The 144,179-nt window shown below is 38.3% G+C and overlaps 1 long non-coding RNA gene across 1 annotated transcript; it reads left to right on the forward strand.

Annotated features, from left to right (window-relative positions):
• Window positions 1-35,815: 35,815 nt before the first annotated feature.
• On the forward strand, window positions 35,816-83,599 carry LOC135321575 (uncharacterized). Its single transcript, XR_010381440.1, has 4 exons — window positions 35,816-35,841; window positions 35,962-36,090; window positions 55,545-55,664; window positions 83,472-83,599. It is a non-coding gene; the product is annotated as an uncharacterized LOC135321575 (long non-coding RNA).
• Window positions 83,600-144,179: the final 60,580 nt, after the last annotated feature.

Below are 144,179 nucleotides of genomic sequence, written 5' to 3' on the forward strand. Positions count from 1 at the left end.
GTTCAGTAGGTATTCTGTGCAGATCGTTCCATATGTAGATGTAGTTTTTGATGGATTCGTGAGAGAGGGTGAGCTACGTGTCCTTCTATTTTGCTATCCTGGAAACCTCCAAAACTTCACTTTTTGACACCAAAATTAGAAAAATTAATTGCAGTTAATTCTTAAATAAATATCTTAATAATTTGGTAAAGATGATATATACAGTGTCCCATTCTGGCTTCCCACGTTCAGTGTTCCCTGAAGATTTTCACTGAAGCAGCTAACAAATACTAAAATATATTGACTGATGTGTATTTCTGTCTCTATCATGTCATCGTTCTTAGAAGTCTAGGGGTAATAAGACTGCCTGTGCTGTAAAGACATGACAAAGATCAATGTAGAAAGTGGTCTAGGAAATCCACAAGCCATGTAATCAATATAATCAACATCTCAGTATTCAAGAGTTGCCTGGAATATATTTTTTTAGCATCCTCACTTCTCCCATGTCCTGAAAAAAGCCCCTCCTTTTATGTAAAACCAAATACAAAACAAATACTTTTTTTTCTTTTTCTTTTTTCATTTATCAAAGATATTGTTTCAGTAGAAAGGGTAGGAGATTTGGAAACAATAAACTTTGTGTTTGTCTAGTTCTGGCTTTGCCAACATTCATTATATGGCCTTGGGCAAGTCTCTTATCACTTCTGAGCTGCGGAGTCCTCATCTGGTAAACGAGAAGGTTTTCTTCGGAGACCTTTTTAGACAAAAGACTGTATTTTCATTTCATGTGTTGCAGTTTACATGAGCCTGGATCTGTTGTTTTCTTAATAATATTTTTGCTTGTGTAGACAACTCGCAGAAGTCACTAATCATTCTTTGATGTGATAGTAATTTGTTTTGATTATATTGATTACAATAAGTGCCATTCATTTTTTTCATGATTAAGAAAAAAGAGCATCTTTTGCCTCCATTCTATTCATATATTTTTGAGGCTATTTTTCTCATCCTTTTAATCTCATAGATCTAGCAATGAAAATTGCTAAGAAATGCAAACACAACAAACAAAACAAAATACAAAGAGAAACTATACACACAATTAACCAACAAAAAATAAAGCAAAATATCAGAGGCTAAAAAAATCCAAAGCAAGATTTAACCACCCCTAGGAGCCTAGCCGGGACCCCTGGTTTAAATTACCCACAAAATGACATCAGATGAAGATGATCCAACTGGTTTCCTGAAAAATGTTTTATTTCCTGGCTATTTTGGCCTTTCAGTAAAATCTCTTTGCCTTGCAGTTGACGTCATTATTTCAGCATCTTTTTCTCATACTGTTCTCACTTGTAAATTTCTTAAGATGCCCTTTACATGGGTGTCTTGAAGAACACATTTTAAAACAGAGCCTCAGATCCAGGATATGTGACTATTCACCCATTCCTGTGAAGCAGTCCAGACTGTACTACCCTAAGTTGTGCCTTACAATTTGACATACTGATTATTTTCAGCTAAAAGCAACTGAGAAATAGCAGGCACAAGCATTCTCTGCTCTCTTCCTGTCTTCCTGAAAGTAGAGCATAAATGCCCTCCCCCAACCCATACTAGGATGAAGAAGAGACCCTGATCACTGGAGATGGAGTAAACAAACCTTGTCTTCCGTTCATTCCCCCCACAGATTTCCTAGTCACTTTCTCATAGTTTATCCTCCCTAGAAGCCCAAACCCCCTTCCTTTGTCCGGTCATATCTCCACAATTGATTACCCTTTGTTAAAAATAGTATATTAGCACCTGAGTCTAACTGCTTCTTTCGGTTTCCACCTCTTTCCTGTGATACTCCTGTGCATATAAAAATGAAAATGTTAATAAAATGTGTATGCCTTTCCTACCTACCAGGAGAAGGCCAGGGGCCCCTCTGTTAGCAAGCCCTAATTGTGGCCTTTTAAAGAGGAAGAAGAAATGAATCTGTAATGGCAAAGGGAAACGGCAAAGGGAAATCGGGAAGGTGGAATGCCATGGTCCCAGATGGAATTTGGCTAGCAGAGAAACTTCATGGTTGGAAAGTCGTCAGAACCTTCAGAAACTATATCATTATTAAGATGTAGACTTTGACTTTCTGACTGTTTTTCTTTCTGTTATGTGTTTTATATTGATAATGTTTCCCACTAATTGCACATTTGCCCCAGATTTCTTTGAAATAACTCTCTATCTTATTTAAGGAGACTTAGTTTTATTTCCACTATCTCCTTATATATAGCTAAGTTTTTAAAGAAAGGTAAAGATGTTTAAAAAGAGTGTGAAACAGGTGCAAATTATTTGTAAATGTACAGTATTTTGCCATATAATTTTCTATGACTTTCAAGAAACCAAACAGAATGTGGTTTGAGTAGATTTTTGTGCACAGTAATCTTCTCTGATATATCACACTTTTTTTTTCTAATATATCACACTTAAAGAAGTTTATGTTAATTTGTCCAGGGCTTACCTCTGGAGAAGCTTTAGCATTTAAAGGTCATCATTACAGCTGTATTCTTAATTCTGCTTCATTCATTAAAAACATCTATTTAGTACTCACACTACAACAGACACTGTGCCAGTGCTGAGAATACAAAGATGAAAATCCTAAGTTCTTGACTCACTTTGACTCCTTCAATTGGCAAATATGGAGGCATTTGCTGAAAACTAGGTCAAGTGCTTATAAAATCTCTTAATTTTCACTACATGAATTACACAGCTTGTTTGCAGGCAAATATGGCCCCAGAAAATTTTGGCTTAATGAATAAAAGTAGTCCAACTTATTTTCATTTATTAGAATGGCTTACCACTGAAGACTGGTTCCAATAACAAACAACAAATATATATGTATATATTCAATATTTATATATTTAGGAATATATATTAGTTTAAAATTATTTTTGTTCTTCACAAAACTGTTTTCATACATGCCTAATTTCTTGGTCACAAGCATCTTCTGACACCTTTAAAACTGGAGAAAAATTGAGTGTTTGCATGTGTTTGTGTGCATGTGTGTAGGTGTGTTAATGAGTGTCGCATCCTCACATGTAGTCAAAGTGGCTTCCAGTTGTGTCTTTTATAGACCAAAAGTTATATTTGCCTTTGAACTGCTTATGTTTATTTTGTGATAAATTAGAAATAAGACCAGGTTGTGCACATTTGTACTTACTCTAAATTTTAATATATCTTTTAAATGAAAATTGAAAATAATTTCTATCATATATGCCTGTCTTCTAAATTACTCAACTTTCTAAGTGACTTTAAGATTCTGAATTTACTGTGCCCTTACTTTTTAATTTTAATTCGTACAGTTTTTAAAACTTCAGGATGTATGTAAAGGGAATTTCTAACAACCTAAAAGTTTAGCTAGATGGTAAGTGATCTTATGAAAGGATGAATGTTTTCATATTATTTTTTCGTGTTTCGTTCCTTTCTCTCTTGTGTGAAGTTCTCTCTTGTGTAAAGTTGTGTTCTACAGTGTGTCCTTCTTAACTAAAAGACACATTTCCCTAAAAAGAAAAACGCTTTATTCTTTACTTACCATTTAGTTCAGATCAAACTTGAGCAGAGATATAGGATTGGAGATGCTTGCTTTGGTTCAGAGCTGAAAATATGCACTTCTAAGATCTCTCCCTACTATGTGATTCTCACTTAGATATGAGAATCCCCAGTGTCATGAAAGAAAATTGTTAAGCGTTGATTTCTTGAATTACAAACTCATACCAGGTAAAAGGATATGTCCTTTTAAAGCAAGTGTGGTGCTTTTCTGCCCTTAGAGACTTAAGTAGATTTGGCTTGAGTGGCTGAGAATTGAATAATTTCTGATGTATTTTTTTCCTTATGATTTCCTCTGGATTTTTTCTACTAATGTTTTGAAGTATAGTGTATTAACAGAAAAGCTGAGGTACAGTAAGGTCATCAGATCAGGGGATGATTGCCATTGCAAAGATAGTCACTCACAGTTCCCAAGAGGAGTCACGCCAAACCATGGAGGCCACTTGGGGAATCCAAGAGGTCAGAATGAGGCAGAGGGAAAGTGGGAATACGAGCAGCGGCCTTTATTGTGGTTTCTGCAGGGAAGAGCAGACGAGGGAGGGTAAGAAGGCTTAGGGTTGGCTAGTTGGACCAATTTCCATAGGCTCTGGGGCACAGCAACTGGCCCTAGTTGTCTGGTAACTGGCACTGGGGTGATTAGGGCAGATGGATGGTGTCCCAGAGTGAGGGAGCCTGATAAAGGAGGTGGTTGGGGTGTGGGCTCTGGATTGGTTGGTTTGCATTTGAAAAGCCTTCTCCTAGGAGAGTTGTTGACTATCTCTAGGAACTGTCTGACTCCGGGGGTGGGGGGGGGGTGTCCTACAAGACCCTGGATGTCAAAGCATCAGAAGACTGAAAACAATGCAACTGGGTGAACTTCCATTCTTGGTTCTTCACCTGAACCAACAGTATAGCCCTTTCTTCATCAGTTCCCACAAAAGTTCTAATCACATGGAGAATTTTGTTAGTTTAGGTATTCAAAGTGTTACAGGAAAGTACAAGGAGTTATAATCAATTGTCTTTATCTAGCTCCTTCTTCCCTTCCCAGGGCAACTGACAGTTTCCCCTCCTTCCCTCTGGCAGGGCAAATCCTTGCATTTAGACCCTCAAGGTCTTAGTTTCTACTACCACCAGGGGTTTCAAGTAATCTTTTCTGAGCATTGGTGGCTCACTTCGCCTTACGATAAATGCTTCTGTTGAGTGTTAAGAAAATAAAAATTCCCTATCTCATACAGATAACACCCAAACACATATAAACATCATACTGATAAGATGGCTGGAGGAGAACTGAAAATAGCAGAAGGAAGCAGTGATTTTAAGTTAACTGTGAAGTAGAGGTGAAGGTGGAGAGGGTGGCACTGTTGACTCCAGAGTGACGGTTTTGGCAGCAGCGTTGATAAACCGACCATGACTTCACTCTCCGAGGCAGGATGTGATCTATGAGCTTATGTGGAAGGAATGTATTGCATGTACTTGTATTATTTTAATGCAATTTGTGTTACCATTTGGGAGAAATCAAGGGCGATTTGCTAGACAGTGTGGGAGAGGGCTCCTGGGCATGCCAACCCTGCCTGGTGTGTAGCTGCCTCTGTAACTCTCTACTACATGTGCCCTTGGTTATTCTGGCCCAAAAATGGCCTATGAGTGTCTTTATGAGGATAATGTATCTCTGTGAGTATAAATATCTGCCCGCAAAGGACACATGTGATGGGTAATTTTATGCATCAACTTGGCTGGGCTGTAGCATATCCAGATAGCCGGTAGAACATCGTTTCTGAATGTGTCTGTGAAGGCGTCTCAAGAAGAGATTTAGCATCTGAATTGATGACCTGAATAAAGATCACTCCCACCAGGTGAGTAGGCACCATCTGCTCCTCTGAAAGCTTGAAGAAAACCAGAAGGCAGAGGAAGGGTGAATTTGCTCTCCGAGCTGGGATAACCAGTGCTCCTGGTTCGCAGGCCTTTGGACTCAAACTGTATTACCCCACCAGCTTTCCTGGTTCCCTGTTGGTTATGTTTCTCTGGGGAACCCTGGGTAATGAAGGAGTAACTTTGAGCGAGGATTCCTGGTACCTGGGATGAAAACTGTGCAATTTGTTTGCCGTGTTCCCTTGGGCCTGACTGAGGCTCACAGTCTCCTCACCTGTGAAATAGGAATAATGTCTAGGTCATGTGACTGTGCGAATTACTCTGAAGAATGTATTTAAGTGTTTAGCCTCAAGTTTAGGGCTGCTGGTAGTTACTGTCCTCTGGCTGCATTGATCTCAAGTCCAGTTACAACGTAAATCTCAGGGTAATACATACTTTCATGTGTCTGAAACTGATTGATGAGCACAATATTCATTACAACACTCAGACATCCTAAAGATAAAAGAAATTGGACAGAGGTTTACTTTTTAAATATATGTTGTGTATGGAGGGGGAGGGTGCTCAGTGGTAGAGCACATGCTTACCATGCACAAGGTCCAGGGTTCAATCCCCAGTACCTCCTTAAAATTATTTTTTAAGTTAAAATATATGTTGGCTCGTGTTCTTGTCAGCTACAAAATTTTTGAGCTGAACTGGAGGGGTAATCAAGCCTGATGGTACAAGACACTCCTCTTGATGGAACCAGGGCCGCTGATTGTGGTTCGGGTTTCATCATGCTCAGGTAAGTGGTGCTTTGAGAGGCTGGAGAGAGAGAGAGGATACAGAGTGGGGCCATAAAGAGCTCTTGATGAAGAGCTGCCCTAGTATTCTCTGATTTGCACTCAAAGAAATCAGGAATTTACTGCCCAGGCACCTTGATCTTCCCATGGCTGCTGCTTTCTCATTTCCAAGTTATTATTAAACATGTATTAAACTCCCATGGTGCACAGCACCAGCATGTAAAGAAAGCCCTGTCGTGGGCAGCTTCTGTTTCCAAGCCCTTCTTTATCCTTTAACCCAAAGTTTAGGATTACCCAGAAATAGAAGAGCATAATAAAAGGAAGAGCTAATAGGATGCTTTTGGACCTTTCCCTCGTTATTCTGCAATATAAAAATAAGTTATGTTTAATGACTAAAATTATTAATTATTTGTGGCTGCTCACTGACTGCAGTCAGGATGTGGGATGGGCTAGAAAGCAGAGGATAAATAACCACCCACGTTCTGTTGGTTCTGAGAGACTAAGTACACAAACACAATGGCCAGACCACAGATAAAAACAGAACTTTTACCCACCACCTGCGCAGGAAACCAACCCCTCATCTACACGGAACAACGCAGGAGGACAGCCTGCTGTAAGTCACACTTGAAGGAAGCTAGATGTATCTCTCTGGTGACAAGTCAGGAAGCTAAACAATGATTTCTGTAACAAGTAGCCTCCAGTGGCTGGGATGTAATTAATAATGGACAGCTTCCCTAATTTTTGCTCCCACATTCAACTTAAGACCAACCAGAGAAAGCCAAACATGCCCCCCTAACCAGTCCCAGAGGATGCCCCACCTCTACCTATCCCACCTGCAGCTTCTCTGTGCCCACGGCCTCCAACCAGGGCACTGAAGTCTCCCCTTCTGTTCACTCTAAAGCTTTCTCTGCCTTCAAGCTTCTACTAAAGTGCAAGTGATGATGACTGACTCACTTGCTACAGCAAGTTCAGAGTAGCCTTTGTTTCCTCATCTGGTTGGTCTTCATTTATTTCTATAATTCTAAGGACAAGAGGGCTGAGCGTGGATGGTTCCATGAAAATTTCCCCCCTCCTCCCCACCACCCCAGGGAGAACTCAGTGACTGCCAAGTCAGCCCAGTGGCATCAGCGTTCCGAGTGGATAGCCCAGTGTATTTGTGTGCAGGTAGGTGAACGCAGAGACCTGAGTGTGTGTGGGCAACCGAACTACATACCTCAGCAGTGAACCTGAGGGACTGGGTACAGAAATGGCAAAAACAAAACAGCGCAGCCCCTCCAGGCCTCTGAGAGGATTAAGCTGGAAAGTCAATAGCTTGCAAAGAACCACAAAAGACAACCTGAGCAGTACTTTCAACTGTTCAGTGTACTGCTGTGAAATCTCAAAACATTACTGACTATAGCAATTTTATGACAATATTTTTCTAACTTTTAAACTGCTTTTGACATAGCCTTGAAATTCATTTAAAAGGATTCCCCCCCCACCCCAACACATACCTTAAACACATCAAAGCAGGGCTTAAGGCAGAAGAGGAACTCAGGGAGTTTCAGTCCTATGAAAGTCAATTTGGAAAAGGTAAACTCACAAAAACAAAGAAAAAGTTCAGTTACAAAAGCATCATTGGAAGAAACAAAACCCAACAGAAGCTACTAACCACAGAGCATTCTCACTCAATTCCACTTACTGAAAATGACAGTAGACACAACACAATTGTGATTAAAGCCTTCTGACTAGAATGCATCTTGTCGCCTCACTAATTTTCAGTGCTAATTAAGCTGTATTTCTTCAATTACTTGATTGTTCCTTATTTGTGTGCTATTATCTACAAAAGTCATGGCTGCGATGCTGGAGGCCTCACTGGGGCTTTAGAAATCTGGAGGCTCCTATCTACCCCTTAGATTGGTGGTTCTTAACTGTGGCAGCTCATTAGAACCATCCCACCTCAGATCAATTAAATCGTAACCTCTTGGTATAGTTTAAAGAATAGCTCCCCCCCGGTGATTCTAATGTGAACAGAGTGTTGAAAAAACACTCTCCTTGAAGAAGCAAGATTTCCTTGACAGTCAGTGTCACCTTGAATTGTATTCACTTTGTTTGAGGGTTGTCAACATTGAATACAGTGACTTTTTTACCTTGTCTGTTTTAAAGCAATGTCATCACAGATGTTACAAACTCTCTCGTGCCTGGCTTGTTCAATACTGTGTGTCCCAGGATCCAAGGGGTCATCTGACTTGGAATAACAGGACATGGATGGCAGATTCATTGGTTACTTCTCTGCTGCTTCAATTTTCAATATGAAAATAATCAGCCACCTACTATAGGAGGCAAAGAGATGAAGGGTGATCGAATGCCAGGTTGGCTGTATGAATGACCAACGATGACACAGTATTGCCTGCTTGCTCTGTCAGACAGCACAGTCTTCTTTCATCATTGCCAGTGACCACCCAAGGGATGCGGGACCTGCAGGTGCGGTGGCACCTTTGCACGGAGGAATTAGAGAAAGCCTTAGGAAACGGATTTAGAGACGTGGGATTTGCACGTGTTGTGTCTCCTGCTCTCAGATTCGGATGCAGCGATATCACCAAGTGACTTTACGTAAGATTTAGTTTTCTAGAATTCATGAGATCCTAAATGAAGCACCATTTCTTTCAGAAGAGAGCAAATCAGAACTTATGACTGGACTGGGACAGACCCTCAGCACCTGGGCAATTAGGGGAGGAACGCCGGCGGAGCGCCAGCTCCTTCGCCACTTCTCTCCTGCAGCAGCAGCGGGGGGCTGGTCTCCAGACTCCCACTGACTGGACCTTTCCTTGAACAGACACATCTGGCGACAGCATTTGAAGCCTTCTAAGAAGTGAATTACTTAGAAAGGGCTCCACACTCCTGATTTGCTTAGAATATATTTTTGTAGAATTGACTGCTTTAGATTGTCTCAACTTCTCCCACCCATTTTAGCACATTGATCGCCCACTGTGGATCGGGTGCCCCTGAGGAAACACAACTGTCACCCAGATTTGGGTGACCTGGAGATCAATGTGTTAATTCTCAGAGCTACTTCCTCAATTAAATGGGTACGGTTTTCCTCAGTTTTGGGAAAGATATAAAATATTCTCATTGTTCTTGAACTTCTCATTATTCTAGGAGAAAAGAGTTTCAAGATCATATGTGCTGTCACCATCAGTCAAGGAAGAGGAGTGCCTCAAGGACTTCGTTTTGTGTCTGATTCCTCTCGGAGCCGGGTGCGGCGCCCTGGCAGCCTGAACTGTGCCTGCGTCGCTCACCTGAAACAGAGGGTGCCCTTGCAGAAGCACAAAGGTGGTCCACGAGTAAAATCACTCCAACACAGCTGCTGCTGTCACCATTCAGCAGATCCCCAAGTACGTTTACTAGTGGAACAAGGGGCATGGGTAAGTGACACTGCAAAGAATACTGCAGTTAAAACTGTTTAAAGTTTTTGAATGTTTTTAATAGGATTTATTTCTTAGGATGGTTTTAGGTTCACAGAAAAATTGAGTGGAAGGTACAGAGATTTTCCACGTACCCTCTGCCCCTGCACACGCACAGCCTCCCCCAGTTATCAGCACCTCCTACCAGAGTGGTACGCTTGCTGTAATCTGTGAACCTACACTGGCACGTCATTGTCACCCACAGTTCATCATCTACATTGGGGTTCGCTCTTGATGTTATGCATTCTGTGGGCTTGGACAGGTGTGTAATGACATGTATCCACCGTTACAGAATCACAGTTTCACTGCCCTGAAAGTCCTTTCTGCTCCACCTATTTATGCCTCCCCACCCTTTAAAGTTTAATTAATAAATCCAATAGCTTCTCTTACCAAACACTTCCAGAACTATGTTAATTTATTCAGCAAATATTGTGTGACTGCTTGTTAGGTGCCGCACCCTGATCCAGGCACTGGACTTACAGCAATAAACAAAGCAGCTCAAGATCCATTCTCTCCTGAAGTTTATATTTTAGAGGGAGAGAGAAAAACAATAAATAAGCACATGAACAACATAAATTCAAGAAGGAGTTAATGTTGTGAAGAAGACAGAATGGGTCACATAACAGACAGTGATGGGGGTGCAGGGGTCCTCTCTAAAGGATACCTGGGGAGTCATCATTCTGAGGAGAGGGCATCTGAGCTGACACCTGAAATGTGAGAAAGACTCAGCCACTCAGAGTTGGGAGGGAGAATGTGGCATAGAGCAAAAAGGCAAATTTAATTTCTTCCCTAAACAGGAATAAGCCAGTGCATTTGAGAAACGGAAAGAGGCCCTTTGTGCCTGGGGCATCGTGAGTGAACTTGAGAAAGGCAGCGGAAGAGGGCAGAGAGGTACACGGGGCCAGACGGTGTAAGGCTTTGTAGGTCATGCGAGGCACTGAGGTCTCTGTCCAAGTGAAATGGGAAGGTGTCGTGAGGTGTTGAAAAGGGGAGTGCATTTTATGAAAATCACATTAACTACTTTCTGGAGACTGGTAGAGACATTGTGGAGACCTTGTGGAGAGAAAAGTGAGACAAAATTGAAAGCGATAACTTGGGAGGCTGTTGCTGGGGTCTGTGTGAGGGGTGGCTGTGGCTTGGGTGATGGTGGTCACAGTGGACGTGGAATAAATGAGCAGGGAGGTAGAGTCAACAGGACTTGATGATGGGTCAGAAACAGGAGGTGAAGGAACAAGAGCAGTCAAAGTGACCAACGACGGTACCAACATTTACAAGACAGGAAAGAATAAGAAAGAAATAGGTATTTTTTGCTTCGTTTTGGTTTTGGGGAGAGGTTTGGCAGAATCAATGGTTGCATTAGAGCTAAGTTGGAGAGGTTCATCAATGTGGTCATGTTGAATCAGCAGCTGGATGTAGAAGTTTGGTGCTCTAGAAAGAGATGGTGCTGAAGACATAAATCTGGGGGTCATCAGGGAATAAATTGCATTTAAAGTCTATGGACTAGATAAGATCATCTAAAGGAGAGAATGCAGGGAGGAGAGAAGAGGGCCTGCACTGGGTCTTGGCAGCGAAAGAGGAGATGGTACCAAACCTGAAAAGAAAGGCCAAAGTGGAGGCGAATGCCATTTCAGTGGAAGGGACATCAGCCAGATGGGAGGGGGTTGAAGGGAAAACAAAAGATGGAGGCAGCAAATAATTCCATAAGTTTTGCTGTGCAGGGGAGAGAGAAATGAGCAATTCGCTGGAGGAGGGTGTGAGGTCAGGGGAGAACTGATTTATTTACTCCCACAAGACAGCAACCAGAGCATGGTTGTTGGCCGACAGGTATGAGGTGAGCTGGCCAATGTTAGTGTCAGACAGCAAAGCCCGGAGGCTTGGTTGTAACATCTTCCCTCCACCCCTAGCCAGTAGGATTCATTTTCCCTTGACTCCCATAGGGTTTGTTAATAATATTCATAATATTGTATTATGCTAAATCATGTAAATTTCTGTCTCCCAAGTGTACCACTTCTTAATTGTCAACTCTGTCAAACTGTTTATTCAGCACCTTCTATATAGGACCTCAGGTACTCTTCACAACAGCCTTTTATGGGAGACATAATCTTCTCTATTTTTTAGATGAAGAAATTCAGGCTCAGACAGGCTGCCTACACACAATCATGTGAGTGGTGAGTCAGCATTTTCATTTTCTCCGAGTCTTGAGTTTCTCTCCATGTTGCTACTCCTCACACCCTCTCATTCTCCTTCTCTCTACTGTTCACTTTCAGGAGGCAAATCTCCATGGCAGATTTTACAGGGACACTTTCTCTCTCCTCTGAAGTCTGCAAGATGCTTCAAAGTAGAGCCCAGGACACCTACAACTGATACACTATTGTAAATCAACTGTACCTCAGTTTTAAAAAACAGAGCCTTAATTTCCCCCAATCACTTATCGAGATACTCCTCCAAAGGAAGACAGTTCTTCTAAGAGGAATTCAGGAGCCAACTATCCAAATAATAAAATTTTCTTCATCCTGTGACATTTATAAAGTGCCTAAGTAAGCAATCTAGCTATTATTATGAAAAGGAAATGAGCATTCAGTTCTCATCGTAGCCTGGGCTCTGGCAGCAGCGTGTGGAAGATTTAGAGCACTTCCTGATTCCATTTTTGCCGTGTTTGGGCACTCGATCCTCACCTTTCTCCCACACTCCAGGCCTGCCTCTCCAGCTACCAACGCAGTCTCTACTTCTGGGTGTCCGGTTGGCACCTCACAGTTACACCACTTCTGCTTCCATAGAATTGGCCCTTCTCTGTGCTACGTTAGGTTTGAGCTCTAGATTGTCACTCTAGGATCATAGCATAGGCTGACATGGTGGTTGGTGGCAGGGGGGCAAAACGAGTAGAGGAATGATTAACTTCTCTTGCCTCAAGATAAATACGTGACATTCTTAATCTCTTCTACTCAAAGATAACTGTTAGCCAACTCCAATCACAAAAAAAGCGATGAGTAGACTCACTATGTCACAGCCTTTATTTTTGTGAGTTTCGCACAGTCTGGAGCTGATCCCTGGGTAAATGCCATTCTGATTCCATTAAGGTTAAATTTCAAACAGACAGTAAAGGGCAAAGCAAGAGCTGAAAGTAATTACAGAGAAGAGTGCGCATCTGCTCCACCAGAGTGTCCATCTTGCTGCTGCTGCTGCTGAAACGGATTAATCCTTTCTCATAATTGGCTGAGCAGCTTGAATGGTAGGATGCTATTAAATGGGGGAGATGAGTCCATTTTGGAATGAAGGCTAAAACTTAAGATGCCCCAAATAAATCACCCCAGTAACAAAGTACATGCCTCTGCTTCTCTGGAATCAGCTAAAGCTCCCTTGCTGAGAACACTAAACACTGACCTTTATCCTAACCAAAAACTTCTAATGTAAGTAACTGGGATATTGGAAAGATGATACATGGTTCATTATGTGTAGAACAGTAACCACATTCACCTTCAGACTTAGGTCATTCTCTAGAAAGGGAGTTGTGATTTTAAGACACTGTACAAAGTCCTTCAGACCTTTGGCGAAACGTTGAGTTAATGTTACGGTTTATGGGCTTTGTGTCGGCATGATGATAAGAGGTGGCAGACTTTTAAGTGGTTTATCAATTGACATGGCCTTAGGGATCTCCCCTTTGGAGGCTAAAATGACTTTTTTCTCTAAATCTAGTGTTCCAAGCTTTATTTTTGTGTCTTGTAGATCCAGAGGTAGAAGTCTAATCATGGTACTGTAGCACGTAATACTATGGTGTCATGACCTAATTGAGTTTATGATAATCCGCTATAATCTTAGAAGACCCATATTTCTGTCCAGATAGGACCTGGGATGTTTAAATGTGCATCTTAAGTGCCTGCCTGACTCCTGGGGATAGTGTACTATCTACTTAGTGTTCATGATCTCCCTTCCACAGACGCCGCTGAACTGAGCGTGGTAAAGATATTGCCTACCAATCATATAAATTAGGTAGTTTGTTTTAACAATGACAGAAATAATTTATGTCTATTGCCATTTAAACAGTTCTTCCATTATGCGTTTTGAAGCTCTTCTGTCTGTGATAATGGGTTTTATGAAAATAATAAAGTCTTTGAGAACATCAATTCTAGGCAGCTCCTGTTTATAATATCATAAGATGCTCCTTGGGGACCGCCCCAAGCATGAGGTTCCCTTAGGTAGAGAGAAGTACATTATCACTTGGCTCGGGCAACCCTTTTACATCCTTGCCTGGGAGACCAAGGCCATTTGAAGTTCAGACCTTAGATCCAAGGTCTATTGCTGATTCTCTCTTCTCTGGCCACATCCTTCCCTGACAGAGTCCCACGGAGGCTCTATCCATACACAGTTTTTCCCTGCAGGTGGGAAAACATTGCAGGCACACGTGAGATACACTTAAGCCAGTGCCAGGGTCTCAGTTTCAGGCCCTGTTGTGCTGGCACAAATTCAAAATGCTACGTCTCCTTGAAGCTTTCTGTTCTCTTGTCCTTCCCATGATCTTAAGGATCGCACTGGTTTTCTGGCCAGTCCTTACCCCTCCCTAATTTTGTCACCAGGCATTGACTGGACTCTTAGTTTCCCTTGGCTTCCAGGTCTCAGAAAGGCAAGGACAGTTTCTGGCTGGGTCTTGGAAATAGTCCACTTGGTCACAGGTTCAGTTCCTCTCCTGGAAATTCTTTCACCTTCCCCAGGTCTCTGCTTAGGGAAGAGGGGCTACAATCGCAGTCACCACCTGATTGGGTTTATGATACTCCACTGTCAATCTCGTATGAACATTCGTATGTTCATATGGGTGAGTTAAGGAGGCGGTGGCGGGAATCACCATCCCTGCACCTTGTAAGTCACTGAAGGTGGCCGTGATCACCGTGCTTCTCCCAGTAATGTGGTCGTTTTGGTTGGATGTCCTGTGAGGGAAGAGCTGTTATTATTGGCCTCCATAACCCCCACTCTGACCAGCTCCTAGTAGCGTTGGATCCTTAGGTGTCTGAGTGTCAGCTCAAGGCCAACGCTGAGTAATCCTCAAAAAGCACTGGTTGGCCCCCTTCCCCCGACACATGGTCACTGTGGTAACTGGATGCAGGTTCCCTCGGGAGGGCTAGGAGGAGGATCTACTGTATGAACATACGGCGCTGTCTCAGAGTCCTCCCTCACCTGGCTTCTTCCTTCAGGGCTCCACTTGTGTGTGGACTGGCTCTCATCTGAGAATTCAGTGAAGGGCTGTAAATCGTGGGGCCTCAATCTGATCTCTGTTTACCACACCTAGAATCTTTGATTTGTACAGATCAGGTAGGATTTTAATCAGCTGCCCATCAGTTTCAATCCTAGAGACACTGGGATCAGTGGTGGTCACTCTCAGAGATGCCCGCAGATGCCTGATTATTGCTCCGGTCCTGCTGCTCCCTCAGCATTCACACTATCCTAGTCTCTGGCTGTTAATTTGCCTCCATACGACAAGACCCCATCATCCACAGAGATATTAGGGAACTCTTTTCAGGAACAGTCTCTCCTTCTGTCATCACCAGGAGATAGAATAAAGCCAGGGCAAAGCTTTAAAACACACCCATGCTCCCAGCAATGTATTTCTTAATGCCTTGGTGAAGGTGTCCTTTAGGCCAACCTAGGTGACATGGTTAGGAGTAGAAGACTGGTTCTCTGTGATAAATTTACTCTAACCTTTTCATCAGCTAAGCTTCCAAGTTTCCCTACATCAGGGTTTCTCAACTTTGGCATTACTGACATTTTGGACCAAATAATTCTTTGTTGTGAGAGGCTGTCATGTGAGGTGTAAGATGTTTAACAGCACCCCTGGCCTCTACCTCTGAGATTCCAGTAATTCCTCCCTCCAAGTTATGATAATTAAAAATGTCTCCAGATGTTGACAAATTTCTCATGGGAAAGGAAGGGGGCAACATTTTCCCAGTTGAGAAATACTGCTCTATGCTACTGAAGAAAATTGTGGTTGAGTCCAGGTTTCAGACAAAGAAAATTGTTACAATAAATTGTTAAAAAGAAAAAAAAAAAACATCTGGCTGCTCAAGCTAACACACAGAATCCACATTTTTTAGTAAACATATGTATATCAATAAACTTGACACAACATTATGATTGTTCTTGCCTGGACTTGTACACTTGGAGTTCATTCCCACCACATTCCCGATATATTTTTCCAGATATAGGTTGGCAGAATCTTTTAGTTATTTCAGTTCATAACCTGTCTCCCCTTGGTTTAGACTTGTGCTCTAGCTTTTGGGGTTTGCTGGTACCTGACTCTAGTTATGGGGCCCAGAGGCACACAGAGTGCTGGGGGTAGGTCTTGAGAAATGCCAGCACCCTTTACAGGGTAACTGCCTCTGGTGATGTGGAAGACATATTTTCTTCTCACTAAATAGCTCCATGCCCCACCACATTTTTCAGACTTCTTACAGTTTCAGGGGGCCATGTGTCTAGTTCTTGTAAATATGCTGTGAATAGAAATAGTATGTGACACTTTTAGGCCAAGGCATTGGAGAGCTGGTTTGAGGCTCTCTCTTTCTCTTTTCCTTGATAACAGCTGGGAAACAGCGTGTCCTCCACCAGTTCATCTGCAAGATGGTTGAGTGTCAGCCAATCTGGGTCCATGAGCACCTGTGTGGAACCAAGTCCCTGACTCTCTACATTGAACATGTAGCCTAAGAGAGAAATACACTCGTGTTCTGTTAAGGCACTGAGGTTTTCTGGTGGTGGTTACTGCTTCCTAGCCCATCCTATTCCGATTAATCAAGTGGAGTCATTAAAGAGTTTTCAGTTATGAGGAAAACTATAGTCGATAATTTAAGTAAATACTTTACAACTTGCGTGCCATGGAGGATCAATAATTCGTGTTTTTTCTGGCAGTGAAATCATTATTGCCTTCAAATCTAACCAGGTTAGATAAATAATCTGAGGTGCCTCAAATTAATGGTCTGCATCCTGGAATCCCTTCTAACACCAAATAAGTTTGATCAGGAAAAGCAATCTGCATTTGAGGAACTCTGCTGGCAAAAAAATCTGGGGATAGAAGTTTCCAGTTTCTGGAATATTTAGCTCATAGATGGTACTGACTTGCCAAGAGAAAATCCAGCATTTGACAAGTATTACTCTGCAGTTTCTGTGCTAAACTTATTCTGAGTACCTGTTGTTTACTTTTCTGCATCTATTCACGTGAGAACCATTGTGGAAATCTTATTGGCTATGAGAACATTTCAGGTATTAAATGCTTGCTATACATAATGAAAATGATTGATAAAGAAAATAAATGTCTTACCTAGGACTGTAGCCATCTTATGTTAGGTACTTCTCGAGGCTAATGGACTTGCCTATTCAAATCTGAGTTTACCGTGCATTGAACAGTGCCTGGAATATAATGTATTTGCTAAAATTTATTAAATGGCTAAGTCAATGTGCATCTCAAAAACATTGAGAGACTACTATGGGCCAGCTCTGAGTAATAATGTAAGGGACAAAGATAACGCTAAGAAACTTACAGAAAGAAAGTAGGGAAGGAAATTAATAAATACAGATTCTGAATGCATTGTACACAGGGAGTTATCAGAACATAGAGGAATTCCAAACAGTGATATATGATCAATGTCTTAAAAATATTGGCAGGAATTTTCTGGGAGTAAAGTGGGATGGAAAAGGAGAGTATTGAGCAAACAGCATGATGCCCTGAGAAACTAAGTGCATTCAGAATTGTTGGAGAATAATGGGGAAAGTTTAAAACAGCAAGAAGCCAGGCCACTGAAGCCTGGGTAGAATTTTCTGGCATGACTGTAGCTCAGTGTATTGGTCCATGCTTTCCAGCTGTTTCTGACTGTATGACTCTTCTTTCCTACATAATACAACCCGGCCTAAAATGCCAGTTATATAGACCAATAGAAGAAAAATGTTATTAGTGTATTTTAAATGTTCAACCTTTAAATAGAATAAGGAATGACAATAAGAACAATGTATATTTTTATTAAATATTGACTTTGATACAAGAAATCACTTATAAGGTATTTGATTATGCATTCTTATTGCAGTTTAAAATATTTTTCATTTATGTATAACTGCATGTATATATTCAGATCAACCATTTGAAAAATTCACTTCTACAAAGTGATTGTAGTTTGAAAAATTCTGCTCTAGGTGATACACAGCCATTTGAAAGAGTTCTTCAGAATCAAGAAAAAGGTCTATGTAGTTTTTAGGCAGACTAAGTTTAGCGGCCGTGTGGAGGGGAGACTTGAGACAGAAGGCATTGGAGACTGTGACAGAGGGACCCGGTGCTCATTAAATGTCCGTGTACACCCCTCATTTCCTGGACTCCCTTTTATTTAGGTTAGGACCACGTGCCTGTGACTAGTTCTGGCCACCTCTGTCACTTCCAGGCTGAATCAGAAAAAGTTTCTCCATCTTGCATCTTCCTTTTCTCCCTTTCCTGGGTACCACTGTTGAGGTGATGTTCCCACAAGTTGGAAGCAGCTCTAATAATGAATCAACTCTCTCCCAGTGGATTCTGTGTGTGGGAGAAATAAATTTGTACTCTGTTATGCCACCAAGATTTCAGACTTGGTTTCTTACCCAGCATAGTCTAATTTTTTAAAAAAAATTTTTTAGGGGGAATTAGGTTCATATATTTAACAGAGATACTGGGGATTGAACTCAGGACCTTGTACATGCAAAATGCACTCTCTACCACTGAGCTATACCTTCCGCCTTCCCCAGCATAGTCTAGAACCAACTGACTCATACAGGTCTAGTCAAAAGATAATGAAGGATGTAAAAGCAGGGATGAAGAAGAGAGGAAAAGTTAAACAAAAACTTACTGTAGAATTGGCAGCTGTTTGTAACTGATTTAATTGTGGGATTAGGAAAAGGGAGGCATCTAGGTGATTCCAGATGTTAAGCTTGAGCTGGTGCAGTTGAAATCAAAATACAAAAGTAGAATATGGCATTAGATGAGATTATAGTATTCCTTCACAGGCGAGAGGACTTTTCCCAGCTCCAACTGCACAGTAACTCAATGAATAATTTTTTATACAATTTGTATCATTTTATGTGCCATATGAGACTTAAGCAAAGAGCTCATTTTCTTGAATCTTTTACAAATTATTATTATAAATGAATAATTGTTCTTGTTTGAAAAATGGAACATATGACAAAACAAGAAAAAAGTCGTTTACAATACCAACATTGTCTGTCAAGTTTCTATATCTTTAAGCAAGCTGAACAGTTTCACCCACCGAGCACTCAGTAGCTGCGTAAGGATGGCCCCAACAGTCTTTGCAGTGTGTGCAGCAAGCAATCTGGAGCCGACTTGCTTGTCTGTGATCTGCTTTCCCTCATCACGTTTCATAAAATCGGGAACTGGACAGGGGGCCAGGTTGAGACAAGATGAGAAGTGGGCTGGTCGGTGAAGCCCCCTTGGCCTAATCAGTGCTCATCGGACCAGGGACCCCAGCTGGAGCTTGGGCCGAGCCCACGAGGCCTGCTCACTGCCTGTGGAGGTTTGTATAACCGGGTAAAGCCCCTGTTTTGGTTTTGACTCTTCTCAGTCATGATGTTATGACCATTCTTGTGTCTGAGGCTTTGATGTAGTTAAGACTATTTTCGAAGGGAGAAGAACCAAGTGGAATTCATGGATCAAAGGACGCGGCTGCTGAGAAAGCATTGCAAAGTCTTCCCAGAAGTGATCTGATAACTGATGTGCCCAAATCAGTGATTAGATCCCTCTCTTCTCACCACAAGGAGTTCAATAAAGAGCAAAAATGAGTGTGACACACCATGCTCCGCGGTAACATAAATCAAGCCATGTTGCCTGTGCTAACAGGAGCTCCCCTATTCTGGGGTGATGTCCTCTGACTGGGACCACCTCCTTCTCCGTCAGGCTTCCGGACAGTAGACTGCGTCTTGTCAGTAATAATACACTGGTAGGAAGCTCATTTCCCAGCGGGGACCAAAGCCAGCCTACCCTTCTTGTGATGCCCTTTCTAGTGGCCCTCTGTCCATGTAATTTGTTCTCACTTATCTTCAACTGAGTAGGGATTCATGCCAGATTCTTTAAAAAGAATTTTGTCTTTCGAGGAAGACGATAATTTAAAATGCTTAAAAGTAAAGTAATACCATCAACTTTGAATCACTTTTTCATTCATTTATTTATTACAGCCACACAAATTAATGGAGGAAGGGACTCAATTATGATGATGTTTTGTGATTTTTATTAAAGAAATAATCACATCACTTAATCTTTCAGTCACATACATGGTCCTACAATGATACCTGGTTGAATCCCATTTTATATTAATACATTTATTAGCTTTGGGTAGAAAGAGATATAATATGCAACTAAAATGTTATTTTTTTAAGTGGAAGTAGGAATTAATTTTTTCTGCTTTAAGGAGGAAATTGGGACAACTGGTGAAATACAAATAAGGGCTGAAGATTTGACAATAGTATTGAATAATATTCTGTTAATATTCTGATTTTGATAATTACAGGACATCATGACTGCAGCTTACTCCTGCATGGTTCATAAGACAGTTATTTGTGTATACGTACACATATGTATTTAGAGAGAGAGAGGTGAAGCATGTATGGTAAAATGTCAACAGTTGGGGAATCTGGGTGCAGGATACACAGGAGTTTTTTGTACTATTCTTGCAACTTTTCTGCACATCTGAAAGTATTTTAAAATAAAAATTACAAAAGCAAATAATAAATGGATCAGAAAAAAACTCCCACAATAAAGTTCTCCTCTACCCATTCTTTGTATAATTTTAATACTAGCATTTCTTTAATAATTTTAATAGGAAGGGCAGATGATAGTCTGCAGACTAGGGTTTTTATTTATAAATTATGTGGTATCATGGTTGTGGGAGCACCACTAAAAAACATTTAAATGGGATGTGGCAAAGATAAGCTACAATTAATTGTCCTTTCATTTAGAATCAGTGCTTTGCAAAGTAATTATGCATTCAAAAATCATTTGAATGCATATTCATAATGAATATTACCATGAATCTACATTAAAATCATTGTTCAATTCAATATAATGATTATCCCATGAAAGGCTGAAGATCCCAAGATGTTAATTTTCTTATTGATTTGCATATTCAATTCATATCAAACATATATATTAATAGTCATGGTTCATGTAGGGTTCATTGATTTTCATTAAGTACTTCCAATTTGCTAAGTGCTCCATATATGATAGGAGACAGTCACTGTTTATTTTCAAGGTGCTTTCCTGAGGCTGAATAATAAAGACAGCTTGAGCAAGGCTGGCACTGTGCCAGGTTTTAATAAGGCTGCCACCCCTCCCCTCCTTCTTCCAGATGGGGAAGAGGGAACGCGTGACATGTGCTGCCTGGGGACGTAGAAGGGAGCACAGGTGAGGGAGTGTGTGAGCAGCTTCCTCAGCTGTCATCTCTTCTTCAAGAAAGTCATTTATTTGGGGCTGTGCAGTCCTTTGGAGGACACTTTTCTGTGGCTCACCTCGGGATGACTTTGCAAAATTAGGGAACTCTGGAAAAGATGCAGGCTGAGATTAGCTTCAGCCAGAGCTGTACGGCAGATGGCAGCCATAGGAGGCAAGAGCTGGGCTGTGCTCAGTTTGGCCGACAACCCTGGGCAGAAAGAAGATGCTCAGACATCAGAGGAATTCCTGTTTCCCTGTCATAGCCACTTTAATCCAGCCTGACACTTACCTACTCCAAAGGGCTCTCCCTGAATAACCTCAATTCACAACTGCCTTTCTTTTCATTGACTCCCAGAGCTTTAGCTGTGGGCTTTATTCTGCTTTCAAAGTCGTCCCTTTACCTGTATTCATGCCTTTGTTGCTTTGCTTAAGGACATCTCCCTCAGTGCTCAATCAGGAAATAAAATCTGCTTCTTTCTCCTAGTGTTCAGGGGCAAGAGTTTTAGAGTTCAGCGGTTCAGGGTTCAATTCCAGACTCTTCCGTCTACTCCAGCTCTAAGACCTTGGACAAGTATTTAAACTTTTTCAGCCTGAGCCTCCATGTCTGAAAAATGAGAACAGTAATAACAACAACAACTGTTACTTTTGCCCGAACCTATCCTCTTCAAGACCTTGCCCTTGGGATTCTGGATTACACAGAAGAAAACAAGACACAAACAACTGAGAGATTTCACTAACCTTATTCTATCTCTCAGAAGATAAGATATAAGTAAGGATTGGTCCAGGCTGGTACAGAGAAGAAAACTTTCCTAAGTGCTATAAAGATGCATTCCTATCTAATAGAACAAATCTTCTCGACACTCCTTCCTCCCCTACGCCTTCCCATGATGTAATAATAGGCATTCTCTAAATAACTGCAGCCAAATGGGAAGTTATTCCTCCAGAGTTTCTGGAGTGAAGTTCAGCTCTGTGCTTTGGGACAGATGGGTTTACCAGTTACCTCAATTTTATATACCGGTACAGTTAGAGGAGATGGTGCTGAGTTCCACCAGATGGCTACAAAATACTATAGACAGGGAAGATTCAAGAAATAAAATAGTTGGGACAACAAAAAGGACAAGAGTAGAGAAAATGTGTGGCCATTAAAATCTATTCTACCTTGAAATCCAGGGCCACACAAGTTGGCTCTTACACAATCTTCTGTGATGTCCCTGGGAACATTACCAGATCCATAATTTGTACACAAAAGAAAATTTCAAAGTTTTTTCTCTCTGCCAAGTTTGTTCCAAATTCATTTGACTATTAAGCCTTTGTGATTATCATTATGACTCAGTAGTTAACAGGAGTCTGAATCTTGATATCACTAAACTCTTCAATATCTGCTTATAAAAGTTAAGTGGCCAGTACCACAATACCTGGTACATTGTAAGTGTCTAGAAAATGTTAGTTGTTATTATTATTACAAGTGTTACATATATCATTGAATCTTGTTACACATGAAATATGGCTCCTGTAAATGCTTGATGAACTTTATCAAATTACTAGCACCCTGACTTACACAGTTTTCAATAAGTTGAATCTACACATCTAACCTACTTGACATTCCCTGCAAACCAAACCCACAGCAGCCTCAGTCATCAATGCTCAATCATCAATCAACCTTGGCTACATAGAAATCTCGTAGAACCATGTGATAATCCTACATTGTCAGGACTTTCAAGAAAGCCTGCATACTCTGATTCTATTTCCCTTCTGTTGGTTTTTACAAAGAGTGGAGGAGTGGGAATGGGTACTTTATGTGTTTCTCACTCTATTTAGAGTTGGGGACATTTGCTAGAGGTGAGAGAGCAAGTCAAGACAAACTGTGTGAGCAAATAATTTTTGAAGACAAATTTCCAAGTCTACACTCAACTCAATTATAGTTTAAGGTCATTTTCTCCCATGCCAGGTTGAAATGTATAAACTCTGTTCATCCTTGGTAGGTAGAAATCTGAGCCTGTAGGAGCTAGGGGAAGGCTGTAGAAAAAAAAATGTGTATATATATAAATGTAAGGTCTGCAGATCTCAAGTCCCAGATTTTTATAAGAACAAATTTGAAGGAACAGCCATAGTGACTACCAAAAAAGCAGCCTTTCTCTTCTCATTTCTCTTTTGTCTCCTGCCTACCCTGGTAAATACTACTGCACCATTTGGGGGTAGACCACTGGGACAGGGGTTGGTCAGTAGCCCTCTATGTCCTTGATGGTGGTTTCACTGGTCTTCGTACAATTATCAGATGTTCATATAGATCATTTGATGCCTTCACTGCTTAGATTGTGTAACTTGGACACATTACTTCCCAGCAATTTTCTTTTTGCAATTTTCAAAACCTTACTGGGGCTTTAACATCAAAATGCAAGCTGTAGCAAATCAAACAGAGAAGGATTTGCATGTTCTAGAATCAAGACTCTTGCTTCTGTCTTATTTACTTCACTCAAAGTCCTTTGATGAGGGATGTTTTGATGACTGTCTCTCTAAACAGTTGGAACATTCATATAAATGACTGTTCTACAGCTTTAAAGGAAATTCTTTCATACCAGCTCACAAGTTCTCTTTACCCAGCTCTCATTACATAAATTGTTATATAAACGGATGTCTGTTACACCAAAGTCTACTTCACTTGGGAACTCAAATTTTTCTGAGTTCCTATGCCAGTAGGCTAGAAGAATCATCTTTTGATGTCGCTGAGGAACATTTTATGCCGGTAGGATGTGAGCATAAAGGCAGTCATCAATCAGGCTCCTTTGCCTTCATGCCTTCTTTTCTCCAGAGAGAAAAGACCCAGAAAAGCATGCACGGCTTGATCCCTAACGGAACTCTTTATCTTGGTTAAATTAATTCCTTTTCCCAAAGTACACACTTTTGTCAATGTCTCCTCTATAACTGTGATAAAGACAATAGGATATAAAAGATTCTCCTCTGCAGTTTTATTTAATCGTCATAAGATAGTCGTTAAATAGGTAAAAGGGAAACTGTGGTTTTCCATTAGGCAAAGACTTCTATCTCAAAACCACAGAGCTAACAGTCATTCGTTCAGTCACTCATGCATGCATGAAACGATATTTCTGATTGTCTACTATGTGCCAGGCACTGTCTGTGCTTCTACAGAGCGGTGACTAAAAACATTGCCCTCAAACATCTTATATTCTAATGGAGAAGACAGGCATTACTCAATTAATAATAGAAGTTGATAATGAGAAGCCATGGAAAGCTTATGATTTGAAAGTATAAGAATTTTAAGAATATATAAGAGAAGCGCTAAGAGGGACCCTTTCAGGAAAGGAATTTGGGGATGAGTCTGAATAAGGCATAGGGTTTACCCAGGGCAGAGTGGATAAAGGTAGCATGTGATCTAGGAGAACACGTTATGCTTTGTGATCCTGGAAAAGACCCACTTGACAGGAACTCCGAGAGGGAGGAGACATGGCGCGAGGTGAGAAGGGGACAGAGGCAAGGCATCAGATTGAGAAAAGCTTTGCTGTCTGTCATGTTGGTTTTTTTCCCCTCATTCTCAGAGCAATGTGAGAACCTTAGCTATTTATTCAAAAAGACACAGAATCAGACTGGTGTTTTTAAAAGTAAGGCTGACTCTAGCGTGAAGAGTCAGCAGAGGGAATCAAAAGTGGATGGGAGAGGCACTCTGTAGTTTGTGGTCTGTGGAAGGGAAAAGTGGAGTTTGAACTAGGTCTTGGTAGCGCGAGTAGAGAGAAGTTTACAGATTTTACAGATACTTAGAACATAAGTTTAGAGGAGGGTATCCTTAGCATCTCCCACTTCAATTACCAGGGTGGAATCCTCCTGGGGGAGGTCCCCAGCCCCAACCTGCTAGCGCTGGCCGTCTTTAGCTGTGTCCCCGGGGCAAGCCCTCAGTGATGCTCCATCTGGAACCCCACGCACTGACTGCAGCTGCTGCCCTGGTCCATCTACCAGTAGGTGTCTAACTTCAAGACTCTGAGCCCACCTGAGGCTCATGAGCATGGAATTTCTTGGCTTCTTGGTCCCAAACCGCTGAACGTTTCTGTATCTTGTCCCACCCTTTTCTCTAATCTCAGGGTCAGAGACATCTCTTTACTTCTCCATGGTTGACACAGGATTCTGGACTCTGGGTCTTCTCCCGACCCTTCCTCTGCTCCAGGACCAATACCTCACTCCTCGAGTTATTCCAACTTTTACATACATTTCCGCCTCTGCCCACCTCCTTCCCAGCAGTTACAATTTACTCACTTCTCTTTCTGAGATGTCCTCTGGATGCTGCCCTATTCCATCCTTCCAACCAGTCAAGGCCAAGAGTCTATACTTTCCGTCTTCCCTCTCTCGCCTTGCAACTCACTCCCACTCAATTTCCTGCCACCTGACTGATGATCTCATAGATCTCCATTTGGCTTTATAATCATCGTAACATGCTTTAGAATAACCCCTCAGAATTTGATTAAATTCACTACCTCCTCCTTTTAATCTCCTCTTTGGGTTTCCATGACACAGTGCTCTACTAGTCACCTCTCTTCTCTCTGATTATTCCTTTTTAGTCTTCTTAAGTTTTTTTTATTATAACTTCTTTATTGGCCCAAGGTTACATTCCAGGCAACCTTCCTTTTTCATGCTGTAACATGTGCTGGGGACCCCACTGCTCCATTGACTTTGACTATCACTCATATGTTAGTAACTTCAAAAAGAAATTTCTAGCTCTATCTCACTCCTCACGTGTATTTTGAGTGCTGTGACACACACACCTATACCTGAACACCAAAAAACAAACAATAAAATAAAATTCAAAAGTTTTTGTGCCATATATTTAAGTAATTAATTATATAAAGTGCACTGTCTTAGTCCTTTCCATTGGACAGCTATGTCTTGTGGATACTGTAGAGAAAAATCCAAACATTGAACAGTGAAATGGGATTAAATGAAATCTTCTTTAAGGTCTTATGCAACCTGAGATTCAAATAACATTTCCATGGGCATGGTAAATGCAATACATTTTGCATTCACATATTTAGTTTTATGAATTCTCTGAACATCCCTGTGATTTAAGTATTATGTCCATATTTTTTTGTGTGAATAAAAAGAAGCAGACAATTTATTAGTCTATAACCACATAGCAGAATAATAATTGCAGAGCTGGATTTAGAAATTGTATCTTCTGGCTTCAAACCCCATAACTTTGGCATGATAGGTATATAAATATTATTTATATATGATATGTAAATATAATGATGTATAGAAATATTATTTCTCCAATAGGATTGTTATCTTTTTGAGAATGATGAACATAGATGTTTATTATTTTAATCCTGCAGAATATCTAGTGACTCTACTAGGTACAGGGGTAAATGTAGGTTCCATGGGGATTGAAGCTAGAAAAATGTACAAAATTATGAAGATACCTTCTGTGGCTTTGGCAGGGGCCAATACGTTTGGAGGGCCCTGAAGCTTAAGCCTCATTAGTCTCATTAAATAGATTTCTGAACTTAATACTTGTTACCTAAACACACTTATCTGTATCCTAAACTGTTACAGAATACAGCAGAAAAGCCCATTTATTCTTTACAATTATTCAAACCATTTTCAGCTATTTCTGATCAGTGACGTGATACTTTGGATGGTTTCCAAAGGAACCAGCCTATTCACCTAAAAGCTGAAGCCTGTTAGTAGTATGTGAAACTGGCATGGCATTCAACCTAATAGATTTTTTAAAATTTTTGCATGCCATTGTAAACCTTGGTCTTCTCATTAGAAAGGCATATTTGTTAGTGGAAGTTCTTAATGTTCCTTCTCCATCGCAGACAGGTGTTTTAGAAACCCAAGTAGAACTATTGTGGCTGTTAAGATGATTTCTACAAGGCAGGCCTCTAATGAGCAGAGGTCATCACTAGATGTGTGAGATACCTTGAAAACAAACTAGGGACAATGGGTTTGATTGCGGTGTTAGCCAGAATGGCATGAAAGATAAATTAGGCACAAAGCAAAGGAATTATTAAGGAGCTAGTGTTTTCAAGACCATTATGTGCTCAGGTACACTTGTTTATTTACCATTACATCTTGTTCTTGCTGTTCTTGACTAATATACAACTGCTTACTTTTCTCTGGAGTTCTGATCCAAAGTCACCCTGAAACATAGCAACAAATCTTATGCTTGGATGATTCACTTCCTTAACAGTGTGAGGTCCTTTTAGTCATTACTTTTGGGTAAGAGAACAAATGATATAATAGCCCCACTTATATTTCAGACTTAAGGGAAGTGGTGGATTGATGATTCTCTTGCCTCCTTAAATTCCAGCCTCAAAAACAAGAGACTAAAACAAACAAACAAAAAACCAAGCAAAAAACATTACTTGAGTTTCTATCTTTGTTTTAAGGGAGAAGCAAACCAAATTACTTCTTTTTGTTCAAGAAAGGTATAGAAACATTCTTCCAGTTGTAGCCAGCTGAAGATTGAGTGAGCTACCCGTGTCTGTTGAGAGCTGACTAACACTGGAGGAGTTCAAACATGGGTAGCTAGCCATTTGGGATACATGGTACAGCAAGGGTTCAAACACCAGAGAATAGGTTTAACTGGATTATCTTCAAAGCTTCTTCCAACTTTAAGAGACAAGTTTAAATTTTAAAAAATTATTTCATGCTAAGAGAATACTTTGATTTTAAAAAAGAGAGGAAATAGAGAAATTTGATGACCTTTTGTTTTTCCATTTGCTCTTCTAACATTTACCATGGCCTCAGAACTGTACCAACACATAGCAAATAGATTGAAGAGGATTATTTTAGCTCAGAAACTGATAGATCCTAAAGCGTGTGTCAAGACAACACCTACAGTTTCATGTCTTATGGAGCTGTCCATGCATTGCCAAGTAGCCCATTCAGACATTGCTTTTTACACTTGCTCTTGAAGATATTTAAGCCATAGAAGAAAAGAAGAAAGAAGAGCTATAATTTAAGACATAAATAATCAATGCAATGAAACAAAGAGTATGGATAATGGCAAATGGAGACAAGAAAGCTGACTTTAGATATTAAAGCTGATCTAAAACAAAAAGATTCATAGAGCAAAATGGGTTCTTCTTGTATTTGCTGTCATCTGGCTTCAGTAAATTTCTGCTTTCAACAGCTAAATGTCGCTATTTTTCTGCACAAAGCCTTTTCTCCAAGTGCATGTGAGGTTTTCATGCATTATGGTTACTAATGGGCCAGAGTACCTCATTTTGTCCAAGAAAAGATAATGTGAAGTAATTTTTTCATTTTACCCTAGTAATAATTACTTTATTTAAATAAATAGAAAAAAAAAGATAGAGGCTCTCTTCATTGGTACTGTGGACCAGGATCAAACGTAGTATCTTTGAACAGCCTTTATTGTCTCCTGCACACTATAATGAAAAGCAGATCAAGCAAAGAAAGTGAGCTCCATTTCAAAAATTGTCATATGTCCCAAGCATTGACAATGATCACTATATTCTATTTGTAGAAGACCTATTTAACCTCATTGCAAACTATTATATTTTTCCAACAGTATTTCTTTAAAGCCTCAAAGTTAAAGCTGGAAAAAATTGCTGGATGATATTCTGTTAATGAATGATATTATTTATTATTATTACCTCAGCTAATAGTGCGACGTGAAATCACAGTGAATCTGAAATTATCATTTGCAAATTCTGTACTGCTCTGTTTTCCAAGAGAAAATGTAAATGTGCACACATAAAACACAGCGACTCTGTCAGTTGGATGTTCATAGATCCTCAGAGAGAAATAAGATGAAAACCATGTTTGTTTGTTTCATATAGTGCCTCTCCTCATAAGGAGAGTCAACCATGAGATTTGCTACTGTACATTTGCTTGATTGTTTCAGTGAATGCCCATGGTTTGGTCTTTATTATTTATTATTCTAAATATGTTGTTTATTGTCTGATTATATTATCCAATCAGACTGATTTCAGTTTAGAGACTATATACATACCTTATCTGTCAGAAAAAGTAATGGATCTTGTTGTTGTTGTTTTTAACAATGACATTATGTGTTAGTTACCATTTCTGTATGATAAATTATCCCCAAGCTCAGCAGCTTAAAACAACAAGCAGTAGTTTCTGTGTGTCATGAATTTGGGAGTAGTGTGTCTGGGCAGTTCTGACTCTGGGTCTTTCCTGAGATTGTAATCAGATCTTGGTGGGGGCTGCAGTCATCTGAAGGCTTGACTGGGGCTGGAGGAACCATTAGTTGGGTGGTTAATTACAGTGAATTGTAAAAACCAAGTTACTGAAGGATTAGCCCTGATGTGAAGAATCTGGCATTTGGTAAGCCCATCACCTCTTCCAGAAACAACTTGCATTAGTGTAATATTTAGAAGTAAATAATTTTGGACCTTTTCCTCATAGCTGTATGACAGAATAAATTTTCTAAAGATTCTTCACCTTAAAAATCAAACAAACTAGTGAAAAATAGTGTCTGTCTGAATAAAACAGGTTTTTATATTTATTTCTGGTCTCAAAGGAAACTTTTGAGGGCATTTCTGGTAACTACCCATTGGATATAAAGAATGAGCAAGAAGCAATCACAGACAGCCGAGGCTGCTCTGAGGGCAAATGATTATAATAGTGCTACCACTTACTGGGAGACTAAATCTCTGAAAATTAACAAGGCAGAAAAGCTGATATTGAGATTCTTCATTACTGCATTAGCTTTAACAGGCTAGATTGGTCCAAGAACACACATACTTTTAACTTTCAGTAAAAGCAAAAGCAAATTCCTCTCTCCCATGCTTAGTATCAGGGACAAAAAAGAAGGACATATAACTACAAATACAGACATTTAAAACAAAGTAAGTGAATCTTGTGAACAACAGGAGGCTGAAAATTTTGTCCATGGATAAAATTTATGAAATGGATAAATTTCATAAGTAATAGAACTTATCAGAACTGACCCAAGAAGAATGCCTAAATTGTCCTATTACCAATACATAAATTGAGTCCATAGATGAAAATCTTCCAACAAAGATTATACCATTTTGCAACAGTTTTGCAGGTGAATCCTACTGTAAATCTCAACATTATGATCACATGTTCTGTCTACGAGCTCAATATAACTTTGATAACAAACTTGACTCTCTTGTTTTCTGTCATTGCCACAAAAGAACGTTTACCAGTTATCCTGCTAGTTCGGGGAGCAGACCAGATTCCACCTCTCGCTTGGAGTCAAGCATACCTAGGCAGTAGCTAGATCAGCTTGACCACAGCCCATCCACAGATATGAATAATTATAGTTTTAAGTCACCGAGTTTGGGAGTGGTTTGATATGCAGCTTTGACAATAGCTTACTCATTAACCTTAGAAAAAACATTTAATACAACTTAATAACTATTCATGCAAGACCATTAGTAAACTAGGAATAAAAGAGAATTTCCTTTTCTGTGTAAGATGTATGTATGTCCAGTAAAATTATACTAAATATTGTGAAAATTTGTATATTCACAATCCCTATACATTACACATTTTATTTCTAAGAGTCCTAGAGAAATTCTTGCACATATGCACCAAATATATTAATACTGAAAAAACTAGAAACAACAGGGTCTTTAAAATGAAAGTGAACTGTTGAATATTTGCACAATGGCAATGTTAAACCGCAGTACACATGAATGAACTACAATAATACGCAGCAACACACACAGATGAATTCTACCCACGTAATATGGAGAATGGCAGAATGTTCAGGACTGCATCCATCATGAATTCATTTGTGTAAATCTCAAAACATGGAAGATCTTAAGTTGAATATGGTTTTATAGTAGTTATTTTGCTATTATGATTATAATTTCTGTATCTGTTACGTATATCTCTGTATCTATCAATATGACATAAAATTTAATATGGAGTAAAATATAACAGAAGTTTATTCAGAAATACTGTATTATAATGATTTCAGTTAGCAGGTCAATACAAGTTTATCAAAGTCAGCATATTTTAGCCTTAGTGGCTTTTATGAAGAACTTACAATGGGCAGCGATGGAAGAGATTTGAAGTAAAGCTGATTATGCACAGTATTATATTTTGTGGTTATTTTTGCAGCTATAGAAATGCAAATGTCCCCTGAATAAAACAGGTGACAGGAAATTTGAAGCTTTGGACTGTCTTATTTATTTGTGAGTGAGCATTATGCAATCAGGAGGAATATATAGTGTCTATTCACATTACTATTCAAAATTTTATAAAGACTGAATTTAAATAGGACACACACACGCATATGTATGTACTAATTAGGGGAGTATAAAACTATCATTTGTACACAAAATCCAAGAGAATCACTGAAAAAAACTATTAAAATTTATAAGGTGCTTGCATACAAGATAGTACATAATAACTTTTTTACAACCAATTAAAACACATAATGGAAAAAATCCCAATCACAACAACAAAAGAAACCAAAAAACAGTGAGAATAATCCCTAACAAAAGACCTGAAAGTCCACTGTAAAAAGCAGCGTAACACTTGCTGAGAGATGTCTAACCCAACCTAAATCAACGCAGGGGAATAGCGTGCTCGCGGAAGAGACTATTTAACATTTAAAAGATTGTTATGCTTCCCAAATTAATCTATAAATTTAATGCAATCCCATATAAAATCCTAAAAGAACTATTTATGGGGCTTGAGAAGTTTAGCTTAATGTTCAATCAAAGATAAAAATATAATAGCCAAGAATATTTTGAAAATATCAAAAGGTGGTGTTTCCTCAATCATGTTAAAAATGCCGAGTGTAAAACTAGAGTAGCTAAACCTATGTAAGTAATTGTTCAGGAGTAGACAGCTCGATTGCATAGAAAAGGAGAGAGTGAGATCAGACCCAGCTAACTAGGGAAATTTAATATGTGACAAAGGCAATGTGGGATGTTACCCTGTGGTGGTAATTAAATACTAGTGGGTAAATAATGGGCTATTCGGTAAGAAGTCATAGGCCAGTGAGATGACAATTTGAGAAAAACAAGTTTGGCCCTACCTCATAGACTCACAAAGTTGTTTTGAAATATGTCAAATAATTATACATAAATAACAGAAATATATAATTATGTTGAGAAAATAGAGTATTTATTTATAACAGTCTTAAAGGGTTTTCTGAGAACGGCTCTAAATTCAGAAATCATAAAGGAAAAAGTTGTCATATTTTCCTACGTAAAAATGACAAACTTTAAAATGACAAAAGTCACAATAATTAAAAGACAGGTGACAAATACTTTCTCTAAAAAATAACTCCCATTTGCCCAAAGATGCAAATACAAGGATGTGATAGGAAAGAAAAACCAGGATCACCCTACACTTCTATCGGTCAGGGGCTGGTCGAACTTGAGCACCTCTGCCCTGTGGAGCAGTCACATAGTTCCATGTATACCAACATGGAAAGCTATCCAGTGCATGTTAGGAAGTGGAAAAAGTAAACTGCTGGTGTTCAGTACAAAATCGCATAATTTAGACACAAAAATGTTTCAAAACATGAATTAAAAAATTAATGTACATACTTAACTGTGTATGCATTTCTTCATATATAGGTATGTATATAAAATTGCACTGAAAGTGATCTGTGAGAACTCACAATCTACTGCTAACCTTGGTTACCCAGGGAGAGTGGAGTGAGAGTCAGGTGTGTGGACATGAAGAAAAATTGGGCTATTCTTTCTTATGCTGTAATGTCTCTGTGGTTGTGCTGTCTTTATAAAATACATTTTACTTAATTAGAAACAATCCAAAGCAGATGTAAAAAGAGAGTAACTGAAAATGTAAGTGCAAGAATATATTTTAATACCTGGGTAGAAATTTTGGTATTAAATCAACTATAGCATAACTCAACTTACCATGCTACTTGGATTTAGCTACTTGATTTGCATTTGAAGCAAACACAGGAGTCCTCTTTATTGAAGTAAAAAAAAAAAATTAAACAAGTTGGTGGTGAATTGATGGGTCTAGAAATTTCTTGCACTGGGTTTTAGGGAGATGAGTTGACTCTGTGTACATGCTTGTAGGGGAGGGAGTGCAAGACGGCCTTTGGTGCACAGACTTCCTGAGTTCTGGCTATACTGACTGTCATTCCCACCTCAACAAAAATTCCAGCAGACATCTGTGGGGTCATAGCTGAGTTGAACACCAAGCTATATTTTAAGTTATAAGCAACGTAACTTTTAATTAGTTGTTAAAGGTAGGTGTGTGATTAAAAAATTCTCTATAAAAATGTTTATGGATGAGTAAGCTAGAAATATCTAATCTTTTGAGAGTTGATGAAAGTTAGGATCTTCTCCTTGGAAAAATATACTGTAGTATATATACAATTTTGCATACAATGTCTCAGTAAATTTCCCATGACTTGATAAAAAAAAGGAATGACATATTTGTTGGACGGGGTTCAATCCCCAACTCCCATCCCCACCCATCCATACACAATCTCATACATTCCCTTGGGTAGTTTCAAGTACCACCGACAGTTTGCCATATTTTCCTTTCCCTATTAGACATTCCTGCAAATATTCAAAATACAAGACAAAAAGTCTTCAGCATGGCTATAATTAATTAGTATAATAAATATGTATGAAGTAATGAAATAACACACATTTGACTGTTGGTATTTTAATAATAGTTAATGTTCTCAGTACATACTCATGCTAGGCACTCTTCTAAGAGGGAATGAGAAGTTGAGGAAGTTGCCCGCGGTCTTACAGCTGGTGAGAAGCAGAGCTGGGGTTTGAACCCAGGCACTCTGGCTCCTGGGCCTACGCTTCTGGGTAATTGATACATGAACTGTCCAGCCCAGCTCATTTATGGACCCATGGCCCAGCTTTAAAGGGAGGGAGGGTCTTCCTACATGGGTTTGCTATGGCTGAACTTCTGGTTGTCCTTAAAGGTTGTCCCTCTGAAATGCCTGCTCCAACTCCTCAAGGACATGACATGCTAGGGCTCACCATCACTCAAACTCAAAAAGTTTGTTGGGAATAAAGCAAACCAATTCATTTTTTGCTTGCATTCAACTCACCATCTTTTCTATGTTCTCTGTTTCAGAGACCTGATTTATCTCCCCTTTCCCTCCTCCAGAGAGTTACTTCCAGTCTACTCAGGAGACCTTTTCAGGTGATTAACAGACTTTTCCTGTGACACCTCACACAACATATGGCATTGGGGTTCCTGGTTATTGCTCAGTCATTAAACTTTACTGTAAAGGTGCATATAAATAGAGCCTAACCTCACGCAGGAGAATAGGTTGTATGTCTCTTCTTTTATCTCTTCATCTCTGTTACATGCACTGCTTTTCTCCTGGGCTGCTTATACTTTGTCACACACCACTGTGACATTGCCTTTTAAAACTGCTCCCAGAATGTGAAAACCTCCCCAGCTGCCTCAGATTCATCTGCATCCTCCAGTCCCAACCGTACTGACTGCAGTGCATTCAAAGCAAAGCATCACCTGCTTCAATCAAACCCAAATGACAGATTTCTACACAAACTGAACTCATTGCCTGTGATTTTTCTTCAACCTCTCAAATTAGGCAGGAATATTTCTTTAGGATAAAGATATTTTTCAGTCTTGTAAGTAGGCTTAGATCATCCCGCTTTAAAAAAAAAAGAGCATAGCTGATAAGGGTTGGAACAGAAATGGGATTTAAAAGCACACCCTCTTAGCGGATGAATGAGGGAACTGGTGAGAAAGGGCATATTGCAGTCAGAGTGTTTGATCTTTGGTTAGAAAGGCCACTGGATGCAGAATAAAAACGCTAATTACCAGTCGTACATTAATATTTTATGTTGACATGGTCATGTTGGATATTTGATATGCCAAATCCGGAGTACATTTTAGAGAACATGCTTGGATTTGACTCTTAAAAGTTAAAGCTATAAAACTAATTATATTGGTGGTTTGTTAAAGAGAATATTCTTTTTGTTAGATGGTTACACATTTTTAAAAACTTATTTTGTACAGTTTTCCTTTAGGATCCAAGCAGCATATTCTGAAGCTCGAATCAAGTAAGCACTCTACAGTCTACTGCAGTCTGCTCTCTAATGCTCACCTGCCCACCCACCCTCCCCACCATGCCCCGGTCCTTATCTTCCATTTCACACCTGAAGGAAAGAAGGAGGGAGGGAAAGAAGGTAGAAAGGAAGAAAAGAAGAAAGAGCGAGTAAGCAGAGGAAAGAGAAAGTACGTTAATTTTATTTTGAGGATTTACTGTGCACCTGCTGAGTGTCAGTTGCTTTCTCTATATATGCTAATTTTACCCACCCCACCCAGTTTAATCCAAGATAAAACCAGTATTTTCAGACTGTAAGGGACCTAGGTAATGATCTCTTCCTTATTTTATAGATGAAGAGACTGTGCTCAGGATGCTTAAGAAATTGCACAGTCCTACAGCTGGTTAGTGACAGTGTTAGGAAAAAGCTGGCCTTTCTTACCATTCCTATTAGTCTTCAAATAGGATTCAACAAACTTAACTTAGGTCTAACGAGGTTCTAGAAATTCTTCAGTCCAGCCAATATCTTATCAGTTCTTTCTTGACCACAAACAGAGGTGACCAATTCTCTTGCTTCTCTCCTCTGAGTCCCCGAAATCGAGCAGCCCCTTGATTTCTTTCCGGTAAAGTTTAACCTTTGCGCATTTTAGCTAATGTGCTTAAAACAGGGGAATTTATGCCAGTGCCTACAGAGTTACCACTGGAGAAGCTGGCTGGCTGCAGCAATGTTGCTGGGAGAGAGAGATGTCTATTCAGTCAGGAGGTCTCAGTTCCATACACGAGTTGCCGGAACAGGTGCGCTGACTGAGCGGGACTGGCCGATAGACACCCTTTCCTGTTAAACTGGATGACCTCCCCATTCCTTGTCTTCCACTTCTCACCCCACCTTCCTCACAATGTATCTGTTTCCCACAGAGACAAACTAAGGGCTCAGCTCTAGGGAGGCCTTTCGGCCATCGTGATTGTTACGAGGCAAGACAGAATCCAAGAAGGAATATTCTAATGCCTGGAGAGAAAAATCCATCACAAAGGAAGAGCAGTCTGGTAAGTCCAGCATGGGGAGAGAACCAGCATATCCCAGGCCTGCGGGCACCTGGGGAGAACTGCTGTGCATGAAAATAGATGGAGCTTTTCTCCAACTTGGCAATACTGAGGGATAAAACAGCGCTGGCCTTCCCCAGCTGAGCTCAGCACAGAGGGGAGGGCCGCTGTCTCCCTCTCTCCCCTAGCGTATTTATTATTGCAGTGGGACAACTGGCAGGGACTGGCATGCAACAATGGTGGTTGCTACCCGGAGTAAGTGACTAGTGATGGACTGACACATGGACATGTTCTTAAGTGGAACATTGGGAATTCCTGGAAATACTTTAAGGACAGGAGCACCAAAAAGGTCTGGACTTCCCACATGGGTTAGTGGAACGCTGGAACTCTCTGGATTTGAATATGACTCAAAGTATTAATGAGATTGTAACTGGATTCAGAGGCTTGGAATGCTAAACATTTATGTTAAAGGCATCGCTGTTTCAAGTTACACAGATTTTCTAAGTATTGTCTAACGAGTTTCTTGTTTTCTTTATTCTACTCAGTATTGCATTTGTATTTGAATAGCCCTTAATAATTCTCTACATTCAGACAAATGTATCTTGACAAACATCACAAAGAAGTAGGACTCATCATGTGACCCACTTCAACCTCTGGCTGCTCAGAAGAAAGTGAGTTCACATTAGACAGTCAGGAAAGGGGAGTTTCATTGCCAGCCCCGCACCCCTCTGAATGCCCCTCTGTAAGTCACCTCATTTCTCTGGCCCAGGTTCATCACTGTTCCACATGTGCAATAAAAAAGTAAGTGAATGAATGAGGTTATGTAAATGGAAAAGGGAGACAGTGAAAAATTTTAAGTTGCATATTTAAAAACAAACTGTTCATATCATATAAATATACTGTTCTTTATTCTCTTACCTTTACTTTTGAAGCCACCATTTATTCATTTATAAGTACATGCATACACATACCCATATTTAGCATCAAAATTTGCTACCAAGTGATTTGAAAGAGAATACATTTAAATGATACTTCTTTCTAATGTCACTTGTTATCACTACACAATTTTAAACAATTTCATATATGCTTGTATTTAGAAACAATATTCATGTATACCATCATATTCTCTTCAATGACTCATAAACAAAAATGCATATGTATATATATTCACATATACAAAAATATGTCTATATACACACATATATATGCACACATGTATATGAAATTTTTGTACAAAATTGTGAATTTCCAAACATAATCAGTGTTTTCAGTTATACTTAGTTATTTCCAACTTAATTTCACTGAGGTCAAAGGAGATGAGTTCTATATGGATCCTTTGGAATTTGTTGAGGTTATACTTAGAAGTATAGAATGAGATAAATTTTCATGAATATTCCATTTGGCTTTTTTCTTGAAAAAAGTGTATTTTATCATTAATGGGTATAAAGTTTTATACATCTCCATTAGAGCAATATTGTTAACTGGACTTTTCCAATCTTCTACAGCCTTATCTCTACCTTAATGAGAGAAATCTGTTGAAATTTTCTACCATGATAGTATTCTCCATGTAGATGTCTTAATTTTCTTTTATTGTTTGAGGCTAATTTTATTGAGTATATTTTTTATTTAGTTTAAGGCTATTATATCTTACTGGGGAGTTGAACCCTTAATCATGATAAAGCAACCAACACTTCCAAAATCGTTTGCTTGTTTTTGTCTTTGGGTCCTTTCTTTGCCTATATGGTTAATGTTTGGTACACATTTTTCATCATTTGCTTTAAATATTTTGGCATCCTTACATTTGGCATGTTTCCCTTGTAGACAAGGCATAGCTGAAGGTTTTTCTTTGCATATCACTCCCCTCATGCAGGCCACCTCACCACTCATTTGGGTCTTCCATACACTCTCCTTCTCTCTCCCCGCCGCCTAAAATACATCCTTACATTTTCCTTTTGTGAAGGTCTTTGGTCATCAACTTTGTCAGTTTTTGTTCACCTGAAAACGTTTTAACTTTACCCTTATTCTTGAAAGAATTTCACTGGGTTTATAATTCTAGGTTCATAACTATTTTCTCTCAACTCACTGAATATGTATTTTCCTTCACCTCTGGCTTCTGTAATTGTTGTAGAGAATGCAGTTGTCAGTCTTGTCAATGCCTTTAGGAACATGTCTGTTTGACTGTTTTTAATCACTTCTATTTCTTTGTTGTCCTGCAGTTTGTTTATGGTGAGACTATGAATGAATTTGTATTTACTTATGTTCTTGGGATTTTTTTTTTAATTTGGAAATTTGATGATTATTTCTTATAATATTGTGTATGTCCTATTATCTGCATTACCTTCCTTTGGAATGTTGTTTAAATGTGTGTTATATTTATTATATTTTAATGATTTTTAGTCTTTTTATCTGATTGTCTTTCTAGACTATATTCTAGAAATTTTATTCACATTTGTTTCTCAGCTCACAGATTCTCTCTTCAGCTTATTTAATTAGCTGTTTAATTTTCTATTCAGTGTTTTATTTTAATATTTACTGTTTTATGTCTAGAAGTTTTATCTGGCTCCTTCTCAAATCTGCTTATTCCATGATCATATTTTCAAGTTTTATTAAACATTGCTTTTGCAAGTTATGTGTCTGATATTTTTAACATCTGGATTAATTTTTGATTTTTTTAATCTGTTGACTGTTGCTCCTTCTGGTTCTCACCTATGTTTCTTTATTTCCTTTTACGTTTTGTGAGTTTTGGCTTTGAGCTGCTTGTTTTACTTTGAGACCTGGGTTGAAGTTAAATTCCTGTGGAGATTTGCTGTTGATTCTGCTGTTGCCTGTTACTACTCTAAATTCTCTCTGTGAGAAATTTTTGAATCACCCAGGTAGAATGAACTCAGATCTCAAATGCACTGCAAGGGCCAGTATGGGATTACAAAAATTCAAAAAAGGACTTTTTTCCCCCTCTACTTGGTCCTGGACCTGAGATAGGAAAATTTTCCCTGGTCTCCTTTGCATGGCACGGTTTATTTTTTGCCTAATTCTAATTCTCATGTTTACTGTGCATGTAGCCCATAGAGAGCGGTCCAAGCTCTGTGGAGTTCAATCTCTTTTTAGATTCCCTACCTTGGAGGCATCCTGAGTTTTACCTCTTCTCTCCCACACCTCATGCCACCATGGAAGCTCAGAATAACTAGAGATCAGTAATCATCCCTAAGACAAAAATTAGCTTTGGGGCTTGCTGCTCTGCCGAAGTTTCCTGGTTTTACTTATTTGGGGGCTTTGAGGATTTACTGATCTCCTAAAAGTTCAAAAATGCATTTAGAAGGTGTTTTATATATTTTAAAATTTTTTTCAGCAATTTAGTTTCTTCAGGCACAACCAGCACTTTGGAGGATGATTCTGTGTGACTAATCTGCCATATTATTGGAAGCAGGAATATCTGAACGTATTCATAAGGAAGTGACGTGCTGAATTTTGAGAGCTTTTCATAGAAGACAAATTTGATTTAGTAGTCTAGGCATATTATTAGATACCCATGGAAGCTATCAACATCACAAAAGTGTCAAAAACAGATGGGAGTCATTCTCTTCAAGCTGGAATAATTGGACAAAATATCTATAAGATGTGCTTAAAGGTTTTTTTTTCCTTTCTAATTTTAAATGGAGACAGCATTAGATAAAGTAAAATTGAGAATAAATTTATTGAAGGAAAAGACACAAACTAAAGATTGAAAAACAATACTTAAAGTTAAAGGAGTACAACTACTGTCTCCAAGAAACAATTTTGAGAGCCTCTTACTGAAAAATAGCCCCAGCAACAGTAACACATGATGATGAACTTGGCTCAAGAGTATTTTACTTTAGATTCTTAGCTAATAGCGATGGAGCCATGTACCAAGTGAAAACTACTCATGAAACTAAATACTTTTTGATCTGCTATCCCAAGATTGCCAGACTCCCAAATGATGAAGGAAACACTAACAGCGACAAGGTTTAAGGAAATCATTTTCTCAGGCAATCCTACTCTTAATCCACTCTTTGCACAGATGCAATACAATCAAGGAGCACCAGGGGCAAGTTATAGCAAGAGAGTTTAAAAGTTTTTTTCTTTTTTTTAATCTCATGACATTGCATCGGAAATGCAGACAACCTACCCTTTCAAAATCCGTGAGAATATTTTTCTTTCAGAACATCAGGAATGGGATATCTATCTAGAAAGAAAACTCTAAATGCACAGGATTTTCTTCTTCCCCACTTCCCCTTCCTCAACCAATCCCAAGGATTGACCTTCTGTAATATTTTTTCTGAATGATCAACATAGAAAGTAACTTCAGAGAAATGACATTGTGCCCTTTCAGGTAATTAATTTTGTGGGCAACAGGGTACCTCGCAGAGAAAGACTGTGAGCCTGTTGGACAAGAAAATGGCTTGGGAAGTTTCAGAGACAACACTTTAAAAGTAAGAGACTTCGAAAAACAATTTAAACAAGAAATGTAAGATTGTGGTCTTTCAGCTATTTGTTAAAATAAACAAAATGCTTGGGAGTCTTGAGCATCGACTACCTGAAGTCCACCAAAAGTTCTGTATCACTGCAATTGAACAGGGAAGAAGTTTCACATAAGCATAGCACACAGGTGTTTGGTTTATAGAGCACCAGGAAATTTCCCACATCCCCAAACAGCTTCCTATCCCCAGTATTCCCTATTGGAAGGTGTATTTTACTGTTAGCGATCTACTAAAGATGTGCAAGGCTTCTACAGCAATACTTGTAAATCCAAACACTCCTTGGAAGTAAACAATTCTTTTTACTCTATCAAAATGTGGAGTTCCCTCTATTGGCAAAGTAGGGAACAGCATCTGAACTTCAAAAAGGCAGACAGATTCACAGCAGGCAGTGAACACAGAACCGAAAAGGCCCTTAGGAATGTCTGGTTAACACGAGTCACAGAGCAAACAAAGAGAAGGAACGCGGTGATGCTATGGACTCAGAGGTGTACCTCAGAGATCAGGTGGGCCCACAATGGCACGAAGTGGTCTTAGCGGCACTGGCTGGTGCCTGGATTTGGAGAGTGGGGTGCCGATACAAATTCGCAGCCTTCAGGAGCATAAGGGCAGGACCCTGTGAAAAGAGCCAGGGTGTTAATCAGAGAATCAGATTAATGAAGACCAAGGCTGGATTGACACAGAAAGCAAAAGATTGGAAAGAGAATTTTAAATGAAGAAACAATAAGAAAAGAAAGCTGTAAAGAAGTCTTCTAGCCTGTGTTTTTTTGTAGGTTCGCAACCCTTTTATTCTCCAGAGCCCTCTACACGCCTAAAAATTATTGGAGATCTCAAAAGGCTTTTATTTATGTGGCTATATATATTGGTATTTGCCATAACAGAAATTAAAATTTAAGAAAAGTAAAACTTAACTCATTTTAAAAATAAATAATCTACCCAATTCAAGTTAACATAACTTATTTTTATGAGAAATGAGCATATTTTTGAAAGCAATAATATATAGTGAGAAGACTGACATTGATTTACATTTTGAAAGTCTCTTTAATGTCTAGCTTAACAGAATATACCCGGATTTGCATATCTGTGAATTCAGTCTGGTTATAGCATATTTTTATATTGAAGAACATGAAGAAACTCTGGTCACACAAAGGCCTCAATTTGGAAAAGGGAAGAACACTGTGATATTCTTTTCAGATAACTGTGCATACTCATCTTTGATACTGCACCAAAGCTCAAGAAGTGGTATTTCCTTAGAACTTAACTGCAGTGTAGAATCTGAAACCAGATAAATAATGTCACATTAAAATCCATTCATCTATCTTGTACTTAAAATAGATTTTTTACCAGTGTGATTTTGTAATATTACACATCGGTCATTTGGAAAATATTAATGCAATGAATAGTGTGGTCTTTCCCATATTGACACATTTCATTACACAATATTCCAAAATCACATGTGATAAGATCACCACTGATTTCATTAGAAAACTATTCTTATGGTCAGATGCTGTCAGGCCAATGGTGGCAGATTTTCATTTTCTAAAATTCTAAATTCTGCTTGAAAGTTCAAATTTTATCATTGACAACAGATGCCATCAGTTGTTTTCCTTGACATGACGACAGGCTCACTTGGTTGATTCTAGAGAAAACACTGCCAAACACCCAGTCCTGAAGAACCATAGGCTGGCCCTCAGTTGTTTCTCTCGGGTAAAAATGGTATTCCTAAGGATGTTAGCTCCTGGACAAGATGGAGTCACAGGAACTGGATTTACCCAGCGACCTGATTTTAAAAATGGGCAGAGTATATAAAACGAGAGTTTTCAAGACATTGGAACAGATCCCTGAGAGATGGAAACCAAATGATGTGCCTCAGTAATTGCTCTAGTTTACGACCTTAGAGAGTTTCCAGGTCATGGTGCAGGGAGGGGAAACCAAGAGTCTGTGAGATGAGCCAAGTTGAGGAGATGGAGCTAAGAGTTCAGGCAGAACGATGTGGCTCCAGTTAGTAGGACAGAGTACAGGAAAGGAGATAATTGAGCAGAGAAACTGGAGATCTGTAGAGAACTCAAGAATACTCCACTACTTAATGATCAGTGCATGTAGCAAAACCTACCTAAGGTCAGGGAAAGAATCACCCTGAGTGATAATTCACGTATGTGTCATTCTTGTATATGTCTTTTGGGGAGTATTAAATAAACATTTTTGTTGAGTAAATGCCTAGGGGTAAATAGATACTCTATGTAATGTTCATCTTTAGTAGATGTACCAATTTATACTCCTACCAATGGTTCCCATTTTTCTACATCCTCTTGAACACTTGTGTTGTCTATCATTTTTATTTTAGTCATTCTGTTGGGTGTATGTTATCTCATTCAGTTTTAATTTGCATTTCCCTGAATGGAATCAAGTTCCTTTTTATATGTTCACTGGCTTTATTCTTGTAACTGTTATTGTATAACTAATCATTAACATAACTTTGTAACAAGAACAATTTCTTCTTTTATTGACTGAGGACATTTTTCTCCTTAGAAATATCATATTCAGTTATCAAAGCTTACAGGAAATTTTCTGTGAGTTGTTTGACTACTTTGGGAAAAGTCCACTGGAAGCCTGAAATTTAGGAAAAACTATTTAGTAAGTAGTTTGAAAAATCTTCATTGATTGCACTAGCTGGAAATACATTACCAAGCTGAGCCAGTTGGCTCAAGCTTTAATTAGCCAGTGGGTGATGATCAGATCTCAAAAAGGGCTGAAGAGCAAAGTCTTCCCTTCATGAGCTTGCGGGAGAGGTTTGCTATTTTCAGTTTTGATGTTAGACCCACTTACCTCACCAAGCGAGACACTTGGATAAATGGGGTAGAGGATGCTATCACATGACACTGGTAAATTTTCTTTCAACAAAATTAGAATAAATTGATAGATCTCTGTCAACTTTAGAAATAACTTTGCTTTGTAAATAAAAATAAGACTATATTGAAGGGGGCATCTGGTGGTACAAAAATAGACCGCACATGGCCCAGGGAAAATTAGCTATCATGAAAGGGTTTGCTAATTATTTTTCCTTTGATGCTGTCATTCCTGAAATACCTCTACCACCTGAAGCCTTATGCTTAGCTTTTCTCAAATCACTTGATTTAAATGTTTAAAAAAATTGTAGTGGGTGTCTAAACATGCCAGCAGCATAATCTCAATTAACACAGAGTCTGTAAGTCACAGAAGCCCTGAAAAAGATGTTAATGGGTATAGTTAGACAATTTACCTCCTGCCTTAGGTAAAAGCAGGGCCTGTGAAACCTCCCAGATAAAACAAAATATCGCAGAGTAAATAGATCTGAAATAGCTCCTTGGCCCCGATGCTTCCGCCTCCTACATTTTGTACTATTCACTTTGATGAGACCCATAATTTTTCCTTGTGATTCTCATGCCACTCATTTTGAGAGAACATCACAATAACTCATGAGTTGGATGACAAAGGCGATGGTTTGAAAGGTGGAAAGGACTCTTTGTCTGGATTTTATCTCTTTAGTAAAAACACAATGGGACAAATCATCTGTTCAGTTTCGAATTTTAAGCCTATGTATCATCTCTGCGTTTCCATTTTTCTACTTGAGTAAATAAGATCAGCGGTGATTCAAGGAACAAGCATCTCAAGCACTGTTGGTGACAGGGAAGCCAGCTGATGGGTTAGCTGTAGATTCAGTTGCTTAAGCACCAACTTATTGTGGTTTTATAGCAAAAAAAGAAAAAAACCCAACAATATTTGTGTGTGTTAACTAAACAGTCTGCCTGCATTAAACATCTTTTCTTCCCAATGATTATTGAAGTTAAATATATTATTTCTATATTTCAGATTAGAAAACTGAGGTTTAAAAAGTTTACATCCCTTTCCTTTTGCCTCTTAAACACGCATTTGATGTCCGTTCTGCTTGTCCCTTGCTTCTACCCTGCCTTCCAAAGTAATTGTTTCCCAAATTCTATTGTCTTTTTTCCTCCTACAGTCTCTGTGGAAAATTTGACTTACATTATGGTTTCCTATAAGTTTGGGTAATGAGATAGAAAATACTAAATACATCATTACATGTAGAAGCCAATGACAGATGAAGGAATACTTCATTAAGGATCTTAAACATTTTGCTTGTATTTTTATAAAATTTTAAATTAAAAATGAAATGGAAAATAATCACAACACAGTATTTCATTAGTCAGTTCTGTGGAATCATCACTTCCTGTGCCTTTTGAGAGAAAAAAGTTATATCTTATATTCATTCATGTCCTGAGAAGTCAGAGCAATTGGCCTAGAGCAGGCACTCAGTAAGTTTTCAAAAAATAAAATAATACTAATATTTTATTAGTATAAGAATCCCTATAAGCTTCATGGACGTCTTTAAAAATTCCTAATAGATATGAATATAAACTCTGCTTACTACTAACAAGAGTGTATATTTATATATTATGCTTCTGTTTTTCTTCTTCAGTCTAATCCTTAATATATATAGTCTGCATATCATTCCTCTGAGCCATTTTTGGCCATCAAGAGATATGCATAAAGTCATAGTGACATGCTTGTATTCTTGGAATTTTGGACACTTTCAGATGAACATTATGATGATTTCGAGGTTTATTAAAGAGATCTAATTTGTCATGGTAAGACGTGTTTGAAGTTCCTTGTCTTCCATGAAAATACAAGTTTCGTATTTATCCTTGATTCCTGGTGATGAACCAACAACATTTTAAAATATTTTTATACCCATGAAATATAATAAGATCTGTGTTTGAGAAAAACACTGAAAACAGTATGTAAGGGAAAGACAAAATGAAGAGAAGGAAAAGGAGAGGTAGGGCATCAATTAACAAACTTCTTTAGTAATCAGGTGAGAGATTGACTCCCAAATAAGACGGCAAGGATGAAGAGAAAAGGGCATATGGGAAAGACATTAAAAATACAGAATTAGAAGAACTTGATACCTAGTTGGACTTGCAGAGTTGGGGAGTAGGAGAAGTTTAAAATGTATTGATCAGGAGGATAAATAGAAGGCCTTACACCAAGTTTCCCAGGTGTGTACCTGGATGAAGAATCATTAGGAGAACTGCAAGCCTGCTGGTTTCTTTCCTTCCTTTTCTCCTTCCTTTCTAACATATTTACTGAGTGCCTTTTTCATTCCAGCCATTTTTCTAAGCTTTGGGACTACACAGTGGACAGAACTTCAGTTCTTGCTCTCATGGCACTGTATTAAGGAGACCGAGGATGAATAAACAAGTCAATACAGAGTGTGTAATGTGCTATGGAGAAGACACATAGCAGGATAAGCTCTTCCACTTTGATTTGGGATGGAGTAACTGGTATCAAACCAATTCTCCCATCATGAATACATGTTCATGTTAAAGGGGAATTGAAAAAAAAAAACATAAAAAAGACAAAACTATTTGAAGACATCAGAAAATATTCAAGGTAACTCTGACTTCATAAATAAGATTCCAGAGGGAAGAGATAACACACTGATGTGATCCTGCCATACTGTGCACAATTTCCACTTCGAGGCATCCTTTTGAGGCATTTACTGACTCCAAAGTTAAGCACATGTGGGGCAGTTTTCTAAGATGCCACGCTGAAGCAGTGATAAGGGGCTACAAAGCTAAGAGGAGATTTTTGTACTATCAAAAAAAAAGTGAATCTGTCAAGGAAGTTAGACTGATAAAGGATTAGGCCATTAGGATAGGAGTAATTGGTTGAGTTAGTGAATTGTGTGTGGTAGTGTTATGTTCCAGTTTTTCTTTTCTTTCTGACTATTTTTTGGTGTTTTTTACATACCCCAATTTTTCATTCTGATTTTCTCTTTTTTTTTTCATTTTTTTCATTTTTTTTCATTTTTTTCATTTTTTCATTTTTTTTTTAAATAAGACTTTATTCTTCTAGTGCAGCTTCAGGTTCACAGAAGAATTAAGCAGAAAATACAGAGTTTGCATACAGCCCTCCCCACCCACACATATATACTCCTCTACCCTCAACATCCTTCATCACTGTGGCATATTTGGTACAATCAATGAACCAACATGGGCACATTATTATCAACCAAAGTCCATAGTATACGTTAGGGTTCACTCTTGATGTTGAACATTCTATGGGTTTTGACAAATGCATAATGACATGTAGCCACCACTATAGTATCATACAGATTAATTTCATTGCTCTAAAAATCTCTTGTGCTCCATCTATTCCTCCCTCCCTCCCTCCCTCCCTCTCCCCAAACCCCTAGAAACCATGATCTTTTTATTGTTTCTGTAGCTGTGCCTTTTCCAGAATGTCTTTTGGTTGGGATTGTACAGTTTGTAGCCTTTTCAGACTGGCTTCTTTCATTTAGTAATATGTCTTTTAAGTTTCTTCCATGTCTTTCATGGCTTCATAGATCTTTTTCTTTACTGCACATATATTTTTTAATTTACATATATGTACTGTTCATTGTTTCTAAGAATTTTTATAGCTTTAGCTTTTTAAACTTACATAGTTATCAAAGGAATAAAGCCAACCACAAAATAAGAATTAATTAAAAAAGATACACACACCCTGTTATTAACAGCAACATTATTTATAATTGCCAAGATATGGAAGCATCCTTAGTGCACATCAATAGTTGAATAGATAATGAAGATGCAGCATATATATAATGGAATACAACTCACCCATAAAAAAGAACAGTATTTTGCCATTTGCGGCCCTTCAGTCATTCTTTTTTTCTTCACTTCAAAAACCAGAATTTTGTAGCTGACAGAGACATTTCCATTACATCAAAATCAACAAAATACCTAGAAATAAACTTAACCAAGGAGGTTACCTATACTCCAAAAACTGAAATGACACAAAGAAATGGAAAGATTTCTCGTGTCCTTGTATTGGAAGAATCAACACTATCAAAATGGCCACACTACCCAAAGCAATCCACAGATCCAATGCAAATCATTCTGATTTTCTCTTTTATTTTTAAAAGTTACTTTGTATAGATGCTGGGAATTTTATGTGTTAATTTGTTTATTATTAGCTGCATCGGATTTCCCTGCATAAGAAATAAAAGGTCATTCTACAGACTGAGAAAGATGGGTTTGAACTGAAGCAATGTACTTAAGTGGTTTCTTAATTCAAGAGAGCTATTGGATGTAAAGTGCAAATTCTTTAATAAAGGGTGCCTTTTGGGAAGAGTCTTTCTTCCTCTGATTCTTTGATAATATTGTGTTTCTGAAAGCCATTAACTTTATTTAAAAAACAAAAAAATTAAATGTTTCCTTCTTCCTCTTTGCCACCAAGCCTCGAGGAAGTGTTGTCTCAACCAAACTGTCATTCTTTTTCCCCAGAAGCAGTTCCTTCCAAAGAGTGCTCTGCTGCTCCTGGCACTTTCTAAAAAGCCCCTTTTCTCACCTATTGTCAGTGCTCTCATCTACCAGACTTCAGATCTTTTCTCAGAATTCATCCATTCAAGACACAACCCTGCTTTTCTGGGGCTCAATCATCATCACTATCATCTCTGTGTTACTATGACTAGGATTCTGTGCCTTCTTCTGCAAAATCCTTGTCTGACCCTCTGCCCTAGACAGATGTTTACTTACATTTAGATGATGTTTACTTACATGTAAACCACAATGTTCAAAAATTCCTGCCTCCCTGCTCTTGTCATAGGTTGTGGGTGACTCCATTTGTTCTTTTAGCTCATACAAATGTTTTTGGGAGAAGCACATGTAGGAGAATTTGAAGTTAGGTGGCCACAATTAGCCTAAGGAAACCAGAGCTCTGTTTTTCTTTAAGTGCTGATGTTTGAAGTTCAGAAGACTGGAAACTCACCTAGAAAATCCTCAAATTACATAAATCATTATTTTGGCATTCATGTTTTACATTATACTTCTATATTTTGCTAAAAAAGTTCTGTCTGAGGTTGAAATTGAATATTTTTTTCCCAGCAGTCTTTCATACCTAGATTTGGTTCCTTACCACCAGTTAATTTGGCAGTAATTTTCATAGTTCACTTTTGATAATCATCTTTATTTGAGGACAAGTGAATTCACTGCTTTAAAAAAAAAAATCTAATCTCAGATATCAGACAGATGGAGAAGGGTTTTAGAGGAGAAATTTCACTCCACTTACCTTCTGTGTATTGTTAAGTTTTGCCTTGTATGCTATCAATGATTTATTTTTAACTTGCAGTTTCCTTACCGAGAGCTGTTGGTACAAATGTCATTTCTGACCTTTGGAGATTATTATTTTTTGTTTTGTTTTGTTTTCCCTCAATATCTTTTTAACTTGTGTGGAAGAATTCTACTAGTCACACAGGGGCATTTGACTCAGTTTAGCCATCAAAATATCACAGTAAGATTACTTAAAAAATAAATCTTCTGCATAACTCTTTTATAGAAAAGGTTAAAAACATTTTTATATTTTACAAAAAAATCATCAATAATTTCTATAGGAGACAGCCGTTTATTCCACAGTGATATACATATATGGCTCCTTATATTAAAATCTTAAATTTTTTTCCATCTTAAAGATAATTAAGAGGGATGAATAATTCTAAGTTCTGCAAATGTTTAATAAAATAAATGTTTTATAAAATATGGGATATTTAATCTCATGATTTTATTTTTTCCAAGTTTATAATGATAAAGTTTATTCATTATTTCAGACTATTGTAATATTCTCTATCTTTTGAAAAGTATATTAAGCAACTACTGCCAGACCTTGTTGTAGGTGCATGGAGTATAGGAGCAAATAATGCAGAGGAGACCCTAGTTCTCAAGAGGGAAACGGAGATTAGATAAACAAGTAAGCGGATTGACAGACAGATAAACTAAAGCACATCAGACAATGGTGAATGTTTTGTTTAAGGATTAAACAGACCCACAGACATAGTAAACAAACTAATTGTTACCAATGGGGGTGGGGGGAAAGGAGTGGGAAAGGATAAACTGGGAGTACAAGATTTGCAAATATTACCTACTATATATAAAATAAACAACAAGTTTCTTCTGTATAGGACAGGAAACTATATTTAATATCTTGTAGTAACCTATAACAAAAAAGAATATGAAAACAAATATATATATGTATATGTATGACTAAAACATTATGCTGTACACCAGAAATTGACACGTAAACTGATTATACTTCAATTAAAAAATACAAACATATTATGACCCCCCCACCAAAAAAAAAAAAAAAAGAATTAAAGTAAGATGTAATGTGAGAACTCATGGCTAGTTTAAATTGGATGGGTTAGGTGAAGAACATTCTGGGGATAGGAAACAGTTTAAATAAATAATTTGAGAATCCAATCTAAAATTCTTCATGGACTGAATCATTTGTCAATGGAAAACTGAGTTGGTTCTTTCAATTCTTTTGATTACGAGCTCTCCTATACTGAGTAGAAATCTGAGAATGCAGTTTCCAGAAACCCCAGTCCGCTTGAAAGAAACACTTCCCTAAGGATAACTTTTCAGCACTAGACGCTGGGAAACTTTAGTTTGATGAGAAGTGCTAGGGTAAGGAAAATCTGGTGTCTGCCTTTGCAGCCTTCCAGACGGTTCCTGGAGGCTCTTAATATGCAATGAAGGTATCTGTTTGCATGCAGATATTAAGGTCTTCTAAAGTACCTTGTCTTCTTCTCCATGAAGCAACGTGTAAAATTATCTGCCACAGAAAGGAAAGAAAAACCCTCTTCCTCAAATAAAGCCCAAATATACATGATTAAATCTGTGTGTGAGAGTGTGTATACGTTACAAATTCTAATCAAGAAGAATTATAGAATTCTGTGTGATAACAGATAATTGTATCCTTGCCATTAGCTGTTCCCTTTGCCTGTACACTGTTCCTAGAAGTCTACGCAGCTAACGCCTTTCCCTTCTTCAGAATTTGTTACTCTACTTAAAATTGTTACCTGTCCTCCCCCTTAAAACTCCATGTGGTTGATTCCCTATTCCTTATCTCTTATTCATTGGTCTTATGAAAGCAATATTATATAAGCTATGGAAGAGCATGCAAAGGTGTGGACATGATGCTGGCTACCAAAGGTTGTCAGAGTTAGCACAAGATGAAATTTCGTTTGAAGGGCGCGGTGGCAGGAACTCTTCCGTGCTCTGTCGAAGAAAATTTCTTAGAACTCCGTGAATGACTATACTAAGCAAAAGTTCCCCTAAGTATAAAGGAAAAAGTTGCTTCTCTTTCCTAAGCTTGATATTATTCAGAAAGAAATGTATAGTTGTGCACTTAAACTGAAGAAGAAAAAGAATTCTTTTTGATCATTAAGGTCATCCTTTGAGTGCATTTTGAAGATGATTCAGGAACTTCTGGAAGATGTAAACAGATATTGAATAAAATACAGTCTCTTTGAAGCCAATTAAGAAAATGGGGGACAGCAAGGAAATACAAATGTGCATTAAAAATAGAAATGTCACATGTAAAATATTCAAAAGATTTTGTAAAAGATTAAATTCCATTTCAATTTTGTCCCACCTAGTTTTTACAATTCGATGCTTAAGAAAACTTCATAGTGAGAGAACTTGTTCTTCAAACCTTTATGTATATTAGCAAAAAAAAAAAAAAAAAAAAAAAACTGAGAAAAATCTGTATATACCTGTATGTATATTTTCCTTTTTTGTGATTTCAGGATGCATAGTTGTGTTCCTTTTTGCATTTTTTCTATATATTCAGCTCTTCACTCTACTATTGCATCTCTCAAAATGAAATTAATCCACTTAAATATTTAGAATAGTGTGTGCTACAGTGTTCATTGTAGAAATCAAGACATTTCAACATGAATCTGATTTTGAGAGATTGTACTGCTAAGGGAGAGAACTGTCTATAAACCCACTAGCTCATAGTATGGAGTATATATGAAACAGGAAGAGTGTGAAGGCTCCGTTATTGTAATGGAAAGAACAGTGAAAAAAGGAAGGAAAAACAATGGCTCCAACTTCGTCCTACCTTGGCCTTCTGTGAACTTCAGCCAATAGTGAATTGACTCTTTCCTGAAAGGGTGAGGGCTGCTGCTCGATGCCTAGAATGTCGACCATTCACGAATCCAGTGGAAACTCCTGGAGGCGGCATATAGTAAATATTGCTACATTCTTTACAGAGGTCATTCACAATTATTTTTTCGTTCTATTATATTTTTAAAAATTTTCAAATTCCTAGATAGGTTTTTACATATAGAATTTTAAATGTCTAACTTAGTCAATTTTGGTTGAATAGAAAGCATTCATCTCAGGAGCCTTATGCAATCAATGGCATCTGAGTCTTGGTGGAGAAAGTACTTAATAACAATGCCCAGATGAATTACAGTCTATTTAAGTGGAAAGACATACTTCTGAGCTGGACAGACATAAGACAACAGGAGGCAAATACACAGTGCTGCCTTCCAGCTTGCCGCTGTGTGTCTTCAATAAGGAGCAAATGCCTCAGAAGAATCAAACAATCCTCTGAAATCTGGCCTTCATAACAAAGAAAGTATAAATGACAACAAATGCCAGGCATGATTGATATGGTTTCTTATTCTTTTCTGTATCAGTCGCAAAGATCTGGCTTATTTTTAGGAATGGGTTGGTTTAGATAAAGAAAGAATAACTATTTGGCAGACTATCTCAAGAATTTTTTAAATGCTCATTCTCACTGCCTAGTAATTTTACTTCCGTAAAATAATACAAAATTCAGGCAATGATTTCTACAGAAAGATATTAATTGAAATTTTAAGTATGAGAAAACACAAACTTGACTACATATTATACGGTACTATACATAGCTATATAGAGATTACATGCATAGATAGATGTACGTAAAGACAGCAGATCTACATGTATCTGGAGCTATAGCTAGTAGAGGGACCACACACAATCACTATACTTCTAGACGAACGTATACTGTGAATTATTATTCATACTATGATGTAGACTGTGCAATTATTTATGTTTCAACACTTCTCTTACCCTTGTTTATTTCTCTGTAATAATCTAATCTTTCTGAAGAGATCCTACCATGCTAGGCATTAGGGTATAAATAACTTAAATTTAACCATTTCCAATTACTACTATTTCTTTTTCTCCCAGTTTAAGTAATTTCCTTCAGTTTAAAACAGGGTCTTTCAGACAAATATGTAGTCAACACAAAGCTTCCTTCACCATCAGGTTATTTCTCTATTCTGTTTCTTCCTGCTTAAGATGGTATTTGGAATTAAGGGAAAGTTTATTGTCCCAGAGAGTTGGGGCAGGGGGCAGGGTTTTTGCTGGTTTTAGTGGCGGGGCAGCTGGTGGCTGGTTGGTACTCAGCAAAGTGTGGTTGGGCCATCCCTGTTAGGCGCTTCCTGCTGGAGGCTGCCCTGGTGCCCCGGGGGCAGAGTAGCCTGTGCGGTGCGCAGTTTAGGCAGGGCTCTGTGGGGGCACAGCAGATTTACTTACCTTCCCACTCGTGTCACAGACACCTGGTTTCAGTTAGTCTCCAGCCCAGTAACGTATTCAGTAGAATTTAGCTATGGGATGATTTCTCCCATGTAATACTGATCCCCAAATCTTTCTGGAAATTTCCCCAGCCATCTATTCTGGTCTTTCTCAATGCCCTTGGGAGGCTGGAAGAACATATAGAACTTCTGAGCTTTTCTTACCAAACAGTGAATAGAAGGTGTTTGGGGATTGCTGCAGACTCAGCAATCCGCATCCTCTCCTCTGCTACTGCTGGGCTGTCTGCTGCCACCCTCATACTGGTGAGGTCATCATGACTGGCCGTCTCCACCCAAAGTTCTAAACTGGAAGTGGGTGGAAACGCTTCTGCTTCTCTTCTCTTCTCTCCAGAACTGTTCATATGAGAAGCTCAGGACCCAAATGTCGGGATATTTGCTTCCCCTATTTCTGCCTTTCTTTTCCTTTCTACAATCCACGGTGTCCAGAAGGGGCAGGATTCCTCCTTCCATGTGTTAGGATTCATCTCCTTTACTATTCTGTATCTTCTCCACCCCTGATTTTACTAAACTAGATGGTCAAGACTACCAAACCTGTGTAGAAAATCTTATTCTATCTCGTCAAAACCTTCATGTAACAATTGTTATGTTAGGAGGTAAAAGAAACAAATAAACAAAATGCCAAATTTGATCATCAAAGCTGAGAAATTACTTTTTCTTCTAGATGGATTATATTCTCTCCCAGAGCAATAAAAACAGTAACATTTTGGAGAAGATCAGAGAGGCTTAAATGGTTAAGAAATGGTTATTATCTGTTGAAAATCACTGAGAGATATGGAGAAAGTAAAGAGGTTTTAAAAAGAAATGTGAGCAAGGACAAAAAGAAAAGTGATGAAGATCTGGAAGTACAGCAGAGCGAGGGAAGAGACCACACATTTCATTATACATTTCACTTTTCTTTCAGCTTAGTCAAATGAGCTCTAACTAATAGTAACGACTAGCCGACCATAATTTATTATGTGTGAAAATATGTGGCAATTAGTCATTCATATAAAATATAAGCAGAGCTAAACATTTCAGGATAAAAGTGAGTTTGTCTTTGGGTGAAGTGCTTAGGACAAAAACTTTGGTGATTAAGCGTTAAAACTACAGCACTCTCATGGGTTCTATCTTGTTCACCATTGGTGACCATGTAATTCCAGTTTGCAGAGGGAACTGGGGAGGCAGTTTGGTTGGAAAGGGAAAGGGAAGTAGGAGAAAAGTAACAAAATTGTTTTCTTAGTATGGTGCATAGAAGCCTGAGAATTTCACATGTCAGAGAATGGTGGTGACAGAGTTGGTGATGGTGGCTGAAGACATTCTGACCCCTTCCTAGATTTCACCAATTTTCCTGATGGCCAGTAGCTTCCTGAGGACAGCGAACTGGCCCAGATATAAGTGACTTGGAATACAATGCAATTTGAGTAACATTTTTGGGGTTTCCACTGACATAAAGATAGCCAATTTTTCAGATCTTCTGCACAAAAGACGAGATACATGATGTATCTATATGTCATATCTACAAGGAGAAAAAAAAAGAAGAGAATTAGAAAATATTTTTGAAAGTTCCAATTGTGAAAAATACAAAACTAGTACTTTCAGGCATTGTAAATGATTTCTAATCATATATGCATAAATTCTGTTTAATCTACTGTATATTTATATATATATTCTATTTTATCTACTATTTTTGAACAGGTGAGTTAAAATCTATACTTTTGTGGATTTTTTAAATCTTTACAATTCTATCAGTTTCAATTTATATATTTTGAAGATGTGGTTGAGTGGTTTTTAAAAAAATCATAGTGTAGCATCCCCTTTTGTTTCTTTTAGTGTATTTTTTCCTTAAACTACTATTATCTGATAGTCATGTTATTCTGTTTAGTGTTTTCCAGCTGTATCTTTTACACTTATCTTGTTTTAAATCTGTCTTTTTGCTGTAGATGTACTTCTCATAGACGGAACATAACTCTTTTATTTTTAATCCAAAACGATATTATCTACATTTAAAACTTAATCTATCTATCTTTATTGTTATCACTGGCATATTTGAGCTTATTTATGTCATCTTAGTTTTTGGTTTACTCTTTTCTTTACTCTCGTGTTTTTTCTTTACTCTATCGAAACGTGAAAGTTTTTACAAATTCTCTTTAAAGATTATCCTTGAATTTTTATAAACATCTTTGTAATTGCCCCCTAAATCTCTCATAGAAATTTAAATTGCCCTGCCATGCTCTTTTCCCCTGGCGTGCTTAAAAGATTATACATTGTCAACTGACTATAACTCAAATAATAAAATAAAGTTATACATGTGCGTAAGCACAATGGTAGAAAACTCCCTCATCACTTCCCCAAAACTGTGTAAAAGCATGGAAAAATGTTTGTTGTTCAATGCTAAACAAGTAGCAATACCCAAAAGTTGTGCCTCACAGGTGAAATTATGTAATACGATGTTCTCACAAAGTATCAAGCTTCTTACTTGGTCTTTCATTGTCCATCTCCAGCCTGTTATATACTGCATTTTATTCTTCTTGATGAAACAGTGGATGAAAACTTGCAAAACAGACTGAGTGAAATAAGCCAGAGTGTTACCAAAGCATCAGTTCTCACAAAGGTTTGCTTAGGTAAGATACAGACAGTTAAATGGTGTAATTATTATCGTAAATTTAATACTCCATTGTCCTCCTGCCAATGTAATGATTGTTGGAATAATTAGAAGTTTCCTAAGTGGATGTTCACTGCCAAGGTAAGGAGCTTAGATTCATGATCAGCTTTTAAATTTTAACTACCTCATTTCTTTGAACAAGTGTTTCTTACCTGTTTGTATAAAAAGAACTTATGAAAGGTATACAAAAAGCAATGAAGAGGATGAAGTTACACCATACATAATTATATGCATGCAAGAGCCTCCGAAATTACTGATGCAGCAAGGATAAAACATAATTTTAAAAGTTCTTGTAGGAACATATGGTTAACAGTTTGCAGAAATTGCAGAACATCATAAGCATATGGGTTTATCCCATATGATCTGAAGCAATTTTAGGGGCAGAGAATATCATATCAAAGAGTATGCTCTTTTAAGTGTCAAAATAGAGCAATGTTAAATATTTTTGGCCTGAATTCCATGGTGGTGGTGGTATGTGTGTGTGTGAGTATGTTAAAGAGAAAGAGACTGTAAAAATAACTGATGACTTAATTAAAATATATTCCTTATAAATATTTAATTGGACTCTGAGGAAGTGATCATGTCAAACTCATTGGCAGTTAAAGGACCACGGTTTAGATTTCAGTGTCCTTAACATTTCTCCATTGAAAGAGGCCAGTAATGCAGAGCAAGAATGATGACTCATTAAAACATATTTTGAATTTTTATTTAGATATTTCTTTAACATCTTAACTATTCAACGTTTAATTCACATTTCATTTTAGCTCATTAGTGTATATTTGATTTATTTGGACTAGTTTTCTTTTTTGTATCATCACATTTGTTATACATTCATTATTGAATAACATATTGTTCAAATGTTTTGATACCAAGCTCTTTGAGATTAATAGCATTTGGTTAAACTTGTCAAAAACCTCTTCTTTCAGACACCCAATTCTAGTTGTTACCTACCACACTGATGGTCTTAATATTTAGTGCAAAGAAAATTTTTTAAACACTGAATGTGTTAAAAAAAAAAAAAACAAGTTTGGGTTTTTTTCTTTTTTTCAAATTAAGTGGTCTTTTCAAAAAATTGAGGCCCCCTGTGCTGGAGAATTAAAATCTGAGGAAGTCTTATGAGTCCTTATGGATACATTTGCCACAAGTTTTATCATTGTACTTAAGGCGATTCACATCAAAATCTTTCACAACTATTCCTCCAATTCTTGAGATTTGATTTCTGTTTCTATTCCTAGATCTCCATCTGCTTTCATTTAACATTTTTTCATAACCTGTCTAAAACAGTTATTTTTTTAAGTATCAAATCAACCCAAAGGATATTAGACCTAGAAGAACCTTTAGAAATATCATAGTCCAGTAGAATATTTTTCCACCCAAGTCATCTGAGGGATGTAAACACTTCTGTCAGCAATGGAGGCTCACTGGACTGTAATTGTCAATGGTACGTGATGCATGAGAGGGTGAGGAGAGGGGAGAGACTTTTGTCAGAATTTGCATGCAGAATGAGTCTGTACGGTTTTAAAAAGCCACCCAAGATATCTGATTATGCCCCCCTTCATTCTGTAAGTAAAACAACATAGGAACAAATAAATCCTGCTGTCTGGAGCAGAAATAGAATGACAGGCAAGGTTTTCTGACACCTAATCTAATGCCCTTTCTTCAACCATATTACCTTCACTTGAAATTCAAGTCCCATAACATTTAGATTTCTTTGCTTGCAAACAATATAAACTGACTTTGGGTAATTTCATTCCAAAAGAAAAACGTTTAAAGGACATAGGGTAGCTCATGGAACTGAAAGGAAAATGCAAGAATCAGGCTTCAGAGCAGCTCTGGGTACCGGCCCTCAGGCACAAAGAGACGTTCTTTCACTGGCCAGCATGAGTCAGATCAATGGCTCACATGTCATTCTACTCACAAGTTAAATTCATCCAACAACCTGGGGTCGTTTGCCCAGCCTTTGGCAGGAGTGGAGTGGGATATCTTGATCAGGAATCCTACCAAACTGAAGAAGAGTTGATCTCCTAAAGAAAAAGTAGGGTGTTGATAAAAAGGAAGGAAGAACCAGAGGTGGACAGCCAGAATAACACCTGTCCACTCCAGTACCGTCCTGAAAGAGGTCTCATTCCAGCAGAGTCTTCAAACCCTACTTTTTGGAGACAGTCAGTCTCTGCATGATTTCTGGATGCCTCCGCAGTGGTCATGAGCAAAGAGTCTCTTCCTCACCTCAGGCCATTCTCCCACTTGAATCCCCCTTCCCCTGAGCCTCTGCCAGATCAATGGGACTAAGCACACAGTGGAGGAGGTATTCCTGGAAAGAAGCTTTATAGAAAGGAATACAATAAGAGCGAACGAAAACTGAACAGAAAACATTTCGCACTGGAGAGGAAGAATTCATGGCAATTCATGCCAGTTCTTTTCTGTTTAGAACATTGAGCGTTGGAGCCAGTCTGCAGCCGATTAGAGGTAATGTCAAGGTTGCTGAGGAGCCCATCAACCCTAGAAAAAAGCCCGAATGTTCAAGGGCCAGGCCAGGGGACTAGACCACTGTCTGCTAGCTCTGCTGTTCTTCCGTGGGGCTGAGTGAAGGGAACAGAAACTGGAACTGGGTGGTGGGAGACCGAGTGGCAGTGGAGAGCTATTAGGGAGTGTGGTGCAAAGGCAGTTTTACATTTTGATTATGGGGTGTCCAGGTGGACGGTGGCACCGGAAGGAGCTGAAGGAGGTTGGGGCATGAGATGGTTCAGCAACTGGAAGCTGTCATGTCAAAGAGCCACTTTCTTGGTGTGTGGGACATAGCTGTGAGTGGCCACAGGGTGTGTGACCACAGGGGGGACTGTCACTGATCAGGGTTCAGGCGTGGGGTCTGGGTGTCGCTGATTCATGTGTGTGGCGAGGTGAAATAGGCAGAAGGTTGATAGGATGGGAGCAAAGTCTAAATTGAGAGGAAAAAGTCACTCCCTGAGGTTTAAGACAATATCAAACAAATATGAATATAAAAATGAGCGATGAGAATTGGTAAGTGATTGCCTTGAGCTGCACTTAGAGTCAAATTATATTGGAGCCCCAGCTAGAAAATGCATCTTACAGCTCTTTTCTGGGAGGGCTATATTCTTTTCCCTGCATTTATGATTGCACTCTGCTATGAAAAAACACACTTACTGAAGAGAATTTCAGCCCCCGAGCCTGATTGACTCAGTACGCCATTTTTTAAAAGCTATATAATGAAAGGAAAGTGACAGACCAGCTGCCTGGAATGTTAAAGGGTCAAGGCATTTGTGAGACTGCCAATTTTAGAGCCATATTCCACGGCAGGAGATGCAAAAGTATGCTTTTTTTTTTTTTTTTTTCCATGTAAAGCATAGCGGTACCGTTTCATAGACTACCTTAGGATTTGCTACTATTGGAAACCAGGATAGTAACATGAGCTTGAAACGCTAAGTAGGAGCCAGCTAAGGAGAAAGCCAAATTGAAATAAGTGAAGAACAACTACAACCTCTGGGAAATCTTGTCTAAACTCCAGGCTGCACAGCACTCTGACAAGCTTCCTAAGCTTCGCGGGTGACGCCAACCCCATCTGAGCGTCACCTCAGCCCACGCGCAGCCTGCTTGGCTGGACAGGGTGATTGCAACCATTAGAAGAGGAGGTTCCATTCCTCAACAGAGGGAATTTTTCCATCCTCCAAACATCTTGTAGGAACTCTTTTTATAGGTTGTGGGTTTGGTTTTTTTTTTATATCATTATTTTACCATTCTTTTCACAAAGTTCACTTTCTCTGGGAATAGAGTCACAATAAAAAAAAACCCAAAGAAATCAATTTATATTTCCCACAACTCCTGAACATAAATCACATCCATAATGTTGTTGGTTTGCTTATTTTGTAACAAATCACTATATTTTAATAATAAGAATATAAACACATCCGGTAATGCTCTGAAATTGTAAATAAAAGCATTCTGAACAGTTTCCCCTAAGGAAATATGGGACAACTTATTCCAAAATAGAAATACCTTTGTCCAGGCTAAAGACATCCTGTGTGCAAACTCTCCCCATAGAAGTAACGCTCAGCTGTCTGATCCCCCAACATTATCCCTGACCTTCAGGCTTCCTGGCATCCCCGTATTTAGCTGCTCGGTTTTTGATCCCAGCAAGTCACTGGCACCCCTGTTGCTCAATGTGTTCTCCTTTTGGGTAATAGGAAGAATTCATGAAAACTAGAGCTGTTTCTAATAATCCTTTCTGAAACAAAAGCTGGGGTAGTAGTGGTCAGGTTTCATAAGAAAAAGTATTGAGGAAAATCCAACTTGTGGAATTGGACATCACCTAACATAGTCCCACATTGTCACGCTGTAATATCATCAGAAATGTTGGAAAGCTGTCTTCATTCTGTGCCAATAACAAATCTCCATTAAACAGAACACCAACTGTGGGCCTTCAGATTGCAGGCTGACTTCACTGAGGGTCTTATGTCCTGGAGTCATGCTTCCTTGTGGGAAGAAAGTGGTAACTCCCGTAGGGTCTGTAGACTGGGGGTTCTAGATTACCCCTTATGTTGGCAGTTACACTGAGGACCTCCCTCCCTAGGTGAGCAGGGTCAAGACAGCAAATTCAAGCTCTAGAGCTGAGAGTGGGTGGTGATGACACCTGGCTTTAGGGCACAGAGCAAAGTGGAACCAAAATTCGAATTCTGGAGTAAGGCAGGCCCGAGAAGCAAGCGACCTGGTCGGGTCTGAAAAAAGAGGTCAAGAGTAAGAATGAGAATTAAATCAGCAGCTTTGCAATTAGGGGCAGAGAAACACAAACAGCTGGGCTTGGAGCTTGGAGATTTACCTGAGCACCAGAACTTAGGGCAGTAGCTCTCCATGGAGTGTCGATGGCAGAGCCTGTAGGCGGCAGAGGAGCTATTATGGGCTGTGGGAGGCTCAGCCGTGTAGAGAGCAGTCATAATCATCTCAGGTGCATTTTTAGAATCAAAAAAGATGATGTACCTGACAGTACTTTGGAAAATGCAATGCAAATGGGAGGTGTCATTATTGTCATGAACATTATCATCATCACAGTCTAATGAGTCTATATGCTGGAAAAGAATGAAAAACAATAAGAACCTGATTCTTTATCCAACAATTTAGATGCTAAATATCAAGCATGGATATAACTGGAAGTAAGATGATTTAACTAATGTACATAAAACCTAAATTCTAAGAATGACATAAATGAACTTATTTACAAAACAGAGACAGACTCACAGGCATGAAAAACAAACTTATGGTTACCGGGGGGCAAGGGGATGGGGAGGGATAAATTGGAAGTTCGAGATTTGCAGATATGAATTACTATATATAAAACAGATAAACAACAAGGTCTTACTGTATAGCACTGGGAACTATATTCGATATCTTGTAATAACCTATAATGAAAAAGAATATGAAAAAGTAGCATATAAATGTATAACAGAATCACTATACTGTACAACAGAAACTACCACAACATGGTAAATTGGCTATACCAATTTAAAAAAATTTTTAAACGTATCTCATGTATATGTTTAGGGAAAATTTATATTAGTAGTAGAAGGCTAGAGCAGGTACTTCTGTGGACCTTACATGATCAAAAAATGCCAGAGTAAAATAGGTTGTCCTTCTGTGAACAACATAGGAAACCCTCACGTATCAGGAAAGATACTGGAATCTTTTTAAACTGTATGAAAGCCAACTTCATGGTCCAAGTGAAACCCTGCACATTGTCAGATCACATATTTTAACATATTGAATGTTCTCCATTTTTTTGATGTGTTCTGTCCTAACAAATGAAAGTGAAACTCCTTAAGGGCAGACCTTAAACTGCCCTGATCTTGCATGTTGGCAGAAAAGTGCTTAATACTCAGTAGGTATTTAGTGAGTACCTGGGGTTTATGGCAGAGGTGACAGTGTGGTGAGAGCAAGGCCCAGTTTTGACAAAGGACAGAGCCTAAGTGGAGTGAATGAGCAGAGTGAACAGGAAACAGGGGACAAATTAGGATACAGGGAGAGAAAGTGAATCCAATGAGGTCTTCGAAAAATGTTTTAAAAAAATAATTTTTTTTAGATTTGTAGAAAGCCATCATGTAACTTTCTAGAATGAGACACTAAAAAAAAAATGCTGAAACAAAACAGAGACGGGGGGCAGTTAAGTGAACTGAGGGAAGGGTAGGATATTTTCAAAGGTAGGCAATCCAGCAAGGAGAAATTATTGGATGGACAAGGGGCTAAGGAGGAAAGCACTGTGCAGAGGAATTCGCCACTCAAATTGAACGTGCAGCTCAAGGACAGAGAAGAGCAAGAGAGTGAAGTGTGACATTTATGCAATAGGATGTTAAAACAGGACTCTCTCTGCCTTAGTTTTGACTAAAGTCTCAAAGAAGGAGGGAAAAACAGAGGTACTAAGTCCCCCTTTAATATTTCAAAATATGATGATTGATCCTCTATGCAGGAATTAGAAGGAAAATAAAAGAGAAGACAAAAAAAATCTAGTGGTGTATAGGAGGCTGATGTCACAAAGAGGCCAGCCTGGTTCTGACATAATTTCTTCAGAAGAAGCTAATTGAGTGCCATGACATTCTTTGCCACTCCATCCTTCCCAGGGGTCAGGGCGGAAGGTACTTGTGCTTACCCCTCACATCGGCAGAGACAGATGGACTTCAAGAAAGCCACTTGGAAGGCTTACCTTGGAAATCTAGACTCTGTAAGCTTCAGAGACTGGTAGCAGACCCACATCTAAAAAAGCCAAAAGGCAGGATTGTGGCTGGCCAGCTGTCCAGGACAGCAGAGCAGGAAGGGCTGCACTGGGAGTGGCTGTACTTGTGCTGAAGGTGGAAATGTGGAAAGAGCTGGCTGGGAGTCATTTTGATCCTGCCCGAGAGGCTAACCTGGAGGAGTAATAGGACTCCAGCAGCATCCAGCCCAGACAGTACCAGTGCCAGATCATGGCAGTACCCATCAGGTAACCCTTTCCTGGTTTTACCAGTCTTCTCTACTAGCCAATCCACTTTTAGGGAGAAGGGAGAGGCTACATAGAGACAGATGGGGTAGGAGCAGTATAAGGAAGGAAAAAGGGGAGGAGACTGCCTGAACAACCCACCACCACACCCCTTTCCTCGCAGAGACCCAGGAGAAGAATATAAGTGAGTCAGCCTAGTAGCGAGAAGTTTTTATCTGAAAAAACACTTGATTTTGTGGCCCTAAGGCCTTATAACTATGGCCAATGGATAAACATTACAGGGGCAATATTTTATCTCAGTATAAGGAAGGACATATATTTTTTAATTGAATATATTTGACATACAACATTGTGTAAATTTAAGGTATATGATATGCTAATTTGATACATTTATATATTGTAATATGATTGCCAGGGTAGCAATATTTAGCACTTCTATCATGTTACATAATTACCCTTTCTTTTTAGTGGATGGGAGAGCTAAGTTTCAGTCTCAGCACGGTTGATGATTGTAGTACAACACTGTCTATATTCATCACACTGTGCATTAGATCTCTGTGGCTTATTTTCTAGCTTGTTTTCTTGAGCAACATAAATCTCATCCCTCCACCCCTCATCCCTTGGTAGCCACCATTTTACTCTCTGTGTTTTAAGAGTTTGACTTTTTTAGATGCCACAGATTAGCGATATCATACAGTACTTGCCTTTCTCTCTCTGACTTATGTCACTTAGCATAAAGTGCTCAAGTTTCATCCATGTTGTCACAAATGGCAGGATATCCTCTTTTCTCATGGCTAAATAATATTCCATTGTGCTTACATAACACACACATATAGTGAATCTTTTTCTTAATGAAATACCGAATTTCAAAATCAGAATTCATGGAATTTCACCTCATGCGGAGTTCCTAGCATCCTGATAAGAGTATATTTCCAGAAAGGTCACAGGATCACACTGAGTACTTAGAGGATCCATTGGTGGAGAGGATTCAAGTGTAGGGTGGAAGTTAGACCACATGTCTTTGAGGTCTTCCTAATTTGTTTATTAAGATTCTATGAGTAAGATTCATAAGACTTTGACCCTGCTTTTCTTCAAGTGCTGGATTTAACTTTACAGGGCATGGTGGTAATTTCAAACTGCATAATAAAAATTTAAGTCTTCATTATATAAAGTTGTCATAAACCTTTAATGGCCCCCATGAATACTTATGAAAATAATTTGGCCTGCTCTTGGTGAGAAATTATGCTCTGAAATACAGTCAGATAGCTAAGTCTTCACAAAGTTTTCTCCCTGACTTCCAAGTACCTCCCTCCAGAAATTCTCTGTATTTAGCAGCATCATTTCATTGAAAGTGATCTTGTGTAGTGACCTTCAAAATGAGAATCATTTATCCCCGATGCACTGCATTGTTCTTACGCTATTCCTTCTTTACAGTCACTGTTGATTTCACCAACCTTAGTAAAACAGAAAATTGATAAGACATAAAGAGCAAACCCTGGCATTTGTCCCTATGTTTAAATTACCATAAAATCCCATATGTCTGATGAGGTGGAAGCAACTGATAGAGCAATGGTAGGGTTCAAAAAACCACCCCAGGGGCACCAGGCAGCCGAGGACCCCAGATGCCTTCCCTTCCTTCTGTTGCCTTAGCAACAGTCACAGGCAAATCTCCAGGCCTATTGTGAAAACACATTTCCCTGCATCCTCTAACTATGACAAGTACAACAGGATGCTCATTTATTTCAAATGACAGTTTCGACAGAAGTTATACGTTTCTCCCTGTTGATAGAGGCAATGGAGTGGATGAGAAATGAACAAGAATCTTAGCCTCCATCAGCTTGTTGAATTCCTCTGCAAATACACTGAGTTCTGATTATGTGTTGAACACAGTTCTGGGCTCTATGAGAGAGGCAAAATGGAAATCAGACATGATCCCTTATACTTTAAAATAATCTAATTAAGGGGTCAAAGTCAGTGTTCAAGAATAATGCTAAGAGTTATTGGAATTCAGTAGAGAAGAAAAATTAATTTAGTTTTTATCTGCAGAATCTGTTGACATGACAGGGATGTGATTTACCCACTCTTTTTTTTTTACTCCCGTGAATGTACTTGTATTTGGTTCAATAAGCTTTTGTAAGATGCCTATGAAATTCCAGATACATCTATGAGATATTTGTCAGGAATGTGAATATATTATGTGTACTTTAATTTTCAAATATGCATGGATTCAAAATTATGTTTATTCTACGCACAATCTAAATAATATCGTGTGCCAGCATCGCCGAGGTAAGGATAAAATCTTTTGTTAGGCCAACATTCTACCTGTGAAGGTGTTTTTGGAGGTTACATCTTCTCCTTGCTCTGCTTATACTATTTGAGAAAGAACCAGAGTGTTTCAAGTCATACAGACATGAATTCAAATCCCAGCTGTACCACCTACTAATTGTATATTCTTGGTCAAAGTTTTATCCTCTTTGAGTATTAATATAAAGTAACATACATAAAATGCTTGGCATATGTGGCTGAGTGATTTTTTGTAGCTAGATGATGGTACATGGGTTTCACTGTATGATTGTTTATGTTTGAAATTTTCAGAGTAAAATACTTCTAAATGCTGGGCTTGTAAGTATTATATGTCCTAATGTGTTCCAAGCATCCTCACACCTCATCTCTGTCCTTTTCCAAATTTAACTGATTTTCTTTTACAATCTCCAACACATCTCCCTTCTGTACCAGTATTATAAAATTGATCATATTTTGTTAGCAAGTGTATTTGAACCGTTTCAAGTATTTATGGCTCAGGTCTTGGTATAATTAGATATTTAGCAAATATATTTTGATAATAACTGTTTCTATCTTTAAATCAATCAAGTCATTTTTTCCAGGAGCAGTAACAAAGGAAACTTGTCATATTTGGACTTTTCCTATATCAGTTAAAAATAAATGTCTTAAGAAATGTATATGATCATCATAGAAAGAGTTGGGCTCTTATATACTCATGAGACTTGAGTACTGAGCACTAACTAGTAAATAACGCTGCTCAAGTCACAGTAGCCCTTTCGGCTTCAGTTTCAGAATTAACGATCATTAGTAACTGAATTAATGATTCTGTTGCACACATTTTCATAAAGGAAATGTAAACAATTGTCAAGCCTCACCAGTTCATCAAACAGATTAAAATTCCACATCTCTCTCTTAGTTTCCTTTTTTCACTGCCATCTTTCCTGACTATGAAATTCAAATTGTGATATTATTGAAGTGATCTGGTCAGTGTCTGCTGGAGCTGTCTGAAATACAGTATTCATAACAAGAACCATTTTCAGTGGACCAACTTTTTGTCTAAAAAATTAGGGATGTGGCTAGCGAGAGTCAAATAACAGGTGCTACAAATGATGCCATTTTTAATTTCCTTTGTGGTCCTACCTCCGACGTCTTAACTTGTCCAAGAACATCTTATCACCTGATCCAAGCCCTGAAAACTAGCTTCTCTGGTTCTCACCACTGACATCCTCATTCTCTGGGTTACTTGGGTTTGAAGACATGAAGTCAATGTGGACATTGTCCACAATTAATCCTTGTTAATTCTTCTTCCTGAATGTCCCTGACAGCTAATCCTTCATCTCCTCCATCACATCCATCTACCAATAATAACTTACTTTAGGTCTTTATTCCTTCGAATTTTAATATTCCAAAGGATTCCTTACTATCCTACTCCAATAAGTTCTTTACTAGCTGCTTCATCTTACAGTATTAATTTCATTATGTCAGTTACATGCTTTTCTATTGCCTGCAAGGATTAAATTCCAATTCCTAATGTGGTTCCCATTCACTTTCAAGACCTCCCACCACTCATCTTTAGGAATACCCAGACACACTATACTTGGCCATCTTTGCTTTGTTACATTGTCCGGGAAAGCTCTTGTTCCCCCATGTTTCCCTCCTGCTCCACATTTACAAATCCTACCATTCCCAACCTAGTAGCACCTCATCCCCTGGGCCTCCTCTACAGGTCCAATTCCCATTGATCTCCCTCTTTTGACTCTTTGTAGAGTTCTCAATCACCCTCATTTGGATATGTAATCTCATAATTGTTTTGTTTTCTAAGTGTATATGGGAGCAGTTATCCAAGACAACTCCCAATATCTACACCCTTGTAGATACTGGATCAGGGCTGGCCTTTGTGACCAACAGAGCAGATGTGACAGTGTGAGTTCCAGACTAGTTCACAAGAAGCATTATGACTTAGCCTTGCTCTCCTGGATCACTCACTTGGAAGAAGTGTCATAAGGACACTCACACAGCCACGTGGAGAGGAACCAATTTACCAGCATCAGCTTGCAAGCCATGTGTGAGAGCTACTTGCGAAACGGATCCTTCATCCAGAATCTAGATGCAATGAGCAGCCACATGAGAGGACTGAGCTGTAATGATCTAGCCAAGCCTCTTCCAGACTCCTGACTCACAGAAGTTGGGAAATATAATAAATGATTATTGTTTTTTAAGCCACTAAGTTTTCAGGTGATGATTTAAATAAGCAGGAAAATAACAGTATATAACTTACCTCCCAACTACATCGCAAGCTCCATCAGCATAGAACATTTGCTTGAAATTTTAAAATCCAAGCAATTATCTAGATACCATTCAACACGATAGCAAAATTAGATGCTGCATGTGGAATTAGAGAAAGGAACCATCATTTACTGAATGCTTACTAAGAGACGTTACATATGCGTGAGCTTTGTATACATTGAAATGGCTACATCCAGAGCTATGGAACAAGATGTTCTGCAAAGACAAAAACACTGTACCCAAGCTGTAAAGTTATGAAGTCAAGTTTTCTCTTTCTTTTATCATCATTTCCCGGACATGAGAGATTATGTGTGTGAGAGCATCTAATAAGCTACAAAGTGCTCTACAGACATGAGGCGCCATGGCTTGCATCAGTTGATTGTCCTATCAAGTTAAAGGGCTTGAATACTTCTACTCAGTGGCATTTATTTTGCTTCGCTAAGACTAGAATTAGACATGTCATTGTGATACAAACACCTCTGACTTCCTGAAAACCAGCGAAAGGGCAAGAGAAAGAAATGCTGTGGCTTGGATACTGCACTGTCTCTTTGGCTGTCATGTGCCCAGCAGGCGTCTGTCAACAATCGTAACAGTCAAGGTCTCTGAGGAAAGAGATGGCCCGTGTGCATGGGTAACTGAGGACAGTTTAGCAGCGTTTACAGAAACAAGGGGAAAGAAGGGATTAATTAAGGGAGCCCGAGAGAGTAAGTGCAGGAGAAGGCCATCCAAAGACTATGGCCTTTGGTAGAGAATGCAGCCAACTGGTCCCAGCCTAACAGGAAGGGGCCAGAGGGAATCAATTCTTGGACTTCACCCTCCTTGTCCACTTTTCTCTCCTGCCCATGCTCCCCGCTGGCTGAATGCAAACCAATGCCAGAGAGTAAGCAGTCAGCTGGAGTGATGCAGTTTATACTGATCAGCTTCCTGGGGAACAGAGCAGGATGAGGAAGAATAGAAAATTAATTGAGGATGGACAGTGGGAAATTTCCAACACAAAATGTAGCATAGTTTTTAATATAAAGGTGAAATAACCCCATTGATGTATGTTAAGCACAGAAACCAGAGATATATTCCAAGGGACAACCAGACACCAGGACTCATATCAGGCAGCATCTCAGATTCAAGATAAAAGGAGAAGTAAGTGATTCAAATAGCATGAGTGCGAGGAAGCCAGTGTCATTTTTGTTAGTCATGAAAAAGTGCTTTAAGTTCCAAAGCGGATGTTAAATATATAACAATCTTAATGTCATCGCCATTTAAACTGGTTAATACAGCTTCCTAGCTGTTTAGCTATATAAATATTCAACCTACCCAGAAGATACTGAAAAATCACCTACAAGCTTCAGTCAAACTGACAGCATTCTCTCCATATTCATGTATAACTTCTTGATTTGATGACAATTTTTTTAGAATAATTTTAATAGTGTTTGTCTATGTCTGATATGAATAAAGTTTCACATTTTAGTAAAAATACAGCTAAAATATCTTCCCTATTGAAACTAATTTATGTAATGCTAATAAAGGGAAGTAATTTTTAGACTCATAACTTGGAAAAATCTGCTAAATGGCGTTTTAGTTTAATTCATGTGGTACTTTTACAATTTTAAATTGTGATAATCCTCTACAATTATAGGAAAGCTAGCAATTTTCTCATATTCTGCATAGGTGTGCAGAATTTGCAGTAAATATGCATTTATGCTGTAGCCTGTTTTTCTTTTTTTTTTTTTTATTTGCTCTCATTATGTCAATGTGACATGATAAGCCTGTAAAATATTTCTGAATTAAGTGGCTGATTTTAGAGACTCTTGCAGGGTTGTATATTCTCTGAGAGGAGTTTCTTAGTTACATGCTCAGAAGTCGTATTTTGCCTAAGACAGGTACTTTGTTTAATTTATTGTAAATGCCTGAGATTGTCCAAATTAGAGCAAATGTTTTAAATAACATTAGTGCATGTCAATTGTCTCAATGAAGCTTGGCCAGATTTATGACTGTAATTTCATCAGAAAAAAATCTCAAATGTTCCTTATCATTTGTATCACAGTTTTTCTCTTTCAGAGCTATTAAACTGACCATGGCTAGACAACTATAACCCTGCGTTCAGCCACAGATCACACGTCAGTCTCTGCACACTTTGCACGGCCACTGGGCGTGATTCTGCTTTTCCCAGCACTTACCCAGCTCCTTCCCAATTGAGCTTCCAGTCAAGTCCCCATTCCTTTCTTTGGAAAATCATTGCTTCTTCTACACCAGTAGTTTTCAAACTTGAGAGTCCAGCAGAATCACCAGAGGGCTTGTTCAAACATATCTACACACCAGAATTTCAGATTCAGTGGCCCAAGAATTTGTATTTATGAGAATTTCCCAAGTGATGTTAATACTGTTGGTGAGGGGTTCTCACTTTGAGAACCATCAATCTCATTTATCCTTGGGAAGGTTTCTAGACCTAAACCAATACTGGCCAAAGGCAATTGTCACTCTCACATTTCTGAGTCATTCTATTTCCCTAGAAAATCCACCATCTCTGACTCAGCATCCTTCATTACGCTGCATTCACACCACCTGCCCAGCTATTCCATCTTATCTGACACTTTGGTAGCTGCCATTAGAAGAAGGAATTCCAATCAGATAACGAGCAATTCTCGTTTATGTGGATGCATTTGATAGAACATTTATCAGATGCCATTCCTATTATCACTTACACATGTAACGGTTGCCTCCTTAGGAGTGGAAATTAAATGACAATGAAAGATGCAATTTAAGTAGCAGCACCCCTGTTCTGAAGCAGTGCCATTAGAACCATGTATCTAGCACTGTATTAAATTTGTGTATATGAAAAGAAGATGAAAAATGGTGACTTAATTTTCAAACTAATCAAATTTTTAAAAAATCATTTGGTTGTACAAAAAGCAGCAGCCTTTGGCAGCAGCAGCCTTTGGTAGAAACAGCCTTTGGCTTCTGACTATGACTGTTATTTCAACAGTAAAGTGGCCTGCATTAATAATCTGAAAAAAAAAAGAAAGAAAATTATTTGTATATTTTCATGGTGTTAAAGAAATATAAGCAATGTTTAAATAATATACAATGGTTTTGTGTGTGTGTGTGCATGTGTGTGTAAGGGTTTCTCCATTATTAAATATATCCCCAAGAGTTTTTACAAGCAATTCATGATCATGAATAGTCAATTCCAAATAATACTAAAGGAATAATTATATTGAGGTAAAGTTGTAAACTGGGTGTAACCACCCATATGACTTAGGGTAAAAGTAATTTAACACAAAAAAATCGTGATATACTAGAAAACAGCTTTTCAACAATCTCCAGAATGACCATTTCTGACCTGAATACTCTAGTCTAGTGTAGTTCTCCCAGTTGGTTATAGCCCTAAGTTTATAAATTAATGTTCAATTCAATAACTTCTTTCAGAAGCAAACTAAATAAAATAATAGTCCTGATTATTATTCTTTGGAATTAAAGAAATAATTTTATGTATTTCTGGTGCTTTATTTTTTAAGATTTAGAAAGGAGAGTTCAAAACTGATTTTGAAAGAATGATCTGCAGGTGGGAGACACTCATATCTGCAACGCAGGAGATCCTGAAAGGGCCCTATACTTGGCTCCAGCTCGTCCAGCCATGTTAGGGACCAGGCCAGTCACCCAGGAACCTGGTGAGAGACATGACCCCCTGTTCCTCTAGAGCCATGTCTGCAGACCTTAATTTTGGCTGTGGAATCTAAAATGGCCCTGGGGCTTGGATCAAGGCCTACTCAACCATGGCCGAGAGCTATTCTTGCCCACACAGGGGCCCCTCCAGTAACCAGACTGCAGCCTTCCCAGGGACTTGGTGGGAGTCACACACATCACCCACCTGGTAACAGGCCCACTGACTGAAGCTCCAGCTGTGGATCCTGAAGTAGACTCATGTTCCAGTGCCACCCTACTGAACAAGGTCCTGGAGGCAGTCTCGTCCACCCAGGGACCAGACAGAATCCACACCCACCTAAGCCTCTGGTAACAAGTAAACTGCGGATCACACTGCAGATCCAGCAACAGCTCCATAACTGGCTCTAACCCAGTAGGACTGTGATTTCAGAGGTAATCCCAGCAAGAAAAGGTTTTTGCCTGCTAAAATCAGGCTATAAGGGTCGGAAGAGGAATTTGCTCCTTCAAATACATAGACCGAAAGCAAGGCTACATAAATCACAAAGAATCAGGCAAATATGACACCACCAAAGGAAGTTTATAAAGCTGCAGAAAATGACCTCAAAGAAATGGAGATCTACAATTTACCTGACAAAATAATCATCTTAAAGAGATCGAATGAAATGCAAGAGAACATGGAAAGACAACCAAAGAATGTCAGGAAAACAATGCACAAACAGAATGATACATTTACTAAAGAAACAGAAGCCACATAAAGGAAACAAACTAAAAGCCAGGAGCTGATGAATAACAATGCCAGAGCTGAAAAATTCAATAGGGAGTTTTAACAATAGACTTAATCATAAAGAATAAAAGAATCAGCAAACTCAAAAACAGATTATTTGAAATGAGCTAGTTAGAGGGACAGAAAGAAAAAGAGTGAAGAAAATGTATGTGACTTATGGGTCACCACCAAATGAACAAACATTTGAGTCATGGAAATCCCAGAGGGAGAAGAAAGAGAGAGAAAGAAAGGGGCAGAAGGGTTATTTGGCATAATAATAGCCAAAAACTTCCCAAATTTTGGATGAGATATGGATATCCAGGTACAGGAAGCTCAAACTACAAGCAGGATCAACCCAGAGACGATCACTCCAAGACACCCTTTTAAAAGTAAAAGACAAGCAGAGGATTTTGAGAATCACAAGAGAAAATGACTCAGCACATACAAGGGAGTTCTCATCAGGCTATCAGTGGATTTCTCTGCAGAAGCCTTGAAGGCAGGAGGGAGTGGGATGTACTGAAAGAAATACTGAAAGAAAAACTGCCAAACAAGAATAGTATACCTACAAGAAACATCCTTCAGAGATGAAGGAGAGAGAAAGACATTCCCAGACAAACAAAAGCTAGGGCACTTTACCACAGATCTTCTTACAAGAAAGGCTAAAAGGACACAATATTGTGAACTGACTACACTCCCGTTAAAAAAAGAAGAAATGTAAAGGGAGTTTGTTAAGCTGAAATAAAAGGACACTTAGTAACAACATGAAAACATATTAAAATAAAACTCACTGGTACAGGTAAATATATAGTCAAATTCAGAATACCCTAATACCATAATGGTGGTGTATAAATTACTTACATCTCTAGTATAAAAGTTTAAAAACAATAAAGCTAAAAATAAAAAAAAAAATTTAAAAAAGCTAAAAATAACTATAGCTACAATAATTTGTTAATGGATACATAATATAAAAAGATGTAAAGTGTGACTTCAATAGCATGAAATATGCGAGGAAAAGAAGTACATGTGCAGTTTTCATATGCAGTTGAAGGTGAGTTATCAGCCTAAAATAGACTGTTATGTTTTCTGTAAACCTCACAGTAACCACAAAGTAAAAATCTCTAGTAGTTACATAAGAGATGAAAAGAAAGGAATTATAGCATAGAACTACAAAAAATAAATTGCAAAGGAAGATAGTAAAAGAGGAAGAAAGAAAAAAGGAACAAAAAAAAATCTAGAAAACAATTAACAAAATAAATGACAATAATAAGTCTTTTCCTATCAATAATTAAATGTAAATGGACTAAAAATCTCCCATCAAAAAACACAAAGACAGTAGGATAAAGAACCCAGAAATAAAGTCACACATATTCAGTCAACTAATATTTGAGAAGGGAACACAGTTTCTTTAATAAATAGTGTTGGGAAAACTGGATGTTCACATCCAAAGGAATGAAACTGAACCCTTATCTTACACTAGTCACAAAAATTAAGTCAAAATGGATTAAAGACTTAAATGTAAGACCTAAAACTATAAAACTCCTAGAAGAAAACATTGGGGAAAAGCTCTTTGTCATTAGTCTTGTCAATAATTTTTTGGATATAATACCAAAAGTACAAGCAACAAAACAAAATTAAACAAGTGAGATTACATCAAACTAAAAACCTTCTACATAGCAAAATAAATGATGAACAGAATGAAAAGGCAGCCTATGGAATAGGAGAAAATATTTGTAAACCATATATCAGATAAGGGGTTAATATCCTCAGTATATAAGGAACTCTCATCACGCACTATCAAAAACCCCCAAATAATCCAATTAAGAAGCAAGCAGAGGACCTGAACCAACTTTTTTCCAAGAAAACATACAAATGGCCAATGGATACATGAAAAAAAAAATGCTCAACAAAACAAAAAAAATGCTCAACAATCAGCAGGGAAATGCAAATCAAAACCACAATAAGATATCTCCTTACACCTGTTAGAATGGCCATCAACAGGAACAGAAAATAAATGTTGGCAAGGATATGGAGAAAAGAGAATCCTTGTGCACTGTTAGTGTGAGTGTAAATTGGTACAATCTCTATGGAAAACAGTATGAAATTTCCTCAAAAAAATTAAAAACAGAACTATCATAATAACAGAAATCCCATTTCTGGGCATATATCCAAAGAAAATAAAATCACTATCTTGAAGCCATAACTATACTCTCATTTTCATTGCAGCATTAATCACAATAGCCAAGATGTTAAAATAACCTAGTGTCCAGAAGTGTATGAATAAAGAAGATATGGGGTGTGTGTGTGTGTGTGTGTGTGTGTGTGTGTGTGTGTGTAGTGGACTATTACTTAGCCATAAAAAGGAAGGAAATCCTACTATATATGACAAAACAGATGGACCTTGAGAACATTATGCTACGTGAAATAAGTTAGAGAAAGATAGATCCTGAGTGTTCTCATTTATATATGGAATCTAAAAAAGCTAAACTTATACAGATAGAGTGGAATAGTGGTTGCCAGAGCCAGGAGGAGAGTGGAAAGTAGGACATGTTGGTCAAGGTATAAACCCCCTGTTACAAGATGAATGAGTTCTGGCGATCTAGTAAACAGCATGATGACTACAGTTAACAATACTGTATTATATATTTGAAAATTGTTAAGAGAGTAGATCTTAAATGTTCTCACCAAAAGAAAAAAAAAGTAATTATGTGAGCTAATGGATCTGTTAACTAACCTCATTGTGGTAATCATTTCATAATATGTATGTGTGTATACCTAAAACTTACACAATGTTTTATGTCAGTTATTTTTCAATAAAACTGAAACATACAGACTTTTTTTAAAAGAAAAGAAAAAAAACAATCTACATAGGACCGTGTTTTATCAGGGGAAACTTATTACTGTCATTTCTGCTTCTGGCAAGAACTTCATCCTTTTTCTATTTTGTATTTAACTCTGGTCTCATTTAATACTCATAGTCAACAATAGAAAGCCTCACCTTAGAATGAAATGGCTGGCTGGTAATTATGTGATGTAACCAGAAGCCACAGCAGGCAGGCAGATAAGGAGTTTGGTTCAGGAAAAAGACTATTGTCATCAAAACATAGGCCATAGAATTGATAATGAGCCACTGTGTGTCTGTCTGACCACTGCATCAAATTGCACTTCTGAAAGAAGGATATGAGGAGTGAATTTGACTGATTATACACTCAAATTCAAATCCAGCATCTTCATAGGTGGTACGTTAGTGTAAGCCCAGTTTTTCTAACATTGTCAGCAGCTTTTCTATTCACAGCAGCAGCAATCCAATTAAAATGGCCATCAGAGCAGAGCTGAACTGCATTAAATGGTTCCCATTAATGTCATATTTAATTTAGAAGTACAGTGTTGAAGATGTTCATTACCATCCTCTGCAAATCTTCATTCAGCTTGTGGACATCAAGTTTTATAAATTATACTTACATCTTTTAGGAAGATAAAGATCAATCGTCCTGTATTCCAAAACAACTCTGCTACGTTTCTTATGTCCCTTTAAATCCATAATAATCAAATCACCATTTTTAAGCTGGTTTTCTGAACTAATCTTTCATGAAGGTGGGAAGAGGAGGGACATACACGTTGAAACAAAATCCCAAAGCAAATCACAAACTGCTAGGAGTGCTATTTAAATATGTCTTCCAGGAGGCAAGGGATAGAATTAGAACTGAATTATTCTGTTGGGTTTTCAGAATTGATAGGGTTGAGACTATTTTACCACAAAATTTAGAATCGGGAAATAGGAAGCCTTGATGATAAATTTTTTTTTAATCTACTGAGAAGTGCTACTATGAAATGAACTGGAGAGTATCCATGGAGATACCTCAGGTTTCCTCCAAGCATCCATTCAGCACATGATTCATGAGTGGTGAGCTTTAATTGGTTACTTTCAGCCTGTATACCCTTATTCCATCCCTCAACAGTAAACATTTTTAGACAAATGTGTACACATTTTAAAAATTTTACATATGAAATGAAGATTAGTACACAAAAAATAGACATGGATAAGAAGACAAAAATGAAACATTAAGAATGGGCAGGAGAGATGACTAGACAGATAATCCATGGAAGTAAAAACTCAAGTGTCTAAAAACACATGAAAATATGTTCAGACATCAAGACTAATCAGAGGAGTGCAAATCAAAATGACAAAATGCTATTTCATAATTATCAGAGTGGCAGACATTTTAGTGTAATAGTATCAAGTTTGGGGAAAGTCATAGAAATTTCATAGAAGTGGGAATTCTCTATACTGCTGGAAATGTGAACTGATGAAACAACTCTGGAGAGCAATTTGGCATAAAACAGAAAATCCACATGTCTTTGAAGCAGGAGTCCCAATTTTAGGTTTATAGCATAGAAAATAACCCACATATGAATGTGGGTCTAAAGTACATTTACCTCTCTATAACAGATTTATTTTCCTTTTAATTTTATATTTTAAGTTCAAATGAACAGAGAAATTTCAAGAATAATTCAAATAATTCAGCCAGATAGTACAAATGTTCTCCCATTTGCCTATGCCCTCACCCTCTTTATCTATATCAAATTATTTTTCTGAACCATTTGAGAAAAAGTAGCAAATAGGATGTTCCATCACTTTTTAGATATGTCAGTGAATGTTTCCTAAAAATAAGAACATTCTCTCACTTAATCAGAGTGTAATTATTAAAATCAGGAAATTAATATTTATTCTATATTATTACTTACTTTATAGATCTATCGAAATTTCATCAGTTGTCCCAATCTTATTCTCTATAGTATAATTCCAGCTCAAACATTCCAGTCTCTTTAGTTTCCTTTCATCTGGAGGATTTCCTCAGTCTTTGTCGTTTGTGACATCTGACACTTGAAGGCCAGTTCTTTTGTGAAAATTCCTCCAATTTAAATGTATCCAAATTTCCTCATGGTTAGATCCAGTTTATGTGTTTTTGGCAGGAACACCACAGAAGTGACTCTGTGTTCTCAGTACATCTATCAAGAGGCACATGTTGTCACTTTGTTCCACTACAGTGTCATTTATCTTAATCTCTTGGATAAGAAAGTATTTGCCGGTATTCTGCATTTACAAGCTATCATCTTTGTCTTTGTAATCAAGAAGTAATTTGTTTTAAAAAAAAAAAAGTAATTTGGAGGGAGGTGTGTTGAGACTATGTGAATATCCTATTATTCCCTGAACTTTCTCCCACTAGTTTTAATATCTATTGATAACTCTTGCCTAAATATATAATTTTTCCGATGACTGTCAAATGATGCTTCTCTCTTTGCCATTCTTTCCACTTGTATTAGTTGGATTTCTATGCCAGGAAGCGCTTTCCCTTCTGTCTTTTTATTTATTCATTAATTATATTATCACTGACTCACTAATTCTTATTTTATTCAATACTTTCAGTATCATTCTTCTTTTTGATGATCAAATTTTCCCAGACTTGGCCACTGGAAATCAGTCCTTGTGTCCTTTTGAATCGACGCCACTGTTCTTTAAGTGCTGCCTTACTTACTGGCACAAGAAAATGTTTAGTAGTAAACTGACAGACTTTAGGCATTTAAAGCATACTAATTTACAAAGTACTTGAGAACCAATAAAATTTATTAATGGAGACTTCAGCCCATGAAATCAAAAGACTTGCATTTAATTTTTACCTTTATCCTTTCTAATTATATAATGTCAGACCAGTTATTAAACATCTTTAATCATATTAGCTCTCAGTTTTTTGGCAAAAATTTAATAAGACCATGCACATAAAAGCCTTAGCATTGTGACTGACACTTTGTAGACCCAAAAGTCAAATACATTCTGGGTGTCAACAGGAGGAGTGACTGGAAATAAAAATATAAATTATTATTTCTCTTTCAAATGGTAAATTTATATGCAAGGGATGCTCTTTGACCTTCTGGTCACCAGACCTGACAGTCGAGATCAAAGATCTTGATGAGGTTAGAGTACATTCACCTGAGCAGATCAGGAAACTATGATGCTGGGTATGAAATCTATATACAGAGGGGCACAAGTGTGCACAAGACAAACGCTTCATAAATAAGAGATGTTTTCATTTTCCCATTAACTTATTACTTACATTTTTTTGTGATATTGGACGTTAGGGTTTTTTTTCCTCTATTTTCATAGACTTGATTGCATTCAAAAACACAAATGAAACTTAATAATAATAGAGCTGTCTGTTCTATTAAATTGCTAGTACATTATTATATTATCTCATTAAGTACTATATTAAGTGCTGCATTAAATTATTAAACCCTTTAGCAAAGATAAAAGTACTTTATTAGATATTTCTCAATTTAACAGGATTTTTTTTTTTTCTGCAGAAACACTTTCTTAGAGATCTGCCCCATTCCCACCTTAGACCCCTGCCAAAGCCCCATCAAGCGGAGAGCAACCCACATATCACCAATTCTGGCCAAAGAAAAACAAACAATTTGACCAAATACAACTAGAAGACATGACTAAGTTGAATCAATCTGACTGCTCCTTAGGAATTGTGTATTCAGATACAAAGAGTGTAGAAACTTAGCTACAGGTGAGGCTATTTCAGGCTGAGGCTGGCCAGATACAGTACACCTTGTATATTTAAGGGACAAGCAGAAAAATCTGGTCTCAGGAAGAGAAAAGGGGATATGCAAATGCAGCAAATATGAACAAAAATAAGTCAGCCATAGTCTGAGTAAAAACCAGAGAGACAGCAAAAAACAAGAAGAGACTGAGACCATGGAAAAGAGAGAGAAGGAAAAAGAACAGCGATAGATCAACGTGGGAAAAGAATGAATCCTTTTCTTTCTCTGAGGAAAAGAAGTGGTCCTATTGAACTACCGCTGGGACAGTCTGGCAGTAGAGAAACAGCCTAAGGTTTGGAAAGTTTATGCTGCTGTTGGGGAGGGAAAAATTTTCCTCTACCCTTCCAGGTACTTCTGGCTGGTCTCAGAATTAAGTTGGACTCAGACTGCAAGTCTTCCCTGAGTCTCTAGTCTGCTGGACTTACCATGTCTCCACAATCACATAGGCCAATCCCTTAAAATAAATATCTAGATAGATAAATAGATAGATAGATAGATAGATAGATAGATAGATAGATAGATAGATAGATAGATAATAGATAGAGACACACACATCTGTTTGTTCTGTTCCTCTGGAACCTTGGCTAATACACAAGGTGAGAAAACGAAAGCATTAACTATTTTAAAATTTTTTTATATTTTGTTCTAACCTGAGAATATTTGCATGCTTGGTATTTTCTAATATTTCTATAAGTTCTCCTCTCAATGCCCAACTGAAGAAGAAAAGTTGTTAGATGGCCGTCATCATTGACAGTAATGTCAGTAATAGGCTCCCAAGAAGGATGGTCCAGGTTGTGACCAGGTTGGACAGAGGAACCACTCTGTATACTCTCCAAAATGGAGGGTAGGGAATATTCACTGCCTATCATAGGAGGAAATTTCACAAAATAAGGTTGAGAAATTATTGATTCATTCACCAGATATTTACGGAACACCAATTATGTGCCATGTACTGTTCTAGGCACTTGGGATATGATAGTAAATAAGACAGACACAGATTTCTCTCCTCCCCCTACCCTACTCCATTCAAAGGGGCAGAGAGAGAGTAAAAATAATAAATATGTAAAATATATGTATGTTAAAATGTGATTAATGCTTTGGAAAAAAAGTGAAAGAGAGGAGAAGGGTTGGTTTTGCACTTTAAATATAGATATCAAGGTAGGCTTAATTGAGGAAGCGGTGTTTTTGCCAGGAATTAAAGAAGATAAGGGAATTGGCCAAGGTTGTATGTGGGGAAAGGGAGCAACAGGCAGATGGAAGAACCAATACAAAGACATAACTACGGGCACATGCCTGGCACCTTCAAAAAATACCCAAGAGTGGCTGTAGCGGGTGGCTGTAGCGGGTGGCTATAGCAGAGGGAGGAGACATTAATGAGGGATGAGGTCAAGAGAGGAAACCAGGGAGGCCAGTTCTTACAGTGCCTTGTGGAGCTTTATAGGCTGTTGTAAGGACTTAGCTTTGAGATAGGGAGACTTTGGAGGGTCCCAAATGGAAAAGAGACATAATCTGACTTAACTTTTAGAATACTTTTTATTACAGAAAGTTTTGAACGCACAGCAAGTATAGAGAACAGTATGTCAAATGCTCAAGCACTCACCACCAAGCTTCACTAATCACTAGCGCCGTTCTGCGATCTTTGTTTCATGTTTGATATCCACTCTTCCTTTTTTTCCTCACTTAATTGTGAAATGCTATGCACAGATCTCAGAAATACAGTTCAGTGAGTGGTGAGGTAGGACAGATGTACTTGTATACCCAATACCCAAATCGCGATACAGAACATTTCTATTCCCCCTGAAATGTCCCTGTCACAAGTTTCCAGTCAAATCTCTTCAATCGGAAAGGAAACCACTATTCAAGTATCCGTCATCATAGATACTCTCTCTTGCTTATACCCTGACTGTGCTTTTGTTTTTAGGAACAAAATTTTGTGACCCTTAGTTCACCTATGATGATTTCATGCCCTCTGGAATTTATTTTGAGTCCACATTTTTCCAAAAGCTTTATATAAAAATAACGCAGGCAATGGGAGTAGACAGAAAAGAGTCAAGGACCCATGACTAAGCCATGGACCCATGACTAAGCCATGGAGTGTTCTCTTCTGGTGCCTGACAACAACAAGATAAACAGCTAACGAGATTGTCCCAGAAGAGACACAGATGGTGGCCAGGAGATAAGGAGGAGGATTTGTGGAGCTTCCCCTTGATATGTGTTGGTGGAGGAACCACAGTCTGGAGCAAAGTGACTTTAGGTCCCAAGTCTGGGCCACTAACTTGATGCTTGTTGAGAATGTCTGAGGAAGTTCAGTGCTGATCCTGTTGTGCAGGACCCTTGTGTCCCCAGTGATCAGGATGGAGAAAATTGGGAGATGGAAAGTCTTCTTCCCAGTGGGTAGTTACTATTTATTATGTAAAGTAATCTTCAGAAGACAATAAAGCAATCCTTGTTGAAAACCTCCTGGGAAAACTCTCTATTTCTTATAGTTCTAAATTACTAACTCTCTCCTTTGTAAAAGGAAACAGTTGAGGACTAGCTAAAAAATGGGTATCTCTGCTGGGTTTGGGTCAAGAATTCCCCTAAAACAAGGAGGTACCTGCTGGCTTCTCTGTCCCTGCTTCTAGTCCTTCCTGAAGTTCAAGGACACCACCTGCCCTTGAAGGCCCTAAAAAATTTCAACAGTCAAAGAAAGCCCTCTTTTTTAAAACTCAGGTTATTTTAAGTAGGTTTCTGTTACTGGCACTTAAAGGATCAGGAAAAAAAAAAAAACACTAATTATTACAGAGGACAAAATTCAGTTTACGATTGCCTGTACCGTATCTGGCTCATATTTCTGGATCTCAACTTTCATCTTTCTAATGTCTCTAAACTTAACTACCAAAAGTGACACCATTCTACATGAAATGGACCTCGCACATCTAGATACAACCTTTTTTCAATTTTCTCTTTGTTCAGGGCAAATATTTAGCTTAGACAAGTGGCTGTATTTAAGACTTATTTAGTGTTCCAAACTTGGTTGTTCAGTGTGGAGGACTTAAAAACCAAACCAAAAAACTTCTGAATTTTTTCTTCTATAAATGCAATTTCAATAGGGCCATAGTCACAAGTGAAACATCCAGCAAAGTCTGTATTACATGATTGAAGCTCTCAATTTCAAAGGTTTTAGAATTTAAAATTGTTGGTGAGTTTCTTACATTAATTCAGGTAACTTAGAACATTCTTTTGTGTTATACAAAAGGCCTTTTGTTTATTTTCAGTACAGTTTTTGTTATAAAATAGTACAGACTAAAATCAATAGTGCTCAAGAAGTAGCTGCAGGAATTGTTTAATTAAATCATTTATTTATTCAGCACAGCTTTTGAGGGCACAAAATGCTGAGCTAGGCTCTGTGATTATACCAAGCTAATTATAACCACCTTGGATTTTATGCTATTTAGTAATTGGATATAGTTTGCTATAGATTACACCTTTCCCTAAAATCTTGTTTATATTTTCAATAACACAGTATTGAATGTAGTACTAAAGTACTCTTGGGTCATTTTGTTCATTAATCTAATAACCAATAAAATAATAGAAATTGGAGAGCACTGGAGATCTGAATGAAGTCTCCCTGGGTGTAGTTCTATTTACAAAAGTCTGAGCTTCACACTGAATTCTAAATTCTTGATTTCAAGCTAAAAGGAGACTGAGGGAAGAATAAGAAGATATACTAAGTGAGAAAAATTGATTCACAAGAAACATTGTATGACATGCGATAATAAAAATAAGAAAAAAATGAGACAGATTCATATATAGTAAGCAATGGGTTATTACAAAAATGACAGTTTTTAAAGAGACTAAAATGGGAAAATTTAAACTATTTACTCTCCTAAATATTATAAAGGTTTATAAGACTGTGGGATTTAGGTACAAAGGGTTTTCATCAATTGATATTTTTTATTATGCCCAATTATTGCCTGGTGAAAGGTTTTCAAATATGAAAACATTGCATCCAAAGTCATGTAAATAAAGTGCATTCCTCTTTGGTGCTATTTGCAATGTAGTATAAAAACAAAATCAATCCCACTCAAATTTGGTAAATTTGTTTGAAACAAAAACTCAATAAACATCCTCAGTTTAATATGTAATCACCAGAATATTCAAAGCTTTTCTCAGTCACAGTTAGCTCTTTTTTAAAGGCAGGACTAACTATAAGATCCTAAACCAAACACATAGTTTATATTTATTCAGTCAAAAAACTGGTCATCTTAATTAGACAGGAAGCTATTCAAAGGCAAGGATCTCTCTGTCCTTAGTAACTCTCTAAAAAAAGGCAGTATCATTTGTTCTTGAAGCTGTACACCTAATTCTTGGTCATCTCCACATGATTTTCTAAATGGGTAGGACTGATTTTTAATCCATTCTGAAATTCTTATAAAAAACAAACTCTTAGCATTTTGTAGGATTCTAAATCCATTTTTTATTTTATTTAAAAAATTTGAGAAACATTTATTCAGGAGGCATCATTTGTATTTTTCTTGATATTTAAAAGATTACTGATAGTGGTTCAGTATTCCTGTTTGGGTATTTTTAGTTCCTCCAGAAGATTTAAGTTTCTATGGAAACCTACTTGTTCCCTTAATCTCTTCACTTTCTCTTCAACTTTCTCCTGAACTTTCTGTTATGGACCAAATGTTTGTATTCTCCCCAGAATTCACATGTTGAAATCTTAACCCCCAGGGTAATGGTATTAGAAGGTTGGGCCTTTGGGAGGTGATCAGGTCTGAAGGTAAAGCCCTCATGAATGGGATTAGTGCTTTTATAAAAAGGGACTCCCTCTCTCTTTCCACCATGTGAGGATGCAACAGAACTGTTTCTGTCTTCAGTCAATTATGGTGGGTGCCATGGTGCCCCACCAAGAGCCCCCTTCAGGACTGAAAGACTTACTCCCCAACTTGTGAGATGCTGTTGGCTGACAATACTCCTCAGGGACTGCTCTCTGCTGAAGAGCCTCTGCTCCCATGGCCCCAGCTCCCCTGAGCCAATGCCAGGTCGATGAGAGGATATAAAGCCCAGCTTCCTGGCCCCAGCTGACAATGTGGCAGGCTGACCCAGCTTTCAAGCTTCCTGTGGAGTCAGCTTATGCCTTTATTGACATGGAATCCTAACCCAAATTTTCCCTCTGCTCAATCCTGTTTACTTCTGTTTTCCGACAGATGCTGCCCTCAGGATGACTGCTAATAACACACTTCCATCTCAGAGACTGCTTTCCCGGGAATCCAACCTACAAAAGTGATCTTTCTGAAGTAGAATACATCTCTTTCTTGAAATGTTCTTAACATAGCTTTTAAGTGCCTTTGCTGTTAACATTTACATTTTTGCAAGCCATACTTAAGTGAAACAAGAAAATTCAGGATTTGTAATTTTTCCCTAATGAATTGAATAGTTAGAAGTCATTATTGACTATTTACTTAATGTCTCATACAGATATTTAGAAACATAATCTCAAACTCATTTCTTTTTTCAAACTAGATACTAAAAGGAGGAAGACAATAGGCAAAGACAGACATAGAAAGAGGACCAGTGCTATATTATGAACACCAGCCTCAATCCCTGTGGGCACTTCAGGATAGGACACATTGAATGCTTCAGATAGGAAGTCCTTGGGACAGAAAGAACTTCTTAAACTATTCTAGAACATAGAAAAATATGGAAACAAATCCTTTACTTAGAGTATATCGTAGAAAAATATATTTTCCAAGAAAATCTAAATAAAATACTATTAAACTGACTCTAGTGCACTGAAAGAAAAATATACCAAGTCCTAATAAGACTTCTCCCAAGGACACAAAAGATGCTTCAACATTAAGAATCTATCAACATAATTTACTAGATTAATATGTTAAAGGTGGATGATGTCAATAGTAGCTGAAAGGCATTTACAGAAATTCAGCATTCCTAGTAATTTTAAGGATAGAAAATAACTACTTAAATATGATAAAGATGACCAAAAAACTAATAGTGCAAACCATAATAATAACTAACACACTAAAAGCTTTTAAATTAAAATCAAGAATAAGGCAGGGACACCTTACATAAGCATTATTTTAACAATGATTTTTATTAACATAAAAAAATTTTAATCATCCATGTAAAAACTGGGAAAAAACAGACCAAACTATCTTTAATTGCCAATGGTAGCCTTCTATTTGTAGAGCATGCGACTACTACAATCAAGAACTTGGTTAATATTCAGTTATAAATAGAAACTGAAAAATATCACATTTACAATTGTGACAAAGATTATGAAATAACTTGAAAATAAATTTAACAAGAATTGTCAGATCTATACAAAGAAAACTATAAAACTTATTGAAATAAATGAATTGTGCCTTCCAAGTAAAAGTTATTTCTAAATTAAGAAAATTTAGTATCATCGTAATATGATTTCTTACCAAATTAACACACATATTTAATACAATTTGAATCAACATTGAAAATTTTGGGAAAATATTAAGTAATTTTAAAGTTCATATTAAAAAATAAATGCTTGAAAATAAGCAAAACTATGCAAGTTAAAAAACATGATTCTGTATTTGTCTTACATGCTATTGAAATGTACAAGTCAAATCAGTAAACATACTGATTTTTATTATTATTTTTATTGATGCAGGGATGGGCAAACCAATGTAAGATATAAGAAAGACCAGAAATCAATATGACTAGTTGAGACTTTAATGAATTACAAAATTGTATTTTGTTTCAATGGAAATGTTGAAAATATTGGTGCTAGAATAATTCATCATCCTTAAGGTAGAAAATAAATCTGGTTGAAAATTAATTTCATATTTTATACAAAAGGATACACCTAGAGATTATAAATACAAAAACCTAAATAATAAATACATGTATCTTCTAATAGAATATTTTATAACCTTACAGTTAGGAGAAACTCCAGAAGTCATAAAGAAAACATAGATATTTTTGACTGAAAGAAAATTAAGACTTTGTGGTTTTTAAAATGTATTTAATGACAGACTGGAGTAAGTGCTCACAAGACACATGAAAGAGGAAGGCTCCAGGAGTCTAACTTATGAAGAGCATATGCAAATTTATCAGAAAATTAATCCCAATAGAAAAATAAGCCAGGGAAAAAAACAGGTAATTTAAGAAAGAAGTCCAAAAGGTCAGCAGAAATGAGAAAATATGCACAATCTCTCGAGTGGTCAGGGAACTGGAAACCAAAGCAACAATGTGCCGACATTCCCATGTGTTGGGGTGGCCCAATTTAAAAGAGTGACGCCATGCTGCTGTGAAGCTGCAGGGAAGCAGTCATCCTCACTCACGCCTGCCTGGCAGGTAAATTGCTCTAGTCATTTGGAAAAGCAATATGGCACTATCTGTGAAAATTATAAAGGTGCATGCGTGCATGCGCGCACGCACACACACATACACACACACACACACACACACACCCCTTTGATCCACCAGTCCCACTTTTGAAACAGTAGTCTTTGGAAATAGGGTGGGGTTTTTTTTGTTTTGTTTTTGTTTTTTTCCCAATGCCTCAATTCTTTGTCGTAGCAAGAACAATAAAACTAAATGTTCATTAGTTGGGGAATGATTGGGTTAATTATAGGGCACTGAAGTTATGGAATACTACGCAGCTTTAAAAAACAAGTTAGTGCTATGTCTATTGAATTGGACAAATCTATCTATTGTTTAGTAAGTAAAACAGGAATAGAGTAAAATATATCTCATTTCATAGCAAAAGAACAAGTGACAAGTATGTCTGTGTATACACACACAAATATTTAAAAAACACAAGTATATATATACACACATACACATACATACATATATTTGGAAGTATATGTGTGTGTATATGTATATGCGTATATATACTCATACAGAGAAAAATGTGGAGGGCAATTTCCATTCCCTAACCCAGATGCCCTGGTCTGTGTGTCAGCTCTGTGCACCCATTTCAGCTTTGGCATGGCGTGGTTTGCTGCTAAGATTTACCTATGACACTGAAAGGACTGCGTTGGGCACGGGGGCTATCTCATTCGTAAGAGAGCTGAAAATACTTGGGAATTATAACCACTACTCCACCACCCCAACCATGGGCTTTTGTACTGGGCTGAGTACAAAGCTCTAACCATTTGGAAAAGAAATATGGCAGGCAGGCTGCCTCCAGGCAAACTCCCAAGGCATAAATTACACCCCGGAGCTTTCTGACTAAGCAGATGGTGTTTGGAACTTCCCCTGAAGTTACACTCTTGCCTGGCTCTTTCCCTATTTCTATCCTATGTCCTCCATTTCCTTACTGGTTTCTCCTGGGGGCAAATCCTTCCTCTCGAACTGTTGTCTCAGGATTTGCTTCGGGGAGAATTCAACCCAGGACACTAGGCTAACCTCGGTTACTTCGGGGGATAAGGTGTGCATTATTATTTGTTCACTTTTGCATTGTTGCTGATTACAATAAATATATAATTTAAAAAACAGTAAATATTGAAAAAAATAGCTCTTAGTATCATTTACTTTGCATGCTTTGTTTGGGATAACTAACAGAGAATTTCTCAGTTGTACCTTCCTATTCAGCACAGAGGTAAATGCATATCACCTTATTTCTGAAGCAGCACTCAGTGTTACACTGCTGTAGTTTTGCTTATGATTTTATACCACAGTACATCTGAATAAAGCAAGACACTAGGACCTGGCTTCATTTGTTCCTGCTTTTAACCATACAGAAGAATTAGAATGAAGTTCCAAGGTTCACGTCAACTTCTCTCATCACTTTCAAGACAGCAATTCAAAAACACTTGTATTTTATTATCCAACCTGGTCTTCAACCTCCAAATCCACTTTTCCCCTACAAAATAGAAATATTTTCCCTTACAAAATAGAAATATTTTATAAGTGGGAATGCCTAGAGACAGTTTTGTTTTTAACTAAACGTAAAACTCTCATACATGTACATGTATTTCCAGTGGTTCTCCTCTGAAAGGAGTTCTAAGATACTCTTCCTTGCTAAAGAAAACTAGTCCTCTTGGCAGACAGCATCTAAGTTCAAGCTCTAGTCAAATATTTATGCTTAAAAAATGTAGTATTTTTGCTGTCTAGAAAAGGTAACCTCCTAAACTGTATTGAAGAAAATCTGATAAGAACATTTTATTTCTTGGAGTTTCCACTCTGTCTTATGTTGATACCTGAGCAATTCTTAATCTAAAATATGTAACCAGTGGGGCGGGCACAGAACAAGAGACATCGCTGATTTATTTTTTTAACTGTCCCTTGTAATGTATATTCTTAATTAATTATGTCCCATATCATCACATTATATTTTATACGTAGTAAAATTTTTTTAAAAAATACATACTCTGGATTATATTGCAGGAGAGGGAGTTCTCTTTTTGACTAAATATCTACATGGTATTTTCATCCAATTTCACAAAAATGTTCTTGTCCGGGAGAAAATATTTTATAACTAAAAAACCAAACAGATAAGATGTACATAGATAAAATGTCTCCAGGTGAGATGAAAACCATTATGTAGAGCAACTTGCTAGCACATTTGTAAACTATTTTGTGAATGAAGGAAAATGTCCTTTAAAACTTTTTGGATCCAAATACATGTATGGTACTTTATCACAACATACCGTATTGAAATCATAGGTGCTATTAATTTGGGCACAATTCCAATGAACATGATTCAGCAGAGCATAAAGTATTGAGGAAAGTGTAATAAATATAGATATTTGTAGATGGATTCAGTATTTACCAAAAAATTTCTCTTTGATTTGGTGTCTGTCTTAATTTTTTTTAACTGGGAAGTAATTTATATACAGTAAAATACACATAATCCTAAGTGTTCAGTTCAATGAGTTTTAGCAATAGCGTGTACTTGTATAACCAGCACACCAAAACAAGGTAGAGAACATTGCAACACCCCAGGAATTTAACTCATTCCATCTTTCAGTCAATTCCACCTGAACAGAGCCATCTGCTTTCTGACTTCCAACTCCATAGATTTTTTTCTTACATAATATATACTTGGAATCATCTGGTAAGTACTCTTTTGTGACTGCCTTTTTTGTTCAAAACAATGTTTTTGAAAATCATCCATACTGCTGTATCAGTAGTTCATTCTTTTTCATTGTTGAGTAGTGTTGTGTTATATGAATGTACCACAATTTGCTTATCCCATCTCCTTTCCATGAACATTTAGATTGTTATTGGCTTTTGTGAATTAAATTGCTGTCAACATTCATTCATGTACAAATTTTCATGTGGACACATATTCTTATTTCTCTTGGATAAGTATCTAGGAATAGAATTGTTGGGTCATGGGGTAGATGTGTATTTGAATTTTTAAGAGCTGCCAAATAATTCTCCAAATAAGTTGGATGATTTTACAATCCTATCAGCAATGCACAAAGAGTCTTAGTTGTTCCATATCCTTGTCAACTTTTGGTGCTGTCGATCTTTTTAATTTTAGTTCTTGTAAAGGATTGTTTTTTAGTAGATTTCATGGGGTTTTCTACTTTATAGTCATAAGGTCTCTAGTAAATATCCAGAAGAAGTGGTGAGCATGGGCATTTTTGTCTTTTTTCCAGTCTCAGGGAAAAGGTTTTAACATTTCACCAGCAAGTATGATGTTAGCTGTGTTTTTTTGATAGCTGCCTTTTATTAGATTTATCAGATTGGGGAAATGCCCTTCACTTCCAAGTTATCTGAGAGTTTTTATTATGAAGTAAGTGTTGAGATGGATGTTGGTTTTTTGTCCAAAGCACTTTTTGCATATACGATATGGAGCCACATTGCCATCTTCCCTTTAGCTGGAAGTGATGACGTAAATAGTGTTTTTAAAACAAAATTAAAAACAATCAATAATCTAGGAAAACATGTTCGCCACCTCTATGACCCCTGGTTAGCATTATTCAGATGTAAAGCACTCATACAACACTAAAAGGAAAATACTAGAATCTTAGTGTTCCATTGTTAAGTGGCAAAAGATATAAGCAATAATTCCTAAAAGACGAAATACAAATTGCTCAAAAGCATATGACAATTAATTCACCTAACTAGTAATCAAAGAAATGGAAATTAATGCCAGTTATTTCATTACTTATTAATGTCATTTGCATAATTAAAGAACAGTATCCAGTGTAGCTCGGGTAGAGTGTTATAGGAACTCTCATCTGGCAATGTAATCTACTTAGAAAAAAAATTTGCAAAGAAGGATCAGGAGCCTTAAGAATACGTATACCTTCTGTTTCACACATTTAAGACTTTTATAAGAAAATAATCAGAAAGATACTCAGTGATGTATGCATAAAATATTATTTTTTTAATATAGTTATATAATTTAAATCTAAAAATATCCTAAATATTCAACATTACGGAAACTAATTTGGCAGGTCATATAATGCAGTATTATGCCACCATTAAGATTATACTTACAATAGTGTTTATACTATGAGGAAATGCCTGTAAATAAATAATGAATAATACAACATTTTAATTGGTGATGCAATCTCAACTATTTAAAACATTCTTTAAGTATTGGAAAATATATGCCAAATATTAACTGCACTTTCTTCTTGTTAATAGCATCATAGACAACATTTTTATTCTTTTAAAATATTTTTTGTGCTTTCCAAATTATCTTTTATAATCACAAAAAAATTGTGAGTATAATATACATATTTAAAAATCTGAATAATGAGAAAGGTCCAAATTTAAACTTTGCTGTCTTGATTTTGCTTTAGTAAAAATATTCAATACTGAGCTGGAAAGTTGAGAATAAAACAAGATGTAAGTAAAAAGCCTAAAATTCCACATGGGAAAATTTGAAGATAAAAACATTTAAAAGTTCAAGTCAAAATAAAAAAAAAAACAATTCATAGAACAAGAAAATTTTTTCAATAAACTTACTGAGAGCAGAAGAGAACTAAGTCTTAATAAACTCAGCAGGAGCCAGCTGTCTCAGAATGCTCAGAATACAGCTCAATTTGAGGCATTTTGATAAATATTAACTTTTTAGTCATTCTGCATTTTAAAATAGAATTTTTCAAGAAGAAAGAAGATATGCTAAATTTAAAACACTAAAGGAAGATTATTTTTATTGCTGTAATTAAACATAATCAAAAAGTTGAAAATTATGCACCTAGAAATTGAGTGCTGATTTAATACTTATGAAACAAAGCTCAGGCTGTGATTTATGAATTAAGTAATTTTCTCTGGTGATAATAGTTTCTAAAAAACTGGAGCAACGAGAAAATTCAAGTGTATGGAAAAAGAATGTTAAAGGGAAATACAGATAGAACTGATCAGTCCCCCCACCCCCACCCCCACCCCCCAGCAACACTGTGACTGACTCCACCCTCTCTGCTCGCGTCCCTCTGAGTCTTGAGTCAGCTGTTTGGTAGCAGATTTCCTTTCACCAGCTTCTAAGCATTTTGAGACTTGAGTTTTCCCTTAAAACGTGTATGTCATAAATACTGCCACTGTTTTTTCCAGTTCCCCATTCACTTTTAATTTACTTTTCAACGATGTAATACAATTCAATCTTGAGGAGTTTTGAAAACATGGTAGGATGGTACTTTCTGGCCTATTTGTAGCTGGTTGGAGTCACGCGACAAGTCCTGGCCAATCAGTTGTGAGAAGCAGAATAATCCTTACCCTTGCAACGTCCTCTCAAATTCTCTCAGTGCAAGCACAAAACCAGTGGTGGTTATTGCATCAGCCTGGGTCCTGGAGTACAGTCCTTGTGAAGCTGAGCCCCTGGCTAACCCACAAGGGACAGGCGTCATGATAAGAAATAAACTTTATTGTTTAAAGCTACCGCAAAGCAGATGTTATCTGTTACCACAGCATAACCCAGCCTATCTTAATTGATAATAACCAAAATATTAAACAGCAGAGAATTAGTTAAATGATTAGTGATATAACATACCTTAGAACCCTGAGTAGTCACTAAGAATTTTAATGTCAGACTACATTTTGAAGAGACGGATACAATATATTCTGGGGAAAAAAATGGTCTTATTTAAAAATATTTAATGCAAATTTACATGCATGTATTTGCATAGACAAGGATTAGAATATTTTATACTAAAAATAAAATACAGCAAAATATTATGTCTTAAAATATTAGCTAGAATAACAAGGTAGTGTTTCCATAGGTGATATTTTTCTTTTTGTTTATTTCTATATTGTTTTAGACAATAAAAATAAAACACTAATGAAATAGTAGAAGCTTTTAATGAGAGAAAAGAAAAATGTTGGCAGTGTGGCAAATACTTTCTATGTAACTATATTAAAATCCTAATTTCCCTGGCCTCAGTATCCAAATCAAACTGTGTAATAAATATACTTGCTAAAAATTGGAAGACACTTAACTCTAGGGTAAAATGGCTGTTCCACTGACTGTTAGAAACATTTTAGCCTGAAATATCTTGTCTTTAGTTGAAAGACAAGGGTTTCAATTATAGAGGAAAATTCTAAAAATGTGACTCCTTCCTGTGGTGACAATAAGACTTGACAAGCAGTATTTGCCCTGTGGCATCTTCTGGTCTTATTTTCCTCTTTAGAAATGGCTCAAAAGAGCTCTTTTAGGGAACCCCTACGGCAGATATCTGACCTCCTGTGTTTGCTCTGACTCTCCATTATAATAAAAGCTTCTGGGAATTGTCAAAAGAAGATTGCTTCAGGGTGTGCATGTTGGTCACATTTTAAGGCAACTTTCATTAAGTAATGTTTGGACTCTTCTAGCAACACTGGGAGAGATTAGCCTAACTTCCTGTGTTATTCTAATGCTAAAACTCTCTGAAGCCTGTCTCATGCCTCAGTAAACTGGGCACAAGTGTCTCAGTGGGAAGACTGCCAAGGCTGGACTTTTGGACGTTTCCTCGGGACAGGCCTAACAGCAGGATTTTAATGAAGTTTAATGTAAATTTTTAATCTGTTAAGGGCATCTGTGAAGGAGAACCACTGAAATGCTTTCCTTTAACAGTATTTTTTAAAAATTGGTATAATGATGCCAATGCACTTTCTCTTCCTTTGCAAATGTTCAAAGCCTTTCCAACAGAGCCAAAAAAGCAAAATCCAAAAACTCTTTATAGGTACATCAACTCCCAACTCTCAAAAGGTTAATTAATGTAGTACTCTGTCTGTAAACATATAGACAGAACCTCCATTTCTCTGACTAAGTAAATGAGAGTTCTAGGGCTGAACACAGCATTCACAACGTTTGTTGAGGGGGAGGGGGCCCCACCCAGTTGACAGAGTTGTTTTGCTGTTAGTGTAATAATTCAGGCTTTGAGAAATACTCAGATTGTCATGCTGTAGCCATGGAGTCAGACAATACTGTGTTATCTCATACATGTTTGGTAGACCTGAAAACACCTTAGTTATGGGAAAGGAAAATCAAAATATAGTCAGTATTGCTAAAAGAGTGCTCTAAAACGGAGCTGGGAGGTCACTAAAGAAGTGTGACTTATGCACCTCTTGGCCTGGATAGAATATGACTTTCTGACCACTTATTGTCCTAAGGAAGTCTTCCAGGGTATCTGCCAGAAGCTCAAGATACTTATTGGACCCCTACCTAAAATAACTCATGATTCCTTAAGGAAGATACTTCCTGACTAGAGTCAGAATCAATCACCAGTTCTCGCCTGGCAACTTTTAACAAACTTGTGGGCTTTTTGTTTTTATAAGCCCCTGACTTTTCTCTTCTTCAGAACACCTTCAGTTTCATCCACATCTGTATCTCCCAAATTGGAATTCTTGAGACCCCAAATAAACTCTTTTCTTATTTGCAACCTCCTGTATTGTTTTTTGGTCAACAGGTGCTGTTCCCATGGTGTCTGGTGGTTAAAAAGGACCCTGCTTCCCTAATTCTGACCTTTCACTAAAGCCTCACCGAAAGTCACTGCCTTATCTCAGATGTGCGGTTAGAAACAAAGAAAGGTTTGGCCTACACATGGTGTGGGGGTGAGGGGTGGGAGGGAGTGAAGCAGAATGGTGCAGAGTGATGTCTGCTTTCCTGTCACTGCCTAAGGCCAGCTGTGTCCAGCAGAGCAGTGACACACCAGGACCATCAATTGTGAAGTGCCAATAAAGTGATGACAAGAATTAGGTGGGAATGGAAAAGAAAGCAAAAACAAGAATGGCAGTATAGGATTTAGACTCTACATCATTGGTACCTAATAAAAATGGAGAAGTCAAATCTGATTCTTCTGTGTTGTATGTTTGTTTTTACTATAGGTTGATTAAGACAAAACTATAAACTGAAATAATAAGACTAGAAGTTTTAACTTGAGGGGAAAATTAATTCACTATGAGAAAGTTGAATTTCAAGTCCCTTCAAGGACTTCCAGGCTGTGAGTGGAAAGAGGTAGCTTCCATTCCGGAGTGTTACAGAGGCGACAATTAATTGCATGTGAGGAGCCCTTGGAGGAAGACGTTAAAGGTGACCTAAAGATTTGGGTCATGCGGGTGGTACTATGGACAGCAATAACATAATGATAATTAGAGAAGCTGTAAAGAAGAAATTATTGAAGATAAAAGAAAGAACAACTAATTGATGAAGTAAAATTCTAAAGGAGGACAGAGGGAGAGATCAAGTGTAAAGGGGGACGGTGGGGACATAAGTATTGGAAAGGAAGCTGGATTTCAAGAATTTTTTATGCCAGGATATTTTTCTCATCTTTGTGTGTGTGTGTGTGTAAGAATGTAAAAATGTAAGGCTCCTTTGCTCACCCAGTTGAGGAGATTAATGCATACTCAATACATATCAAATTGAGCAGGGGCCTTACATTCTGATGCCAGGAGCTAATGGCAGGCACAGAAGGGCAGTGGGTCTAGCCTTTGGTAGCCAAGAAAGAACAAAGAGAAAACTGAACACACCATCCAGAGGCAGAGCAGGAACAAGGAACAAAGGAAGTAGTCCACAGGACTCATCCAATTCAAAGGGCACAGGCGGAGGGCAAGAACTGGGTGTCTGAGTAAAGGTACATTGTAGGCTCAGAAGACAGAGTGAACATGTTCTGGAAAGGACATGGGGTACCAAGCCTGGAGCAAGACTCTGAGGAGTTTATAGGCAGAGTCCAGCCCCTCTGCCTGGCATGGACATTCATGCCCACGGTCAGCCAACACATACAACCGAAGTATTAAGGTTGACCCTTAAAGTTTGGAGACATGCAAATACATATCAAAAACCACTTGCTTTCAAGAGAGTGTCCAGTTGAATATGTGGTTGAATTTTCAAGGCAAGTCAGTGAGTTTATTTTTAGTTAAATGGAAAATGATAATTAGGATCCATTTATTTGCCGTTTTACTTAGTACAAGCATGCCTAGCAAATGCAGAGGAGGGTATAATTCCTTTGAAATTTATTTCCCAAGCCAAATGCTTACTTTTACAAGGCAGAACAATTCTGTGTCTCACTGAGCTAGAGGACCTCTCTTTGAATTCCCATCTACAAATTTGCTTGACCTGCTGAGGTTTGATTTTTATGGTTCTGATTAACAAATGGCAGAAGTCAAAAATGTCACTTATTTAGAAGTGTGAAACTGATTTAAGAGATGAAACCAGTGCTTATTCACTGCATATCCTAAAAAGTAATTGATCTTTTGGTGAAAGATTTGATGGACAAATTGCTTTCATTAATAAGACTGTCTTAGGAAGGCTGATTTAACATAAACAGGTCAAGCAGTTTCCAGCTTGATTTCTCTTCACGTAAGCCATTTCTGCAGAGTAAGGAACTCTGATAAATACTAAACTCTAACTTTTTATGTCCTTCTAAATTACCTTCCTATTTTGTCAATGTATATAAACTCTATTCTACATATTAATAATCAGTATATATGTTAAATTAAGCCCTTTGCCATATAATATTGCCACATGTACATATTTTATAAGTATCAGAATACTTGCCATTTTAAATGTATTTTTAGTGTGACAAAACTAAGGTTGTTGCTTTTTGGTTTTGTTTTGCTTTGTTTTTAGTTATTCCCTTAATGTTGGTCATCTGGGCTGTTGCCAGTTTTGCATCTTGGGAAATGTTACTTTCTAGACACCTGTCTTGGCTTGATCACTATCGCAGTCTGGGTGTGGGGAGCTTCAACGGCCCAGACAGGCGCAGGGAGCAGAGGGAAGCAGGGAAGCCTGCATTCTTGCTTCAGTGGCCTTGGAAGGCAGAGGAAGACGCAAAGACCTGTGTGAAGAAACAGAGGAAGGATGGAACCTAAAGGAAGGACCTGCTACAGGGAAGAGGCAAGGCTGGCAGCGGGCTGGGTGGTCCGGATGGAGCTGAGACCCGGTGCTGAGGCCCACATTGCCTGTGCTGCCTCCCAGGGCTGGATATGCTCCTCTACAGGGGACGGTCCTGCCTCTGGGCTCTAAGGAGAAACAGAATTAAGGGGTCATTACACAACTTAATAATGATGTCCTTGACAGCAGAGTGACAAAAATGCACAGGTCTTGCAAATGTAACCACTTAAAAATAATGGTTCTTTTTGAAAATACAGGGCACAATGTTAAATGTTTTCATATAGTCATTTCATTTATGAGTTCTTCACTAAAATAAGGACAATTTTAAGTTATGCAAACCAGATAGTAAAGTTCCATGGTCCAAGTTGGTAGTTTTCTGGAGATCTAAATGATTACAGAAATAGAGCTCAGAATAAATTTTGGATTTCCTTTCTATCGCTGTACCCAACTGCTCTCGCTGAGATTACCATGACTTTCATGTTGCTAATTTCATTGAAAATCTTTAGGACTAATCTCATTTCACCTTCCAGCAACACTTAATACTTCCTACCACTTACAACACTTCCTTAATGTTAATGGCTCACATTTAACAAGCATGATGCTAAGAAATTTACCTGCATTAACATCCCAGCCACATTATCCACTTCACTAAATGAGGAAGTGAATGCTCAGAAAGATTAAGATTGAGTAGCTTGATGAATGTCTCATAACCAGTGCAGCCCAAACCCTGTAGGTCTGATTCCAAAGCTAGTGCTCTTAACCAGGATGCCATCCTGCTGGCCACCTGCTGGTTTCTATATGTCCTTCTCTCCTCCTTTCCCTTCCTCCAGCACACCTGAAGTTGGCAGAACAGGAGAGCTGAGACTCAGCAGTAGTCCTTAGCCCTGACTGCACACTAGTGTCACCTGGGAAAATTTTTGAGAGAAGTCCTACTCCTGCCAGATTCCTTGCCTCTGCCCACCTCTTGAGAATCTGGCTCCTTCCCTGCCCATTTCAGCCTGTCGTGCTTGCTATGAAGCCCAGGCTTCATCTCCTCTTTGTATTCTATTCAATTTCAAAAAAAAAATGGATGGATTCCCTACCTTGAAACAGTCACTATATTAAGCATTATGCAGAATATAAAAATAGGAAGGACAGAGATTCTTTCTCCAGGAATCTACTAACAGGGGGAGCACAAGAGACACTAAAAGGCAAAAGATGCTACATATGGGATCTTGTGGAAGAGAAGTGTACTTAGTCAGAGGAGTAGTCAAAGAGTCGATGGATAGTGGTAAATCTGAGCTGGGCCTTAAAGATCTGACAGGTAAGGCAGGGCATAGCTGGGCTGTAAACAGCAGGACCAAAATCAGCATGAGGAGTACCAAGACTTTCTCCAGGCTCACCTTTGTTGCTTGTTAAAAAGGCAGATTCCCACGCCTACTCAACTGAGAAAAAGGGTGGCAGGGGCAGGAGGAATCTGCCATTTTAACAGGCTTTCCAGGGGATGTCATGCCGTTGATTTACAGACAGGCATTTGGAAAGATCAGAGTACATTCAGTTTGTAGCCTTGGGTTTCTGTCACAAGGCTATGGGACATGAGGCAGGGAAAGAGACATTTTTAGATGCTACTGTGGAAAGCAAATGACAATCCAAGCAGTTAGTTCCTAGTTCCTGGGGCAACAGGGAGCCATTACAGTTTTTTGAGCAAGGAAATGACATCACCAGAACCGTGATTTAGGAAGATGAAATCTTAGGGCTTGGTTCCTAAACTTTGGTATCTATCAGAATCTAAATCGAGCTTTTAAAATACAGGGTCCTGAGGCTTCCATTTGAAATCTGGCATCAGTTGATCAAGGTGGATCCCAAGGCCTCCGCATTTTTAAGTTCCACGGGAGATCGGGTGCAGACTGCAAGTCCACGGGCACTTTGCTAAAGGCAGAGACGTTTTCACGGGGGTTGACCTCAGAATTCTGTCAGATGTTGCCTGCCATCTTGTGGTTTCTGTTTCTCAGAATGAGACAGAAATGATCTTCAAGCTTCAACCCTGTAGGAGTCTTACAGGGTCCTCTCTCCTCTGGAAGAGCTAACTAAACTTCTTGGGGTTTGGAAAATAAGCTGAGAAACTAGGCTGCTGATATAGCTGAACCCCTTTAAAACCATTTCCTGCAGCGTGTGTTTCGTGTGCATCGGTTAACCTCATCCAAAAAGGTTTTGAATCAAGCAAAATAGGCATCCAAGCACGACTGAAATGTTAGAGGCCACATTAATCATAATGCTCCTTGTAGAAATGGAGACAAACAGAAAAAAGAAAGTTGCTTAATGTCAAGTGGTCATCAGAGATAATTATGACTAAAACTATATAACCCACTGCCCTGGAGTATTTGTTCAGTGTTCTACTCACATTCACAAATGGCTATTTCAAACTTTCTAGCACATCTGCCAAGTAGTATTTATGTAAAAATATAACTTAGACATGAGTCCCTTTAAGAAATAGATGTGCACAATATCATTTTATATCATGTTATGTTTAAATTATGGCAGCAAGTTTCTCAGACCTAGTTGTTTAATAGAAATGCTATTATCTGGTAACTTATGGTTATGGGTGGGTGGGGAGGGAGTGGGAAGGGATAAACTGGGAGCTCGGGATTTGCAGATACTAACTACTAGGTATAAAATAGATAAACAACAAGGTCCTACTGTATAGCACAGGGAACTCTATTCAATACCTTGTTATAATCTATAATGAAAAAAGAATATGAAAAGGAATATATATGTATAAATGAATCACAATGCTATACACCAGAAATTAACACAATATTGTAAGTTGACTATACTTCAGTTTAAATAAATAAATAAATAAAGCAAAAAAGGCCCTTATCTGGGAAACAATGGACATTCTTTACTTACATGTAGTATTTTATATAATTTTACATGTCTACAAACCTGGAGGTAAGAACCATTAACCAATTTACTCTCTCTCTATCTCTTTTTTTTTTCCAGATGTGAAAACTGAAGCTCTGCTAGGTACATCGTGGAGACAGGCCTTGAACCCATGTTTGTTTGATCTTGGTTAGAATCCTAGTTTGACATCAACTAATTGTAGACGATTTTTTAAGGCATTTCTCTCAACCTTAATTTTCTTAAAACGGAGTTAAATTTATTATTTAAAATCCCCGTGCAGTACTAAGATTCTACAACTTTGACTTTCACTATTTGTCTACTTTATAAAACTATAAATGTAACTAAAATCAAGTTATTTAGATGCTCCTGATTCCTAAGCTGCATGTACCTCCAGGTACATAACTGTTGCTGTTTTTCATATATTTCACCAGAACCATTTCAGGTAAAATTTAGATATAACTAGATATAACTTCTAGTTTAGCTATAACTTCTTAATTTTTTAATTATATTTTTATAATTTTAATTTTCCTGTCTTGCTTTTTTCATTCACCCCTACACCTTAGAGAGTTTTCTACAGCTGTACACATAGCACCTCTTTGTTGTTATTCACCATCTGCATCATATCCCTTCTGAATCAGTGTCCTACTAACCTATTGGTCATAACCAGTATCTTTCTTACAAGGACTAGTCTTGGATATCATTTCACACATGTGAAAATATTTATGATGCCAAGTTTTGCTAGTTGAGAGCAGTGTTTCCTTTTGTTTAAGACACTTTTGGTGTCTCTCAGGAATGTTGTTAAATTTTACTCACGTAAGAATTGCATATTTCTTCTGAAGTTTAGTCTTGGGACTGTATTTTTTTTACTGGATTATAAATTAATTTTCCCATTATATTTTTCAAATTAGTTTTGTTTAGAATATGAAAACTATTAATTTTGTGCATGTTATTTTATGCCACGTGATCTCCCTGAATTTTCATATTATTTGCAGGAGTTTTCATAGATGATTTGCTTGGGTATTTTAGATAAGAGAATAAATATCATCTTCATGTGATAAAGTAATTTTTACCCTTTCTTTTTAATTTTTATACATTTAATTTCTCTGTGTGATTGCATTGGTTAATACTATCAATAGAAGGCTAAATGATAGTCATAAAAGTAGGCAGACTTATTTTGTTTCTGACTGGAATGGGTCTTATATTTCAAATTAAGCTTGACAACCTGGGGAATTAGATAAATATATTTTTAAGTGGAGAAAAATGTCCATCTATTTTTAATTTGAGTATCCCTGTCAAGAATTTACAAAGCTTGTCAAGTAACATTTCAGATCTAATGAAATCATCATAGGGTTTTTTTAGATACATTAATATAGTGAATTTATATTAATAGACCTACTGATGTTGAACAATCCCTACCTTACTATAAAATAAATCCAAAATGTACATTCTTTTAACATCCTACTAGATGTTTGCTAGTATTTTATTTGGAACTTTTATACTGATAAACTTTTCAGGTTTTAAACGAATATTTTAGTCACATTATTAAAAGCATTTGCAATTTTTCTTTTTAAATGTATGTTTAGGAAAATCTAAAAACAGTGCAAATATCATTTCTCTATATATTTATTAGAATTCTTTTGTAAAATTATTTAGGCTAGTTTTTTTTTCTGGCAACAGTTATTCCACCAGTTATTTGTTTGTTTGTTTTTGAGTGTTGCATGGTTTCCTAAAGAGAAACTGTATGTATTCTCAATTTTCTGAGTTTAGAATACAGTATTTGTAAATCAGGCATGACATATTAAATATGTTATTGAACCTTTTATGCTTATTATTTTTCCACTTGATTTATCAAGAACCAAAAGAAATAAATTAAAGTTTGCTACAATTAGTTTGTTCCTAAAAATTCTTCTTTATATCTCTTAATATTTTTATTTATGACTCTTGCTGCTATGTTATTCAAAAGTATTAGTTCTTCATTTTGAACTGGAGTGGTAATAATCATTGTGTCCTTTTATGTGTGAAATTTAATGCTTTTTGTGTGTAATTTAATATTTTCTGCTATTGGTGTTCTTTAACAGTCTTTTTTTTAATTCACTATTCTTCTGAATCTCTATCTTATGTATGCCTCTTAATAAAACAGCATACAGTTGGCAGGGGAGGGTACAGCTCAGTGACAGAGTGCATGCCTAGCATGCTTGAGGTCACGTGTTCAAGCCCCAGTACCTCCGTTAGATTTTTAAAAATAATAATAACAATAAAGTAAATCTAATTACCTTCCCCAAACAAAACAAACCAAAACAAAAAAACAGCATAGAGCTGAACTTACTTTTTGATACAATCTTCAAATCTTTTTTAAAATAGGTGATTGTTTCAGTAACGGTTTGAGCAGGAAAAAAAATTCTAGACATTTCAATTAGAGAGAGAGTCAAAGTAGTAGAGGTTTAGACAACCACTGGAAACACTGGAAAATAAAATTTCAATAGGCTGCTTTAAGGAAATCTGGACTGTGCATGTATGACATGGAAGCCCCAATCAGTGATTCCAAATACCTGTAGCACCAAAGTGGATAATTCTCAGGAGAAATCCCAAAGAGAAATCACAACCAATTTTCTGAGTTACCTACATAGAGAAGGCATAATTTCAGCTGACTTCTCATTGCAGATGTTTCTCAGGAAAACCCAGAAAGTACCCTGGTCATCTCATTTGTCTCCCCAAAGCTGCTGCATATGTCTTTCTAGGACCTCTAGTAAGGTTCAGTCAACATGATATCTTCAAGGCATCGGGCCAGCCAGCTGTTCTGAGATATAGCAAGGTGAGCAAAAAAAAAAAAAAGAAAAAAGAAAAAAGAAAATATGTTCCATTGTCTTCCAGCTCCCTTCATTTCCATCAAGAAATCTGCTGTCATATCCTTTGCTGGTTATTTTAGTTTTAACTTTGGGTTCCCTTTTAAGTTTTTTTCTTAATCTTCAGTGTGTTACAGCTATTAATGTAATGTTTCTTGGCATTTTTTTTTTTTTTTGGTTCATCCTTCTGAGGATACATTGGAGTTTCTGAACCACAGTGATGCTCTGAACATTTGACTTGGAATAGCTAAATCTTTCCTATTTCTTCTGTGTTCACCATTTCAAGTTCTAGACTCAGCTCATTATTTTTTCAGTGAGGGAGGAAATCTTCAGAAATTTATTTTTATTTTCTGAGAATCCAAAATGCAATTAAAAGTTTATTATATCCAGTTTCTGGTTACATTTTAGTGGGAGAAGCCTTTAAAGTGTTCCCTTTTCAAGCTATTCAGCCTAGATATCTACCATAAATTCCATGTCTGAAATAACTATATTTGTTAAAATAATGGGATGGTGTGAAATAATTTTTAAAAAGGATCAAATCACTTGGTATTTTAAAATCAGAAACTCTCTAACTACATTTTTTTAAAAAATTAGAGTTTATAGATATTAAAAGTGTTTTCTTCCTTTAATCACTATCCTGGAATCTCATTCTGAGCCTTTTTACTCTGCTCCTTAATGCTGGAAACATTCTGAAGGATTTACTTTTGTTTAATATTTATATATTCTAGATTTTATACTCTTTTCTGAAGGCAATGTGTATATTCATAGTGAATTATTCAGCATCAATCATAGGTAACCTTGATGCTGCTTTTCTTAATCTTTTGGACTGAGAAATAATGTTCCTATAGGTATGCAATGAAACATGGTTTTAAGAGTCTTTTTAAAAAGTGTATTAATAGCTTTTGAAAATCTAAGTGAAATGATTTGTTTCCTATCATTAACATTAACATAATGAAATCTTTATTTCTGGAATGGTCAATATCCACAGTGATACAAGTTTTAGAAAAGACTCACTGTTCAATTCTCTTTGTCAGCTTTCTCAGGCATTATCAAAAAGACAGTGTATTGTGATCTTCTTTTTGAGAGTAATACACTAATCTCTCCTGTTTCTGAACAAGTAGGGAGGCTCATCTGTTGTAAAATCAACCATGTATTACTAATAAATGATGCAATCTGGAGTTCCTACCACTCATTCTATTTCAGGTGCTAGATGTTTCATGTGTCACCTTTACTTACGCATCATCTTTCTGGAGAAAGTAGATGCAGATATTATTAATTCCCACTTTCCACATGGCAAACATGAAGCACAGAGTGATCAATTGTCTTATGCAAGGAAATTAGTTGTGGAGCCAGAGTAAAAATCTAAGACTCTTTTTACCCAAGGGTTTGTTTTCTAGAGTCACTGAAAACAAAACCTGAGAAGTCAAAGTAGTTTAAAGGCTGTGTTCTATTTCCTGCCTCCAAAAAATTAAGGATCCATATCACAATCCATTTTTTATAAACTCATTGTCATAATTTCAGTCTGCAATTTTCCTAGACCTTTTAAGGAGATTTTTGTCAGTTTCATACCAAGGGTATAGACCAGTGAAAATAAAAATATACTCAATTTATTCTTTATGACCAGGACGTAGAAATGGCTGCAGACACATACAGGGACCCACCATTCCACCAAGTCCCGTTTGTGTACTTTCACTCTTGTCTCCATTCTCCACTGGACCAGGCTCTGCTTCCACTTGGGCTTCATATTGGTGCCACACTGGACTGCTTCCCTTCAGCTGCCCCTTTGGCCCTGCCTCTGCCCCACCTCTCCGCCTGTAGACCACAGTTTCACTGCGGTCCACACTCTGCCCACACATCTCCATTCCTTCTCTGCCTCAGATTCTACTCCAAGGGTTTTAACTGCATCTTGCTATGTGGTACACATTATTATTATTGTTGTTGTTGTTGTTGCTGCTGCTGCTGTTGTTGTTGTTATTTTCATTATACAGATAAAGTAACTGAAGCTTAAGGAGATGGTTACTTGGCCAAAGCCACTTAGCTTGTAAATAACAGAGCCAGAATTTGAACCAGATTTGTTTGATTTCAACAGCTCATTTCTTAACCTCAGGCAACACACATAAATGTTGAGGATCCTCATCTAACCTCAGTGCATGACATTAGAACAATATTCTGAGAAGCATCATCAAACTTTTCCCCGTGGTGCTTCCCTGCCCAGCTCCTCTTGTCCTGAGGCAAAACTGGCTTTCCTCTGAGTCTGTTGAACTATTACTTCTAGGCCGTCTTCCCTTAGAGTTCCAGTGTTTTCTCTTCCCAAGGATAGTTTGACTCTGGTGAACACACATGTGTGTGGGGTGCAGTTGTATGTGAACCTCCCTGACTGTTGTTTTGCCTGTTCTCTATAGGATGAAACTAGGCCAGGTCAATTCCATAAGCATTTCTCTGAAAGAGAAAGTCTTTGCAGAAGGTGCATCCACAAAAGGCACTTAAATGACTCTATCTGGACAACATGGGGAATATAGCCAATATTTCATAACAACTATAAATTGAGTATAATCTTTAAAATTGTGAATCACTGTATTGTACACTTGTAACATATATTGTACATCAACTATGCTTCATAAAAAAATAAGAGAAAAAAAATTTTAAAAGACTGTATCTGGGACTTCCAAGTACTTGGTAAATAAAACACCAGAAGTGCCCCTGGCTTTTATATAATGTTACTCATTGACTGGAAGCTTCTTTAGGCAGAATCCAAGTCTAATGATTGAATGTTCTCCATGTATTTTGTGCACCATAAAATGCCTTTCTCTGCCAAGTGCATGCAGTGTAGATGTTTCATCCGTTTGTTTACTGTTCCCACTTTGACCTTTAACCCCCATTAGGTACCTGTTTCTTCTCCATTCCAGGCAGTTTATGGGGTAGCAAATTTAGGGTCCAGGGATGGGATTTGTCCAAGAAATCTATATATTCTATTTGTTTTTTTTCTTTAATAAATGGTCAATAAAGACAATTAGGAGATTTCACATAAAAATTCAGATTTAAAACACTACTTACAATGTCAGGAGACTTGACAGCACTGGGCTGGAGTAAGAAAAAAATCATCCCTGAGGGAAGGCACAGGGTTCCTGTGTCCTTACCTTTCTTTATGAAATCCCAGTTGCTGAGGCCAAGAGGTAACACCTGCAGCTGCCCCACACAACTGTTTTTCTTATAACAGAGTTAAAAGGCAAGTAAAACAATTCATACCATGTTTTCTCTACCCAAAGTGGGAAAATAAAAGAATGTGTTTTGAGAAAAATTTATGTGACCATATTTTGTTGCTAAAGTGAAGACTATTCCTATGAGTTTTATATAAAGAATGTTTGTGATAGAATAAAAACCCTGAGATACTGTGAAAAATAATTTATGGCAAAAACTATAAAAATATATGGGAAAGATGCACGACTTAAACAATGAAAAAAGAGCGATACTTTACCTCTCAAAGTGATGTTGCTGTGAAATGCAACTATGATTTAAGAGAACTAGTTCGTTTTTCAATTCAAGACTGAAAAGGCTGGAAGGCTGGACTTTGTTAGCCTGCTTGGGGAATTTATTACTAATTACTTAATTTTTTACAATAATTATATCTGGTATATGAAAGCATGCTTTTAGGAGATACAGTTTGTGATACGAAGTTGTAGAGCATACAGCCTCTGACCTCAAGGAACTATTCAAATGTCATCATTCATTATTTCAATATTTATTGAGTTCCTTTGAAGGTCAAGCACTTTGCTGGATTGGTGATGCCAAGATGAATAATAGTCTCATCCTATAAGAAGCTTATAGTCAGATTGGAGAGGCACATAACTAAGCAAGCAGAGTGACTGGCGGGGTGAGAAGGCGGGCACAGTGTACAGTGCGAACTTAATGTGGCAGACAGTGAGGATGAGGGGCATGAGGAAGGGAGTGAGAAACAGAGCCAGGTAATCTGCTGATGGTTCTCCATGGAGTCTCATGTGTCTCTTGCAAGTAGAGGCACTAAGTATCTTTTACTCTAAACTATCATTTCAAGGATGTCTGTATAGTAAATAGTCTTGGAAGACAGAGATATCTCCCTCCAGAGCAAAGGACAGGCATACTTACAGCCTTGTATAATCAAGAGAAAGTCTCCCTCCAAAGACTGCCCATTATAAAAGATTTGGGTTCCTTCAGCTGAGGGTTCCTCTCCTGTAATGTAATCCACCAAGTACGCAGCTGTCAAAGGGGCCCAGCCACATTGCCCCCCTGGGACTTGCAAACTGGGGGAACTGACATGTATATGCCCATCCTCTGCTGCTTGCTGTGCTGTGAGCAATAGCATCCTTTGTATCTGACCTGGGGGACTATGCTTCTGCCAGCATCAATGAAACTAGCAAACTAACTTTTTGGCTTAGAAGTAGAGTAAAATCTCAGGCTCTTCACAGTTCTTGGTACAGCCTTCTGGCCAAGTTTTGTCCTCTCCCCTGTTCATCTAAAAGCTCATGCTTTGGTGGTATCTAGGTTGGAAGAGGGATGTGTTTGTTCAACAGAGTTAAAAAAAATAAAATAGGGGGAAGATGCTTTGAGAAAATGGAGTTAAATTAGACTGTCCTTATCACTGCTCACATTTCTTTGCAGGTGAAATGCAGATAAAGTAGACATCAAGGGCAATCTTCAGGGATACAGAAGCGGGGGAAGGGAGCTTCCTAAAATAGGAGCAAGCAGCCTAAAGTAAGTGTGGCGTACTGGAGGTGTGATTATTACAGCTCCATGTCTGGGGCCTGGGTCATTAAATATAAACTTCACACCTCTATCACTCTCTCTCTCTCTCTCTCTCTCTCTCTCTCTATCCATCCATCAATCCATCCATCAATCCATCTAGTTGTACCATTTAGTGGAGGCACATTAGCTGTCTGGGTCTCACAGTCTTTTCTCACCCTCCTCACATGTGCATTCACCTTCCAGCCAGACTGAGCACCAGCCCCTGCCCTGCTGTGTCCCCTAACTGGTACAAAAAGGGTCACCAACCTGTCATGCTTACTTTTGGGCGTGGGTTGCTCTTCCCCACGTTATGTGGTCATGTCCAGGGGTTTCTCAGTCTGTTAACTTCTTTACGACCAAACATGTTAGCATCCTTCAAAATGGTAAAGAACCAAAAACAGCCACACCTCTGGAGATGTTACATTCTGAAGCTGGTTTGGGTTTTCTGTCAGTCTGCTCTCTCCTCCTGAAAACCCTAAGCCCATATCTGCTTCTGTCTAAAACTTTTCCTGTTCATAAAAAGGCAGTTATTTTGATTGGATTTGCATTTGTTCTTTCTGTCATGCGGAGATACATCAGCATCCCTGGGGTGTGATGCTGGCTTCACGGTCAGTGGGCACATGGTTCTCCTCTCCCTAGCGTTTCATCTCTGAACGTAAATGACTGGGCAGGAGAATGTTGCCATGGTTAGGAGAGCCAGCCACACACATCACAGAAGGGTTTTAAAACAGACAAATTAAAATAAGTCAGGAGAAGGTTGTGATCAAGCTAATTAGGAAATGGTCACTTCCCAGAGAACAAGGGAGAATGACGGAATCTCACCGTGGGGCTTGGTCTGGGCGGGTACCACCTAACAGGTGACGACTGAAACCTGTGTGGATTTTCCACAGCCTTCTTGTTTCTGCTCAGGTATGCATTGCTCAGTCAACAGTCCATACAACAAGTTGTGTTTTTTCTGTTTGTGCTTTTTGAGGGGTGGGGTGTGGGTATGGTGGTGGAGGTGGGAGGGTGGATTTGTTAAGGAAAGGAGATCAGAGGGGTGAGAGGGTGAAATTTATTGAAAATGACAAAAGCAAACAAAGTCCAAAGTGAAGAGTTTGTGTTTAACTGACACCAACGGTGCAGCAGGGAATGGCGATTTATACTTGGGACACCATGCTGAGTTGGGAAGCCCAGTCCAGGCAGGGTGATGTCGGATGTCAGCCCCCATGAGAGCCCCTTTTAAATCTCTTTTTTCTCTATTTGTGCAGGGCCAGGTATTGTTCTACTGTGGCAAGGCTTTAAAACTCCCCTCAACTACAGATCCTCTTCTATTTTTTTCCTCTCTCTGGTTGCTAAATTAATACCAAGCTCACAGGCTCCAATTATCTTTGCCTAAAGGAAGGCGGCACTGGTATGCTCTGTAAGATGACAGTTAATCAGCCCAGTTGAAATGCACTCTTTTAGGATTTGTGCTGCTTCTCTTCAGCTCCGTGCTAATCCTCCTGTTATTTCTGCGAGATTTGTCGACTACAATCAGTTTGTCACCCAAGGTAGGCATATCTGAAGACAAGTAACTAATCTTGCATCTCACAATAAGTTTTTTGTTGCAAAGAGCTAAACCTAATAAAATTTTTAAGCGGCGAGTCACCTTCTATCCAACAGACAAAAGCCATCTGTCACCTTCCATCTATGTATTTGTCAACTCGTATGCATGGTCAAGTGATACACTCCATCAGTTGCATGAACAAGAAAATGCAAGTCAAGGATTCCTGGTGATTTGTTTACTGGTCAGTGATACAGCCAGGATCAGACTCAAGAACTCAGTAAAATGTCGACAGGCGGAGAGGCTAAGCAGTTAGATATAACTTCCCCTCAAAGTTCACCCACAAGTGTGTGTCTGCACACACGCACACACACACACAAACACACACACACTTTGATTCCAATTTGTGACAGGAGTAAGCTTGATAAAGAAGATTTTAGGCAGTAATGAAACAAATGTACATTGAATTGCTTCCAGGGAGAGCTGAGCTGTTTTGGAAGAAACGCTTTGACAGATAAGTGAAGATAAAGAATGAGATCCTGAAGTCTGCTCAGCTGTCAAATAATGATTTCTAAATGCTGTGCATGAGACAAAGCAAGGACTTTGTTATGCTGCTTGGGAAGGGAGAAGAGAGGAAAGGGCAGGGTGGGAGGAAACGAGGGAGATTTTAGCCAGTCACAGGTAGATGGTAATGCTTTGATGGAAGAGACAATTTTCTATGACTGTCTGGTGCTTTTAGCCAAACTCAGAATTCTGTGTGAGGAGAGAATTTTGCTGAAACCTATGAGTGTTTAATTTTTCTGTCCAGGTTGATCTCCAGTGAAGTTTGCTGCTCCCATTGAGCTTATATTCAAGAGGAGATAGAAACAAATAAATGAACAAACATGTTGAAAATATAACTTAATAAGTGTTCTAAAGAAAATAAACCAGGATAATGGAAAGCACTTGACTGGGGTTGACCTGGTTGCAGATGATGAGAAAGGGCTTAGAAAGGAGGCAACATTTATGCTGAGGGTGCAAAGAAGAGACGATACCTCTCTTTCTCCTGAAATAATTCATATCCACATGCTTTGCTCGTTGATTGTGGGGAATACAAAGAGGAAAATGGCAGCTCTGATCTGCAAAGTGTTTAAGGTCTAAGAGGAGGAACAGGATTCAACAAAAGCAGAAGGCATTTCATAAAGCTCTACACATTCATTCAGAAATAACTTTGATTTACATCAAGCCTGAATCAATCTCTATAAGAAGCAAGAGAACGATCCACTAGCTTCATGTTACAGAAGTCTTGGACAAGGAAGAGTACACCAGTCAGGTCTCTTGGCTGCAAACTGCATAGGGGGAAGAACAGTCTTGGGAAATAGGCAGGAAACAAGATGGTGTCTAAAATTATACAGCAGCAGAGATCTGGCCAAGATGCCACCATGTCATCATTTTTCTCTGTGCTACAGTTGCTGCTGGGGACATTGCCTTCCATGACAGAACCCAAGCCTGGCAGAGCCACTCATAGTCTACACCACATTAAACAAATTCTGACTGTTCTGTGCTCTTGAATCACTCCCAAAAGGCCCCAAATCCTGGGCAAGTATATCCAATTTTCTGAGCCAACATACTATTCTATTTCCAGGCTCAGGGTGCAGGGAAAGAACAGATCTGGCTGGTTTCTTTTGACTTCCATAGTGAGAGATAAAGCTTTGCATTTTACTAAGATTCACACAATAGGGATATCCTTGGAAAAGAAAAGAGGATTAGATTATAAGCAGGAAAAATGACAAATATCCAATATATGTCACCATTTTTGGCTGCTCAACATCCATGTACACCTTTATCCTGCTACAAATATTCCAAAATAACAAGCTCTTGCCTAATGTAACTAATATTTGTTTTGACAAAAACTGCACTCACCCTACTCCAAGACCAGAATCCTTTTCACCTTTTCCATTTAAATTCTTCCATCTCCAGATGTGTCACAATCCCACTTCAATAGTGTCTAGTGGAGAGCCGAAACACCATTCTCCCTGGACCAAAAGCATTGTCATCACCTAGGAACTTGTTAGAAACGCAAATTATTGGGTCACAGCTCATACCTATTAAATTAGAACCTTTGGGCAGAGTGCTCAGCAATTTGAATTTTAACAACATTCCAGGTGATACTAAGAGCCACTGGTTCATTGAATTTTCTGTGATGATGGAAATATTCTGTGCCTGCACCATCCAGAACAAGTAGCCTTTACATGTAGCTGTTTAGTAAATGCTGGTATGGCTGAGGAACTGAATTTTAAATGTAATTAAATTTAATTAATTTAAATTCAAATTTAAACCACAATATGGTTAGTGGTTGGCAACACAGGGTTTATAATATTAGCTGCTGCTGACACACAATAGTAGGAAAAAAGGAGAGAAATGATACAGGGTGTTAAATATATACATTATACATGATATGACAAGGAAGAAAATCTTGCTAAGAGGCTTAGTCCTATTTAAAAGGAGCCTTAGCCTAGTAACTAACCTGGTTATTCTTGTTGTAAGCTCAGGAATTGGTTTTAAGAATGTAGCTTGTATTTATAACTCTCCCACATCTTTTATGTTACCTTTGTTTTTAGCGTCTACTGCTCAGAGCCCTTTAAGTGATGGCCCAGGGTTTTATTCTGCAGGGACTGTGATCTTGTTGGTTCTGGCAGCTTTGTGTAACAAGCAGTCTCCTATTAGCTTTTACCACTGGACATAAGAGCAAGAGACGTGCCTCAGGAACTTCCTCAGTTCCATTAATCCTCCTTCCTTCTCTCTTGGTGAAATAGCACTCTTTGGCCACTTTAATAGGGTTAATTCTTACCTTGTTCAACATCATAACTTTATCTTTCACTGTTTACCTAGTAGCTCAGGCTACTGGGAAGCAGACCATCTATGGTGGACTCTTTGAGGAACCTCCCTGATCCCTCTATTCCCCTTCTGGAATGAAGGGCCTAATACTCCCAATGCTAAGAGGGCTGCTGGCAGACAACCCTCAGCTGTCACCCCTCTTTGGGGATTGCCTCAGCTGAAGAGAGCCAGCTCACCAATGTTCATGACCTCTTTTGCGGTGACCCATGTCCAGTGACAGATAGAATCAGGAGTGTAATGACCTGGTCCACTCACCCAGTTCAGAACAGTTCCAAAGGGTCAACCCATCTCAGCTACCCCTAGGGTTGGCTGAAGTTTCTTGGAGCTTGACTTCACCCTCTACCAAGTCCTGCTTCCACATCTCTTCCCTTCCGCAAGTGTAGACACTAGACACTCCCTGATAAATGTGTATGCAAATCTACATCTCAGGCTCTACTCTCCGAGGAAATCCCTTGCAAAATTGTCTCATTTCAGTTCTAAGGAACAGTTGTTTTATCCACTCTGAGAAGCTATCCTTCCTTGGGGACTAAAAACCTCAACACCCCAAACTTGCAAATCTAGACCTGCAGAAATGAGAAGCACACTTTTTGTGAGTAGATGATTTTTTTCTGAATGCATATATTCTGACATGAAAGTAACTACCCCATATATTGTTGGCTGGTCCAGAGCATCTATCATATCCAACATTTCTGCCCCACAGTCTCTCATGGCATTGTCTCCAAGCTGGCAGACAGCGTAACTAAGTTGTTAGTCATCCTTTCATTTTCCTAAGGCCATCTGCTTCTGGGTACAGGATAAAACCATTGATCCTCTTTGGCATCATTATGAGAGGCAGAACATTCCTTCTGACCAAGATTCATATCAGGAAGGAGTCCTTTCAAATAGGAAAGTGGTTTGAATAAACAAAACTAAAATGTTGACATAGTGCTATGGAGATTTTAAACTGGATGGCGAGGAATTATGTCGGATGGAGTATTTGGTTTGTCACAAAATTGAAGGCAAATATTCATACTTTAAAATAAACATTACAAATACCATCAATAATCAGGCATGTCCATTAACACACAAATAAATATTTGATATCTCATTTAATTATTCCCACGTATTTTTAATGGAGCCCTGGGCATCAAGTCTCTCATGAGTATAATTTGAATTGATTTACATGCCCTAAGGTAAAAGAACATAATTTCATTTGAAGTATTAGATAAATCTGACTTTTGTAATTGAGACGAATTTTCTCTCTAGTCTGACAAATGAACTTTCTGTATGTATTATATTCCGTGGGCTATGAGTGACCATCTGGACTTTATCCAGTGTAGGATACTGGGTCATTCAAAATTACTTTGTCAACTAAATTGCATTAAATATGCAGAGGAATGCAAATGTCAACTTATCTCTGGAAACTTAATAGAATAATTTGAACTATTAGAATAGTCATGAAAGCTTCATTTTGAAAATTTTGATAATTAGCAGTAGTTGGGTAAAACAATCTCTGATACAGACAGAATTTAATTGGTTTTGTGTGTTGATTTGGCTTAAATATGAACTAAAGTCATCCTTAAAGTTTTTTTCATACAAGTGAATTGTATATATTCATACATATACAGACATAGAATCATCAACGTAAATCAGGGAAGTCTTCCCAGGGTACATGATACTTAAGCTTTGTTATGAAGGTAAGGCTTCTACACATGGAGAACACCTTATCAATCAGCTAAAACACCTTATCAATGACCAGCATATGGAAGGTAAGAGAAAACGTTATGTATTATAAAACTATAAGAGATTTAGTGTGGTTGAAAAATGGTAGATATATGAGAATGGCAAGAAATAGGGTTAGAAATAAATGAGAATCAGGTCACAAAAGATACTACATGTCATGCCAACAAGTTTGGATTATGTTCTGCACCTCAACCCCATAACCTCACAGGCATTATTTCTAATTGGTACCATATCTAAATCTTCAATCATCATTCCTCTAATTCTACTAGGATCAACTGCTTCTGGGTACAAGAAAAAAAAATCTTCTAATACATAGATTTAGCAAAATTAAGCAGGCATTTCACAGAAAAGTATACTATTCAGAAATTATACATCGCAGGTTGTGAAATAATTATATCTACCTATCTATCTATCTACCCCAGTTCCTGGCATGGAGTTCCTGAAACCCATGTAATTTCTTAAGTGCTAAGAGCACTAGGAACATCTTTTATTTTAACATTTGTTCATTGACTCTAGCTTTTGAGTTCTTCACACAAGAACTCCTAAATACCTTGAAATTTCCTGGGTTATAGGAGTCTCTTTTGATCTAGTGAGGCAACTCTTGGTGGGCTCCTAGATGAGAGCTGGTCCTCAGAAAGACCAGGCAATGATTAGAAGCTTGGAACTTTCAGCTCCACTACCATCCTTCAGGAAAGGAAGAGGGGCTAAAAATTGAATTCATAATCAATCATGCCCATGTGATGAAGCCTTTATAAGTATCCCCAAAATAGGAGGTTTGGAGAGCTTCAGAGTTTGTGAATGCATCTTCATGCCGGGAGGCTGGTGCACCTCGACTCCAAGGGGATAGAAGCTCCTGCGCTCAAGGCCCTTGCAGACTTCACCTTCTGTATCTCTACACCTGGTGGTTCATCTGCATCCTTTATCATATCCTTTATTATATAATTAGCTGGTAAATGTGTTTCCTTAGTTCTGTGAGGTGTTCTAGCAAATGACTGAATCCAAAAAGGGGCTCATGGGATTTGTAAGCAAGTAGGACAGAAGTCATGGGTGACCTGGGGACCTACCAATGGTGAGCGATGTCTGAAATGGTGGACAGTTTTGTGGGACTGAGCCCTTAACTCGTGAAATCTGACACTAAATCCAGGCAGTTAGTTTCAGAAGTGCTTGGTGTAGAAAATCCAACATCTTGTGTCAGAAGTGTTGTGACTATGGTAGTAGTGTAAGGGTAAAAGAAAACACAGTGCATTTTTTCTATAGACAGGTTGATGAATTATCACAAGCAGAACATACTTATGTAACTATTACCCAGATCAAGAAATAGAACAATAGAACTTTAAAGCATCTTGGACATCCTCCTATGCCTCCCCAGAGGTAACAATCCACCCAACTGGTTCTAAAAGTAAAGCTAGTTTTATAAGCTAGTTTTGCTTCTTTTTGAACTTTATAGAAATGCAATCAATGTCTTTTGCTCAACAGCATGTGTGTAGATGTGTGTGTGTGAGAGAGAGACCCATTCATGTTGTATATAGAACACACAACACATTTCGTCCATTTTCATTGTTGAATTGTATTCATTTTGTGAATACATGCCCCAATTTATTTATTCATTCTACTGCTGAGAGACATCTGGGTTGCTCCCATTTTGCAGTGATGATGACTAATGCTGCTATCAGCATTTTTTTACCTGAATTTTGTTGCATGTATGTACATGTGTTTATGTACATATACCTAAGAGTGGAATTGCTGGATCACTGCATATGTATGCTTAGCTCTAGTAAAATTCTGCTGAAGTTTTCCAAAATGATTATATCATTTTACCTTTCTACCAACAATGTTTATAAATTCCAGTTGCCCCACATCTTTGTCATCACTTAATATTATTAGATTTTTGAAATTTTAGCAATTTAGTGGGTGTGAATATGGAAACTTTAAAATGTTCTATTCAGTTCCACATTGAGCACCTACTATGTGCTGGAATTTGGCTAGTCTTTCCTAAAATGCAAAAGAGAATTAGACACAATCTAGAGCACCCCAAGACATTCTTTCTATTCATTTGAAATAATCCTATAACTTAATTACTCTTTTTCCTCAAAATCAACTATGCTTATACAAGAAATTGAGAAGACTATTCCAGGGTTCTTTAAAGCCTGTAGGAAGTTACTATAGAATACTAGATCCATATACAAGTGAGAAATTTGTTCCAAAATTTTGGTATAATTGACTTAATTATCCTGCAGAAAAGCCTAGAGGTAATTGCCATGTTAACAAGATTCTCATTAGCAATATACCTGTAAACTGCTGCAATCATAATAAGATATTTTAAATTTTCACCTATATCAATCAAGAAGGAATTTCACTATAAATAGAAGTAAATACAAAAAATGAGATTATTCCTTGTGGAAGCAGCTCAGGTTGGATGCTTATTGAGTCTATGCTGGAGTGAAATTGCAAAGTAATTGTAATGGAATATCTTTTAGGAGATAACATAGATATCAAATAATGACCTATTTCAAGTCCCTTATCAAAATGAGTAACTTATTCAATAAGAAAGAGAAGAAGTGAGCAATATTTTACAAAGTACAGCTTCTACGTCCAACTTGGGGAATGAAGTGTTCTTCATTCTCAGGACTTCAGCAAACATAATATAAGAAATACCTAAGAGCCTCCTTCTTGGGGCAGGACAAAGAAAGGAGATGAGAAGAAAGAAAAGCAAAAATAACTTTTGGATGGCCAAAGAATCATTAGAATGACTCAAAGTTACCTCAGAAGTCAGTGGATGAAGCAGCAGTTGTGGGAATGGACCTCAAGTCCCAACCCTTTCTGTCTGTGTCCTGGGTCATACACTGCTCCGCCATGGTAAACTGCTGGAATGCCTATGGGCACTTTCGTACCCATGACTAAGGAGAGCACAGCCAAAGGTGGAATCCTTTAAAACTAGACCTACTGCATCACTGAACATAATGTTCATTCATACAGCAAGCTTTGATTGAGGGTGCACGTGTTGTACAAGTGGGTGGGTGTATCACGGTGAGAGAGACACAGACCAGGTGCCTAACATGTCATCACTAAGCCCTGGCCATTGCCTGCCTCCCAGCTTCCCAAGCCAGCTTCTGGAAAGTCATCATTTCCCCAGAAATGCTCTCCTAACTCCTTATCCATAAGGTCTGAAATTCTATAGGTACTAATGCTTTTCTTTGCAGAAAACATTTTCTTCTCATGGTCCCTTCAGAGTCTGCCATTTGCTTGGAAGATTAAGTGCTTTCCCCTAGAACAAAAGGAACTGGGACAGTGTGTGCTCAAGTCAAAGAGGAATAAAGAGAACTACATCCTCAAGGGGAAAAAGTCATGGGAAGGAGACATTTTTGAGATGTCTAGAAAAAGATTGTTTCACTTTATAATGGTGCTTATGACTGACATCACATAATTATCTCATGAGTATAGATCCCTTGCAGATGAAAAATGAAAAGAGAAAGAGGAGAAAAGAGCCAAGTACATTACATCTGCCCTGGGCACATGGGTTCTCCTTCGGTATTAAATGACTTCCTTAGAACCTGGGATCCTGGGCAAGTGGTTAGTCTCATGGCTAATATGTCTCAACAATTACATTCTTCATTTCTGGATTTTGCCTTGGTTTTCAAATAATTCTCTCAGGAAGCTGAAGTACACATTAAAATATACTAGGGTAACATGACCATTACATCCGTTGCTGTAATCTGAGTACCCTAGTTCTTCTCACAGACAACACAGTATTCTTAACAATGATCAAAATAATAGAAGAAAATAGTTTAGAAATCACTACTTACAAATATAGGTTGTTCCCAAAGAATGTGCCTCAAGGGGTTATGAACACATAGTTACCCACCTGCCAAGACTGCTCTGTCAGATGTGCTGTGTGGTGCAGTTGAAGACAGTCACGTCTCTAATGAGATAAACTCTTGTGAAAATATTTCCTGACCTTAGAGTTTTCATTGGGAAGGTTTTGCTAGTAACATTTTCATTGATGAAGCTTATGTGACTTAACCAGGTCAAATCTGATGATATTCATACCCTTAACAGTTTAGAGTGATTGCTCTGTCCTTGGCCTGGAGTCATTATTAGGGAATGATAGAAAATGCAGAGAAGACTTGATGTAATCATAAATTTTCCATATCCCTCTCCTCTCTGTTGGGGTATAGTATAGAATTGAAAACCATTTTCCTTGCATAATTTAATTAACCTGTCACTTTATTTTTGGAGGCTTGCTAATTCATGATCCAAAAGGACTGATTTACGGAGCATTATGAGGACAAAAGCTAGATGCTGAATAGAATTAAGCAGTATAAGCATAATGTAAGAGTGGAATTATTTTTGAATTAACATCAATTATAAAATGAGTTTAAAAGATTATTTACTGCTTAAGCTGGAAAGTCTGTGGCTTATTGACCTGAATTTTAAACATCTGACTAGAGATTCCTGATACTGCTTACTGAAGAGTTAAAAAACTATTGAAAAACAGTAATAGTTCTCTAATAGTGACAATTCTTTAACAGATAGTATGCTATTTTCTATTTACATGTGTGTTTTATAGTCTCACAAAAAGTTGCCAAATAAAAATCATTATTAATGATTATCAAACCATGCTCAGGGAATGCTTTTATTCCAATTTAGTTTACAAAACTTACTGTGATGCCAAAAGTAAATTAAAGTGTATGCAAAGTGGGAAAACGGCTACATTGGAGACTATCCTTCAAAAAAATTTTAAATATTAAGAGCCAATTGAAAAAGGTCTTCTGACCATCAGTTTCCTAAACAGTATTGAAGAGATACTCTCTTTTACAACATCAGGAAGTTATCTTAGAAAATATACATAGCCTTTAGGAGTTGGGAGCATTTATAAAGAAAAGAAGGAGACTGAGTGGTACAAGGAGAAGAAATGTTAGCTATGAGGGAAACAAAGCTATCACTCTCTTGGCCTTTGAACATTAGTCTTTTCTTCGTTAGGGGGTCAGGGCTGTATGTGTAGAGGAGAAGCCTGGCACTTGCACAGTAGGTAAGAGAGGGTCTGAAGTGAAGAATGTGAGTTAGGTGGGGTAGAAAGTTCTAGTTATCCTTTCACCTTTTTTCGGGTCATTATGGGTAGAGCCAGGGAGTGAGCTATGGGGAGGTGACCCATATGGTACATGAGGGGGTTACTGGGATAGTCGGCGTCAATCACTTGCAGCAGTTACTGCCTTTAGACCTAGATAACAGAGCCCCTACCCTTGCCTTCCTCCCACTCCCACAGTATCAAGGACACCCTCTTAGCCCGCTTCTGGTTGTGCTTCACCTCTCAGAGTATGGCTTTACGTTACTAATGCAACGTAGCCTCCTGGAGCCCAAGCCTCTCTCCTTCTAGGTCATGCTTGGGTTGGGTACCAGAGATCTTAGAACTGCCTGCCCAGTAACCCTGAGCCTGCTTCCAGGGTTCTGTGAAACTCAGAGTCTATTCCTCTGAGGATGGACACACTACACGTGTGATCACATTTTGACTAAAGGATAGTCAAAGGGCGGCTGTGTGCAGATGTGTGGACAGAGTCTGGACGCACATGTGAGGCATCTCGATGTGGGATGAACCAAAGATGGGAAGAGAGGTACCTTGCTAGGGCCTGGCCACTGGGACATGCTTTTTCCTCAAGTCTATGTTCCAGCACAGAATTCCAAGGAGCCCAAGAATTCTAATTAAGATGCTATCCCTCCAGGGCTTTAGGGAAGTATATTTGTCAAAGAAGGAGACTCTATAGACCGTATTTTATTTAAAAGATTGCGAACTTTACTTAAAACGTTTAAATATTCAAACAACTACAACTGGGTTTCCAGTTGTGCCCAGCCCAGGCCCTGCTGATGTTAGTGTGGACGTGTCAAATATTATGGATGAAACTATTTAAGTTTATATTTTCTAAGTGCATAGATTTCATTCTGGGCACCTAGCACAATGCCTGATGTATAGTAGTAAATATGTGTCGAACAAAGGGCTAAATTTTACTTGTTCCTATAAGCTGAATGGTGAAAAATCATTCTGGAGCAGAAGCTCCGGGAGTGAGAAGTCAGAGCTAGTATTTTCTATAACAACAGAGAGTAGATTGCTTGTGTAAATCACTTAGCAGTATTTCTGTCACTCTGTAAATCCACAGTAAATGTTACCTACTGTTATTAATTATACAGTCTATGGATTATGAATTCCAGATATTTCATCAGTTGAGACTCAGTAAGTGTAGTTTGTGTAGTCACTTAAAAAATGTGATCAATTTCTTAACATCGTAAAAGTTCCCATGAAAAGATTTCTCGCCACCTGCAATAATTTAGTACCTATCCTGATTGGTGGGTTCCAGCACTTGTCGAACTAGTTACTTGATTAACTCTGCATCTGTGACATTCTCAGAGTAGATGTAAATTTTATTCTGAACTGTCCTTTAAATAGAAGAATTTTATTGCCCTCAAATTCTTATCTGCCTGTTAAGTTTTTGTTTTTCACATTTGATGTTATTTGCAGGATTCACCAGCAGGTACTCAGCCTCTGATTCCCAAAACACCCATGTAGAAATCTTAAACACACTGCACATTGGAACCAGCAGAGAGTTTGATTAAATTACAAAAGAAACACTATATACAGTTGACCCTTGAACAATGTGGGTTTGAAGTGCCGAGGCCCACCTATACCTCGATTTTTTTTGATAGTAAATACTAGAGTTATGTGATCTGCTGTCGGTTGAATCTGCATACGCTGAGGAGCCATGGATGTGGAGGGCTGACTGTAAGTTGTACTCAGATTTTCGACTGTGCAGAGGGTTGATGCTCTTAACGCCAACGTTGTTCAAGGGTCAACTGTATATTCGGTAAGTGAATGAGAGAATGAATCTCATTTGTTAAGAGAATCTGTCCGAAGGATTCAGCATTTATCCATTACTTTGTCCAAGTTTATCCTTGGTTTATCCCTCACAAGTAGCTGAGACATAATTATTTCAAGCCTCAACAAAAACAAAAAACAAAAAACAAAAACCCAAAATACCTTGACTGAGTTAGATTCATATTTACCCGTTTCCTTATAAAAAGTTCAATACCACATTTACCTATTTGAACAATGTTTTTCTAATAAAACAAGGGTTACAACGGCTTAAGTTTAATTTCAGAGAAATCCTTGCCTTTCCAGAAAAATGTGTATGGTGGTGGTGGGGTAGAGTAGTTCATTGCAGTATGTGAGTATGTGACATGAAGGGAAGCTCTTTGTCTTTAGGAGCCTGACATAATTCAAGACAATCCATTTCCAAAGAACAGTGATGAGCTCATTGCAGGGGCCAGGTGAGGTCTACTTCTGTGTTTTTCTTACACAGGCTCTCTTTCATTTTTATTTTTCTTTCTCTTTCTTTTGTGGACTTTAGTATTAATTACATACACTACTCAAAATCCTTTGGGAAATAGGCAGGATACAAGTTCTATGCTCCAAAGTATAAACTCACAGACAGCAGGGCTGTTGGACATTTCCAGTACCTGTACCACTGCCTGCGTCCAGTATTCTTGCCGTATGTATGTAGTTCATGAATGAATCAGAGTGGGCAGAACACTGGAATATTTCAAAGAGACCCAAAATTCTAACAAGAGATTGCAAAATCTAATAAGATGGTGAAATTCACATAAGCTCTAATTTTCCAGGAAGAAATTATATCCTGGGTATGAGAGACCAAATTTCAGAGTCTCCTAAGCCCATACCATCTAATAGCATTACTGACTGAATCAACCCTGCTTACTTACACAACCTGTTGCCTGGCCACAGGCACAGGAGATAGCAAGAAAGAGGCCAATTTTCTGGCAAATTATTTGTTCTGTACCCTCTCGGCCACTCCAAAAGAGCAAAGAGATAGTTAAATATTTAAGAAAATCCGGCTTGGCTTATCACAATAAAATTTTAAGCTTAATGGGAAAAGCACTTTGGTCTTCATCTTTCTGGATGTTACTCTCTTATATGCTTAGAGAAAACACTCACATTCTCCATCTATGCTTTCCCGTGGTTCACACTGAGGGGCTGCATTCTTGCTGCCATGCTGACTCGCGCTGCTCACTGTGTGTCACTTTGGCATCAGTAGACCGGAAGAGCCGATCGTGGGCAACTGTACCACTGTTGATAAGGGACTATATTGATAAGCCAACAGTCCTCCTAGAACTATAAATATATGTGAGAAGAAGAAGGATGGGAGTTGTAGCTATGCTGCTATAAATATATATCGATGTGACACTGCATTTATAGCTTTCATGTTATCTCATTTGGTCCTCACAATATCTCTGTTAGTTAGAATAATTATTAGTATTCTCAATTCAGAGTCGAGAAAATTGATACTCAGAAAGATTGAGGAGCTAGTTCAAGCTCATACTGTCACTAAAACAGGAATGTGGCTCTGGGCGGTGCTGTCTCTCTGGCTCTGTCCAAGAGAACATGGTAAAATTGAAAATTAGCCATAAAGGAGGAAGGAAAGAGTGCTGCTTAGTTTGCTGAAAAGGGGATGTTTTCCTGAAGATTCTGCAATGATGAAAGACGAAGGCTAATTTAACTAAAGTCTTTAGGAAAATAGTATAAATAGTATCCAAGACTTTCCTGAATTGCATAGTGTTTGCTTGAAAACTTATTCCAAAATGGATTCAGTACAGGCACCATACTGAGCCAGCACTGCCATAGATTTGATGAGTATTTTCATCCTTAAACAGTGACTACAAATTAAACCAGTAACAAAGGTAAAATTCGATCATTCTTTCTCTCCAAAAATGCAATATTCTCATTTCAGTAATATCTGAATGCTAAGCATTCAGATGCTAAGCATATTTACCATGTGTCAGGTACTCTTCTAAACAAGTTTATATATTTTAACTTATTGAATCCTCACAGTAGCCCTAGGAACTTAGTCCAATAATTAAGCCCATTTTAAGGATGAAGAAATTGAAACATATATTTGGTAATAAATTGCCTGAGGTCACACAGCTAGAAACTAGCAGAGGAGGAATTGGACCTGTCCACAACTTTTAGTTATAGAAACTTCTATAAATGATAACATTTCTTAGTGAAGCACTTCCTCTCACAAAATTTACTGTCGAATATAAAATACATTTTGTTTTGCGTGCTTCCTACTCCAGCGATAACAAATACAACAGTGTGGTCATCGTGATTTCAGGATCAAATGAAATAGAGCAACACCAAAGGGTCCGTTTGCACTTGACCTCCTGGGCACTCCAGATGTCAACACCTATTGTTCTCTCATATATTTTTTGATGGAAATCTGTAGGAGGAGATAGAACAATGATGAGACCATAGTGACCGCCTGTGGATCAGGTGAAGTGGGCCACAGTTTGCTAACGCCTGTTGAAAATGAAGATTAAATTTCTTATATAAGAAGTCACCACCTTCATCAGGAGACTGTCCCCTCAAAATCGTTCTTTGTAAACACAGATGCAGAAGCAGTATGATCTTATCTGTAAAAATAAAAGTCTAAAAGGAAATATAAGAACATAAAATAGAGGTTACCTTTAAATGGTAGAGCGATCATGGATGTTTTTTTATTTATGTTGCTTAAAAGTTTTCTAGACTAAGTGTGAGTTCCTTCAAAAATTATGAGGAAATTAATACATATTGCTTTAAAATTACAGAAAATACACAGGAAAATTAATTACTAAGAGAGTTGATCTTAAATATTCTCACCACAAAAAAGAAATGGTAATTATATGATGTGATACAGTTATTAGCTAATGTTACAGTGGTCATCATTGTGCAATATGTGAATGTATCGAATCAAAACACTGTACACCTTAAACTTACATAATGGTGTATGTCAATTATATCTCAATGAAGTTGGAAAATTAAATCAATATACTGAAAATTGTCATCCAGTGGATAAACTTAAACCATGTTTTCTTTAAAGTACCATACTATCATTTGAGTTCTATTATGAATCAAGGACTTATACATATAGAATTGATTATTATAAACTCCTATAAAAGTGGTCAGCAAACTTTTTCTATAAAAGGCTAGATAATAAATATTTTAGGCTTTGCAAACAAAAAAATAATCTTTATCTTAATTACCCAAATCAACCATTGTAGCATGAAAGTAGCTGTAGACACTATGGGGGGAAATGAGTGCTGCTGTGTTCCAATAAATCTTTATTTACAAAAATGGGAAGCAGGATGGATTTGGACGGCAGGTTGTACTTGGTTGACCCTTGTATACAATCTTATGTTCCAAGTTAGAGATTTACAGATACTCAAGCTAAGGGAAAGTCGAAGATTGTCTCAGCCAAACTCCCTCAATTTGGAGATGTTCCCTGAAGAGACAGAAGCAATACTGCAGAGTGGTAATTCGTAGGAACTTAAGATTCAAATAGAGCTTGGTTTAGGTTTCTAATTACTGAACCTCTCTAAGCTTTAATTTCCTCATTTGTAAAGTAGTATAACACTTCATAGACTTCATAGAGTTATTTTATACTTAGGTAACAACTTCATTGCTTAGCTCAAACTGTGACATATAAACAGTACTCATTAAATGTTAAATTAAATATCTGTGGTCACACGTTAACTGGTGGCAAAGTCAGACATCTACCACAGTGTTGCTGGAGCTTCCTGCCATGACTTCAGCGGTAACGGTGACTCCCAAATGCAGCACTGGGGAAACTGGTGAATAACGCAGATGAGGTCCCTGCTCTCCTGGCTCCTACCTCATAGTAACTAGGAGGAAGATAGAAAATACACGTGAACAATGAATAAATGAGATAACTTCAGAGAGTGTAGAGTGCTAAGAACACAACTTAAAAAGACAATGAGATATATAGTTATTGTGTGTGGTAAGGATGGGAGTGAGGTTTGCTCTAGATTTGTGCTATCCAATAAGGAAGCCACAGCCATACGTAGCCATTTGCATTTAAAGTGACTAAAATTAAATTTCAAAAAAGATCAGTTCTCAGTCGTACTGTTATAGCTGGTGCCATCACATCGGCTAGCACAGAAGAACATTTCCATTATCACAGGAAGGTCTATTGGACAAACAAAGCTCTAGATGGACTTATGAGTGTAAACAGGTAGAAATATAGGAAGGGAGGGAGGGAGGGAGGAAGAAGGGGGAGAGAGAGAAAGAGAAGAAGAAAGAATAAAGAAAACAAGCAAGGAAGAAAAAAAGAAAAAGAAAGCGAGAAATAAAATAGATATAGAGAAGCAAATGAGAGAGACAAAGTTAGAAACAGAAATATAGATAAAAATACAAACAGAGACAGAGAGAGTGAGGCCTCTCTGAGGAGGGGTCATTTGATCTGGATAATGAGAAGACAGGAACATGAAAAATCTCAAAGCAGTGTCCCAGCGAGAGAGAACAACGCAAAGCCTGAGGCTGTGCCGGAAGGACAGACATAGCCTGGGAGGCGACCTGATGGGGAGATGGTCAGGCAGTGGGTCATACAAGTTCTTATAAGGAATTTGGACTTGAAGCTAACGGTAAAGGAAGTCACTGGGACATGTTAAGTAATGGAGAAATAGATCTGATTTACATTTTTCAGAAATCAGTTTGGTACCTGTGCAGAGAATGGACTTAGTAAAATGGAAGTTTGGAAATCACAGGAGGCTGCTGTCAGTGAGAGACAATGGTGGCTTGTAATGGAGGTGGAAAAGACGAGAAGTTGTATATAATTAGATTATATTTTGAAGGTAATGTTGACTGAATATGTTGTTGAATTAGATGATTACAGAGAGAAAAAGAGAAATATTATGGATCATTTTTAGCTTATCTATTGAAAGTGGAAATGGTAATTATGGAGAGAAGTCAGAGTAGAGTTGGGGGAGAAAATCAGGAGTTTGGCTTTATTTTTTTTTTTAAATATTTAAACAGTGTTTATCCAGTGCCTACTATGTGTAAATCAACCTTTTTTTTTTTTTTTTTTTTTTTTGATGTACTGGGGATTGAAACCAGGACCTTGTGCATGCTAAGCATGTGCTCTACCACTGAGTCATACTCCCATGCCATAGGAGTTTGGCTTTAGATCAGAAGTGAAGTTGCCTATCAGACATCTGCATTAGTTTCCCATGGCTACAATAACAAATTACCAGGAACTCGATGGCCTAAAATGGCTGAAATTTATATTGTCACAGTTCTGGAGGGCAAGTCCAAAATCAGTTTCACCAGGCCAAATTCCAGGTGTCAGCAGACCCTCACTTTCTTTGGAGATTCAAGGCACAATCCATTCCTTGCCAATTCCTACCTGTCGTGGCTGCTGGCATTTCTTGGCTCCATGGTCACCTTGTCTTCTCCCCTTCTATGTGTCTTCTCGTCTATGTGTCATTTTTTCTCTCTCTCTCTTATAGGAATATGTCTTATTACATTTATGTTCTACCTGGATCATCCAGAATAAGATCCTTAACTTAGTCACATCTGTGAAGGTTCTTTTTCTAAAGAAGGTCACATTCATAGGTTCCAGGAATTAGGACATATGGTGGGGGGACATTTTTCAGCCTACCACAACATCTGAGGGCAGATACTGAGCTGAAAGGGTAGCAGGAATCAAAGATACGAATTCAGAAGTAGTCATCACATACAGGGCATGCGAAGCCCTGGGACAGGTACGATCACTTAGGATGGAAAAGGAGGGCTGAGGACTAGCCCCTGGAACATTCTGAAACTTGGAAGTCTGACTGAGGAGGTGGTTCCTGCAAAAAGGCAGAAGAAGGCTACCCTGTGGGATAGGGAGGAAAACAAGGAGATGCGGTGTCTAAGTCCAAGGCAGAAAAATATTTTAATGGGTAAGTCAACAAGTGCGTCAAATTCAAATAAGAGGTCAATTAAGATTGAGTACAGAATTAACCATCGCTTTTGTTAAAGAGGAGTTAGTAAGTGGAGGGCATAAAATCCTAAGTAAAATTCATGAAGAGGAAATGGGAGTTCTATTTCTGGCAGTATGGTGTTCTCAATAATCCGAAATCCTCACAGTTTAAAAAAAGAACTTGAAATGTTTGATAAAATATAGCAAACATCCTGTCAACTATGTGGCAGAACTCACCAAAAAATAGAAAACCTCAGAGCTCCAAAGTGAAAAGGAAACTGAAAACATAGAGTGATGCAGCCGCAGAAGTTCTGATCTGAAAGCACTTCTCCATCTGATACGCAGTTTTTAATGGCCACAAGGTTTGGGTATTAGACATACACCTAAACCTGCTTTAAAATGTGATTTGTAAAAAATATTAGTTTTTCAGAAAGATGACAATAAAATTTATCAAACTTGACCTGGGATCTGGATTTTAAAAATCATTTCCTGGACAATTTAAATCACAGTTCTGTTCACAGGGTTGGAATTTGAATTTACACTATCTGCCCAAGGCAGTAAATGCTAAGCCAAGAATTTAATGAAAGTGGTCCTGGGTCACAACAACCCAGGATGCTGGGACAGGACAGAGTCTCCTCTGGGTGATACCCGCGTGCCCTCAACCCAGACAGCATAGAATTTCTAAGCAAACAAGACCCTAAAATACAAGATTACAAACACGAGAGGAAGCAAGACACCACAGCTGAGAAACAGAAGGAAAATCACAGAACAGAGCTGGACTCCTAGGACATTCAGATAATGAAAGGTGATTTCATATTTCATTTCTTTTGATGCTTTACTTTAAAGAAATTGTATTAAAAGGTTTATTAAAATTGTAATAAAATGTGGAATCATATACATGAGAAAGAAACTCAGTGCTAACCAAAAAACTAGTCAGATTTGAACAAAGCACCAAATGGACATTTAGAAATTAAATATATAATAATCTAAATTAAAAACTCTGTCAATGAGTTAAAGAGCAGTTAAACCCAGCAGAAGAAAAAAAATCTAAGTAAATTAGGAAATAGAAATGAAGAAAATCACTCCTAAAGAAACAGACAGTAGGATGGGAACTATGAATGAGGTTAGGAGACACGGAAGACTGAATGATGTATCAGTTCCATATTATTACTTATATATTATTTTCTGTGTCTGGTTCCACCTGGACCCTTACGTACCTGCATTTAATTCAAGTGTTGATCAGGCTCGGCTGGGACAGCTGGTATAGCTAGATCTCTCTGTTCACGAGATCTTCATCCTCAAGGAGGCTAAACCAGCTTCCTCACGTGGTGGTGGCAGTGTTTCAAGAGAGGCAGCTCTAATGTGCAAGTGGGTTATCAAGCTCTCTTGTGTCACATTTGCCAATATCTCACTAGGAAAAGGAAGTCATCACATACAGGGCATGCCCAGAGCAGATATGGAATGTAAAAATCCTGGGATACCGAGAAGCACAGAGTAACATCCATCACAAGTGAGAACGCCTAACCTATGTATAACTGGAGCTCCAGAAAAATGAAGAAGGATTCCTAATGAAGAAGAATGGGGAGAGGCAATATCCTAAGAGCTGGGGACTAAGATTTTCCAGAAATATTCAACTAATCCCAAGTGGGCTTCACCTTGACCCATAGTATAAAATCTCAGAGAACTGAAATGAACATCTTAAAAGCAACCAGTGAAAAAAGACAGATTATCCATGAAGGAATGACAATTAGGTTAAAAGCTAACTTCTCAACTCTAATGATAAATGTCAGGAAGTAAAATAGTATTCTCAACAGCTGAGAGAAAATAACTGTTAACACAGAATTCCATATACCCAGTAAACCCTAATTCAGAATAAAACTAAACTAGAGACATTTTCAGAAAATTGAAAACGGACGGCGTTTGCAAAAAAGTGACAATCACTAAAGGAAAATTTAAAGAATGTATTTCAGTAAAAAAGAAGTGACTCCAGAAAGAAGTCTGAGATGCAGAAATAAATGACAAGGAAAGAAACTGAGAAACATAGGTGCATCTAAACTAACATTAGGTGTATAACATAATAATAATACTGTCGAATGTGGAGGGCACAAATAGTGCATCTGAAATACTAGGAAATGTAACAGTAAGCTGAGACATGATATATTAAAGAATATGGATGTTGCTATGTTGGTCAGATGTTGATATATTTTAGGATTTATTAGCTATGAGGATTAAAAGTTCAGGAATAACCACAAGCACAATAGAAAGAGAAACTAAGTATGGACAGTATTTCAAATTAAAAAGGAAAAGAGCAATTCAAAAGAAAGCAGGAGAAGAAAAACATCATAGAAGAGGTACAAAATGTGTACATGTCAGTAACTTAAAGAAATATGAAAGGAGGACACTCCCATCAAAATACAGTGATGGAGGGAGGCAGGAAGGAATGAAGACAGGCTGACTCTGCGTCCGTGTTACTCAGCACAGGCACTCCTAAAATATGAGGACGCAGAATGATTCCAATGAAGGTATAAACACTGTCAGCCAGAAAAGATTAGCAAAAATAAAGATGATATAGCAATAATAATACCCGACTGAATAGGCTTGTTGTTAAAGGCCTGTACCCTTAGAAGCAGAGACGGAACTTTCCTAAATGATAAGTGGCACTTCACAGAGAAAACACTGCGGGGGCCTCCAGGCTGGTGAACGTGTGGAGGTGCTGGGAGAGCGCAGTGCACAGGGAGGGCCTGGCGCTTGGGCACCCTTCCCACAAAGCTCGCCTCGTGCATCTCTCCAGCCGGCTGTTCGTTCATTCCACCTTCACCCTTTCCATCACTAATGGGGACAAATGACTTGTAGCTTCACAGTGTAATATACAAGGAAGTCTCTTCATAAACCTCCCAGGCTTTCGGCTTTGTTCCTTTTGGGTGAACAGTATATGCCCAGAGATGAAAACACAGGTGTAGGGAATGTCAGAGAAATGGGGACATAGGAATCTCTGGCGCCTGTCCCCTCCCCAAAACATAAATCTGGACATCCATCCACACATGAAAATACCTTCAGAAGCTCTAAGGATTCCAGGTGAGGAATTACAGCACCTGGGTGAAACACAGCAGTAAGGAAAGACGCACTGAAGTGGATAGAAAAGATAGACTCAGTTACCCCATCACCCCTCCCCCAAGCCTGGGCAGCCCTCCCTGTGGGAGGAGAGTGAACTGAGGGCCTGGCCTCACCACACCCCGCAGCACCAGGCTGCCTCTCACAGCTCCAGATGGCTCCAGGCAGGATCCAGTGGCATCAGTGCCTCCCACAGCCCTTCCCACAGGTTTCTGCGGTGCCAGCCTCCTGGTGGGCTCCCGTAAACCCAGGCTCCTGGCCTGCTCTAGTGCCCGATCTGCCCCTTCACAGACCCAACCTCAAGGTCAGTCCCCAAGGCCCCAGTTTACAGGCAGACTCCTGTGGCTCAGGTGTCAGTCTACCCCTAGCACCAGGCCAGCTGGCTCCTGTGGCCCAAGCCTCCTGGAAAACCAGGCTCCCAGCAGGTCACAGTACTGGACTGGCTCACTTAGACCCGGATGCTGGGCACACCCCAGGGGTCCTCAGCACCTGGTGGGCCCCAGTGAACCCAAGCTCCAGGCATGCCCCCTACTGACCCAGGCACCGGGCTGCTCCCCATTTACCCAAGCGCCAGTCCTGCCCATCTGCTGACCCAGGAATAACAGGTCTGTCTGCCTAAGGACTCCAGCAACAAGCCTGCCTGCCAGCACTGTCAGATGATCCACTGAGAATCTGATCAGGCTGAATATAAACACGGATAAAAGCATTTTAGTAAACTAAATACACAGTGTTTATTTTAAAAGAATTCATTATAGCTGCTGTCGACTGAATGTTTGTGTCCTCCGCAAAATTCATGTGTTGAAACCTAATCCTCAATGTGATGGCGTTTGGACATGGAGCCTTTGGGAGGTGATCAGGTTATAAGGGCAAAACCCTCATGAATGAGATTAGGGTTTGTAATAGAGACTACAGAGAGCCCCCCTGCCCCTTGCACCACGTGAGGGCAGAGTGGGAGTCTTCACCAGACACCGAATCTGCCAGCACCTTGACCTTATTTTAAAAATATATATTTATTGAAGTACAGTCAGTTTACAATGCTGTGTCAATTTCTGGTGTACAGCACAATACTTCAGTCACATAAGAACATGCAAACATTCATTCTCATATTCTTCTTCACCATAGGTTACTACAAGATATTGAATATGGTTTCCTGTGCTATACAGTATAAACTTGCTGTTTATCTATTTTATATATAGTAGTTAGTATCTGCAAATCTCAAACTCCCAATTTATCCCTTTCCACCCCTTTCCTCCCCTGGTAACCATAAATTTGTTTTCTACGTCTGTGAGTATGTTTCTATTTTGTAAATAAGTTCATTCATCTTTTTTTTTTTTTTTTTGAGATTCCACATATAAGCGATATCACTTTTTCTGGCTTACTTCACTTAGAATGACATTCTCCAGGCTCATCCTTGTTGCTGCAAATGGCATTATTTTATTATTTTTTATGGCTGAGTAGTATTCCATTGTATAAATACTCCACAGCTTCTTTATCCAGTTATCTGTCGATGGACATTTAGGTTGTTTCCATGTCTTGGCTATTGTATTTAGTGCTGCTATGAATACGGGGGTGCATGTGCCTTTTTGAATTAAGATTCCTTCTGGATATATGCCCAGGAGTGGGATTGCTGGATCATATGGTAAGTCTATTTTTAGCTTTTTGAGGAATCTCTGTACAGTTTTCCATAACGGCTGCACCAAACTACATTCCCACCAACAGTGTAGGAGGGTAGCACCTTGATCTTGGATTCCTAGCCTCCTGAAATGAATGAAATAAATGTCTGTTGTCTATAATCCACCCAATCTATGGTATTCTATTACAGCAGCCCAAGTGGACTAAGACTACTTCCAAACTGTGTTTATCCTGAGAGTTCCACAATAGTTAAACATTACAAGATTAAATGGTGTGCCACAATATAAAAAGGAGAGAACACATATGATCGGCATTCTTTGTAATGCAAAAGAACAACCTTCACAATAACAGCAGACAACATAATGCCCATTAACAGAAGAACAAATGAATAAATTATGCCATATTTATTCTACAACAAATAAAAATGGTGGAATTGAAATCCACGTACCAACACAAGTGAACTTAGCAAACATGATTTTGAGCACCAAGGTAACTAACAAAATACATACAGTATATTAAAATTCTTAAAAAATCTAAAAACATGGTAGATGATTCTACATATCTTTAGGGATATATACATATGCATTAAAAGTGAAAATATATACATGAAATGATTTTTTAAGTTTAAACATTAAAAAACATTCAGTATTATGGTTACCTCAGGGGTAACAGAGGTAGGAATGAGATCAAAGAGGATTTCATGTTTTAAACAGGATAGAGGATAAATATTAAAATAATATAAAATGGAGACCAGGTCTGAAGATTCTCCAGGAAAACAAAACCAGTAAGCAAAACTTAACCTAATTTTATAAACATCAGCAAAAATTAAGTTATTTCTTACACACACGTCTGATAATCATAAATGAAACTTAAGTCATCTTTTTAAGTTGGCATGAGGTAATCACTTTTAACCAACCCCCTGACATCTGGAAATTCCCATCGTAACAACCAGTCACTTTAAAAGTTAAACATTTTCACTTTATAAGCCATCTGGATACATCATGGCTCTGAGCTTCATATCTGTTTCAGGTTTATTTCTCACTCAATAAAATATACATAGCAAGTAAAGCTCTCTGAATTTTCTTTTAACATTAGTATACAAAATTTTTAGGGGCAAGGAAAAGTAAGGAAGAGTCAGAAGAATAAATTCAATAGTCAACAGACTGTTAAGTCAGAATAAGTCTGAAAGTTTGCTGGAGTGGAAATACTAGAAAAAGGGAGCTAAAAGTATGAGACAGATGTTAGAGCTCTGATGCCTAACATTGAGTTAATGCAAGATTTAGGGTGATAACAAATCTGTAACAGATCCACGGAGTGGATGGTTGATATGGAGAAAAAGACCATTGCTGTTGAGGCAGTCACAGAGCTACAAGGCCACCAGGTAGAGGAATCGTCTCCCTGGGATTTGAAATTGACCACAATGACAACAGTGGCGAAGAGGACAGTGGTCCAGTTTTAATGTCTTTGTAGGTACAGTCTGTACATCTGTGCTGACAGCAAAAGGGAGGGGCAATGTAGTAGAGTCTGATTTTCAGAAGACTTGTTTTGGGTTTGTTTTTGTTTTGTTTCACTAAGTTAAGAAGAGAAAAAAATTAAAAAATAAATGATGAGCAAGGAGGGCATAAACATCTGCTGGTCCAGGCACTTGGAGTAGGGGCGGGGAGAAGCTTTACTTGCTGATACACCAAGGGAAGCAACGTCCTCCGGGGCACAACTGCACTCAGCTGTGGCTGGATCGTGAAGGCATCGTCCAGAAAAGAGACTGAGGCTGGTTAGAGGCAACTGCTGTTGACTTACTCTGTCCTACAGAAGGCTCAACCACCCAAGTCGGTGGGAAGGTGTGGGGAGCTGGGGGAGGTGGAAATCAGGTAGTTCGGTCATATACTCAGCGATCTATATACTAGGATGATGGAGACTGATCTGGGAAACTTGGGCTTCTAACAATCACTGTGAAGCAGTGTCTATAGCCCTGATGGCGTCTATAGAACTAGAAGCAATCAGTTTAAGGTAGACACCCTGATATGCAGAGGCAGAAGATAAACTTCATCAGCTTAGAAGTCAAATTTCTCTGCTTTCCTCAGCTCCCCATCATCATTCCTCAGCACAAATCTCCACTCAGATCAACCCTGTCTCCTTTTTACTCTAATTCAGCTATTACTGTGGTATTTCTTTTGTTTCCCCACGAAATTGTGATGGTCTTTTAGAGTTTGGTTTTCCTTTTGAATCCCTGACAGCACCTAGAAAAGTACTGGATGCACAGCGGGTGTTCAATAGATATTTGTTTTATTGAGCTGTAAATTTCATTTGTCCAGGTTACAACCAGCACTCAGGCACTCAAGATATGGCTATAAATTGGAAAGCAAAGAATCTGAGCTTTTATTACAAACTTTTTTTTGTGTTTAAAAGAAAATCCTAGCTTGTAAAGATTTTTGCCGTTTACTTGTGTTTCCCACCCCACCTCTTCACATTCTAAGATTTATAAAAACATAAGTAGTCGCTGTGGAGACAATTGCTGGGCACTAGAGGAGCCATTTGAGAATAAAAGCAAGAATTGCTATAATACCCAACTGCAGGATTAGACATTAATCTTTTTGCTTTCAATAATAAAACTGAAAAAAAAAGCCCCAAAATATTGGATACTGTGAGCTCACTCTCTTTGTTACAGAGCTGATAATCATCTGGTACACAGCAGTAGACACCACCCTTTGTTAAGATGCTGAAATAATTCCACACTAGTTGCAAAATAGCCATTGCCCCTGGAACCCCTGAGAACCACCTGATGGCCCCAGCTACCCAGCCCCTGTCCCAGCATCCTCCCCAACACCTTATAACCCAGCAGCTAAAGGTTAACACCTGGTCAAGCACAGGCTTAGCACTAAGGCTGTAGTGAAGTGGACATCGCAGCTGTTAAACCTGGAGCATCCACCAGCTGTTACGCAGAGTGAATATCATTTCTGACTATATTTATCCGAGGTTACAAGCTAGAGTCCTACAGACATGATTTACGTGGCCTTCCTAGGATTTTACATTCTTCTAAAATTTTCAATTGGCATTTAAAACTTTAGTGACTTCACGTATAATCAAAATGTTTAGTTCCTCTTGAAAAACTAGAGATCCTGGCAACATTGGGCTTTCATTCTAAAAAGTGAACAGAGAAATGAAAAAGGGGGAGGTGACTGCCCCCTTAAACACGGCATATGCTCTCTATTCACCAGGCTTTGCCATTTCTCATCGTTCATCCAGGGGACTGCACCCTTTTAGGTGACTAGTTACCCCCGTGGATGCTTAAATGTCTGTGCTCTCCAATAATCCCACATCAAATTACCGGCAGCTGTGTTCAGCTCCAGACATAGGGGTCACTAGTGTGACACCAGCTCAGTGCAGGCCCCCTCCTGCTGTGCCTCCTCCCTCTTCCAGGTGCTTTTTGCTTCTACCAATAATAACAGCAACTCAGCTTCCTCCTCTTCTAATTCAAGACGGCACGTCCGGGACTGTGCAGACAAGAAAACCTTGTCCATGGTGCCTACATTCCTGAATATTCACCGAAAAGAGCTAGAATTGAGGATAATTATGCACATTAGTCTTGATATTTACCACCAATAAAAGAGAGGAATTAAATTTTGTGACCTCTGATATATGTATATTTGCTCAGTAAGTGAAAAAATTAAATCTACAGGAAAACTGATGCTGGCAATTATGCTGCTACTTCTGGGAAGAAAGAGCTCCAGCAGGTTCAGGCCCAGGCTTTCTACCTGCTCACCTGCTATTTCCGCCCTTAACCGTGACTGCTACCTGCCAGGGTGTGAACTCACAGCTGTACCTAACGATAAATGAGAAGGACTGTTCTAACACTCTGTTTAATCAGAATCCTTGCCTCAGTTTTCTATTCTGCATAACATACCACCCAAAACTTAGTTGCTGAAAATAAATGTTGTTGATTTGCTCACACTTCTGGAGTTCAGCAAGGCGGGCCGGTCTGGCCAGGGCGATTCATGCCCTTGTAGTCACGAGCAGCTCAACTCTGGTCTAAGATGCCCCCTCGCACATCTTTGGCGATTTGTGTGGTTTGCAGGAAGGGCAGCAGGGTTCTCTTCCACACGGCTTGGCCAGGCCTCTTGACACGGTGGACTCAGAGCAGCGGTCCAAGTGGGGAGAAAAGAAGCTTCCAAGTTCTTCTAAGGTCACTTCTACCACATTCTATTGGCCAAAGCAAATCATGAGGCCAGCCCAGACTCCAAGAGTGGGGAAATAGACTCCAATTCTTTATGGGAAGAGCTGCAAAGTCCTAGGGTGTGGATTCGGGAATGAGAGGAGACATCACCACCTTCTGTGCAAACAGTCAACCGCATTCCTGCAGCTGCAAGGGACACGGGGATGGGCTCCTCTACGACAGAAGAGAGGAATTAGGACAGAAAACTCTTTCAAATAGATTGGAATCATATAGCACACATTGAAAGGTCTCCAGTGAGATGCAGAATGTAAAGGATTATGGCAAAAAAAAAAAAAAAGCCCTTTCAAATGTATTAGAATCACGGAACATACATGGCAACTATGTCTCTAGTGAGATGGAGAGTGTAAAGATCGGGAAGATTCTGAAGGTCAGAAGTTCTGATCTGGAATTCATCAAAGAGGCTATGAAGGTGGGTAGGAAAAGGTAGAAGAATAAAGGGTGGATAGTGAGGGCAGGAGGATCTGGAAGGGAGAACCCGATGGGAGGACCTGCTTCCAGAAACAGATGCCAGCCAGCTGCCAAAGCGAAACCCAGCCTCATTCCCTCCCTCTTCCCGTCCTCAAGCCTGGGCTGCGTTCTCCCATCAACCTGCCCTCTACTCTCATACTCACATGTAGGATCCTAATCTCAGATCCAATTACTATGATAGTATCCAAACAGCTGATCCAGATTTCCCTCTTTTGGTCCATCCTGCATGTTGCACCTGCTTGGCTTAATTGTTTGTTTTTTTTTTTTAATATTTTTATTTCTTTCTGAATAAGTAAGGTACACTCATGTTACAAAATTCAAAAGGTATGGAAATTACACAGACAAACAAAACCCAGAAACTTAAGTTAAGCAACTTGCCTCCTAAGAAGCAGCAGAGCCGGGACTGGAACGCAGGCTGACACGGAGCCCATGCTCCTGACCACGGCACTGCCAAGCTGTAACATCAGGGTTCCTCGTCAGCCCTGCTCACAGAGAAGTCAGAAACTGCATTTTCCTCCATCAAAACTAATACATCGACCTTAATTAGCAAGAGAGAAGTATATAAGCTTCCCAGCTGAAAGACTAGAGAACCAGGACAGGCTTACAAGTAATCAGCATTGTCCCTGCCACAGGAGTACGAAATTACAGAAAACAGACAACAAATACTGCTTATTCTCAGACAGAGTCATGATGTATTAATTTTGGCAACACTTGTACACCCTGTCGTGCCAATAATGACAATGGAATTGAAAGTAGAAATTGAAAAACAATATGACCTACTTCCATCGGTATCCCCGGAGCCAGTATGGAAGATGGAGGCGGGGGGCCTTCGGGAGGTGGGCAATTAGCACCCAGCGAGGAAGGAAGGTCCTCTGGCGTCTCTCCCTATGTCTAACCTCCTTACATGAAAAGTCACCTTGGAGGAGTGACCTCCTCCATTTGCACTTCGTCATCTCAGTTGAGAAAACTGACACAGGAAGAAGCACGGTCCTTAAGTTTCTAAAACACAAGCCCATGGTCTTTGGGTGATGCATCTAGATATATTCATGCTACAGATAGTGCATGGGTGTGTATGTCTGTGTGTGATCATACAGTATTTGCAGGAGTGTGCACATTGGCCAGAAAATATTTACCAACAGCATGTTCCACACAGCACCCCTGCAGAGGCCCACTGGGTCTGGGCAGAGTGTTGCAGCAGTATGAGCAGGGGCAAGGCCATCTTGCCCGCGGAGCTGGGCGTGGGTCCATCCCACAGTCCCACAGACTTCTCTGAAACTAGACTTCCCTGAAACTAGACTTCCCAGCCCCCTTTGCTCTGCTACGCCTCTGGTAATTCCTTTCATTTATTACACAACAACATCTTGCTAAAAGGCTGCATATTTCTGATCGTTCGGATCTATTCTGTAGTAAGAAATATTTGTACCCAAAGGGATAGATTTTATCCTATTTTTGGAAAAATCATTTGGGGAAATTTCTGATGCCTGCTTTTAAACAGCCACTGAAGTCACCTGGACTAGTGAAAGGTAGGTGGATCTTCCAGGGCTCTGGGTGAAGGGAATTTTCCTCTGGTCTCTATGCCCATGCTGGCCTGGACTTTAGCATCTGTAAACAGAACTATTTTCTCCACTATAACATGAATTCTCAAAGTTGAAGTTGGAGCCCATTTCCTCTTGTCAAAAGAAAATTCTCCTTTAGTTTCTTCCTCCCCCTGAATGTATAAATAGACCGTGCTGAAAATAAGTCCCTCAGGGACACTTAGGGAAGGTTAACAGGTGAGAAGATGGAAGGTGAGAATGCTTTTTCTGTCCATTAGACAAAATTCTTATGATTCAACCACAAGAATTACTTACCTGAACACCTCAAGTTTTGCCCCATTAGGGTAGATAACAGCAAGGACACAAAGGTCAATGAGATTGTTTCCTACACAGAAGAGGATGCCTGGAGTCTCAAAAACACCACACCACGGGTCTTCCTAAGTCATCATCCCACTTCATATGACCTAATTTTCTAGAAATTATGTATGTATAATATTTGAAAAATATAACTTGAATTTATAGGTATAAAATGTTATATAAATTAACGATATTTAAAATAAGAAAGATCGTATCTGTTGTTTTATGTATTGTGCCTGAAAGGTAACATTTTACACTGCCTTCCACATCCGTGTGTGTGTGTGTGTGTGTGTGTGAGAGAGAGAGAGAGAGAGAGTGCAAGGGAATAAGAATAAAGGTGAATGGCTCAGTTTCCTGTCTGCATTCTGGAGACAGAAATATAGCTTCTCTGTCTTTAGCAATTGCAGTCTAACTATGGAATTCAAGAACGTGACTGCCAGGGTTCCTGCTCCCGTAACAGGACGACCAAGACAAAGGCAGGCACATCCTAGAGCCAGGCGCCTCGCAATCCTGGGTGCAAATCAAATCCCCTAAAGTGGAATATAAATTATACCTTTCTTTGTTCTACTCCATGACGTAACAGTGGCCTCTGCCTTACAACACATGTTTACTTCATCGTGACTCAACAGTAAGCGTTTCTCAGATAAAATACCACTTGAATGAGGGGAGGGGTGAGAAAGCTGCCTCCTTCTGGACTCTAGCATCCCTCTTTCACCCCCTGTATTTGAGGCAGGTGACAGAAGACACATTCCTGATGAGTTATTCTCAGTCTGCAGCACCACAGAGAGTAGACCCACTTAGAACCAAATCACTGAAGTCACGGAGGTCAGGTGCAGCCTCCTCTAGACTGGCTAGACAGTAATGGCGAGACAGTGATAATCACCCCTTCTCTGTTCATTCCTTCTAGTGAGACCTCTCTGATGGCTTTAAAGGTCTTGGTGTCTGTCAGGGAAGGGATGGAAGTACATACAAGGGGACTGTTCTGAACAGGTCATTCATCAGTATAATACCTTCCACTCAAATCCACCAGGTAAGTCCTACCCGATTTGCCAATATACATATACATAAACTTCTCTGACATTTTCGACTCATGTATCAGGCCTGAAAACACTGAAGTCTTTAGACAAGCAGAAAAACGAAGCCGCACTGAAACTCTGGAAGCAGCAGCAGCCCTGTTTGTCTCTCTGACTGGCATGCAAGATCGCCTCTCACCAGTCATCCATTCACAGTTCTCTTCTGGAACAATAGCCTGGAATCACTGTCAAAAGTCAGTCCCCACTTGGCATGAGGGATGTAGTTTAAAGATTTGTTTTGAGAATCAAGGCTCCCACTACACATTTAAAACAAGGTGTGTTATTTACAGAGCACATTTTTCAAATGGGGCACCTTTTATTTTTTTAATAGGAATGCTAGACCGAACACATGCTGGTGTCACTTGTGTGGCTGGTTTATTACGGCGAAAGTTGGTTGCTTGACCCAATCAGCAATGCTATGACATTCACCAAGAGACCTTCACAGAGTATCCTACAGTATGTAAGAGAGTAGAAAGGCTGAATTTGTATCCAAGTTTCCATTGGACTTTGAGTAAAACAGAGAATTTGAAAATGAAACTGTCTGGAAAAATCTGGGTGATATAATTTTTGCATACACATACTGTATGCCAGAAAAGGCTATTAAACCCTGTTGTCATAAGTAAAGAAGTGAAGAAAGAAAATAAGTGTAAAATGCATGTAATACGACTGTCACTGAAATGTGTTTGCTTTTAAAAATAAATGATGTGAAATGAGTACTAGACCCAGTGTCAGTGCTGAGTGCTACTCCCTACTTGGCCATCGAGATTCTGGATGACTTGGACAAATTCCTCTTCATCTCTGAGTCTTCGTTTCCTCATCTCTAAAGCCAGAGGGCTGGAACAGGGTGATATATTATGTCTATTCCAATATTGAAATTCCATGATTTTCTGATTCTACCTTCCATTAACAGTGAATTTCTTCCAACAGAAAACAGATACAAGCATCAAAATAGCAAAACACACATTTTGCCTTTCATCATGAATTCACATTTCCAAACTCTTAAATCTGCAGTGCACCAAATTATATTTCATAATTACCATGCCATATCTACTGGTATTATCTACAAATGCTATATTTTGCCCAGAGTCTGCACCTAAGAGTAATTAAAAATTCTGAATATTGAATTCTTTACAGAGTGCACTCATCAACCACTAATGATTATTCATTTATGTGTTGCTATGATTAACTTACCTCTTGTTTTATTATCATAAGTGGTTCTAATTCCCTCATTTTTCCCTAGCTGAATAATCTTCCATGAACATTTGGGGAGACATTAAAGAAAGAGGTATTTTTATAAGGCTGAGATACAGTTAATAATTACTTTTTAGAATATGAAGCAAGATGGGAATCAGCTATTTTTCATTTCCACAAAGGACAAAGAAAGACTAAAGTAAGAACAAGAAAATTTGTGACTACCAAAAGAAGAAATCCTGATCATCGTTACCTTCTAGAATTTGACATGAAGAAAAATTGGTCAACCTATTGTTCTGGGTACGTTTGAGAATATGGCTGATATACTTGGGGTGGTTGAGTTGAAGGGCTTCTTGAAAACAAGACAGAAAATTGTTTCCTCCCAGTTCCTTTCCCAGAAACACCAGGGGGAACACCAATACCTCACCTGTCCTGCTTTACTGCTGTTTTTCCAGGACTGCTACCCTACTCCAAAAGATTTTGGTATATTTAATAAGCAACCAAGGACACCTTTCTATTTACTTCTATAAAAGCTGGGACACTATTCTTGAATTTTTGTCCTAAATAAGAGCGTTACTATAGTTTCTAGAAAGGTGAGTCTATGTTCAGCCATGTGGATCATGTAAATATGCCCTCAAGGAAACCTGAACAGAATGTATAGCACAGGGAAATGTATGCAAGATCTTGTGGTAGCTCACGGCGAAAAAGTATGCGACAATGAATATATACATGTTCATTATAACTGAAAAAGTGTGTTCTACACTGGAAATTGACACAACATTGTAAACTGACTATAACTCAATAAAATAAAACTTAAAAAAAATGAGCAGACCTATCTCTGATTTACACTTCCATGGAAAAGCGGGGTTTCTCAAGCACAAGAAGATAGCGATATTGTTATCGAAGGTTGGAAGTCATTGCAAGGGAGAGACTAGAAGATGGGCCGAAACAAGACTTGACAAGAATTCGACAATACATTAACACGAATCACAGCTGTATTTTACCCAACTTTATGCATTCTCTCATATGATCCCCGTGACAAACTCAATGCCACATTCTCAGAAATGTTCACTCGCTGTGGGTTTTGCAACTAGTAAATGGATGAGTAGGAATTTGAACCCAGATAAATTTCTTTATTTCTAAGAGTGTTAAGGAGAGGAACAATCATCAACAATATTTTCAAATAATGATTTCTGTTTATATGTTTAATCCATTCATTTGTCTGACCCCATTAACCTGGGACTAATAATCATTAGAATTTCAAAGTAGTGAAGAAAATATGGATTCATTAATAAATGATATTAGGGAGCCATTTAGGAAAAGAAATTGGATCCTTACCTCTTGGATTCAAATCATTCAAAGATTTTAATACAAACAAAAAATGAAACCATAACAGTACTTGAAGAAACATGGGGGGAAACTTTAATAATCTAAGAGTAGGGAAGGCCTTTCTAAGAATAACACGAAACTCAGAAGACAAATAGAAATGTATGATAAATTAGACTATGCTGAAACTAAATTCAATACGGCTAAACCACTATAAGCAACGTCAAAAGAACGCTACTACCTAGAAAAAGATTTGTAATTTGTATCATAATCAACATTTTTCTAAAATATAGATAATGTCTACAGATTAGTATAAAAACACCCCACAACAGGATGTTGATAATGGAAGAAACTATGTATACATGGGAATAGAAGGTTTAGGGAAATTTCTATACCTTCTGCTCAATTTTGCTGTGAACCTAAAACTGCTCTAAAAAAGTAGTCTATCAAAAAATCCATGACCATCCAATAGAAAAATAGATATAGGATGTCAAGAGACAGTTCATATGAAAAAAGTAAAATAGCTCTTAAATGTAAGAAAATATATTTAATCTTACTCATAATAAGAGAAAATAAATTATAACATTATAAAGATACCACTTTTTGTGTATTCGATTGGCAAAGATTAAAAGTTCTTATTAATATATCTTGTTGAAAAGGTGTGGAGAAGCAGGCCCTTTCACACATTTCTGAGGGTGTTGCTAAAACCTCCATACAGGGCAATTTGACAATATCTCACAAAGTTTTAAATGCACATATTCTTTTCACCCAGCAATTTCACTTCCAGGAATTCATCATTCTGAAATAATCCCATATGTGTGAAATTTTATATGTACAATGTTATTCATTTTTGAATATTCATATCCATTACATTTTTTATAATAGTCAAAGATTGAAAATTTATTTTCATTACATTTTCTAATAGCAAAAGATCAGAAGCACCTTTGGTGTCTATTAGTAAGAGTCTTGTTAACTAAATTACAGTTCAGTCAAAATGTTGACATTGTAGAGGGAATACTGCCATATTCTTCTGGTTTTCAACAGAAATGTTTCCTAAACCTTCTTAATTTCTTTCCCCACTGTTTGCTGAAGTGAGTTGCCTAATTTGTGAGTGTGAGTGAGAAACTGCCAGTGCACCTGATCTACGTATCCATCCTCCCTTTGGGATCTGCCTGCTCCGTATTTACATCTACTTCATCAGGTCATGAGCCCTTCAGGGAAGCCATCCACGTAGAGAGGCCTGTGGCTCTCTGAGCGACCTCCGACTAAGTGGGTAAGTCTGTCTAACTTGAGGGTTCAGTACAAGAAATAGATGTTGTTGTGCATCTGAGCTGCATCCTCCAGTATCAGCTTTGCCAGTAATAAATACATGTTGATCTTCATCTGCTTTGCACTGTGTTCTCTCTCAGTGAATTCAAAACTCAGATGGGAAAAGCACAGATATCACACACTGTGCCCTCTTACCCAACACTCACATTAGAATCCTATCCACTCAACAGAAATGAGAAATCTTTCCTGGTGCAGACAGGGGATGATCTCCAAGTTAAATCGATGGCAGAAAAGAGCAAGGTGCAGAGCAGCCTGTGCAGAATGCTACCATTTGGATAGAAAGACGTGGAAAAAAGAACATATGTTCATTTGTATCTGCATAACATATCTCTAAAAGGATAACACTCGAAACTTGTAGCATTGGTTGCCTCCACGAAGGGGAAGAGTGTGGCTGGGGACAGAGATGGGAGATTTTTCACAGTGTTCACTTTTGTATCTTCTGGATTTTGAATACATGGGGATGTACAAGCACATGAGGTCATTTCCTCTGCAGTACTTATCTCTAAAATTATCTCTTCCTCTTCCCTCTTGAAAGATTGCTCCCCAAAGTCTATTCCATTTGTGTTGGTGTTAATAAAACAATATAATTGTGTAACATTAATATAAGACATTTTGGGGGCTTTTCTCTCCCTTGACAACTAAGAAGGCCTCTCTCTGATCTGTCCCTCCTTGGCCCTCATCCTCCATGAAGGGTTCTTTCCATCAGGTGACTGGGGCTTTGATGATGTGGAATCAGGAGGCAAGGAGGCGGACGGTAACATGTACAACAGGAAGGAGGCTAGAAGGGGAGTTCAGGTTGTTTGAAAGAGACTGGTGCAAGATTAACTGGGATGTACGTGGAAAGTAGGTGTATACATGAGAGAAGTAAGGACTTTTAGGAAGTACTTCTGAGAAGTTGTGTGAACTTCGTGGTTCTTGAGTTCTGAGATAAAATCGTGTGGGTTAGTCACAGCTTCAATGGACTTAACAAATACCATGACTTGTGCTGAAAACTGTCATGATTGTGTCTTGCTAATTTGTAAGGCCCCCAGTATCATCATGCAGCAGACGCATAAAACAAACTGTAAGGATTAAAGCCCTCCCATAGATTGATTTCTACTGATTCATTTATTATAGAGGCACATTTATTATAGTAGCACTATCTAAGCTACTAATGAGTCATCAACCAGATACCTGTTTTCTGTTTTCTTTTCTTCCTAAAAATATAAGAGGGGTACGGATAACGTGAGTGTCCTGGGATCTCCCAATGGACATTTTTTTTTTGCCGCCGGAGGTTAGATACAGGCACTGGGCAGTCACTCTGCACGCAGAGCTAGCTTCCCCAGCATCTCCACGCCACAAGGTCCTGCCGGAGGAGACTGAAGCAAGAGTAGATTCCCGCTGGCAATGGAGAGAACTCACCGGCCCTTTTCCCAAATCTACTGACCCTGCAATTCACATCTCTCCTGCCCCTGGCTACTTTTCTTTCCTCCAGTTTATCTCCACAAAGCTTGGTTTGGCTATGCACGTAAGACACATTCTCATTGATAGGACTGGCTTCCATTTATATGTAAAATACAAAACTACATAACTTTATGCAGATCATTAAAGAAGTATCAGATTGTCTTCGTTATAAATTTTCTTTCATCCCAACATGAAATTCTGTTCACATACTTTCAGTTTTCACAGTTTGTTGCTCACATAGCTCATTACTTGGAAATACACACACTCAGGGAAACTTGGGCTTAAGTAAGACTTAGTAGCATTGCCCCTTTCTACTGAGCTCTGCTGGGGAGTTTGTTAGAGTCCTTGGGTTTCTGGCCTTATCACTGGTTTCTATGACAATGAAAGTGATGTGAAATAATCAAGAGTAAAAACTCTTATTCTCTAGTCAGAGAGGTTTGGGGTATGAGGAGAAAGCAGCTTAGAAATTTGATTTAAAACTTCAGGAAACAAATTTCTACAATAAATGTTAACTATCATTCAGATACCTAAGAAGAGGCAGAATTCCCTGCAGGATAGAAACTTTTCTAAAATACACACCAAAAAGAATTCCTTCTGTAGACTTTTTATTATTATCCATGAGAACAGGAAGACTAGAGATAGCTAAAAGTGATATGCTCTGGCTGCTTTTCAATGCTCTGGTTTTATTTTCAGCTGTATTCCCCACCCCTATTCATGAAGTCAAATTATCCTAGCCAGATATTGTTTTCATTGGGGATTGCTGCTTACAATAGGAAGGTAACATCAAATTTGTATTATATGTGGACTTTCAAAACCTTGTTGCAGTTTTCCTGCATTTCTAAATCCACAAATATTTTTTTGCTCAGTGGAATCACTACTTCCTTGAGTCACTTATAGGTTAACAAATTTAAGTCTATTTGTCTCCTTACACAGAACTGTGTTTCATTTAAAAAAAAAAAAAAAAAAAAAACATCACCAGCGAACTATCTCCTGTTTTCCCTAAACTTTGGTGAATTAGGTGAATGACAAATGAACACCTCTTCCCCCAACACCAGGCTGCACATCAGATGACGTACATCAGAGGTGCCTTCTCTGATGCAGTGGAGAGTGGGGAGCCCCCTCCTGGGGAGATCCCTGCACCTTGGGAAAGCTCAGAGTCACTGCCAGTCGAGGAACTGGCCAAATAACCCAGAACAACAAGAACACGCTCCAGTCTTGTGGCCAGAAAGGCAAATTTGGGCAAGGAATTCTGCAGTTCTGGATTTGTCCTTCTTTCTTGGGATGATTCCTGCCTTTTCACTGAGATATTAAGGCATTTTGGTTGGCAGTATCATTGCAGCCCTCATTTTTCAGATCATGACTTCAGTGTGAAATCCTGTTAAGCCCGGCATCTATAGGGCCGGGCAACAAGTAATTTGATTGCAAGTATGACACAGAAAAGGGGAGGAAGAATGTGCTAGTGGGAGATATTATAAAGAGGTGACAATCACGATCTTCTTTGTTCTATTTTCTATTGTGATGAAAAATAAGACCAAGTAAAATCATGAC

Source organism: Camelus dromedarius, chromosome 6 (genome assembly GCF_036321535.1).
Source record: "Camelus dromedarius isolate mCamDro1 chromosome 6, mCamDro1.pat, whole genome shotgun sequence".
Taxonomy (NCBI): Eukaryota; Metazoa; Chordata; class Mammalia; order Artiodactyla; family Camelidae; genus Camelus; species Camelus dromedarius.